At 37.7% G+C, this 144,179-nt stretch overlaps 2 protein-coding genes across 2 annotated transcripts; both read left to right on the plus strand.

Annotated features, from left to right (window-relative positions):
* Positions 1-18,043: 18,043 nt before the first annotated feature.
* LOC119507692 (thymic stromal lymphopoietin) lies at positions 18,044-22,900 on the plus strand. The gene is made up of 6 exons (XM_037800894.1): positions 18,044-18,047; positions 18,238-18,368; positions 19,215-19,259; positions 19,408-19,607; positions 19,665-20,067; positions 22,068-22,900. Exons 1-6 carry the CDS (start codon positions 18,044-18,046, stop codon positions 22,212-22,214), a joined length of 930 nt encoding a protein of 309 aa, XP_037656822.1. The 3' UTR covers positions 22,215-22,900.
* Positions 22,901-48,851: 25,951 nt separating this feature from the next.
* WDR36 (WD repeat domain 36) lies at positions 48,852-93,044 on the plus strand. Its single transcript, XM_037801798.1, has 23 exons — positions 48,852-49,116; positions 51,474-51,501; positions 53,762-53,862; positions 54,795-54,912; positions 62,912-63,044; positions 64,535-64,589; positions 65,862-65,994; positions 66,293-66,468; positions 66,817-66,937; positions 67,420-67,485; positions 68,600-68,686; positions 69,873-70,018; positions 73,314-73,428; positions 73,915-74,080; positions 74,318-74,426; positions 76,317-76,396; positions 86,256-86,363; positions 87,719-87,816; positions 88,217-88,362; positions 88,714-88,833; positions 89,028-89,109; positions 90,088-90,275; positions 91,358-93,044. The coding sequence occupies exons 1-23, from the start codon at positions 48,955-48,957 to the stop codon at positions 91,505-91,507; spliced, it is 2,688 nt and encodes an 895-aa protein (XP_037657726.1). The 5' UTR covers positions 48,852-48,954; the 3' UTR covers positions 91,508-93,044.
* The last annotated feature ends 51,135 nt before the right edge of the window (positions 93,045-144,179 follow it).

Raw genomic sequence — 144,179 nt, forward strand, 5'->3', positions numbered from 1 at the left:
CAAGGAGAAACTAGGCTTCTCCGTCTATACTTAGCTTGAAAATCTCCATAGCTAAATATCCAAGTTCATTGCTTTCAAGTTCTGTCCTTCCTTGAACATCAGAACACAATTTCATCTAGTTTTCTACCACTTTATAATAAGGATCACCTTTCTTCCAATTTCCAGTGACACATTCATCACCTCCTTCTAAGTCCTCTTCAAAAGTTCTTTTGAACATCCACATTTCTACCACCAGTCACTTCAAAGGAATCTGTGCTTTTTCTATCAAGCACTTCAGAATTCTTCAAGCCTCTACTCATTACCCAATTCCAAAGCCATTTACACATTTTAAGTTATTTGTAATATCAGCACCCTATTTTCTGATAACAAAAACTGCCTTATTCTTGCAGCTACTAGAACAAATACTATACAGTGAGTTGACTTAAACAGTGGGACTATATTGGCTCGTGGTTTCAGAGGATGGGAGGCTTGTTTCCCACCAGGACTGGCAGCATTTTAACTGACCGGCAATCCTCGGGTTCCATAGCTTTTCCATCACATGGCATTGTCCTTTCCTTTCTTTTCTGGGTTTCCCAGGTTCTGTTGACTTCTGGCTTCTGCCCCCCACCCCACCCCACACACACACACACACACACCCATGGCTTTTTCTCGCTATTTCTGAATTTCTTCTGTTTATAAAGTTCTCTAGTAATTCAGATTAAGATTCAACCTCATTCTGTTGAGCCACACCTTACTTAAAATAACCTCTTCAAGAGATTTTATTTGCAATGGGTTCATACCAGTAGAATGTGGATCAAGATCAAGACCATGTATAAATTGGGGTACATAATTTAATCCACCATGCAATCCAAAAACTAAATCATATTTAATGATTATCAATGGGAAAAAGATCAAGTAAATGATGCTACCTCCACACCTCTGAAAAAAATGAACTAGAACTAGATCAGATAATTTGGAGATGTTCCACCAGGTGTTGTGTTTATCTAATGTACTTCCATTAAAAAAATCATTACCCAAAGAGGTCTCTTTATGTAAAAATGAAGAAGATGAAGGACAAGGAAAAGGAAGAAGAAGAGGAAGAAGAAAAGTGGGATGAGAAGAAAATGAAGCCACTGTAATTTTTCAAATTGAAAAATAATCTCTGATCCATTGCTAGTAGTCAGGAGAAGATTTGCGGCAAGAGCAAGTTTTGGGTAGAAGATAAGGAGATCAGTTTTAGATGTGCTAGTATTGAAATGTCAATTAAATGTTGAATAGGCAGATGAATATAAAACTCTGGTGTTCAGAGAAGTTCTGGCTGGAGATGGACAGTTGAGAGTTGTAATATGTAGATGGCATATAAAATCATAAGACTAGATGATGTAACCAAAGGATTGAGTGTAGATAGACAAGAGGAAAAACTCAATGTGGAGGTCGGAGAGTTAAGGAAGAATGATGAAAAACTTCTGAAATGGTATAGCCAGTGATGTAGGAGGAAAACCGGCAGTTCAGTGTGCTGGAAGCCAAGAGAAAATTTTTTTCCTGCAACAAAATGTGGCTCTTAATTTTATGTTATTTAGATAGGCCTTCCTGATACTGATCAAAAGCAGTGGGTTCTCTGTCTAATGGACTCAAATGACCAATTCCTGAGACACTGGTTTCAAAGAGAGAACGAATTTATTTCTAAGCACAAAGCAGGAGATCAGATGGCCTAAGGTCCTAAAAGTCTGCCTCCCGGAACTGTAGTAACTCGGATAGTTTTATGGTATCAAAAGATAGGCAGGTTTTAGGATAATGAGCACAATGGCTCAAGATGAAGAGATTACAGATGATCTAATTATTGAACATGTGCATATTGATTACATGCTTAGTCACAGAACGTATGTAAGAAAATGGCAGCCTTAATATGATATTGGGCATGATTTTTAATATTTTTAATATTATAATGAAGTATAGGTCACTTAGAGATTAAAGTTTAAGCTACTGCACATGTGAGGCAGACCAATTTTGGTTAGATCCTCTCTGTCTGCTAAGATAGTTTTGTAATTTGGGTGGGTTAGTCCTAGGCTGACTCAAGACCCTTCATTAATAGAAACATTAGGAGCTGTCTTTAATGATCATAAGACTCTAAAATTGAAAAACGGCATAAGGAGGTACAAGTGAGGGTCAGTCACAAAGTTTTTAAAATCACAAAATAAAGGCTATTTAGTTATACAGTCATTATCAGAGATCAAGGCAGCTGAATCAGATACCAAATTTCAGGTATATCCCTCTGTCTATATATACTAGAAAGTAAAAAGAAATATCTATATAATGATCCAGTAATTATAATCATTTATAAATCCTAACTTCTTGCCTACATTCTTACTCAGAGGTTATAAAAAGAATTCTCAAATTTTTAGGAGCGTTAGCATTTTATATTTCACAATAATATTTTTATAATACTTTGGAATTTATCTTGGTGCATACATTATGACATATAGATATATATATATAGATAGATAGATAGATAGATACACATACACCAATAAATTATATATAATTTCCAAATGTCTACTATTAGATGGTCTTTTCCCCACAGATTTGAAAAGCCACCATTCTCATATTCTAAAGTCCCACAGATAAAGTCCCATGGACCTAATATTTTGTTAAATGATTCTCTTTCATGCAGTATCACCACATTGTATAAATAACCAGAGCTTTTAATTATATTTTACTCTTAGCAGTAGTAGTCTTTACTCATTGCTCTTCTTTTTCGGCTGTTCTTGCGTGTTTATTTTTCTGCATGAAATTTAGAATCATCTGGTTTCGAAGCATCTTCTTGAAACAATGGTTAAATAAACATTATTCCACTAACTATGACAAGAGAAGCCATGAGAAAAAAATACTGATAAATTTGTTTTTAAATCTCCACAGCAAAAACCACTATAGACAAAGACAAACCACAAACTAAGGGAACTATTTGCAATTCATATGACTAATAAAGGAATAATGCCCCTGAATTATAAAGAGCTCCTTCAAATTCATAAGAAAATTACCAACAATCTTTTAGAAAACCAGATAAGGCATTTAAACAGGCAGCTCACATAAGAGGACATACAAATGACCCTTATGCCTATGAAAAAAAATGGTCAACTTAATTCAAAAAAAGATGAATTCAAATTAAAACAACACTGATATATACTTTTTCACTCATCAATTTGGCAAAATCTGTAAGTTTGATAACATCCTATGTTAACAGGGAATCCACATTCCCATACATTGCTGATGCAAGATTTTTTTTACTCTATAAATAGATAGAAGGGAAATATCTATCCAAATGAAAAATGAACATATCTTTTAATCCAACAATTTTGCTTCTAGGAATTTATCTCACAGATAATTCACACATGGGCAAAATTGCTAAATTACAACTGCACAAGGTTATTCACTAAAGCATTGTTTCAAATAGCAAAGAAGTTTATAAACATAGGAAACTTTAAATAAATCGTGACATTTTCATATAAATGGAATTCTATGAGTCAACAAAAATTATAAAGAAATTCTTTATGAAACAATGTGGAAATGTGAAACCATATCTAAGATATAGTGCTATTAGAATAAAAGAAGTCACAAAATAGTGAATAACAATGTTACCATTTGTGTGAAAACAGATTATTGATATACATTCATATATATATATATATATATGATTTGTTCATATGCAGAAGAAAACACAAAGGAGAGCATTTATATAAAGCTTTTTAAAGAGCTATGTTGTTTTCGAACACATATATTTGAAAAAAAGTACAAAGATGTATGGTAGTGATAAACAACAAATTCGGAGTTTTGGGAAGAAAGGTTAATAATAGGATTGTGGAATGATACAAGAGGACTTGAACTGTATCTGTAATTCTTTTGTAGGTTTTTCTTTTTTTATATAATTTCAAACTTTCAAAATAGTTGCAAGACTAGAAGAATACCCATACATCCTTTTTATAATTCCACCTATTGCTTAATTTAATTTTCAATTGCTTTATCATCTTTTCTCTCCCCTTCTCTCCCTGTCTCTGTGTGTATATATATATGTACACACAACACACCCATACACAAATAAAAATTTTTTTGCTGAGTAATTTGACGGCAGGTTGTACCATGTGGTACCTCTTTATTCCTAAATAATAGCCATAGTACAGTGATCAAAATCAGGAAATTTAGTATTTATTTAAAACAATTAGCTAATCAACAGTCCATTGAATCTGTAATGTAGTATTTCTTCTAAAAAAAATCTAAAGCAAACATGGCAAAATGTTAAACTGTTAGAGTTGGTTAGTAGCAGAGATATAGATGTTTGATTATTCTCTACAATTTTCTGTATATGTAAAATAGTTCCTATTTTCTAAACCATAAAACAAGGATATTTGAATGTGTCTAATGATTTCTACTAGCCCATTTTTTCAGCAGTCAACAATAAATATATATTACCTATCAATCATGGAGACCAAAAAAATGTAGAAGACGAAGTCCCTGACATCCAGAAACTTAAGGACAGGCTTCAGTTTTGCAACTTGTCAGATACTTAGACTAACTCTGCAACTGAAAAATAATGACTCATGAAGACTATTACTCCAAGCCCTTTGCAAAAGCAGATAAAAATGCCTGAGGCTGCTCATTACATAATTGCTCAGTATCAGTATTTGTTTCTAAGGTGTGTGTTTGATGTTGCACATTCCCCTTGGGACACCTAGTGGTAGACAGTTTCCTTTATCTGAAGATGACAGAAGTCTTAAAAACTCAGCGTTTTGCATTTTATCTAACAAAATTCAAAGACGATCTCCTCCCAAATACTCAAAGGCTTTTGTATATCTTAACTCCCCTTTAAATCACCCTAGTGAGGCATAGAGAGAGAACAAAATTTGTGTAAGCAAATTATCCTGGGTCAATGTCAGGACTATTGGCCCTGATCTCCTGAATCCTGTACTGAATGATTATTCACTGACTCACTATGTTGTGTTAATTATTAACTCTCATTTCCCTTTTTTATCATTTATTTATAAAACAAAATATCATAGGGTGTAATATGTATCTTTGAATTTATTTCACTGCAACTAATACTTGCTCAATACATATTAAATAGAACCAAGGTAAATTAAGATATGAATGCAGGCACTGTGATAGTCTCTAAACAGAAGGCAGATATAAGCATTGGAATAGGAAATTAAATGTATAGATCTGAAGTTATAAAAATTATTAAAAAATATTGTGCCTTAGAAGAAATCCCTTAAGAAATGTTAGCAATAAAAAAGGTCTGATTTTATTAAAATACAAGTATCTACGGAAAAACTAATGCAACTCATCATATCAAGGACGTTTTGGGGATTTAGAGGAAAAGGAAGTATTCTTCATTGAATTAAATTACAATGACATTCTAAATTTCTACATCTTTCTAATAGGAATGACACCCACAGTTCAATTATATACATCTATTTTCTTTCAAACAGGTAAGAGTAGCCTATATTCTCAGAGATTAGGAGATATCGAGGGGCTTTCCCAGTTTTGTAAAATAACAAAGTACTAGATATTTATTGTATATCTTTGTTTATAAATACAGTATCTTTTTTTCAAATGCATTTTATTAGAGAAGTTGTGGGTTAACAGAATCATCATGCATAAAGTACAGGATTCCCACATTCCACCCTATTATTAACATCTTGAGTTGGTATGGTACATATGTTACAATTGATGATGTACATTTTTATAATTGTACTATTAACTACAGTCCATGGTTTAACTTAGGGTTCACAGTGTTTGTTGTGCAGTTCAATGGATGTTACTAAAATTTTTATTCTAGTAACATATATACCACCTAAAATTTCCCCTTTTAACCACATTCAAAAATAAAATTCTGTGCTATTAATTATGTTTGTAATATTGTACTACCATCATGATCATCCATTACCAAAACATTTCCATGGTCCCAAATAGAAACTGTACATTTTAAGCCTTAACTCCCCATTCCCTGCTCCCACCTCATGCCATGGCAACCAATATTCTAGATTCTGTCTCTGTGTTTGTTTATTCTAATTATTTCTTATCAGTGAGATCCTATAAGATTTGTCCTTTGGTGTCTGGCTTATTTCACTCAACATAATGTATTCAATGTTCATCCATGTGATCACTTGTATCAGAATTTGATTCATTTTTAAAAGGGTTAAATAATATTCCATTGTGTGTATATACCATTTATTGTCTATCCATTCATTAGTTGATGGAAATTTGGGTTGCTTTCACCTTTTGGCAATTGTGAATAATGCCTCTATGAATATCAGTGTGCAAATATATGTTTTGAGTCCCTGTTTTCAATTTTTTGGGGTGTATACCTACAGGGGGACTGCTGAATCATATGGTAATTCTATATTTAACTTTCTGAGGAACTGTACCATTTTACATTCCCACCAGCAATCAATGAGTGTTCCTGTTTCTCTACATCATCTCCAACACCTGCAATTTTCTTTTTTCTGTTTATAATATAGTATAGCCATTCTAGTGGTGCAAAATGGTATCTCATTGTGGCTTTGATTTGCATTTCTCTACTGGCTAATGATGTTGAGTGTCTTATCACATGCTTTTTAGCCATTTGTGTATCCTCTTTGGAGAAATTTCTATTCAAGTCTTTTGCCCATTTTTATTTGGGTTGTTTGTCTTTTTATTGTTGAGTTGAAGAACTTATTTATATTTTTGGATATTAAACGCTTATAGGGTATGTGGTATGCAAATATACTCCAATTATGTATGTTGTATTTTCACTTTCATGATAAAATCCTTTGGTGCACAAAAGTTTTTAATTCTGATGAGATCCCCTTTATCTATTTCTATTGTTGTTGAGCTTTTGTTGTTGTTGTTAGGCCAAGTCTAAGAAATAATAGCCTAACACAAGGTCCTGAAAATGCTTCCCTATGTTTTCTTCTAGGAGTTTCATAATTCTGGCTATCATATTTAGGTCTTTGATCCACTTTGAGTTGATTTTTGCATTTGGTGTGGGATAGGAATCCACCTTCATGCTTTTGCAAATGAAGATACAATTTTCTCAGCACCATGTCTGCTATTCTTTCAGAATTGAGTGGCCTTTGCCCCCTTGCCAAAAATCAGTTGGTCATAAATGTGAGGGTTGATTTCTAAGCTCACAATTAGATTCCTTTGGTCTATATATCTGTCCTTGTGCCATTACCATACTGTTTTGATTACTGTGGCTTTGTAATAAGTTTCAAGATAGGTAAGTATGAGTTCTCTAACTTTGTTCTTCTTTTTCAAGATGGCTTTAGCAATTCGGAGGCCACTTACCTTTCCATATTAATTTGATGATTGGCTTTTCCATTTCTGCAAAGGTTGTTGGAATTTTGATTAAGAATGCGTTAGCTCTGTAAATCACTTTGGGTAGAACTGACATCTTAAACAATACTTAGTCTTCCAATTCATGAACATGGAATGTCCTTCCATCTATTTCAGTCTTCTTCAATTTCTCTCAGCAATGTTTTGCAGTTTCATATGTACAGGTTCTTTACATCCTTGGTTAGCTTTGATCTAAGATATTTGATTCTTTTAGTTGTTCTTGTAAACGGAATTTTCCTCATGGTTTTTTCTTTCAATAGCTCATTACTAGTATATGCAAACACTGCTGAATTTTAGGTGTTGATCTCATAACCTAATATTTGCTGAATTCATTTATTAGCTCTAGGAGCTTTGTTGTGGATTTTCAGAATTTTCTGAATATATGATCATGTCATCTGCAAATAGGAAAAGTTTCATTTCTTCCTTTCTGATTTGGATGCCTTGCATTTCTTTTTCTTACCTAATTGCTCTGGGAAGAACTTCCAGTAAAATGTTGAATAACAGTGATGACAGTGGACATCCTTTTCTTGTTTCTGACCTTAGAGGAAGAGCTTCTAGTCTTTCATGATTAAGTATGATGTTAGCTGTGGGGTTTCACATACACCCTTTATCATGTTGAGGAAGTGTCCTTTTATTCCTAGTTTTCTAAGTATTTTTATCAAGAAGGGGTGCTGGATTTTATTAAATGCCTTTTCTGCATCTTGAGGAGATAATGTGTTTTTTATTCTTTCATTCTGTTAATGTGGTGTATTACATTAGCTGATTTTCTTATGCCAAACCCCCTTTGCGTATCTGGGATAAATCCCCCTTGATCATGGTGTATAATTCTTTTAAAGTGCTGTTGGATTCAGTTTGTAGTCTTTAGTTGAGAATTTTGAATATATATTCATAAGGGATATTGTTCTGTAATTTTCTTTTCACATATCTTTATATATGGCTTTGCTAAGAGGGTGATGTTGGCCTTGTAGAATGATTTAGGAAGTGTTCCCTTCTCTTTCTTTCTTTCTTTCTTTCTTTTTTTTGGAAGAGTTTGAGCAGGATTGGCGTTAATTCTTCTTGGAATATTTGGTAAAATTCCCCTGTAAAGCTATCTACTCCTGGGATTTTTTTTTTGTTGGGAGATTTCTTATCACTGACTCAAACTCTATTAGTTATTGGTGTTTTGAGATCTTCTATTTCCTCTTGAGACAATGTAGGCAGATTCTGTGCTTTTAGGAATTTGTCCATTTCATCTAGATTGTCTAATTTATTGGCACACAGTTGTTTGTAGTATCCTCTTATACTTTATAGTATCATGTTGAGGAAGTGTCCTTTTATTCCTAGTTTTCTAAGTGTTTTTATCAAGAAGGGGTGCTGGATTTTATTAAATGCCTTTTCTGCATCAATTGAGGAGATAATGTGTTTTTTATCCTTTCATTCTGTTAATGTGGTGTATCCTTTAATTTCAGTGGGGTCAGTCATGTCCCCTTTTTTGTTTCTGATTTTAATCACTTGTGTACCCTCTCTTTTTTTTTTTTTTTTCATCAGTCTAGCTAAATCTTTGTAACTTTTATTGATCTTTCAAAAAACCAACTTTTGGTTTTGTGGGTTCTCTTTTTTTTCCCCCCTACCTCATTTATCTTTGCTCCAATCTTTGTTATTTCCTTCCTTCTGCTTGCTTTGGCTTTAGTTTGCTCTGCTTTTTCTAGTTCTTCCAGTTCTGAGGTTAGGTCACTGATTAGAAATCTTTCTTCTTTTTTAATGTGAGCATGTAGAACTATATATTTTCCCTCAGCACTACCTTTGCTACATTCCATAAGTTTTGGAATGCTCTATTTTCATTTTCATTCACCTCAAGAAATTTCCTAATTTCCCTTGTGATTTACTCTTTAACCCATTGGTTTTTTAAGAGTACATTGTTTAATTTCCCACATATTTGTGAATTTTCCATTTCTCTCTCTGTTATTATTTCTAGCTTCATTCTATTGTGATCAGACAATATTTCAATATTTTTAAATTTATTGAGACTTATTCCGTGACCTGTGATATGGTCCATCCTGGAGAATCATCCAAGTGCAGTTTAGAAGAATATGTATTTTGTTGTTCTTGGGTGAAGTGCTCTATATATGTCTGTTAGGTCTAGTTGGTTTAGAGTATCAGTCATATCTTGTATTTCTTTACTGATCTTCTGTCTAGCTGCTTTATCCATTATTTAAAATGGTGTATTAAAGTCTTTTACTATTAATGTAGAACTGTCAGCATTTTCTTCGTATATTTTGGGGCTTTGTTATTAGGTGCCTATATATTTATAATTGTTACATCATTTTGTTGAATTCCCCCCTCTATCAGTATATATTGACCCTCTTTGTCCCTCATAGCTATTTTTGAGTTTAAGTCAATTTTGTCTGATATTAGTATAACTGCTCCAGTTGTCTTTTGGTTACTACATTCATGGTATATTTCTTCCTCTTCCTTTCACTTTCAATCTACTTGTTTCTTTGAATTTAAGACATTTCTTATAGACAACATATAATTGGGTCATGCTTTTTTTTTTTATCCCTCTGGCAATCTCTGCTTTTGATAGAAGAGTTTAATGTTTTTATATTTAAAGTTATTACTGATATTGCAGGACATTCTTCTGCTATTTTGCTATTTAGTCTTAGTAAGTCTTTTAATTTTTTCATCCCTCAATTCTTCTGTTAATGCTTACATTCATTTTATTTGATTTTTTGGACTTTACCATATTGAGTCCCTTCTCATTTCTACTTGGAAATTTTTCACATATTTTCCTTGTGGCTATGATGGGGTTAACATTTAACATCCTAAATATATAAAAATCATACTTGATTTGATACCTGCTTGTCTTCAACAGTAAACACATACTCTGTTCCTATACCTCTCCATCCCCCCACCTTTTTTGTACTTGTTACCACTTACATCTTTGTACACTGCATGTGGAAAACCATAGATTTATCATTACCTTTTATGCATTTTCATTTTAGCACCTGTAGGATTTAAGAAGTGAAGTTACATACCAAAAAATACAATACAATGGTACTTACATGTATAATTATCCAAATGGTTACCTTTACAAGAGGTCTTTTTTTTTTTTATGTCTCTTTGAATCACTGTTTAGTGTCCTCTCCTATCATACTGAAGAATTCCCTTTAGCATTGCTTGTAGGACAGGTCTAGGGGTGTTGAAATCTCTCAAGTTTTGTTTATCTGGGAATGTCTTAATCTCTCCTTCATGTTTGAAAGAAAGCCTCACCAGGTATAAAATTCTTGGTTGGCAATTGTTTTCTTTCAGTGCTTTAAGTATATCAACCCACTGTTCTTTTGCCTACATGGTTTCTGATTGGAACTTTGCATTTAATCTAATTCAGACTCCCTTGTACATAGCACATTGCTTTCCTCTTCAGATTTCTAGGGTGTTCCACTGCAGGACTTATTGCAAGTAAGCTTTTGCCAAGGGCCACCTGCCTCAATTTTTCTTTATACTGCCTTTGTTGTCTCAAGCAGCTTTTGCCTGGAGGTCAAATTCGGTGCTGGTGGGGGGTGGGGGAGACACCGCAAAGGAGTTTCTGAAGTAAGTCTTACCCATCCTGAGGAAGGCCAGGAACCCACAAAGTGATGTGCTGGCTGGCTTGCTCCAGACTGCCCTGGAGAGGGGATGAGGAGGGATCCAGGAAGGGCACCATGAGCTTTCTCCATAGCTCCCCAAATTTGCACTTTCTTGGCCTGTCTAGCAAATGCAGCCCTTCAACTGTCCTCTGTAGGGGAGGTCAGAAAAATAGCCACATTCAGAGCTGGGCCTCCAGTGATTCAAACTAGCTAATCAAAGCCATGATCAGTGACCAGCCCATGCCCACCCCAGACCTTGGGGAAATGGATTTTTATGTCCCTTTCTGGCACAAGCAAACTCTGCCAAGGGCCAGACCCCACTGTTGCCTGCTGTGAGAGTCAGGGCTGGGCAACAGGATCCACCCAGAAGATGCAATATACTTGTATTTACTATAATTTGCCAGCTTCTTCCCCCACTCTTCCCTGGGTGCTGCACAGCATTGTACTGGTCTCTGGGGTTTCAAAATAGTTGATTCAGATCATTCCTGCCTGTAATAGCTGTCCTGGCACTTCCTGCTCTGCCATCTTCCCACCTCAAATGCATTTTTGAAGAACTGTTCTCTAAAAGAGATTCAAATCTTTAAGAATGTTAGGAGTACATGAGGAAGGACTCTTGGTGGTATAATTAATCAATATTCTTCAGTACCTGGTGCAAATTAGGGGTTCATAATTTGTTGATGAACAGGAGTTTATACCTTGTTGATGAACAAGGGTGAGAAGTCAGAACAAAAGGGGAAAAAATCCATTGATTGAAAATCATGTTGAAATTACAAGTTAGGGGCCACAGGATTAAACACTGTTGATGTTTTTCTTTTTGGATAAAGTTGTTGTAAATACTGCCGAGAGTTGACAATAAACCTATTATAAGGCTGAGAGGTATGATTCTCTAAACCATGAATTTGTGAAATTTTTCTGTAAATGGCCAGATAATCAACATTTTAAGTTTTGCAGACCAAATGGTTTCTGTCACAAGTACTCATATCTGCCTTCATAGTACAGAAACAATACTGTAATTTAACGGACTTGGGTGTGTTCCAATAAAACTTTATTTACAAATACAAGTAGGTGGGAAGGCTTTGACTGACCTTCTGTTCTAAACTTCCATCTCTTCTAGGCGATAGTCCCACCTGAGGATGGGGTCCAAGCATACTCTTATGCCTCATGTTTCTTTATTGTTCATGTCTTCCTAACTTTTACAGTCTCCTCCTTCTTTTCTGTTTCTTCCTCCCTCCACCCCCACCATGAGTTGGGAATTTTCTGACAGCTCTTTCTCAGAAGCTCTGACTGGCTCTGTGGGAAGAAATAGACCTTAATGAGGCACAATCACAAAGTTTTTATTCGGGACTTATTATGTTTAAGAGAGGAAATTCTTAGGATGGTTGCTTAACCCAGAAGTCATTACTGATTATAGTGAGATTCACTGCAGATGAGATACTAGGAGGGCTACAAACACACCAGATGAGAAATAAGCTAATGGCCACCACCTGACTCATATAATGGTCACTTTTCTGAAGACCAGTTGATACATAAGTAATGAAGTTTCAACTATTAAGCATATTACACAACAAAGTCCAGTACATGCATGGCTTTCTTGCAAATCTTGGCTGGTGATATTACTAGGAAGAGTGTCATTTAAAAAAGATGAAAGTTACAAAATTTACTACATTTTTTGCAGTTAAAACAAAAGCAAGCTTAGGATGGACTGAATAAAACTGCTAAAAAAAAAAAAAAAAAAAGGCAGGGTAAATTTTCCTAAAAATAAGAATTTAATCATTCATCAGAAACCACCGTTTCCTGTGCAAAAATTATAGCACTTGTATGAAGACACAAGGTAAATGCAAAAGGTGAGCAAGGAAATATCAGCTGATGATTTCATATGATTACATACCTGTGACTAATTGTAGGTAAACCAGCAGGAAGAGGGCACACAGGGAGACAAATAACACACAAACTGGGCAATTTTAGGAGAGTTTATTAATGGGATTATTTGCAAAGGATGTAAGTAGAGAAATCAACAATAATAATATAATTAATTATTTAACTTATAACACTTTTGAGGGTAAAAGAAAGCTTTCTTAATAAATTATGCCAGGCCAGTGGGTATAAACTGGATCTGGCCCAGCCAAACCACAACATTTGGAATATTGCAGTAGCATCCCAAACTAGCAAGAATAAGGAGCTGCTGTCATCCCTAACCTGAAGGGGCAAAGGGAGGGCATGGTTACCAAAACCTGGAAGGTAGCTGTGGAAAAGCCTACTAACAGGAGATGGGACTCTCAGTAAAGGAACACATCCAATCTATGGTGAACCTACAGGGAGTGAGTGGGTGAATTAAAACTCCAACTTTGTTGTGCTCCTACTGTCTGATTTCTTGCCAATATTTCCTGTTGGCTAAACCCAAACAGAAGCTGGAGGGCAGGGGAGTCTGTTGATGCAGTCCTTGTGGGTAGCTTCCCGTGGTACAAAGCAGAATGGGAAAGGGTGGAGAATTTATCTGGAGGGGAAAACAGAAGATATCCAGCATAGAAGATATCCTTGCAGAGGTACCCAAAATTGGAACTATCCCTCAGCTCTTACCACTTCTGCAACTCTTTTGAAACATTCTAAGAAAGTTCAACAGCTACATTCTTCTCAAACTATCTTCTTCCAGTTCATTTCCTATTAGGTTGTACAAAAACAGTAATGTAAGCAAGACCTTCATTTATCCTCAACTAGCTGAGGGTAAGATTATCTTTACAGAGAATAGGTACAAGAACTAGGTTTCCATGCCTATATTTAACCTTCTTCATTCTCTAATTAAAAAAAAAAAAATCTAGCAACCTTTCTTAGACAGAAGTTGCTTACACTGGTACCACCAAACTGGGAATAGAATAAAATTAAAGGGATGTTTTTCACATTTGTTATGGGAAACTCCTTCACTCCACTTTCAGGTCCACAAATCTAAAGGATCTCAGAAGAAGTATGTGGTATACTCATTCAATGTACATGACCTAGATGGTCAGCAAGGTTACTTGAGTACAAATGTATAATGCAGAAGAAATGACCAAAATGGACATGGGTGGTAGTCTTTACAAATGATATACGGGCCACTTCTCAATCTATAATACCATGAAAAAGGTGGGCAGAATATCAAGAAAGAAACAGTGTGCATCTCTGCAAAAAGTGGCTCTTCCGTTCTGTATGAGTAAAAGTGTGGCTTTTCCTTCTGCATGAAAACCTAAAGGTGGAGTAATTATAGGACCAGCATCCTAGAGAATAGAGGAAATTTTTTTTTTTAACCTCCAGGCCCAAAGAACCCTCTTCTGCTGAGGAAAGACCATCGTCACGTTCACTAAGATAAAACCAACTTAAGATTTATATCATTGTCTTTTCTTTCTCCATAGAGATAGATCTCCCCCATTCCATTAATAACCAGCCACATGTCTTCTGATATCCCTTCCGGTTCTTAAATCTATTGATTCTATTATTCAATCAGGTAAAAAAAATAGCAACCTTTTTTTTTCTTGGCAACCTTCATCTATTTCTTCAAATTCAAACTGAGTTTTGAATGAGAACTAAGCTACTTTAAATATTCAGGACAGTTAAAAGAAGAGGAGGAAAGAAATAAATTATAAAAGGAGAGACGGTAAGAATCAGGGAATAAAAAAGAAACGACCTAATAATAAAGAAAGAAATAAAAAGGTTAATAAAATAAATGTGACAGTTCTTTTCAGTGAAGGTAAAAGAAGAGAAAACTGTGTAATGGGTCATTTTCTGGCCCATTTACAAGCTCCCTGAGTAATCACAGAGTAGAAATTATCTCACTTCTATTTCCTACAACATGGAAGACTCACCCTTCTTGACCTAAACCAGGAGTTCCCAACCTGTGCATGCAGATACTGTTCATATCTTTGGCATTTAAACAGAAGAAAAGAATAAAAAACAGGAAGCCCTTCAGCCTACCAGGAATTTTTCTGGTGATTCTCTGGACTGAATGGTTGCCCCAATTAGACATAGGTGGATTCCAGGAATATGGTAGAAAAGAGCTAGAAAAAGAGATCTTTATGGAAAGAGTCTTTCAATAGGAAATAGCTTGCTGCCTGACAAAGATCTTCATAGAAGGTTAATATGCTTCAACCTATTCAGGATTTCTTGAGTATCTGTTACATATAGAACATAAGATTGAGCCCTATGGAGGTTATGAAGGTGACCACAAGCCTAAAAAAAAATTGCCTTCCCTTAGTGACCTTGTATGCTGTAGAATCCATCATATTCTCTCTTTTGTCTTGTCTGTTCAGATGCTCAGAACTAATTTTTGAGCTCAATTGTCCTAATTCTCCAGTTCTTAATAATGTTTTTTTCTGGCCTTCCCTGCCCCTGATCTTGACCTCCTTTATCTCTTGGTTCCTTGCTTTTACCTTATGACGTGAATGTACTTACTACAAGTCATGCCACATGTTTTTAGTAAAAGTAAATATTCAAAAAATCTATTTTTATGAAATATTTCTTGCTTCTAAAGAACTCACTTGTCTAATTTTTTAAAGGGTCAAAAATATTACTGAAGTATTACATTATCTGTGGAGGCCATATGAGGGAAGCTAAAAGAATGGTAAAATCTGACAGGTCACATCCAGGTAGGAAACCACTTTTTTGGAGCTGTTAAGTGAGATGAACATTGACAGGAGAAGGTCAACATGTGAAGGTGCCAGGTTAAGAAGAAAACTAAGGACACACTTAGTATTAAGTTCAGATACTGTTTGGCAGAAATCTAGAGAATGGAGGAGGTAAAGCTGGAAAGACAGCTTGTGGAGAGGTGGTTGTGAAGCTCAAGGTACCTGGATCTACCATAAATTTTTGAACTGAAAAATATGATTGAAGTAATCCAAGTGGCCACATAATTACAGATGAGGAAATTGAGGGCCACAGAGACAAGTGGTTAGCAGTGTATTTAGCACGCAAAGAGAAGACTCCCAGGATGCCTGAGGGCATGCACTCTGCCTCATATCTACAAAGCCTGGCATAGATTAAAGCCACTTCAATGTTCTAAAACAAGAAAAGAAGGAGTATATAACTCCTTAAAATACCAGTGAAACCTCAGCACACTCCTGCTCCTCTCAGATACCTCCATCACTCCTGCTCCCATCCGCAGTGAAAAGATGTAGCTGGTGGTTCCAGTAAAGTCTCAAGGGCTCTGGCTATGCAGCAAGCCAATAGTTTGGGGAGAGCGTGAGATGAGGGCGGCAGAAGCAGTCATCGCGCCCTTTCCTTTATTCTCCCCCGCACTCCCCATGAGCTATTCCAACCCAGGGAGGAAATCTGTAATTTTAACTCCTGTCTGCCTTTCCAATATCCAGCTGCCGGCCAGTATCGCCTCTGATGTCACAGCAGATGAATCAGGCTCTGGCGTCATCCCTCAGCACCCTGAGAAGTTGCGGGGAGGGGGGGATTAAATGGATGGGGGGGGGGGGATTCTTTTCCAAAGGATGCTACCATGACATAAGCCAGAGGCTTTGTGGGTTCCGGAAAAGTTTATCTTTGAAGCCAACGGTGAATCAGCGGCTTTCCGACACTCTTGGTATCTTCACAACCTTTTATCCCGGGTCCCCGGTACTAACACCAACGATCTAGGTCCAGCTGTTTTGTGCAACTGTTGAGAGCCTTCTACGAAAAGAAGTTCTCTGGTCGAGATTTCCCCCGAGTCTGTGCTTTTCCCGCTTCCCTCCCACCCCCTTGTTCTTGTTTCCAGGCTCCACGTGGTCTGTGATATTTGCTTGGACTCACGTGGGGAGCCCTGCCTTGGCGTCTCCAAGCGATGACTCCTAGGAACTTCCGGAGGACCAGAGCACTGCAGGCTCTGACAAGCTGAGGGGGAAGCAAGAGGGGGGGGGGGGCGGAGAGCGAGGGGAGCTGGGTGTCAAGCGGGCCAACCTCGGGCGGAGGGGGGTACATCCCCCAGCATCCGGATGGAGGTGTGCCTTCCCTCCCTTCAACTCTATACTGGCGCTGCTGGAGCCTAGAAGGCGGCTGAGAAATCCTCTCAGACGCTCCCCCGACCTCACTTAGCGCTCTTAAATTCCCTTTTCTGGACCAACAAGGGTTGACGAGTACAAATCCAAGCCTACTACCTCGCTGCCTCTCCTGTCCCTAAAAGCGGTGTGGGCATCAAGCCCAAGGAGTCCGAAGTCGTTTCGACTGCGCAGCCCTTTGGCTGTATGTCTGGATGCAGGGCGCGCTGAATGTCGCTCCGCCTCCGGATTGGCCGCGCGCTGGACAGCACCCTCGCTGGGAGCTGACCGCCGCCTAACACGCCTTGCGTTCTGACCCCTATTCTGGAGCCTGGAGTCCTCACCGTTAGGCTGATCTCAATGAACTGTGAAGAGGCTGGCCGCTCAACTGTGTGGTTTTAAAAGTTCTTAACACATATAAAATGTGCTGGAGGCATCGGCAGCCCCAAGACGCTCCCAACCACCCAAGTGGCTTTTCTGAAATTAAGAAGGTGCCTTGGAAAGTATGATTTTTGAGGGCAAGGCCCATCAGACCTTTATTAATTCATTTCAACCTCCTACCGTCCCCTGCTCCTAAGGTTCTGGCCAGTTTTGCACCTTCAAAGCCTTCACCTGTGAGTGCCATGGAAGCCTGAGTCTGCACCCACCCTCCAAAGCATCCCAGTAAGTAAACACATGAGGTTCCTCAGTAGCCAAGAAGGATGGAAAGTACTAGTTGAAAGTGGCCTAAGGAAATGTTCTGAGAAGGTGTACAGGACACTGTAAGCAAAGGTTGGATCATGGAAACTGTCCTGTAGGAGAAACATGCGTCTTTGGAAAGTGAGGGTATCTATTTGGGAAATCACATTGAGGCACATATCAAGACTTTAGGTCAAAGATAAAAGGAGGAAGGTGAGGGAAATTCCTGATGATTTTACTGTTAGAATTCCATAGACTTAGCTGATCATACTTTTTCTTTCACGTCATCAATTCAGAATTCTATAAAGGAACAGAGTGACATGGAAAAAAATCATTGGCCTAGGAGAAAACAGCCCGTAGGCGTTTAGGTATTATATATGTGGAGCCAGAAAGCTCTGGAGCATCAGGGAGACTCCAACTTAAAGCCACAGCATGGGTGAGTATGGGCCTCAAGTGAACAGGGAATGTGAGGCAGAGTGGTACTTGGGCAACTGCACTTACCGCAGGCCTTCCAGATCTAGAGACAACTCTGTCTTAGAGGAGGGAGTTTACTGTGAAACTGGAGTGGGATCGTGTTTGCAAGTACCTTGCCTGTTGTATGATTATTATTATTATTATTTGGTTAGCTTTTTTCAGGGAGATCTTCGTCTTGCAACTGGTAGGGCTGGTGCTAACCTACAATTTCACTGACTGTGGCTTTGAAAAGATTAGAGAGGATTATGACAAAATCATTTACCAATGCCTGCATATGATCCAGGTAAGTGAAGAAATTTTTGTTTTTAACAAATGTATTCCCATTGAAAGTGTAGGCATATGCACACAGAAACTACAATTTAACTCTTAAAGATAGAAAAATAATTTGGGAAAAAAATCATGGCCCAGCATTTTGTCAAGTGATATCCAAATATATTGGCTTCTAAAACGACTTTCTAGAATTTGACACATTCCAAGTGTGCAGATGCTGATAGGGAGCAGGTATTAATAGGTAACATATTATCCATCCAGGCTGGCTACTCTGTTCTTAAGTGCTGATCCCACTGTGCAGTAAAAAGACAGATTGGGTAAGAGATTGAGAATGAAAGAGGAATGAAAGAGAGGGAATTCTTGTGAACTAGGCACTAAGGAGTGAGAACATCTCAGAGCAAGCTGCACTTTAGGTCTTTCTAGTGTTCTAATATGCTTCAAAATGCTATTATGAAGCATGGCATGCTTAGGGTTTAAAAATATACCTTAATAATTTTTCTGATTATTCTAATTTCTGGGGAGAGTGTGCATGTGTGAAATGCATGAATGGCTATAGGACAGATATGGGCATCATGGCTACACGTGTAGCCCTGTGTGCAGGTGTGCCTGATTGTGGGGTGGGAGTCTCCATTTGGAACCGTAGGTGTCCAGTTTAAAACACTAGCCAGCACTGTCTGTAGACTCTAAGTGTTTTACTGGCTTGTTAGTGACAAAGACCAGATGCATTGGAAACAAGTACCTAAGGAGAAAAGGCTTTCAGAGACTCTTTAAAGCCTGGAATCAACGGGATGATCTCCCGCTTGGACTTGGGAGCCTTCATCCTTCTTGTTAAAACTGTAATTTAACTTCTTTCTTCCAGATAAAAAGTACCAAGTTCAGCAAGCTCGACTACTGTAAAGACTGGGTGAGTAGGGTGATCAGGGTTTCTGTCTCTCTCCAGAGAGTCACCAGGCGATCGGGGAGGAGGGGAGATATCCTGCGGTTACCGGCGGGTTAGGGGGCGACTGGGCTGTCAGCGTGGGGCTGCCAGAAACCTCCGGTACCATGCCCAGCTTCGGACGCTACTTCTGTCCAATTTAAGGGAAGGGAATCTCTCTCCGGATGGAGCGGGATTCTGGGAGAGCGCGTCCTCCGGAGGAAAGGCAAATCGGGAACTGGGACCAGGGGCTACGTCAGGGACACCCGGATCCCACGCCTCCGCGCTGGCGCCGCCTCCTGGCAGCCGCCTCCGCCCTGAGACGCGGGAGCGAGCGTCCTTGCCCGGCCTCTCTCCTTAACAAATCCACTTTTTCTTCCCCGCCTCTTTCTGACTACGCTCCGATATTCTCGCAACGCCCTTCCTTCCTTCTTGCGTTCATTACTTTTCCCTTTCCTCAACCGTGACCTCTACCTCTGCCTCTGCCTTTCCTCTTACTCGAATCGTCTTGGTTGTGTCTCCGAACTCCTCTCTAAATTCTTGCCAACTCTTCCTGCCCTTTTCTTTTCCCTCCCTCCCTCCCTGCCCCCCCCCTTCCGTCCTTCGTTCCTTCCTTTTTTCGTTGTTTTCTCCTTTTCTCATAATCTTTGCTGCCTGTGAGCAGCCGGATTGCCTCACTAACATAGTACGCGTTACCTTCAATCTCACCTACGGCTGCACCTCACTCGCCAAGGAAATCGCAGTTAAAACTAACGCCACCCTAACTCAGCATTGCCCAGACTACCCTGGAAGTCAGGTAAGCCCGACACACCGGACTCTCTCTTTTTACTATCTTAGAGCTAACCTTGGATTAAACTGGGGCTTTCTGCAGATTTTATCTTGTGACTTTCATTCAGATTTTATCTTGGGAATAGCAAATGAGCTGGGTAAAAGTAGTAAGTCGTCAATTCGTCCTACATAGACGACTGGACCAAATCCCACCTATTTTTAGAGTTCTGATTCTGTGTGGCTGAATTATGGTTCTAAACCTTAGAGCAGTATTTCAAGGTATAATCAGTGAGCCACATACATCAGAATGCTCTGACTGCGGGAGCATGGGAGGGTGATTATCTAAAATGCAGATTCTCAGGGGCCCAATGCAAACCTTTAAAATCACAATCCTTGGATATATGGCTCCTTTAGAGATTCTTATCCATTCAAAAGTTTGAGCAGCACTACTTGGGTTTGTCACTTAGTGATTGTGTGCTCCTTTCTTAAAATGTTAATTTATACATTAAATCTCTACCTTATGTTTGCAAAACTGCTTGTATGGGTGGTATTGCTGACCCTTTACATAATGGATTGTTGCACATGCAGTTAGTTATGTGTATTTGAATAAATGTGTAACTTTAAATATGAGACAGTAAGTGGGAGTTAGGAGCAGGAACTCTGGAGGCAGCCTGTCTGATGTTAAAACCTAGCCTTACCCTTCTAACTGAAAATTTGGATAAATTACTTAGTATCTGTCTGCCTCAGTTCCATCTGCAAAATGAGGATCATATTAGTAAATCCCATATAGGGCATTTATGAGGATTAAATGAGTCAATATATGTAAAAGCACTTGGAACAGTGCCTTGCACAAACAAGTACTCAATAAATATTCCTTTCAGCAGGCAAGTAAAGCAGGGAATTTGTCTTCATGATGAAAGTTTAAAAAAGACAATGGGAGATAAGTGCAGATAAGTACAATTGCTGCTTATTAACCTTCTGTACTCTGAACACTGGGTGACCAATGTTGCCAGTTTTTATGGGTCAAGGACTGAGGCCATAGCGCTGCTCTGGGCTGAACATTAGTTGTAAATTAACACCAGGAAGCCATGAGAAATCTGTTTGGCTCTATGCCATCTTATCAAGGAGTCCCTAGCATATCTACAGATACATTTCTTCTATATAAGAAGAGCACAGGGAACAGGCTAAATCAAATCCCTGGACAGCATGTGAGAAAGGGAGAGTCTGGAGTCAGATACTTAGGCCTCCTCCCAAGCTCAAAGGGGGTCGAAAAAATACTTAAGCAGATTTTAGACAACAACATTTTTGTTTAGTAACCTAGTGGACTCTATCAGTTTGAAGACTGTGTGCCTAGGAGTTCCAAGTTGTCACTACTCAAGGTTAATTCAGGTGAAGTAATACACCAAAAGAGTATTTGAATCTTTTTCTTTTCTTTTCTTTTTTTGTTTAGACTCCTTTTCAGAATAAACTTCATGTGCCCATGGCAAATCTAGGTGGTGGTTGTAGAGGGCACTTTTAGTTCAATTAATAGAATAGGTTTACTCAATGATGTCTTTAAAGAAGTATAAAGTTGGTCCTGTCCTTGACAACTTGTGATCTTGTCAGAGAGATAATGAAGTCAAATTTACTCGTTTATTTAGTCACTCAAATATTCAGTACTTCTTATATAAGATACTGTTTTCAATGCTGTGGGGAATACCTATGATGCAATAATAAAAAAAGCATGTAAGCAAGTGCCAAGTTAAATAATACATACTCTTAAGCACCGGAAGAGTTTTCAGAAGGAAGGTCTGAGCAATTAGGATAGGCTTTTGAAAGAGGTGTTAGTTGGCCTTGAAGCAAGAGTAGGTGGGTAGAGAAGTGGGAGGACAATCCCCTGGTGAAAACACATACAGGTGTACAGTATGCAGCTGCTTTGGAGGCAGATTGAGAGGTGGATTGGCATAGAAAAGACAACATAACCTGCAACTCAACAGCTGTTAAAGATAGTAAACATTAATTTTGACTATTTATTCTCTTATTCTGCAGATAAATAATATCCAGACAGTGAAGAAGAGAATGAGAAGAGAAGTCATAACAAACAAATGCCTGGAACAAGTCTTTAACTTACAAGGATTGTGGGGTCGTTTCAGTCGTATTGCACCAAAACAAAATAAATCTTCTTTATTACAGTAATATTTCACAGCAACAGAATAAATCATCTTTATTGACTAGATGGAACATTAAATATAACTGTGACATTTTAAATCCCACAAATAGTTATTTTTTAATTCCTGAAGGGTTTCTTAACTTATTTTTGTAAGCTTTTATTTTTTAATATAGGTTTATAATGCAGGGGAGTGAGTTAGTATTCCTCAAATGTTGGGGAAGACTTCTGTAGCACTGTTAACTAGGCCACCAGTTTCACATCAATAATTCTTAGCTGGAAATATTATAAGCCTAACTCAAGGGAAGAATCTAAAGGTGTAATAGAAAGAGAACTTTTTTGCTCAAAAAAGGAAAAAAGTTGAACTCAGTAAAATCTAAATTTCCATCTGCTTAAAAGACAGGCATTCCCCTTACTTGTAATGATACTTTTTGTGTTCTCACACTAAAAACTTACAAAAGAAGAAAATAAAAGCAAAAGAGGGTGCACAAATAGTTCTAAATATGACGATCCAATTTGAAAGAATTTTCAAGCAAAATATTGTGAAAGTATTCTAAAAGCAAGCTTTAAAAATTATCTGATAGAATAGTATATGCAAGTAGATTCTGAAGAAGTGCCTTTGTTATAGTTAAAATATTTTGTGTATTTTTTAAATTTATAAAATATATTTTTAATTTATTTTGTGAGCACTTTTAAAAATGTACATGTTGTTTTATAATGGATGCTATATATTCCTTAATAAAATAATTCTCAAATAAGTTTCTTATGACTGGCCTTTTCAGTTTGGTTAGCAGACAATTTTCACACACACTTTCTGAGGGTTGTCACTTCTCTTCAGGTCTTTACTTCCCCTCATCCCTGGAGCCCTTTGACCACTCTTCCCTCCCTTGTATTGTACCTGATGGCTGTGCTGGTGGAAAGAATATTTGGGGATAGGTGGGTAGCTTCAGGATGCATTCCAATAATACTTTTCTTAAATTCAGTCATCAGTCCTTGATTCTCCTGGAATAGACAGAGGCAGTAAAGGAGAACAAGGGATGTCAAATCCAGCCTTCTATTCTTGCTTTAAGCTAGAGTCACAGGTGCCCTCTCACTCACCCTCCACTCAGAATCCTTGGTGGGAGAGGAATCATAAGCCATAGGCCCAGGCCAAAACAGAGCAGATGGGAATACATGATTATTCCTGGAAGTGAAAACTTTTCCTGGACCACTGTTCAGAGGGCTGGGGCTGAGCTATAACAGAAAAGGGGATGTTCAGTGTCCCTAAATCCATCCCACATGCCAAAATAGAGGAAGCTTACATTATACATATGTCCAATAAGCATTTAAGGAGTATCTACTGTGTGCTGATCCTTCAGCTGACCACCAAGGATACAAAAGTAAATAGGCACAGCTCTTAACCAGGAGATATTCAGAATATAGCTGAACAGTCAGTTTCCATTGCTCTAAGGGATATCAGGACATGCCTTCTCTCTAAAAATCTTCCTCTAATCACCTGGCCCAGGGCCTTAAATGCCATCATAAAGGAAATTCCTTTGGGTCTAGAATATACAAGTATTCTTTCATTTCCTATGCAAAGATGGGGTGGGGTTGGGGGGTGGGACTTAAAATCTATTAACTTCAACTTAGTAGGAACTCATTTATTGTGGATTTCACTCAACTGTTGAAAGAAATATCTTCAAAAATGTTTCTCAAAAAAAAAAAGTTTCTCAATGTTTTTGGCCCAATTTCTCTAAGAGCAGAGAAGAATGAAGGATTGAGGAGAAAGGAGACAGCCCAGAAGACATCCCATTAAAGGCATTTTCTTTGAATCCTTTGTTTTATCTTTAAGAATTAAGTGTAACTTATATATTCTATTCTTCTAAGTATCCCATAGATGTTTTAACATAACACTTACCACTTAAATTACTCACTTCCAGGTAAAGTTATGGCAAGAAGATTCAGCATATGAATTTAATAGGAACTTTTCCAATGTTATAAGAAATATGGATTAGATATTGCTTAGCTTCTTGAAATTTATTGAAGTTTTCTTGGTGGACTAATAAATGGTCAAATTTATTGATGTTCCATGGTAAATAGAAAGAAAGTTGTGAATTTCGGTTTTAAAGCATACAGAGTTGGAAATATACCTTTGGGACTATCTTGCTAATTAGCAATTTACATAATCCTTTGTCTTTACTTTTGTCTCCTCCTCAGTCATAGGCTGAGGGAACTCAGTTAAAGTCTCCTACTGCTGTTATAGTTCTATATTTCCTTGTCTCCCTAAAGTTTGGTTTTCTAGATATTGATACTACTTTGCCTTAATGCCTAAAAATTCATGAAAGCATTAGTTTATTGAGAGTTGAACCCTTTACCATTATAAAATATTCATATTCATTTGCCAGGTAATATTCCACTTTTTTACTACCAACATTTTTTTACTTCCTGTGTTTTAGATATGTCTCTTGTACATAGCACAGTATTTTAGGTAGGGAGGGGGGCATTTGCTGCTGGGCATGTTTAGTTTTTAGCACTGTTCAATACGTATGCCTTTTTTCTTATTTAAACACTTAAATTATTTTTTAAATTAATTTAACTTAAAACAGGACTTTATTGCTATTTGGTTAAACTTTTTTGCTGATTTTGTCCCTTCATTCCAATATATTGAGATCTGAGATTCTGAATCTTGATTCTGTGTATTATTACATAGTTCTTGCTCATGGACTTCTCTATGGCTGAATTCAAGTTACTGGTAAGTGCTGATCAAGACAAGACCATGTTCTGTTGACCTTCAAAAGTAGGCATCTCTGTAAGCTGATAAGGGGTGCTTTAAAAAAAAGGAAAAAGTTTTTATATAAAAAGTTCCTTAACTCTACATACTTAATCTCCATTTCCTCATTGTATCTATATATCAAATAAGGTCAGGGAAATTTTGTCAAATGCTTTACTAAAGTCAAAACTTACTAAACCTATATCATCTCCCACATCTACAATACACATCACATAAGCATATCCATGAAGGTGTGTGGAATTTGTTTATATCTCAATGCATTCCTCCTAAACTTACAAACAACTTCTGAAAACTATGCCAGAGAATAACATCAAGCTATCTGGACTTTCAGTTGCTCTCCTTTCCATTATTCTTTGTGCTAACTTTTCTCAAGTGTTTTTTCTAGCTATCTTACACTTTTAAAAACATGATAGTAACGTGCACCAGTACAGACATGTAGACCAATGGAATCAAACTGAGAGCTCAGAAATCAGCCCTCACATTTATGGCCAACAGATTTTTGACAAAGGAGAAGAGACCACTCTAATTGTGAAAGAACAGTCACTTTAACAAATGGTGCAAAAACTGGATCTTCATTTGACCAAAAAAACGCAAAAACAAAATAGAGGTCCCCTACTTCACCCATCATACAAAAATCAACTCAAAATGGATCAAAGACCTAAATATAAAAGCCAGAACTATGAAACACCTAGAGCAGAAAACATAGGGAAGCATCTTCAGGACCTTGTGTTAGGCAATGGCTTCTTAGGCTTTACACACAAAGCACAAGCAACAAAAGTAAAAATAGATAAATGAGACCTCATCAAAATTAAAAACTTTTGTGCCTCAAAGGACTGTATCATGAAAGTAAAATGACAAGGACAAAGTACACAATGGGAGAAAAATATTTGGAAAACCACATGTTTTGGTTTGCTAAAGCTGTTGGAATGCAATATAGAGGAATGCGGGTTGACTTTTTCAATGGGGATTTATTAGGTTACAAGCTTACAGTTCTAAAGGGCCATGAAAATGTCCAAATTAAGGCATCAAGAGAAAGATGCCTTCTCTGAGGAAAGACTGCTGGCATCCAGGGTTCCTCTGTCACATGGGAAGTCACATGGCAATGTCTACTAGTCCTTCTTTCCCTGGTTTTGGTTTCAAATGGCTCTCCTTAAAAAGTGTCTCTGGGTTTCTCGGGTGTTTTTCTTCTCTCTCTTATCCTCATAAAGGACCCCAATAAAGGGATTAAGACCAACCCTAAATGGGCTGGGGTCACATCTAATTGAACCAAAGGCCCCACCCCACAATAGGTCCACAGGCATGGATTAGAAGAACATGATCTCTTCTGGGGTACATAACAGTTTCAAACCCAGCACACCACATATCCAATAAAGGTTTAATATCCAGAATATATAAACAAATCCTCCAACTTAGCACAAAAAGACAACAACCCAATTAAAAAATGGTCAAAAGACTTGAAAAGACATCTCCAAAGAGGATATACAATGGCCAGAAAGCACATGAAAATATGCTCACATCAGTAGCCATTAGGGAAATGTAAATCAAAACCACAATCAGGTGTCATTTCACACCCATTAGAATGGCTGCTATTAAAAAGTGGAATATAACAAATGTTGTAAAGAATATGGAGAAATAGGTACGCTCATTCCATGCTGGTGGCAATGCAAAATTGGTACAGCTGCTGTGGAAAACAGTTTGGTGGTTCCTCAGAAGGCTAATTATACAGCCAACATATGAACCAGCAATCCCACTACTAGCTATATAGCCAAAAGAACTGAAAGCAGGGACTCAAACAGATATTTGCACATCAATGTTCACAGTGGCATTATTCACAATTGCCAAAAGATGGAAGCAACAAAAGTGTCCACACACCAATGAATGGATAAATAAAATGTGTTATATACATACAATGAGATATTATTCAGCTGTAAAAGGGAATGAAATCCTGATACATGTGAAAACATGGATGAACCTTGAAGACATCATGTTGTGTGAAATAAGCCAGACACAAAAGAACAAATGTTGTATGATCTCACTGATAAGAACTATTTATAATAAGCAAAATCATAGAGTTAGAATCTAGGATATAGGTTATCAGGGGAAATATTGGGTAGAGAATGGGGAGCCGATGCTTAATTTGTACAGAATTTCTATTTTGGTTGACAGTAAAGGATTGGATGGATGATGCTGACGGTGGCACATTACTGTGAGTGCAATTAACAGTGCTGAATTATGTACATGAATGTGGTTAAGAGGGGAAGTTTTGGGTGATGAATGCTACTAGAATGAAAGAAGATAAAACATGGGGCTGTATAACACAGTGAACCCTGTTGTGGACATTAGACTGGGGTTAATAATAGGAGTTTAAGAATGTTCTTTCATGAATTATAATAAATGTATGAGATTAATACAAGGTGTTAATAATAGGGTGATATATGGGGAAAAATAGAGCTAATGTAAACTATGGGCAACTATTAACAGTACTATTTTAATATTCTTTCATTAACTATAACAAAGCTACCACACTAATGAAAATGTCAACAATAAGGTGGCATGAGGGAACACTGTATTTTTCACATGATTTTTCTGTAAATCTACAACTTTTCTATTTTAAATAAAATAATAAGACATTTCACATTCCTGTGTATTGGGAGTTTTAAATGATGTGATCCATGTAAGTTGTTTCACACAGTGCCTAGAACATAGAATATCTCAATAATTCTGGCTACTACTGTTAAAAAAAAATAGTACACATAAAAAAGTGCTATCCTCTTGCTGATGTTCTCACAAACATTGGGGACTGATGGCTTGATGTGCTGAGCCCTCTGTCTTGGGTGGGCCCCTAAGAAGGTTGTTGCTGCAAAGGAGAGGCTAAACCTGCTTATAATTGTGCCTATGAGTCTCCCCCTGAGTGCCTCTTTGTTGCTCAGATGTGGCGCTCTCTCTCTCTAACTAAGCCACCTTGGCAGGTGATCTCGCGACCCTCCCCCCTACATGGGACCTGACTCCCAGGGGTGGAAATCTCCCTGGCAACACAGGATGTGACTCCTGGGGATGGGTCGACATCATGGGATTGAGAACATCTTCTTGACCAAAAGCGGGATGCAAATGAATGAAATAAGCTTCAGTGGCTGAGAGATTTCAAATGGAGTCGAGAGGTCACTCTGGTGGACATTCTTACGCACCATATAGATAACAATTTTTAGGTTTTAATATATTGGAATAGCTAGAAGTAAATACTGAAACTACCGAACTCCAACCCAGAAGATGATTGTATAACAATGTAGCTTACAAGGGTGACAGTGTGATTGTGAAAACCCTGTGGATCACACTCCCTTTATCCAGTGTATGGATGGATGACTAGAAAAATGGGGACAAAACCTAAATGAAAAATAGGGTGGGATGGGGGGGTGATTTAGGTGTTCTTTTTTATTTTTCTTTTTTATTCTTATTCTCATTCTTTCTGGTGTAAGGAAAATGTTCAAAAATAGATTGGGGTGATGAATGCAAAACTATAAGATGGTACTGTGAACAGATGATTGTACACCATGGATGATTGTATGGTATGTGAATATATCTCAATAAAACTGAATTTAAAAATTTTTTTAAAATTCAATTAAAAAAAGAAGTGCTATCCTCAATTGTAACAAATGTTCCACACCAATGCAAGGTGTTGGCCATTGGTTGGTGGTATATGGGAATCCTGTATTTTATGCATTGCTCTGTAAATCCACAACCTCTCTAACAAAAATTTTTTAAATAAATGAAATGTTAAATACTTGTTTCACAAGAATAAACTACCCTTTAAAGTTTATGTGTCAGAAATTGAACTGGCTGCAGCAACTATAAGATAAGCTTTCTGATGTCTATCCTGTCTGCTTCTTCTCCACATCCCTCTCCCCATTACTTCTGGAGTTAGATAAAAGAAAAAATATCATATCCCAAAATTAATCATTGTTCTTGCAAGGCCTGTCACTATTCCATACAGGCTTCTTTTGCAACAACTCTGCCAAATCACTGCTACCAAAACACACACAAAAAAGGCAAAGTAAAAATTAAAGTTGCATTCATCATAGGTCAAACACCCACTGAGCCTTCATTCTGTATGAACCCTGGCCACACAACTGAGAACACGAATAATCTGAAAATCTTATAATCATACCAGAGGATATTTCTCATTTGAGACCCTTGTGGACTAGTACTCACTTTCTGTAATGCAACTTTAATATCTCAAGTAAGATAAACAAACTACACTGAAAAATATAAAATGTCATTTTACTATGCTGGCTTTCACACATTTCTCCAGAATTTTTATGTAATTAGCTTTCTCTAGGTTATAATGAAACAAAAAAACACCACAAAATTCCATTGGTTTGCCTCAGAAGTTAATTCTCACTCATGTTACAAATTGACAATTGTAAATCAGCTATGGCTCTTTTTCACATTTCTTCTCATTCTGGTAGCCAGGATGAAAAAGCAGCTCCCATCTAGAATATGCCTCATGTCTCAAGACAGAGGAATAGAGCAATCAAGTTGGCAAAAACATGCAGCGACTCTTAAAGCTTCTGCTGGGACATGGCGTACATTTCATTTGTTTGCATGCCACTAACCAAAGCATTCAAATGCCTCCTCCATCCCCACCACCAAGGATTTACTAAGAGTCATGATCAAAGAGATATAAACCTTTTTACAGGGAGGGAGCAAAAATATTGTGAAGGTTAATATAATATACAACGCATGACTCTGGACCGATAGGAAATGAAAAGAACATTTCATGTTTTAGTATTTTATATATTTAAATGTTTTGCTCATTAAACAAATAATTACTGAGTACCTCTTTTGTCTGGGCGCTTGATATGTATCAACGAACAAAACAGAAAATAATCTATGCCTTCACAGAGCTTACCCACTAAAATATTAAAATAAAAAAATAAACTTAATTAATAAATTATGCAGTAAGAAGCTCTTTCTTTTTGAATTTCAATAAATAGTTACAATTAGCATCTTGGTCATTTTAAAGGCATATCCCAAATATGGGAGAATTGTGCAATGCTATTAAGAAATGCAGAGTAAAAATGAAAGTACAAGTAAGTACACATCAAGAACCAAATAACAAGCTATCATATTATTAGCATCTGCTCTTCATTTACCAAAACATTACAAGTGCTCAAGACTTGTTTGTACTAAAATAAATTATGATCATCTTGTTCAAGAATGTACAGGCCAGATGTTCAAATTAGCTGGCAAGTTACTCTCATTTTCAAAATAAAATAATTAAATTTTAGAACTGGAAGAAACCTAAGAGATTATCTACACGGCCCTCTATTCATATTATAAATGAGATTTAATTGGTAAGACCCTCTTCATCACTGTCATGTATGAATATGGTCATGGTTTTATTTGTGATATTAATTGCTTAAGTCCAAATCTTATTATTAGGGTACCAATTTTTTCCCCATAAATTAAGTGCATATGGGGAAAAAAATAAGGATCTGTGCTGGTTTGAATCTATTATGTACCCCATAAAAGGCCATGTTCTTTTAATCCAATATCGAGGGGGCAGACTTATTGTGGGTGGAACATTTTGATTAGATTGTTTACATGGAGATGTGACCCTGCCCATTCCAGGAGGGTCTTAATCATCTTTACTGGCGTCCTCTGTGACCTTGTAATAAAAGGAGGAGACATTTTGAAGAGAGCTCAGAGACACACAGAGAGAAAACACCCAGAGACATTTTGGAGACAGCCATTGAAACCAGAACCAAGAGAGGAGCTAAGAGATGAAATCCAGAGTTTGACCCAGAGAAGCTAAGATGCTTAGAGAGAAATGCATTGGGAGTAACAAGCAGGACACACAGGAAATGAGAGAGAGAAGCGAAGACGGGAGGGAGCCCAGAGACATTTTGGAGAAAGCAATGGAAACCAGAAGCTAACCCTGGCAGAGGCCCAGCAGACACCAGCCACGTGCCTTCCCATGTGACAGAAGAACCCCAGATGCCATCAGCCTTTCTTCAAAGAAGGTGGCATCCTATCGATGCCTTAAATGAGACATTTTCATGACCTTAGAACTGTAAATTTGTGAACTAATAAACCCCCATTGTAAATGCCAATCCATTTCTGGTATTTTGCATTCTGGCAACTTCAGCAAACCAAAACAGATCCAAGGTTATTCTGTATATTGAACTTTGGTCCTGGGTTCTAAGGTCACAGCTTTTTTACTTCATATTCACACACTCATGGATGGTTCCCCAAACCTATATCAAGCTAAGGCAGCTGGCTCCTAGAAGTGCAGCCTCTGCTACTCACTATGCCAGATTCAGCCTTCTCCAGGATTTCAAAGCTCTTCTTAACTCTAATCATCTGACCAGGCTCCCCTTTCCATTACGAGGAGTTCCCCTTTAGAGCCCTTACTATCTGCTTTTGACAGCAGACCTCAGAGAATACTATCTAAATCCAAGGATTCTATGAACATTTAAACTTGCCCTCTTTTCTTTTCCAGGAGGTATTTTCATCCATCCAAGTTGCCCAGGTAAGCAGTTCCCTCCCACATGTAATCAGTTCTACTCACCAAGAGAATCTGTAAGGGCTCCACTTTGTTGAGTTTAAAAGGCCCCATGGCAGCTTTCAACAGGGCAATGAAACATACTGGCCTACCTACTACATTACTGAGCAAGTTCACCCAGATTATTTTTCATCACAATAATGAAAATCTGCTCCAAGAACACCTGCCCTCTCCTTCTGTAGAGAGCACCAGTTAAAGAGAAAACCCAGGCCTTGGAAAGTTAAGTGGTAAGTCCTGTGTCAAATGGTAGATTAAGGATATCTAATTCAGTGTTCTTTCTATTATATTACACTGCCATTTGATTCAGGTATCCATCTTCTACTACCATGTCTGTGTTTCTAAGGATCTCCCACATGACTTGTTATCTCCGGCTGCCCTCCTGGTGAGTTGCCACCCTCCGATACTCACTTGGGACATATGATATGCTGTGCAATACCCTGCTCAGGCACGGTCTGCTATGCCACCCACTATTGATTTGTTTAATTTGCTCTAAGGATGGTAGGTTGTTTAGGGAAAAATTATACCTCTATGTACTCCTTTACCCTCTGGGAAATCTGGGTCCTTATGTGAGGATCTTTGCTCAACATAGAATACTCTCTGTATAGGCTCAACGTTCGTCAGATGGTTGGAAGAATCACCCCATTACCTATTTGCTACATTTCTATTAAGCAGAGTGTCTGCAATTGCAGGCAAAATGAAGACTATACGGACCTCTCATATACTGTCTTTTCTGCTGAATACAACTAAAGTACTGGGGGTCCTTTAAGTTTGCCTCTAATTATTTGTTATGCCTGCATCCTAATTGGCCTCAGAGAACAGGGATCATAAATTTCATACTGTATTCTGTGAATAGCATAGTCCACAGTACAAACAAAGTAAATGATCATAATACTACATCACCCATTTTCATAAATCAGTAACAAATTTTAACAAAAAACAAAGAATGTCTACATAGTAAAGTGAATCAGAAAACCCATGGTGATTTCTAAAATAATTAGTTTCTTCAAAGAAGCACAATTCTGGAAATGGAAGAGAAGGAATAGAAACTGATAAAATAGAACAGATTTGACAAAGAATTGTTTAATGTACTCCTAAGAAGTGCCTGAGAAATATATCAACTTTTCTTCCAGACAAGTGTTTCAAAGTAAGCATGCATTGCGTAACCTAGTGTTATGCTGTTGAGAATTTTTTTGGGTGGGGGGAGGGGGGTGGTGATTTCCTCTTCTTTCCCTGAGACTCCATGTTTAATATCTAGAAATTGGTGTCCAGTCAGGATCAAACATATAAGATTTAACCCCAGATTTAAGTTTACTTCTTGCAAAGACAGCCAGCTTAGATAAAAGAAGTCACATGAACAAAAGCCTGCTCTCAGATTTCAAGGTTCATTTGTTTCCTTTCTTTGTCTTTGCTAAGGAAAGGAAGCTGTCTCTATTTTATTCCCCCCATAGCTTTTTTTTACTTTTTCTATCTTAACCCCACTTTAATTTTATGCTATCATGTTACCTTGCATGTAAGTTTATATATCTCCTATAACATGTCTCGGAATAAGGCAAAATATAAATGTGAGTACCCTATGTGACAAATAAAATAGCATCATGTTTATTCCTTTCTTTTTATAATTCAGAATACTTCTGGGGAAAAAAATGCTAATAGCATTTCCTTTTCCCTACCCTACCAGTATTCATAGAGTGCTGTATTAAGACATCTCTTCTCCGTGACCATGCAGATGGGTGGTCTATTTGCAGGTTAACAGGACAGGTGATGGACTATTGGAGGGATCAAGTTCTTCTTGATGTTCAAAAGAAATCTCATCAGGTATGTATTCTGTTATCTTAAATCAAATTTTTTACCCAAATTCTCTAAATTCTAATAATCTTCTTGAAAATTCAAAATCAAATGCTAAAGGTTTTCGTTATGATTGTGTTCATCAGTTTCTCCATAAATTCCTATCGATTTTTCTTAAAATTTTTGCTCTGTCACTGTTCTGGTTTGCTAATGCTGCCATTTTGCAAAATATCAGAAATTGATTGGCTTTTATAAAGGGGGTTTATTTGGTTACCCTTACAGTCTTAAGGCCATAGTCCAAGGTAAGACATCAGCAATCAGGTACCTTCACTGGAGGATGGCCAATGGCATCCAGAAAACCTCTGTTAGCTGGGAAGGCAGGTGGCTGGGATCTGCCCCAGAGTTCTAGTTTCAAAATAGCTTTCTCCAAAATGTCAGTGTCAGCTTCCAATGGCCGTCTTCAAAATGTATCTCTCAGTTGCAGCTCCTCTTCAAAATGTCATTCTCAGTTGCTCTCTCAGCTCCTGTGCATTCTTCAAAGTGTCCCTCTTGGCTGTAGCTGCGTCTGGGCCTGTGTGGCTCTTTTCAAAGTACTCCAGTGATCCAGTGATTCAGGGTGGGACAACATCTCCATGGAAATAATCCAATGAAAGTTCTTGCCCACAGTTGATTGAGTCACGTCTCCATGGAAACACTGAACCAATAGCTTCCAACCTAATCAACACTAACACATCTGCCCCCACAAGACTGCATCAAAGAATATGGCTTTTTCTGGGGGACATAATATATACAAACTGGCACAGTCACTAAACACATAAAGGTTTACAGAAGTTAAATTTTCTCTCTAAACTGTGTGATAAATATAAAATTGCTCTTTTATGTATTAATTTCTGCTTTAAATTCTAATGTGGGTTTGACTGTGGCCTTTGCATGTGTTCTGCCTCCAATAAATCATATATAGTTGGGGTTTGGCCTTTGACCCAAATTTAGTCTATTATTATCACTGTTGTTGTCTTTTAACTGCAGTTTAACAGAGTCATACTAACTGTCATAAAAGCAGCTTCATGTGCTAATATTTTCTTTTCTATTTATTTATTCATACTTCATACTTTCTTGCTCTTCCTATTTTCCTCCCAGTATTTTAGCTCTTATTTTCCTCTCTCTCTAGTGATTGGGGAGTTATTGCCTATTTCTCTTCTACCTTGGGATTAGCTACTGACAGGACTTCAGGCACTAGGGAATGACCAGGCTTGGCACTACTCCTGTAATCTTGATTGGCACCTACTTGATAGCAACTTGCAGGGATCAGGGAGATGTGATTGTAACTGTTCTAGTTTGCTAATGCTGCTGGAGTGCAAAACACCAGAGATGGATTGGCTTTTATAAAGGGGGTTTATTTGGTTACACAGTTACAGTCTTAAGGCCATAAAGTGTCCAAGGTAACACATCAGCAATCAGGTACTTTCACTGGAGGATGGCCAATGGTGTCCAGAAAACCTCTGTTAGCTGGAAAGGCACATGGCTGGTGTCTGCTCCAAAGTTCTGGTTTCAAAATGGCTTTCTCCCAGGACGTTCCTCTCTAGGCTGCAGTTCCTCAAAAACGTCACTCTTAGTTGCACTTGGGGTATTTGTCCTCTCTTAGCTTCTCCAGAGCAAGAGTCTGCTTTCAATGGCCGTCTTCAAACTCGCTCTCATCTGTAGCTCCTGTGCTTTCTTCAAAGTGTCCCTCTTGGCTGTATCTTCTCTCCAAAACATCACTCACAGCTGCACTGAGTTCCTTCCGTTATGTCAGCTCATTTATATGGCTCCACTGATCAAGGCCCACCCTGAATGGGTGGGGCCACACCTCCATGGGAATATCTCATCAGTTATCACCTATGGTTGGGTGGGGCGCATTCCATGCAAACACTCAAAGAATTACAATCTAATCAACACCGATAATGTCTGCCCACACAAGATTACATCAAAGATAATGGCGTTTGGGGGACACAATATAGTCAAACTGGCACAGTAACCATCATCCAAAGAAGAGAAAAACTAGAATAATGTATCTTATTTCTTTATCTTTTGCTAAGAAGTTCCCTCCAAATATCTTTGTACTGAGAACCAAGGCATTTTGTTTAAACCACTTATTAAGTTAAAGAGTAGGATGATGTAACATTCTGGGCAACCAAAACAGCAGGTGCCAAACTTGATCAGGTATTTATCATTTGACACACGCCTTTCCTCAATTCTTTGCAAGATGCAATAGTTTTTTCCTTCAGAACTGGTATAAATAAAAAAAAAATTAGAAAGTTGTTTAGATGGCCATTGTACAAAGAACTTTTAAATGCATTGTTCTTGTGCCAATAAGTACACTTTATTTAAACTTATTTAAATTAAAATAGTAGACTACAGAGCTGAAAATGCTTACCATTTTCCATATAGTTTCTCTAAGACTGAAGTTTAAATTCATTGTTTGTGCTAGTGAATAAAATTTTGCTGGTGAAATTTTGAGGATATGAGTATTTTCATTGTAGGAGGTAATAATGCTTTGCCAGTTTGAAACTTTAGTATACCCCAGGAAAGACTATGTTCTTTAAACCCTAACTTGTGGGTGCAGACTTATTGTGGGTGGGACTTTTGGGCTAGGTTGTTTCCATGGAGACATGAAGGTGGGTCTTAATTAGTTTACTGGAGTCCTTAAGAGAGCCGACACAGAGCCAGAGGCTTGGAGAAACTGAGAGAGACAGTTTGAAAAGAAGCTAAGACATGTAATACAGCCTTTGCCCATGGGGAAATGTTAAGAGAGACAAAAGAGAAAACTCCCAGAGACGTTTTGGGGACAGCTGTTGAAACCAGATATTTGGAGTTGCTAAGCTAAGAGATGAAGCCCAGAGTTTGCCCCACAGAAGCTGAGAACTCACAGACAGGGTTTTGTTTTTATAACAGAAGACTGTGAACGTTTAGTGGGATTTTTAATTAATGTTGTTGATAAAATATTCTAGTTTGTCATTTTAGTTCAAAATCATATGAGTTTTAAGTTTCTGGATGGAAAGGAGGAAATAGTATGAGAAGACATAACAGAAATCTACATCCAAGATCTTGTCCTATAAAAAAATAAAGAGCTTTACTTCCATGTTTGTCCACTATGAATGGCATCCTTAATTGGGATAGTTTTTAGGCTCTCTGGTTTGGGATATGCCAGAATACAAGGGAAAAAATTCTTATTTACGCTTGAAGGCTTCTGTGTTTGGTGGCAGAGACCACCTCCCTCTTCAGATTTTGAAAATGCCAAATAGTGTTTTCTCAGCCTCCCTTGCCACTGAAGCATAAGGATATAATTCAACCTTGGTCAATAGGACCTGAGGTAAGTTTGCTGCAGGGCTTTTGGGAAAGGTTGGCTCCTTCTTCTTCTTACTTGGACATTTTGTTTCTACATATTGTATTTGGAATGGCTGCAGCCATCATGCAACCATAAGGGAAAGATATCACTGATTCACCAACAATGACAAAGTAGAAAGTTGGAAAGTGTCTGGGTCCACGATGATATTTGTTGAGCTACTGAACTACCTTTGGAAACCTCCCCCGCCCCCGAACTACTTGAAATATGAGGTAATAAAAATCATTATTGTTTAAGCCACTTTTAATTGGGCATTCCAGAACTTCCAGCACAAAGCAGAATCCATCTCTGCATCTAACAGAGAATCTCCAATCAACTGGCTTAAATAATAATAATGAAAATGCTATCTTACACAACAATAGGAAAGAAAGGCAGCTCAAAGACATCACCAAGGACCCAGATTATTTTTGTCTTTCTACTCTGCTTTCCAAGCATGTTATATTTCCCACAGCCTTTTCTTTCCATGGTTGAAAGGTGGCTGCAGTAATTGAAGTTGTTACAGGCAGATATGTTAACTTCAAGCCGAGGGCCATTTCCAATTATGTACCTCTTTTTAGCAGCAAGTAGATCTTTCCCAAAGCCTCAAAAAATGTCTCCTAAAATCATGTGGGACAGAATTGAGTCTCAAACCCTTCCCTAAACCAATTTCTGGCAGGAAAAGTATAATTACTATGATTAGCTCAGATTAGTATTTATCCAGTGAAGCTGAGGATGGGTTTAACCTCTCCTAGATCCACAAAGTCATCTGCTACTTGAACATAGTGGGGATTCTGTTAGTTAAGAATGAAAAATGGTACACATCTATCATAGGAACCAAGTATTAAGTGAAGCAACACTCAAGAGTTCAGAGAAAGGAGAGTTCCTTGTGGACTGAAAAAGTCATAAAAGGATTTTCAGAGGAAGTAGAACTTGATCTGGTTTGGAATGATAGAGGGAAGCTATGAAGACACTGTTGGGAGGAAGAGCTTACTTAAGCAATGGTATAACTATTTTAATTAGATATTTAATGTGTACAAATTACTATTGCTGTGTAACAAGTTGTGCCAGTTTGAATGTATTATGTCCCCCCAAACGCCATTATCTTTGATGTAATCTTGTGTGGGCAGACATTATCAGTGTTGATTAGATTGTAATTCTTTGAGTGTTTCTTTGGAATGTGCCCTACCCAGCTGTGGGTGATGACTCTGATTGGATAATTTCCATAGAGGTGTTGCTCCGCCCTTTCAGGATGGGTCTAAGTTGAGTCACTGGAGCCATATAAATGAACTGACAGACAGAGGGAACTCAGTGCAGCTTTGAGTGACATTTTGAAGAGGAGCTACAGCCAAGAGGGACAATATGAAGAATGCACAGAAGCTGAGAGAGTAGCTGCAGATGAGAGACAGTTTGAAGATGGCCGTTGAAAGCAGACTCTTGCTCCGGAGAAGCTAAGAGAGGACAAACACCCCAAGTGCAACTAAGAGTGACATTTTTGAGGAACTGCAGCCTAGAGAGGAACATCCTGGGAGAAAGCCATTTTGAAACCAGAACTTTGGAGCAGACGCCAGCCACGTGCCTTCCCAGCTAACAGAGGTTTTCTGGACACCACTGGCCATCCTCTAGTGAAGGTACCTGATTGCTGATGTGTTACCTTGGACACTTTATGGCTTTAAGACTGTAACTGTGTAACCAAATAAACCCCCTTTATAAAAGCCAATCCATCTCTGGTGTTTTGCATTCCAGCAGCATTGCAAACTAGAACACAAGTGTCAAGGAAATCACAGACACTTGTTAAATGGGCATCACCCAGGCCTCACCTGTCCCTGCCTCCTTCTCAGGGGAAGTCACAAACATGCTGAGCAGCCATCCTCTGCCTTCTGCTACTCCCACCTCCTTTTGTATTGTGTGCTGTTCCACAACCTGGGGGAGATGTTAAGTATAATGAAAAGGCCTGGTCAGACCTTAAACCTGGTAACTGGAAACAAACAGCCCCAGAGGCTTATCAGAATGGGAATTCTCAGTGGCAGCACCTTTCCTCCCCACTCCCCCACACCATGGATAAAACCACATTCAAACACTGTAGATTCCAACATTGTAGAAGTAGGATATGCAGCACCGCCAGCTATCCACTGTGAGCTAGAGCAATTTTTGACCACCCCAGACTGGTGGTGATGAGGCTTTCCCTGCTCTTTTGGACTCTTTGTGCTATATAAGTAACAAAGAGATTATTTGCCCTTTCTGGACTCTTTATACCATGCAAGTAATAAAGGGATCATTTGCTAAAATTTCTGTTCTGTCCTGAACGTGTGTTCCCACAATGCACTGTTGTAGTAACTTGCTCTACAACAAGCCACCCCAATACTTAGAGACATAAAACAAACATCATATCATACTTTGGTCAGGAATCCAGAATGGGCACAGCAGTTGGGAGAACTGAAGTCTGGCAGTGACTCAAAAGCAATGGAAGGCTTCTTACTCTTCATGCCTGTTAGTTAATGCTGGCTATAAAGCTGAGTCAGTAATATCTTACCCTCTACAGTTGCATTAAAATATTATTTTCAATTTTTTGTAATATTAGAAAATAACCATGATATAATGTATGAAGGATAAAATTTATATATGTTGTGATCCCACTTCTGCTGCTCAAATGTCACCTTCTCAGTGAGCATTTCCCTGACCACTCTATTTAAAATTGCAACCCTGAGAACTGGATATCCATATCTAAAAGAATGAAAGAGGACTCCTATCTCACACCTTACACAACAATCAACTTGAAATGGATCAAAGACCTAAACATTAGAGCTAACATAAAACTTTTAGAAGAAAATGTAGAGAATCATCTTAAAGATCATGTGATAGGAAGCAGTTTCTTAGATGTTATACCCAAAGTGCAAGCAATGAAAGAAGAAATAATAAATGGAATCTCCTTAAACTCTTTTGCACATCAAAGGACTTTGACAGAAAAGTAAAAAGGCAGCCTATGCAATGGGAGACAATATTTGGAAACCATGTATCAGATAAGGTTTTAATATCCAGAAAACATAAAGGGATCCTACCACTCAACAACAAAAAGACAAACAACCCAATTTAAAAATGGGCAAAGGTCATGGATAAACACTTCTCTGAAGAGGAAATACAAGTGGCTCAAAAACATATGAAAAGATGCTCAACTTCACTGGCTATTAGGGAAACGCAAATCAAAACCACAATGAGATATCATGTCACACCTACTAGAATGCCCATTATCAAAAAAACAGAAAATTACAAGTGCTGGAGAAGATGTGGAGAAAGAGGCACACTTAGTCATGGTTGGTGGGAATGTAGAATGGTGCAACCACTCTGGGAAGCAGTGTGGCAGTTCCTCAAGAAGCCAAGTACAGAATTGCCATATGATCCAGCAATCCCACTGCTAGGTATATACTCAGAGGAACTGAAAGCTAGGACATGAACAAACATTTGTAAACTGATGATTATAGTGGCATCACTCATGATCACCAAGAGATGGAAACAGCCCAAATGTCCATCAATGGATGAATGGATAAACAAATTGTGGCATATATATACAGTGGAATATTACATAGCCATAGACAGAATCAAGTCACGGAGCATATAACAATGTGGATGAACCCTGAGGATGCTATGTTGAGCGAAATTAGCCAGAAACAAAAGGACAAATACTGGATCATCACACAATATGAACTAACATCAATGATCAAACTTTGAGAGTTAAAGCTGAGAACACAGGTTATCAGGAGATAGAAAAAGGGTAGAGATCCAGAATTTGATGCTGAAGGAATATAGCATGTTCAACAGGATTCATTATATAGATCCAGAAATGGATAGCGAAATAATGTGTGACAGTAGCACAATATTGTAAGTACACTGAACAAAGATGACTTTGAGTACAATTGAAAAAGGAAGACTAGAGGCATGTATGACACCATAAGGAAAGATAGAAGGTAAAGACTGGGACTGCATAGCTTAGTGAAACCTAGAATGGTCAATGCTGGTGATTAAATGTACAAATATAAGAATGTTTTGACGTGAGGGAGAACAAACGAATGTCAAGTTTGCAAGATGTTGAAAATGGGATGGTATTGGGGAAAAATACAATCAATGCAAACTAGAGCCTACAGTTAACAGTAACATTGAAATATGCCTCCACCATTTGTAACAAAGGCAATATAACAAAGCTAAATGTCTGTAAGAGGGGGATATAAGGGAGGGGTAAGGGATTCTTGGTGGTGGTGGTGTTGTCTAGAATTTTTTTGTATTTTATATTATTTTATTCTTATTTTTATTTATTTATTTTGGAGTAATGAATGTGTTCAAGGGCTGATTCTGGTGATGAATGCACTATATGATGATACTGTGAACAATTGATTGTACACTGTGGATGATTGTATAAATATATCTTAATAAAATTGCAGGGGAAAATAAATAGATGGATAGAAATGCTGGAGAAAAGTGGAGAGAAGAATGTATCTATTCACTGTTGGTGGGGAAGTAGAATGGTGCAGCCCATCTGGAAAGCAATATGAGGTTGCCGTAAGTCCTGCCATAAATCCTTGCTATAAGAAGTGAAGTATGGGTTTATCACAAGGTCCTGCAACCCCATTATTGGCTATGTACTTGGAAGAATGAGAGCAGGGGTATGAATGGACATTTGCACACTGGCATTTATGGCAACAGTATGCACTATCTGCAATGGATGGAGGTGGCCTAAGGGTACATCAACTGATGAGCAGAATGGTGAACTATGATGTATGCATAAAACAGCATATTGAGTGGCTGCAAGGAGTGAAGTTGTGAGGCATGCAACTAGGTGAATGGACCTTGGGGACAGTATTTTGAGTGAAATAAGCCAGAAGCAAAAAGACAAACATTATAACGCCTCACTGATATGGACTAACTATAATGCACAAACTAAGAATCAAATCTGAGAGCATAGGTTATCAGGGGATGGCTTACTGTAAAGGTTCCTAGATTGTAAGGTCTTATAGCAGTCACATCTATTCCTGAGATGCTGACCTCTTTGTATATAACCTGGTCAGTCCCTGGAACTTTGGGTATCTGTGTGACACCTGAGACTCAGGGCTAGAGTTTGACAGCTATGAATGTCAGTATTACCCCATACAGAAACTGCTTAAAAAAAAGCTGAAAAAGAGTTCAGACTTCAATTAAAGATATGAATGAAGCTGACTGGGTTAGGACTAAGGCAAATCACACTAAGGGATGATATCGACAATGCTTTAAAACTTCAACTTCTGTGTGAGACCAAAGGAAGAGATGTTTATTTGGTGCAAAATCCGTATTTTATGTAGCACACCATATAATTTATCTTGTATGGTTAGTTCATTCAAACACCATAATTACATGGAACTTTGAATAGGGAGTGAGAGCTGGTTGATTTCTACAGGTTAGTGTGAAGCCCTGATACACCGCAGAGTAATCTGTGCAGAGAGTAAAAATGTATTTGCAAAGCTCCCTTGAGGGACTTGGAAAAATGTGGAAATATTAAACTTCCCCACCTGGGGAATTCCTGATATTCTCACAAGCATTGGGGACTACCAGTTTAGAAGGCCAAGCCCTTGATCTTGGGGCTTCCCCTTATGAAGTTTGTTACTACAAAGTAGAGTCTAAGCATACTTATAATTGTGCCTAAGAGTTACCCCCAGAGGACCTCTTTCGTTGCTCATGTGGCCTAAGTCAACTCTGCATGTAAACTTACTGCCCTGCCCCCTACGTGAGACATGACTCCCAGAAATGTAAATCTCCTCGGCAACATGGGACATGACTCATGGGGAAGAGTGTGGCCCTGGCATCATGGGATTGGAAAGCCTTCTTGGACCAAAAAGGGGAAGAGGAATGAAACAAAATAAATTTTCAGTGGCTGACAGATTTCAAATGGAGTTGACAGGTCATTCTGGAGGGTATTCTTATACATTATACAGATATCCCTTTTTAGTGTATTAGAATAGCTAGAAGGAAATACCTGAAACTGTTGAACTGCAACCCAGTAGCCTTGATTCTGAAGACGAGTGTATAACAGTATAGCTTACATGTTGTGACTGTGTTATTGTGAAAACCTTGTGGATCACACTCCCTTTATCCAGTTTATGGACAGATGAGTAGAAAAATGGGGACAAAAATTAAATGAATAATGGGGGGTTGGGAAAGATGGGATGCTTTGGGTGCTCTTTTTTACTTTTATTTTTATTCTTATTTCATTTTTTTTTTTTTTTGGAGTAATGAAAATGTTCAAGCATTGATTGTGGTGATAAATGCACAACTATATGGTGGTACTGTGAACAATTGATTGTGCACTATGGATGTCTGTATGGTATGTGAATATATCTCAATAAAACTGAATAAAGAAAATTTGCAACCCTGATACTTCATATTCCCCTCCATGCTTTATTTTTTATAACACTTATCATCATCCTTCAAAATTTTAGTTTACTTATTGTCTGTCTCTCTATTTAAATGTAAACTGTAAAAGGACAAGTTTTTGTAAGTCTGGTTTGCTCACAGCAATGTCTGAAGCTTCTAGAAGTATCTGGCATTTAGTAGATTCTCAGTATGTATCTGTAGGCTATTCAGTTGGCAAAATACATTTTCATTTGGGAGATCATCAAATGGAAGTATTTGTAAGTCTTTGATCTGGAATGGTTTAGTTTTTCCTGAGATGTTTTCCTACATTCTTCTGTTTGAGGGTTTATATATGACTGGTGGTTTGCTTTCTGGAAGCTTTGAAGGGAAGGAATGGGGGAATCCACTGGTCAGTGTATAGACTTTCACTTCATCCCCAGTCTTAGTCACAACACTCTTCAGTCCAAATCTAGATGACTAAGGGATCACTTCTCTAGAAAACAAACCATGATCTCCATAAGAGAAGAACAATGGCCTCTTTGTTCTTATTTTAGAGGGTCACAAATAATTCTGAAGTGAGATCCTGTCCCTAGATTCCTTTCCCTAGAACTTGAATGCAGATTCCTGGAGTCAACTCCTCTCCTTCTGAATCACAATATTGTGTTTTAGGGCCCTAGGGATTTTTTGTGCATTGGTCACTTCCAGTGAAAAAAATTTAGTCAGGCATCCAGCCATATATTCGGCTATTTGGAATTCTGAACTGACCGAGTTTTACATGGTCTTTTGAGGTCTTTACATGACTCAGTCTTTACATGACTCAGTTTTATATGGTTTTTTGAGGCTTGTAGCAAGACAAATAAAAAAGAGGTGAAAAAGAGAACTACAAGAACCCATTATTCCTTATAACTTTCTATTTATTGAGAGGTCTTTGATGATCAGGATGCTGCTTCTGGGAAGACCATTTTTGAGATAGCAGATGCTGATTCTGTACAAGTGAGGTATACACTGGAAATTTAGGCCTTCACAATTCCTAATGATTCTCCAGGTTGATAGACACTTCTAATCAAAATATCCTCATTTTGTGTTTATCATACACCTAAAATGTGCTTGAATTGTATTGATGACAAGAGACCCACCAACACCTGCCCTCTAGATAGTTCTATTAAGAAGATCTAATGCAAGGAAAGAACATCTATGGCAATTCTCAAATTAATTTCTTTTCTTCTCCTTTCTCTGTCCCTCACTCTCTCTCTCTCTCTGTTTCTCACAATGAATGGAGAAAAAAGTCTCTTTTTTTTATTATTGCCATCAATATAGCATAGGATTTTTAAAAAATGAAATGAAAGACAATGACCTTACTGTCAATGGGCATGCATGGCTTTAGCCTCCTACTAAATATTCTATGCGGGGAAAAGACTGCATTGTAATGCTCAAGCAAAGGCAATGTTCCTTGGTAAGTTTACCTTTCATAGGTCTTTGGGAGTCTGTATTTCTGGCAGCCAAGTCAGAAAAGTCCACAAGGAGACCAACAGAAACATCAGAGATCATTTCCACATTGTCCTCTAATGCTATAAGCCCAAAAGTCCTATGATTCCAACCCTTTCCTGATGAGTGCTCAGCTGTGAGGTACTAGTATGACTGAAGAAGGAAGTAAAAGGATTGTCAAAATAAAGATCATTGGTCCAGCCTTACTACAGGAGAGGATGTTACAGAGTTGCCTATGAGACATAAAACAGAAAACATTGTCTTTCCACGGAGCCGATTTTTCTTACAGGGTAAGTGCTAGCATAGATACTATTGGAGAACTGTTTCATTTGTTGTTGTTTAATCAGGTATAAGTTTGTTCTGGGTTTTAGAAAAAGGCATCCACCAACCATTTTCAATTTAAACTTCCATAAAGGCAGTGATGTTGATAATTATCTACACTGGTTCTGTGGTTAGTGCAATGTTTATTATACCAGGTGATTAGAGAAACAGCCTGTCTAGCAAAAGGCATAACTGTAAACCAGATGAGTTAGACTCTGTGTTACTTCGAAAACAGAGGAGTATTTGACAGATTAAAAATATCTCATGAAAACAGCTGAAATAAATATTTTCCTGCTGTGATGGTTCGGTTTATGTGTTAACTTGGCCAGGTGATGGTGCCCAGGTGTCTGGTCAAGCAAGCACTGGCCTAACCATTACTGCAAGGACATTTGTGGCTGATTAATAAAACAGAAGGCTGGTTTATTAAATCATCAGTCAATTGACGGCATCTATGGCTGATTACATCAATGAAGGGCATGTCTTCCACAATGAGAAAATTCAATCATCTGGATTTAATCCAATCAGTTGAAGCCTTTTAAGGGAGAAGAGAGAGAATCCAGCCAGAGTTCTCCTGTGAAGTTCATTGAACACCTTCATTGGAGTTACCAATTCATTGCCTGCCCTATGGAATTTGGACTCATGCATCCCAAGTTGTGTGCAACATTTTTGTAAAACCTTATATTTACAGATATCTCTTGTTGGTCTTGTTTCCCTAAAGAACTCTAACTAATACACCTGCCAAAGAAGTTTCTTTCTCTATGCTGTAACATTCAAGTGCATTTCTCAAGGAGGCATGCTAAAATGAGCATTTCCTACAGTCTCCAAACTCCAATCAAAAGTGATATGGCAAGAATTTCATTTTATTGAAACATGTGTGCTTATCTGTGGCAAATTTAGATCCTACTCATTTAGCAAATCTCTTCTTTCTTCCCGGGTTAACGACGTCTGGTACAACATGTATTGTAGTGGTCCTCCTGAACTAGCAACAGTGTGCCTGTTTGGATGTACTATGTCCCCCCAAACACCATTATCTTTGATGCAATCTTGTGGGGGCAGGCTTGTTAGTGTTGATCAGGTTGAAACCTATTGGTTCAGTGTTTCCATGGAGATGTTAATCAAATGTGGGCGAGACCTTTCACTGGATTATTTCCATGGAGGTGTTGCCCCACCCATTCAGGGTGGGTCTTTACTGGATCACTGGAGTACTTTAAAAAAGAGCCAAAAAGGCCCAGATGCAGAGCAGCTGTGAATGACATCTTGGAGAGCAACTTAGACAGTTTGAAGATGGCCGTTGAAAGCAGACTTTTGCTCCGGAGAAGCTAAGAGAGGACAAATGCCCCAAGAGCAACATTTTGAAGAAAGCACAGGAACTGAGAGAGGAGCTGGAACTCAACCCGGGATCAGCAGATTCCAGCCAGGTGCCTTCTCAGCTTACAGAGGTTTTCCTGGATGCCACTGGCCTTCCTTCGATGAAGGTATATTGTTGATGCCATAGCTTGGACACTTTTATGGCCTTCAGACTGTAACTTTGTACTCAGATAAACCCCCTTTATAAAAGCCAATCCATTTCTGGTATTTTGCAAAAAGGGGCAGCATTAGCAAACCGGAACAGACAGACAGAAGCTCTCACACATCTTTCCTCTTTTTCTCACACTAGAGGAAAAAAGTGGGGTGCCAGAATGAACAGCTTCCCAAGGTAGAAAGGGTACTGGACTGAGATTAAGGACAACAGATGTACACACCTGCTCTTCTTCTATGTAATTGATAGCTATAGTCCACAGTAGTTCACTCATCTATGAAATGGGGGATTGGAATAGAAAGATCTTGAAACTTCCTTGTGATTCTGTGTTTCTGTTAATAAAATGAAGTGAACTGTAAACATTTCTAAATTTGATTTAGAAAACTAAGCATAGATTTGTTGGTTATCTATTACTGTGTAACAAATTACCCCAAAACTTAATGGCTTAAAATAGTAATGAATATTAATAATCTTACAGTTTCTGAGACTCTGTAATCCAGGGTGTGGCTTGGCAGGATGCTTTTGGCTCAGTGACTCTCATAAGGTTGTAGTCAAGATGTCCGCCAGGGCCACCATCATCTGAAGGCCTGATTGTGGCTGAAGGATCTGCTTCCAAAGTTGTTCACTCACATGTCTGGCAAGTTAGTACTGGTGGTTGCCAGGAAACCTCAGTTCCTCTGCAAGTGAACCTCTCCATATGGCTGCTTGAGTGTCCTCACAGCATGGTTTTTGGCTTCTCCAAGATCAAGTACTCCAAGAGGAAGCAAGTCGGAAGCATCAATTTTGTGACCTAGCCTAGCTATACGGGTCAACCCTATTCAGTGTGAGAGGGGCTACACAAGGGCATGACTACCAGGAGGCAAGGACCATTGTGGGCCATTTTGGAGGTTGGCTATAACAACACACAAAGCCAGTAACAAAAAGAAACTTTTCACTAAGAGAACTGCTCAGAAACAGTCATATTTAGCCTTTTACAAAAGCACTGCCTTAGAAATGACAACAAATAAGACAGTCATGTGTTTTATTTACCTAAATATTGCAAAGCTACAATGTATTGAATCTATGATCTACTATATCCACCACAGCATTCTATACAGTGGTCCTCCTCTTCTTTGGTTCTAACCTAGAACCACTGTCATCGGGTACATCTCTAAGTGAAAACAGTGATGGCTAGTTCCTTTCTTCCCACCACACCCTTTGCTGGCAGCTAAGTAGTAAGCAACAAAAAGAGGCAACTCATGGGGGAGAAGTGAGCTCTGGCCAACTGCTAAAAATGGAAGACTCACAATCAGCCCATAATACCCTCTCTTCAAAAGATCACAGTCCAACAGCTAATATGCTTACCAACTACTACCATACTAGATTTTCCAAGACAGTTCTAATTTTCAAACTTCAGGTCAGCCCTAAATTCAAATTGTACTGCCATTAATTAATTATGTGACCATGGGCAAGTTAGCTAAACTTTTGGAAACTCAGGTTCCTTATCTTATGTGAAATTGGTTATGAAAATACTATTGCTGAATGTATGTTCCTCCCATCCTCCAGCTGCCCTTCAGTGATCTCTCCTCTCCTCCCTCATCTAAACCTTGCGCTAGTATGAATTTTGGCATTAAAGAATTTTGGAAATTTGGACAACTCATTTAACCCCACACCAGTTTCCTCATTTGTAAAACAGCAATAATAACATTTGCCCTAAGTACCTCACAGCTTCATTTTAAGAATTATATTAAGATAATGGGTGCCAAAGGCTTTGTAAATTGTTAAGTCCTGATCAGTAAACTTTTTAAATTTTCTGACTAAACTGCTAATATTTTCAGGGGTCTTTGTTTATGATTATAAAAGCAATATCACATTGTACACAATTCAGAAAGCCCTTAAAAACGTACCCAGTAATTAATTAAACTCATTTTTACATATTTCCAAGCTAAGTAAAAAATCAATAATCCACTAATATTCTTTTTTTTACTATGAATAAGCTCAGTGAAAAACAGAAACAAAACCAATCTATTACAGAAAATTTCAATCTTATTCTGAAGTAGAAGTATTACATACTCTCACATACCCCTTCTCCAGCTTCAACAATTATTAATTTGTTTCATTTATACCCCCACCCCATCCCCAACCATTCTGAAGCATATCCCCAAACATCATATTATTTCATCCGAAAATACGTCAAGAATTTTAAAAAGCAATCACAAGAAACTATCACGTAAAAAAATTAACCATAATTTCTTAATATCATCAAATATCCAATAATTGTCCAAATTTTCCCGGTAGCCTCATATTTTTATATAGGTATAATCACACATTTGACCTGATTCAATCTGGGTTAAAACATGGCCCTCCCCTCCATCCTCCTGAGCTCCGCGATTCCAAGGACCGTGGTCAGCGGAACCGAAGTTTCGAGTCCCCTGTGAGTTCCGGAGGGAACTTTGTTTTCAAATGCACTGAGAGCAAGTTCCGCACACGCGATTGGCAGCCGGCAGCGGAAGTGCTGATGAGTCAGCGGCTGGCGCAAAAGATTCCAAAGGGAGACGCTGTAAAGGATTGGATGCGTGTTCTCCGTCTGGACCGAAGCCGGGACCGTGGCGGCGATGGAGCGGGGCGCGGAAGGTCGTACTGCCAGCTCGCTCTTCGCTGGGTTCCGGGCATTAGGGCTTTTTAGTAACGATATTCCACACGTGGTGCGGTTCAGCGCGCTGAAACGCCGGTTTTATGTGACCACCTGCGTGGGCAAGAGCTTCCATACTTATGATGTAAGTGATCCTTTTCATCGTCCGCCTTACAGGAGCCACTCGCCCTGGCCCCCCTCTCGGTCCTGGTTACGCTCTCGCTCGCTCTCTTTGTCCCACCTACTTCGACTTCTCTTCCTGACTTCTTTCTCCTGCCCCACCCATCACATCCACGTGCTGACCTAGCCCTTGCGGTCCACTAGGGCGAGTTTCAGAAACAACCTGGCTGAGAGGAAAGAACTAGAAGCGTTTCAGTTCTATGGCAATATATTTGTTAAGTAGATATTTATTAATTGCCTTACCTTGAAGATGTAAACGTGATTAAGACAAGGCCTCATCCCCTCGCATTTTAGCGAGAAAGACTTAAAAACAACTTTATTGTGCAATTCGTGGATACAAATTGGGTTTCAGACTAAATAGGTTAGGAGTTCTGTTAAGTGTGAGATTAAGGAACTCTCCACATTTGATAGCAATCCAACCTCTTTCTTAAAACTTCCTTGAGAACCTGTCTTTTACCAACATCGGATATATGGCTTGCTGCCACCCACTCTAAGCCTTACATCAGTTTCTTTGCATCCTCCTTATTCCGTAGCACCGTAATTTAAACCAGGAAACGAAATCGAAGAACAATTAAATTACTTGTCCAAAGCCCTACTGCTTGTAAGTGTTGGTTTTTCTCCTTTAACTTCTCATCATTCCTTGAAATACTTTCATTGTTATTTGTGTGTGTGTGTGTTGGTTTTTGCTTTTGTTTTTTACATATTTTACTTATTTTGTTTTCTTCAAGATAATGTAATCTCTGGGAGAAGAAAAACCTATTTTTGAGGATGAGGTTAATAGCCACTGTTAACTAAGCACTTTTCCATCACCATCCTAAAAAATTGTCTTCTTTGAAGGATTGTGAAACTAAATGAATTATTAGTAAGACCTGGGTGTTGGGAGTGGGTTGAGTTCATGTAAGAAGAAAGAGGGGAAAGGAATGGGAGGCTTCCCAAAGCCTTGGTTAGTAATGGAGAAAGGTTGGGTTAGAGTGGCATGATTAATATTGCATGGGTACTTACTGTTACCTTTCTTCCCACTTGTTCCTTGCTTGCTAACCTTTGGGTTTGCTGATCAAAGTTTCCTCCCTGAAATGCCGCTTTTCTAATTGTTTTATTTCAAAGAAGTGTTGAAATCTTATTTTTGGCATGGTGTCTTTCCTGACAAATCGCACACACACATATTTTTCCTTGTGCTCTACTTCCAAAGAGACAATCTGGTTAGGAGAATAACAGGTTTGTGTGTTTTATAAAAATTTAGCATTCTACTTCTGGGTGCTCTGGAATTGTCATTGTAATGACAATTACATGGTTTTTAAGGTCCCCTCTAGTTCTAACACTGGTGATGCATTTTTTAATTTTCTTTCATCATCATATCATAGTACGTAGATGCTGTTATGGAAGGACTGTCTTCATTGCTAGGATGAACCAGTGCATTGGGGGATGACTTTTGAAACTGAAACTAACCTGGGAGTAAAAAAAATGGCATTAGTCAACCCAAGTCACTAGTTTGGGCCTCAAGTGCTCTATTCCATGGCGATGGCTATTTTAGTGTTCCCATACTTCCTATAGATTAGTTTTTTCTAAAGGGGAAACTATAGACAAGTTGTGGAAAGGGATGATGGTGGTAAAGACGCTAAAATATATGATTTACTGTTTGGCTTCATTCTAAATGTTTTGCGCAAATTTGTTCATTGAATTTTCACAACATTCCCATAAAGTAGGTGTCTCTAATTTACAGATGAGGAATTCGAGGCACAGGAAGGTTAAGTAACTTTTTCAAGGTCACAACAGTTGGTTCAGTAACCGTAGATCCCCACAGTGAACTACAGTCTGTGAGCCAGTGCCATGCACCACTGCTTGTTGTAGTATAACCCAGGATCTATGATGGTTTTTGTATTTTTAAATGGATAGGAAATATCAAAAGAATAATATTTTATGACCCATAAAAATTGTATGGAAATCAAATTTTGGTGTCCATAAATAAAGTTTTATAGGAATAGAGCCACACACATTCGTTTGTGTATTTTCTGTGGCCACTTCCATGCTACAGTAGCAGAGTTGGATAGTTGCTACAGAGACAACATGACACACACAGACTGAAATATTTACTATCTGGCCCTGTACAGGAAAGGTTTGCCTACCCCTGCCATCACCACTGCTGGTGTAGTTGAAAGTACAAGCTTTCCTTATCCTGAAAATTAGAGGTAGTAAGTGCCTTTTTTAAGGACAGCATAGCTAATTTATGTATGAAGTTGTATCTTAATCTTTAAATGTCAGGTAATTATAATTGTCTGGGCTGATGAAAATGTATTTAATCTTTTTTTTTTTTTTTTTTAACAGGTTCAGAAACTTAGTCTAGCTGCAGTAAGTAAGTGTGGAATTTATTCTGAATTTATGCATGTTTATTATCTTCTCTTAATTTTTGGACATAAGTTTAAGACAGAAAAGTTGGAAGAATAGAACAAAGAATTCCTGTATACTGTTCCCCCAGATCCCCAAATGTTAACTTTTTACTGCGTTTGCTTCCCTCTTTCCTCCCCATCTCTCCCATCTCTCTTTGTATGTACACACACAACCTAGTATTTTTCTAAACCATTTGTGAATAAATTGCAGACATGATGTCCCTTTACCCTAAAACGTGTATTTCCTAAGAGCAAGGATTTCCCTTATAGAAACACAATAAAATTGTCAAAATGAGGAACTAAATATTTATACAATATTCTTAACTAATCTGTTAACTTTATTCAGATTTTACCAGTTGACTCAGTAATGTCCTTTAGTCTTTAGTCTCCTTTAATCGGGAACCTCGCTTCAGACTGTGTTTCATGACATTGATATGTTTGAAGACTACAAGCTACTTCTTTTTTTAGAATGTTCTTTTTGTTTTTGTTTTTGTTTTTTTTCTTCCTGATCAGATTCAGTTTATGTGCTTTTGAGAGGAATAGCACAGAAATGATGCTGAGTTCTCAGTGCATAATACCAGCAGGCACATGCTGTTGGTTAGTCCTTTTCATGGCAGTGATAACTGATTATTTGCTTAAGGCACCATCTGTCTGGAAGCAACACATTAAAGTTACATTTTTCCCCTTTGTAATTACTAAATATCTTGTTATATAAATAAATATATATATTTTTGGATGCTGGGGTGTTGGAATAGCTGAAAGGAGGTAGATAACATGGTGGAACTGTAACCTATAACATCCTTTGAAATTTGCTCTATGGCTACTCGTTGGATTGTGTTTTGAAAGTTGTCACCTTTCTGTATGTACCTTATGTTGCATAATAGGGAAAGAACTGAGACTGTGGAACTGTAACCTCTTAACAGTTTTTGAAATTACCTATATAACTGCTTGCTGAGCTGTACATCAAAAGTTGACAGCTTTTTGTATGTGTATTTTACAATAATGGAAAAAGCTGAAGTTGTGTAACTGTGACCCATGACATTCTTTGAAATTTGCTCTCTACTTGTTGAATTGTACTTTGAAAGTTATCACTATTATGTATATATGTTGAAGTTCATAATAAAAAAAATTTTTTTTAAGAAATATCTTGTGGCAAGCACATTGAGACTGTGTAAATAGCCTTTGAAAATGTTTCACCCACTGCTTTTAGCATTTGGTGATGATTTTTGCCTGAAATAGCTGTTAGTATGATAGTTGCTGAATAGTGATTTTCTGCTTCCATCATTCCTTCTAATGTAGGAAAGAGTTTTCCCTTTCCCTGCATTTTGTTATTTTTTTCCAATGGAAGGAATATTTATGTTTTTGAAATCTGCTTATAAAGAATGGCTTGCCAGGGCTGAAAGATTCTAGTTTCTCTGGCAAATATGGTCCTTGTGAGAGAAACAGAGGGGACGTATAAGGTATCCAATATGTATGTCTGATAAACTCACATTTTTAAGATTAGGAGGCAGAAGAAAGGCACTGTAACTTAAATTGAATACAAAAGTGAGTGATAAACATAAAAATAGTATTATGGAAACAGTATCCCAAAATAGAATGTACTGTGTGGAAAATGTTTAAGACATTCCCCTATGTTCCTACTCCCCCAAAAGGAAATTTAAAAAAAAAAAGGTCAGTGTGGCCAAGATAGTGAGACAGTAATTGAAAAACTTATGTCGTGAGAAATGGTTAGAAGTGATGGGCATATTTACCTTGGAGAAGACCAAGTGGATATCATATTAATTGTCTTCAGTTATTTGAATAGTTGATATGTAGAAGATCATTTGGAGTTGTTTGGGGCTGGTCCAAAGGGTAGAGTTAGATAGGGATCTAGGTTTTGATTTATTCTTAAGATTTTCCTGGAGTTAGTGAACTTGATGTTCCCAGAGGTGTTCACACGGAGGATAGATGACCATCTGGATTATGTTTTTAAGTCTGCAAATGATAGACATTTAGTCTTTTAGGGAAGGTCAAGATGATTTCTTATTCTTAGTCTGACAGTTGCTATTTGATAGCTAAAATAACGTTAAGTTCGAAATTTTTAGTCTAATTCTTAGCTCTCATTTTTATTTATATACTTTTTAAAAAATTATAGCCATGAAAATTATGTTTATACTTAAAGTTTCTGTTTTGTTCCAAGATCTTAAATCTTTGTGACTTTTGTTTTTCTATTTTCTTTTTGCTTAGGTAACTCTGTTCCACAGGATATCTGCTGCATGGCAGCTGACGGGAGGCTAGTCTTTGCTGCTTATGGGAATGTTTTCTCCGCATTTGCCCGTAATAAAGAGGTTGGTATCACTGATCTGTTTTAACTTGTCTGTCTCATGTGGTCAGTAGTCAATTGTCATGATAGTGGAGGGAGCTTTAACGTTGCCATTATTTACCTGGGACACTCTTGAAATATACATAGTTGTTTTTTTTCAATGCGTATTCAGTTTTCTGGAGGGAGAACATTGATTTTATGAAATACCTAAAAGGATTAGTTAAAAACTGATGGTTTAGTTCAATTCTCTTTATCAGGGATGAATGCCAGAATTTCTTGGGCTGCTTCAAAATTTTCCTGTCCAATCAGATCTCATCTCTGGAGCTTCTTTGTAGAGTTAGTGGGGTAGGACTTAGACATGTATGTTTTGAAATAGCTTTTCTAGGAGATTTGTATTTGCACCACTGCTTGGCTTCTTCATTATGAACAACTCAGCCCACAACTACTTTTCTAAGAACCTGGTGCTTGCTCCCTATTTGGAGAAAGCTAGAGTCTCTTTTCTCTTTTCTCCACTCTTAAGGAAGGATCTTTTCTGGTCAGAGTCTAGTGTTTGGTTTCTAAGTTTTTCCTGGGACAAATTTGAGAGATGACCTGGCTCTAGGATGCATGGAGTTAGTCTGGCTGAATTGGGTGAGGGACCCACCTGTGTCTGCCTGTCTGCCCTGCCTCCTCATTAACCTCAAGTGGGAAGTCCTTAAGCCCTAGAGGTCACACTCTTTGTTCTTTTTTTTTTTTTTTCCTTTGTTCTTAATCCATGCTTTATTTCCTTACTGAACTAGCTAAGGGAACAGGTAAATGTGCCTGATGCCTTGCTCTTTGTTGATATAACCTTGGATAATCAAAAGTTGACTACATTTCTTAAAGCTAGCTTCTTCAGTATTAGTATGCTTTTTGATTAATATGAATAATATTACATGATAAAATAATATGAAATTCTTTTAAACTTTAACATTGTAGGTAGTACATACGTTTAAGGGCCATAAGGCAGAAATCCATCTTTTGCAGCCCTTTGGGGATCATGTTATCTCTGTTGATACTGACAGCGTTCTTATTATTTGGCACATATATTCAGAAGGTAAGAATTAACTAATTTAATTGCTTTGTCTTGAGATAGTATATATATAGATAAAATTAAAAACCTATGTAAATGTAACTTCTATACCAGAGGTTTCACGTGTAACCAGTAAAAGAAATTTTTTTTTTGGAAAGAATCTTGGACATATATAAGAAAAGAAGGTTCTTAAGTAGGAAATAGGCAATTTTAATCAGCTAGCTGAATGAGCTAGTTATAACCTATTAAATGTTCTTCTCAACTAATACTTTCTGGTGCAGTTCTTCAAGTTTTATGATTTGTTATATCATTTATGTTTCCTCGGGAGTGAATGTTGATGTAAATACATAGCTCTGTAATTCTTGGTTTGTATTTTAAATTTTCAGTAAGGAATTTATAACAGTAAACTTGAAGATCTGAAGTAAAATATGTAACTTTATTCTCAGAATATGAATCAAGTGTTTTTCACTGTGAAATTCTTACAGAGCTTAACTGTGTTCATGGGGCTATGTGTTTTCAAAAGTTGGGAGTTTATCACCAGAGCATCCCCACCTTTCCTTAATAACAGACTGGGTTTGTCATGAATTAAAGCTTTTAAATTCTTTAATCTGTTTACAGTTTTTAGCTTATATCACCTCTTGATTAATTCATTGTTTGATGCAATATATTTATTTTTACTAAAAGTCCTAGCGACTTACCCTGTTATTCTATTCCCTTGTGCGAATTACTCACTCATTTCTTTGTTTTGTCTTTGTCCAAGTGAAGTGAACTGAATTCCAAAAGTATTTCCTGCGTGAATGGATGTTAGAGGGCCTGTTATAAGGTTATAGAATACAGTTTTCCAGCTTAGCAGGCTTTCTTTTAATGCTGAGCCCAGCTTTTTGTTGCTGTTACAGCATGACATTGAACCAGTGTCTTCAGGGAGCTGTTTATAATAGTGACTTTAAACAAAACTGTTACAGATAGTTACAGATATTTTAAAATAACATTTACAGTAAAGTAAAGTTTAAAATTTTCGCCTGTTTCTATGCTTCTTAAACTGTAATACACATACTCCTGGGGGTATGCAGCAATGTGCCAGACTGTGAAATCAAAGGTTAAAGACAGTGTATCTTGGATATGCAAGTATATTGGAAGATTTGGTGGAAGATTGTTTTAATCATGGGTGAATGATAAAGTAGAAAATAAAATGCCTCATAGAAATTTTTGGCATTGCATGTAAGATTACAAAGAATTCTTTGATTTGGTAGCAAGTTACCATAGGTGTTCTGCCTCCCTCTCCCGCATGCCTGCCAGGCTGTAAGTTCTTTCCCTTTCATATGTTAAGAGGGTCTTCTGTGGAAATGTGTGAGAAGCACTGTTGGGTTTTTTTCCTTTTTATGTTTTATGTTTTTAAAATTTTCTTAAATTTTATCAGAGAACATCTAGGTTTACAGAAAAAATCATGGAGAAAATACAGAGTTCCCGTATCCCTTCCCTCAAACACACGGTTCTCCTTATTAACACTTTTCATTAATTGTTACAATTGATGAAATATTATTATAATTACTATAATGATACTATTAACTATAGTCCATAATTTGCATTGGGGTTCACTGTGTTGTACAGTCCTGTTTTACTTTTTAAAAATTTTTATTCTGGTGACATATATACAACTTAAAATTTCCCCCTTTTAACCACATTCAAATATTTAATTTGGTGGCATAAATTACATTGATAATTTTGTGCTACCATCACCACCATTCATCACCAAAACTTTTTCATCACCCCAAACAGAAACTGTACCAATTAAGTGTAAACTCCCATATCCTTAACCCCACCCTAGCCTCTGGCTCCTGTATTCTAGTTTCTGAATTTGCTTATTCTAATTATTTTGTATTGGTGAGATTATACAGTGTTTACCTTTTGTGGCTGGCTTATTTCAATCAACATGATGTTTTGAAGGTTCTTCCAGGTTGTCACATGTATCAGAACTTCATTCCTTTGACAAAATAATACTCCGTTGTTTGTATGTACCATAGTTTCTTTATCCATTCTTCTGTTGGTAGACACTTGGGTTGCTTCCAACTTTTGGCAGTTGTGAATAATGCTGTGAACATCTATGTGCAAATATCTGTTCAGGTCCCTGCTTTCAATTCTTTGGGGTTTATACCTAGAAGTGTGATTGCCAGCTCATGTGGTAATTCTTTAATTGACTTTCTAGGAACTGCCAAACTGTTTTCCATGGTGGCTACAGCATTTTACATTCCCTTCAAAAGTGAACAAGTGTCCTGTTTCTCCACATCCTCTTCAATATCTGTTTTCTTTTTTTGTGAATAGTATCCTTTTAATAGTGGGTATGAGATGGCATCTTATCGTGGTTTTAATTTGCATTTCCTTAATGGCTAATGATCTTTTCATGTGCTTCTTGGCTATTTGTATATACCTTTGGAGAAATGTCTATTCAGGTCTTTTGCCCATTTTTTAATTGGGTTGTTTGTCTTGTCGAATTGTAGGATTTTTAAATAGATTCTGGATCCTAAACCTTTATCAGATATCAGATACGTAATTTCCAAATATTTTCTCCCATTGTGCAGGTTGCCTTTTTACTTTCATGATGAAGCCCTTTAACACACAAAAGTTTTTAATTTTGATGGAGTTTCGTTTATCTATTTTTTCTTTTGTTGCTTCTGCTTTGGATATAAATCTAAGAAACCATTGCCTAACACAGGGTCTTGAAGTTGATTTCCTATGTTTTCGTTTAGGAGTTTTATGGGCCCAGTTCTTATATTAAGGTCTTTGATCCATTTTGAGTTGATTTTTGTATATGTAAGGTAGGAGTCCACCTTCATTGTTTTGCCTATGGATATCCATTTGTCCCAGCACCATTTGTTGAGATTATTCTTTTCCCATTGAGTGGGTTTGGCGCCCTTGTCAAAGATCAGTTGGTCATATGTGAGCATTTATTTCTGAACTCTCCATTTTATTCCTGTTGTCTTTATGTCTGTCCTTGTACCAGTACTGTGCTGTCTTGATTACTGTAGCTTTGTAATAAGTTTTACAGTAGGGAAGTGTGAAGTCCTCCAACTTTGTTCTTTTTCAAGGTGGTTTTGACTAATCATGGTCCCTTACCTTTCCATACAGATTTGATGATTGCCTTTCCATTTTGGCAAAGAAGTCTGTTGGAATTTTTGTTGGAATTGCATTGAAACTGTAAATCACTTAGCAGAAAATTGACATCTTAATTATATTTAGTCTTCTAATCCACAGACACAAAATATCCTTCCATTTATTTAAGTCTCTGATTTCTTTTACTAATGTTTTGTAGTTTTTCTGTGTACAAGTCATTTAAATCATCTGGTTAGATTCATTCCTAGCTATTTGATTCTTTTAGTTGCCATTGTACATGGAATTTCTTTCTTGATTGGCTCTTCAGAGTGCTCATTTCTAGTTTATAGAAACACTCCTGATTTTTGCATGTTGATACTGTACCCTGGCACTTTGCTGAATTCATTTATATTAGCTCTAGTAGGTTTATTGTGGATGTTTCAGGATTTTCTGTATATAGATCATGTCATCTGCAAAATAGTCAAAGTTTTACTTCTTTCTTTCCAGTTTGGATACCTTTTATTTCTTTTTCTTGCCTATTTGATCTGGCTAGAACTTCTACTACAATGTTGAATAACAGTGGTGACAGTGGGCATCCTTGTCTTGTTCCTGATCTTAAAAGAAAAGCTTACAGTTTTGCACCATTGCATATGATGTTAGCAGTGGGTTTTTCATATACGCCCTTTATCATGTTGAGAAAGTTTTTGATGACTGATTGAATCTCTTTACTTATTATTGGTCTGTTGAAATCTTCTGTTTCCTCTTGGGTCAGTGTAGGTAGTTTGGGTGTTTCTAGACTTCATCCATTTCTTCTAGGTTTTGGAGTGTGTTGGCATACAGTTGTTCATAATACTCTCTTATAACCTTTTTGTTTCTATAGATTTAGTAGTATTGTCCTCTCTTTTGTTTTTTATTTTAGTTTTTGCACATTACCAAGCTAAACATTTGTTGATCTTAGTGATCTTATTAAATAACCAGCTTTTGGTTTTGTTGATTCTCTCTATTGTCTATCATCTGTTTCATTTATCTCTGCTCTAATCTTTATTTCCTTCTTTTCACTGTGGGTTTAGTTTAGTTTGCACTCTTTTTTCTCGTTCTTTAAGTTTGAAGTTAGATCTCTGATTTGCGATCTTTTTTTTTATTAATGGAAGCATTTAAAGATACAAACTTACTCCCAACATTGCATTCGCTGCATCCCATGTTTTGGTATGTTGTATTTTCATTTTAATTTGCACCAAGATATTTCTTCAGTCTACTCTGTGGTGTTCTTTCCTTTCAGTTTGAAGAACTCCTTTAGCTTTGCTTGTAATGTAGGTCTAGTGGTAGGGATCTCCCTCACTTTTTTCTTCTTTATTAGAGAAGTTGTGGGTTTACAGAACAATCACGTGTAAAATGCAGGATTCCCATATCCCACCCCTCCACCAACACCTTGTATTGATGTGGAATATTTATTACATTTGAAGGTAGCTCATTTTTATAATTGTATGCTAATTTATGTCCATGGTTTAACTTAAGATTCACCGTTTGTGTCATTCCATGGATTTTTTTTAAATTTTTATTCTGTTACCATATACACAATTTAACATTTCCTCTTTTAATCATATTCAGATATATATTTTAGAGCTATTAATTGCATTCACAGTGTTGTGCTACCATTACCACCATTCATTACCAAAACATTTCCATCATTCCAAGTAGGAACCCTGTACATTTTAAGCCTTAATTTCCCATCCCCTATCCCACCCCTCAGGCCCCAGACTCTGGTAACCAATAGTCTAGATTCTGGCTCTATGAGTTTTCATATTCTAATTGTTTCAAATCAGTGAAATCATACAATATTTGTCCTTTTGTGTCTGGCTTATTTCAGTCAACATGATATCTTCAGGGTTCATCCATGTTGTAGCACATATCAGGACTTCATTCCTTTTTACGGCTGAATAATTTTCCATCATATGCATGTACCATATTTTATTTATCCATTTATCGGGTGATGGACACTTGGGTTGCTTCCATCTTTTGGCAATTGTGCGTAATGCTGCTGTAAACATCAGTGTACAAATATCTGAGCACCTGCTTTCTATTCGTTTGGGTTTATACTTAGTAGTGGGGTTGCTGGTCATATGGTAGTTCTATACATAGTGCTCTGAAGAACCACCAGATTCTCTTCCACTGTGGCTACACCATTTTACATTGCCACCAGCAATGAATGAGTGTTCCTATTTGTCCGCATCTCTCCAACACTTGTTGTTTTTTGTTTTTTTTTATTGAAATCATTCTCATGAGTGTGAAATGGTTTATCACTGTGGTTTTGATTTGCATTTCCTTCATGGCTAATGATGTTGAGCATCTTTTTATTTGCCTTCTGGCCATTTGTATATTTTCTTTGGCAAGCTATCTGTTAAGTCTTTTGCCCATTTTCTAATTAGGTTGTCTTTGTTGTCCAGTTGAAGGATTTCTTTATATATACTGGATAGTAATCCTTTATCAGATATGTAGTTTCCAAATATTTTCCCACGTTGTGTATGTTGTCTTTTTACTTTCATGATAAAGTCCTTTAAGGAACAAAAGTGTTTGATTTTCATGAGGTCTCATTTTTCTGTTTTTTCTTTTGTTGCTTGTGCTTTGGGTAAAGTCTAAGAAACCATTGCCTAATACAAGGTCCTGAAGATGCTTCCCTGTGTTTTCTTCTAGGAGTTTGATAGTTCTGGCTCTTATATTTAGGTCTTTGATCTATTTTGTCCCCCTCATTTTTGAAATACACTCTTGGTGGATAAAATTATTGGTTGGAAAAAAATAAATAAATTAAATAAAATAAAATAAAAAATTATTGGTTGGCAGTTGTTTCCTTCAGCACTAGCATTCCACTACCTTCTTTCCTCCATGATTTCTAATGAGAAATCTGCAATTAATCTTTCTTGGATTCCCTTGTACATATATGTTGCCTTTCAGTGGCAGCTTTTAGGACTCTCTGTCCTGGGAATTTGACAGTTTGACTACTGTCTGTCTGGGCATGGTACTGTTTGGATTTTGTTGGGCTCTTGAACATGCATATTCCTGTCTTTTCATTGAATGTGGGAAGTTTTCTGCCATTATTTCTTTGAGTATGCCTTCTGTTTCTTTGTCTCTTTCTTCTGGGACTCCTATAATTTGTATATTGGTACACTTTATAGTGTCCCGCAGGTCTCTTAGGGTCTGTTCACTTTTTTCCATTCTTTTTCTGTTCCCCAGCCTGAATCATTTCAATTTTCTTGTCTTCAAGATCACTGATTTATTCTTCTGTCAGTTCCAGTCTGCTTTTGAAACCCTTTAGGGAATTTTTCATTTCAGTTATTGTGGTTGGGTTTCTTTTTGAAGTTTCTGTTTCCTTATTGAGATTCTAATATTGTTTATTCATTGTTTTCATGATATCTCTTAGTTCTTTCTCCATGTTTTCCTTTATCTCCTTGAGTATATTAAGAATTTGTTTTTTAAAGTCCAAAGTCTGGTCTTCTTCATTAGTGGTTTCTGAATTTTTATCTTGTACCTTTGGCTGGGTCAGTTTCCTATTTTTTCATTTATCTTGTTATCTTTTGTTGCAAACTCATGCCTTTTAATACTTTAATGTATTAACTCTGGGATTTAGTCCTTTAGTTATCTGTTCCCTAAGTTTGTATCCAGATAGTGATATGACAGAAATTTCCTCAAGTGACAGGAGCTAATAAAAGCAAACCAATGCATTAAAAAAAAAAAAACCCTTTTCTAGTCTTCGCAGATTGGCTCTGAATTTGCTGGTGCTCTTTTTGATTTGGGCCTCCTATCCAGAACATCAGCCTGGCATGAATAACCTCTATTTTATCTGAGCCTGTGTAGAGCCTGTGTCTTGTCCTGGGCTTGTGTCTGCTGGTGGCGTTCGGAATTGCCAGGTTTTCCCCACTACTCCCCTTCTGGGTGTTCTGTTACATTTCTTAAAGCAGGTAATCCTTTGCCCTAGTCTGCTCTGACTTAATTGTTTCTTTCACTGCTTTAGCTGTCAGCAAACAGCTTCTGCCTAAAGGGCAAGTTCTGGGAGGGTGAGCCAGAGAAGAGTTTCCTGGTTCAGACTTTAAGTTTCCACCAACTAGGTTGGCACTGATATGCAGATAATCCAGTACGTGCATGGGGGTTACTTTGCTCCCTGAGGAGCATTGCCAGGGAACTACAATAGCAACACAGGCTGGCTCCACACCCTGCTGGGGAGAGGACAAGGGAGGTATCACCAAGGGTTCCATGAGCTTCTCCTAGTTTTTTAAAAATGCATTTTCTTGATTCAGCACTTGCCCAGTTATTACAACACTATAAATATTTTCTGAAGTTCTGAGACAAGTGACTCTGCCAGTTTTTGCTAATTGTTCGAAGATTCTTTGCGGGAATGGCACCCTGGAGCATCTTATGCCTCCGTCTTGTTTCACTAGGATTTATCTCTCTCCACAAGTACTGTTTTTAATTGCATAATAACCTCTTACTTTTTATATCTTTGAATGGCTCTTTAAACTCTCCAGATACTTGTTTTTTCACTTCCTGAAAGAGCTGAGTTTAAGCACTTGGTTCAGAATATTCTCTCTGTCTTCTGATCCCATTATAAAAATATTAAGGCTGATCCCTAAATCAATTTTTTTTAATCCTTATTTTTCCTTTCTGTAAGCCAATTTGGCAGTGAGTAAAATTTATAATTGTATTTTTGTTAGAAGGTTTAGAAAATTCTTGGCAGTCTAGGATTATATTTATTAGTTGCTATTCGTCACTTTTATTTAATTTCTTAAGGAATGTTTATGTTAATATATAAATCTTTGATTCACGTTAGTATATAAGTTTTGATGTTATAAACATTAAGTGATAATTATATGGGTATATGAAAAACATTCTAAACTATTTTATAAGAAGTAATTATTTATTATTTATATAACTTTTGCTTTTGTAGAAGAATACCTGCAACTGACTTTTGATAAATCTGTATTTAAAATTTCTGCAATTTTGCATCCGAGTACCTACTTGAATAAAATACTTCTTGGCAGCGAGCAAGGAAGCTTGCAGTTGTGGAATGTAAAATCCAAGTAAGCACTCTATTTTGAAAATAGCATCAGTAATTCCCCCTTTGTCCACATCTAGTCTTCCTAATGCGTACTTAAAGCCTCTCAATTCACCTTGCCCTTTTCTATTTATGTGGAGTACTCTCAATAAATATACCTGTTTTTGGAGTTGTTGCTCATAAGATCACATATGTGAAAGGTGACATGTGATCCTGTCACATGGTAGGCTGTTTCATAAATGCTTCTTGAAGACTGTATTCTGATGGCCCAGTAACTGTGTGGAGAATCCATATAGCTACAGAGAAGGCTGTAGCCATGAGAAAATAATTAATAATTATGTGATTGTCACTGAGTGGCTTTTGGTTTTCATTTAAACTAGTGATAGCATTTAGAAATGGTTTATAATTCAAAATACTTTCATCATCAATAACTAGCATAAAGAACATCTGCTATAGTATTGTATAGCTGAAGAGTGAGACAAATGATTTTAAATTCTTCAACTATTATTTGAAACTTTATCCAGAAAAAAAGAAGCAGCTCAGGATTCCTTGTATGGCATTAAAGAAATCAAGTATACAAAAAACTGGACTGTCCAGATTATTATTTCCAAAGCTCTGATAAATTCAAAAGGGGAAAATAAGATTATCAAAGGTTTAATGTTTTTCCTAGTTCTCTGTTTTAAGTCAGTGTTTCAGTTCAGTTTAACACATCATTGACTACCTACTTTGTGCTAGCTCAGAGGTAATGCCGGAGATTGTGTGTCTGCCCTTATAGTGATCTACTTAGGTTCTTTACATAGTGTTTACCTTCTTTATTGTATATTGAGTATCCCTTGTATAATCAGTGAGTGTGCTGTAGCTGTGCCTCATTTATAGAATTTAATGATTTAATACTTTAATGATTATTATAAAGATTTCAGATAACACTGCTCCATGGACTTATTTTTTTATCATTCATGGCGCAATTCTGAAATACAGAGCAGCTTCGTATGTTATATAACAATTATGTAAATAAGATTAGTATTGTAGTTTAAAATGTATATTCCCTTTTACGGTATTATTTCTAAAAACATTGCAGTGAAAAATTCTTAAGAGTTCTTCTGATATCTGCCTGAATTCTTAGATTTTTTTTTTAAATTGTAGTCTATAATATAAATGGTTTTTATGTACATATTTTTTTTGTACTTATTAATTTCCTAAAGATGTGATGTAGCATTAGCAGTTAACAGCTTGGGATCTGGAATCAGTGTGTGATTAAACATGAGCTCCTAGCATAGTTATTTCACATCTCTGCCTCAATTTCTTTATCTGGAAAGTAATGGTAATAATGCCTACATCATGAAATTGTTTTGAGTATTAAATAATGTTCTGAGTATTAATACATATTCTTAGAATAGTATCTGGAAGAGTAAAGGACTTAATAAATATCACTTGTTATTATTTCACTTCTTAATATGTAGTTGATTTTGTTTTTCTCAAAAAAATAAAAGTTTTCAACTATTTTTCTTTTTGTAGTAAACTTTTGTATACATTTCCAGGATGGAAAGTTGGAGTGACAGCTCTTCAGCAGGTTAGTACTTTCTGTTAAGTTAAAGAAGAAACTAAGTTGGTTGCAGGGTCTTCTTGTTTCAGGGTCAACCATGATTTTAGACCTAATGGTCAAATGATATAACTTAATTTATCTTTGTAACTCATGCCCTGAAGAAATAGCATCATGGAATTGTAATTGAAAATGAGTGATGTCTTTGCCTTTAAACTTTTGTGGAAATCTTAGTGGTTGGAATTAGGGTCAAGACCTGTGGTTGCCATGGAACCTTTGTTTACCAGTCATTTTAACAAGCATGTAGCCCAGAGTTGTTCAGTGAAGTGAGGGAGGATGTAGGTTATACAAAAACGAAATGTGTCATGATGTTGAGTTTTTTGCTTTGAAATAATGGGGCCAAAACCATAATATGTGACTCAATACTAGCCTCTTCCGAAAAGAACTGGTTTTTGTTTTTTATGAGTCTGTAAAAGAGGTGTGAATGAATATATGCATGCAGAGTTATACATAGTAGATAATATATATATATATAGCCAGTGTACCTTTCTTGTCTTTCTGAATATCCATTGCCTATAACTGGCCAATTTATAAGCATTCCCATGTTTCTCTCATTACCATCAACCTTGCTCTGCTTTTCCCTACCCAAAAGATGACCCCCAGAGGTAACAGATGATTAGTTCCTTTGAGGGAATTACATGGCTTCTACACAGGGTCTAATATGTAGTAGGCACTTGATGGTAAATCAATGAAGTGTTTAGCCTGAAACCATTTTATAATGTTAACTGTGCTTTGGTCTTAGTGTCCCAAAATAGAGAAACTCATAGTAGAGCCTGTATGTAAGACTATGGTATAAAATGATTAGAGCTGGAAGACTAATTAAAAAATTTATTTTACCTTTTAGGTAAAATAAAAAATTAACTTCCTCTGTAGTTGGCCTCTTATGTTGCCATGCATGTGGCAAGCCATTATTTGTTTTCTAGGAATTGTCCTCTTTTTCTTTGTTCATCCAGTCGATGATCTGTAGTGATTTCACAAAGGAGCTTCTTTTCCTATTAGGGTTGTTTTCTTCCCAGGTCAGCTACATTTTGGGGGTGGGGAAGGGATGATGACTGACAGGTTTGCAACTAGGAAGCAGCTTCAAAAAATCATTCCTAAATAGCAATTAAGGTATGCCTTAACCTTCAGAAAGACATTCCATTATTTCTTTTGATAGCACGTAACTGACATAAACCATCAAGGTTATTAAAACTTGTTTGACTAAGAATATAATAATAGTAAGTTTTGTAATTGAATTTTCAGGCCCCAGCTGTGGATGTTGTTGCAGTTGGTCTTGTGTCGGGTCAGGTTGTTATTCACAACATTAAGTTTGATGAAACATTAATGAAGTTTCGTCAAGACTGGGGACCGATTACTTCGATTTCATTTCGTACAGGTATCTTTTAACTTATTTTTTGGTAAGAGTAAAGAACATATTAAAGTGCATTGCTTTGAAGATTATAGAAATTTGCTTGACAGATGTTTTCTTGTAATTTAATCTAACAGAAATGAATGAAATACTGGCATTAGAGGGAGCCAAAGGAATGTGGATAGGTTATTGGTATATATCTTTGTTATACCTTCTTAGTGTTTTCTAACTTCGTAGATTAAAAGGATAGGGAGAAGAATTGTCAAGTTTAGTTGTTTTAAGGCATAGAAGTATTTTTCTTAATGTGTCTTATTTTCATAAACAGATGGTCATCCAATAATGGCAGCTGGAAGCCCTTGTGGTCATATTGGACTCTGGGATCTAGAAGACAAAAAATTAATCAATCAAATGAGAAATGCACATTCTACAGCAATTGCCGGACTGACATTTCTTCATAGAGAGCCACTTCTTGTCACAAATGGGGCTGACAATGCTCTCAGGGTATGGTGATTATTATTATTACCATCTTATTAATGGCTCATCTAGCCTACCATTGGCGTTATTACAAGCTTGCTTTAATGTATCAGCCTTAAACCTAGAAGATGAAAGGAATATGGAATGAGATATTGGTATTGATGAAACTAAAAGCATAGCAGGCAACATGATTGCCAGGAAGTGAAAAAAGAGTGACACCTTATCTACCACCACCTCCCACCACCCCTCTCCTGTAGTTCCAGGGTTAGGGGCCTGGCAAGTACTACCCAGTGCCAGTTGATTTAAGTGGGAAGTGATTTGATTGCTTGCAGTTAGTGCATTATGGAAGAAACTTACCTTTTCGTTTCTTGGCAGATATGGATATTTGATGGTCCTGCAGGTGAAGGACGGCTGTTAAGATTCAGAATGGGTCATAGTGCTCCTCTTACCAAGATCAGATATTATGGACAAAATGGACAACAAATTCTTAGTGCAAGTGAGTTTCTGCTTTGTGCTATTAGTTTTTTCTAGCAAGTATTTATTGAGAGTTGGGTGTTCAATATTTTATTAGGTTTGATGTTTACACATTTTTAGATTCAAGTATCCCTTCAAGTGACTTGGAAATGTGAGTAAAACTGAGGCACATCTCTATGATTATTCAGGAAGAGCTTGGAGTGTCATTTTATTTCCAAGTCTTCAAAGATAGAATGGTCAAATTCAGAAAATTTAGCCTTTGCCTCTTCCACTAATAATTGGCTGAAAATTATTAGTTCCTCATCTTATTCCTTGTTCTTACTGAATGGCATTCTATGCACAATTGCGTATTCTAATGAATTAGTTGCTTTCTGGCTCCCCTTTAAAATTCTCCAAACTGTAACACAAGAGGTTTTTATATTATCTAATTTTATAATGTCTGTGATTCAAATGGTCCATTGTTTTGGTGAAACTTGATTAGGAATTTTCTGTATATGTAAATAGGTCAAGATGGAACTCTTCAGTCGTTTTCCACGATACATGAAAAATTCAATAAGAGTTTGGGCCATGGTAAGTCATTTACAAGATGGACAAAAAGGTCGTCACTAAAGAATCATTTCAAGATTCTGTGAGACAACTGGACAAGGTTTCATCCATTTCCTCTTTTCTTGGATGGAATAAAAATAGATATGGAAGAGGCAGTAGTGAGATTCCTAAGATCAGAATTGCTTATAGTAGCAGTCAAGGTGCTGCTATAAGGCTATTGGAAAGAGTTAGACATCTTGTATGGTACAAACACACTGCTGCCACCCACAAGGCATCGGTGTTAACGTAGCTTGAATACCATGTCAGTGAGACTTCCACCCATAACAAAGCTAGAATTTTAAAATGTAGAGTACATTGGATCATCAAAGCTAGCAGTGTTCAATCATTTTGCTGTAAAAGGCTCATTTTATTCTCTTTCCCATCCCATGGTGTCATCTTTTGAAAGATTTTGTTAACAAAACTAAAGTGTTTTTCAGTTTTATTACTAATTACTCTTTTTAATGGCTGTCCTGGCTGTTCATATATATATGTAAGCTTCCAGATGAATTTGAGGGTCTCTTTGTAATGGAAATCCAAAGTACTTCCTCTTTGAATTAAATTGGAGAGATTTGATATCTTTAAGAATACTCTCATCTAGGAATATAATATTTCATCTTTCAAGTTGGATTTTTTTAGTTTTCCTTATGTTGATCCTACATATTTAAGTTTTGGGGTTTTGTTTTTTGTTTCTGCTGTTATGAATATGTTCTTTGTTACATTATAGCTCTAACTAGTTATTGCTACATAGCAGAGAACTTTGTATCCTGTATCTGGCCTCAGAAACTATTCACTGGCCTGAGTGAAACTGATAATTACTAATAATTATTTGGTTGATTGTGTTGATTGATGTGACCATATCACAATCATATAATTTGCAAATAATGATATTTTACCTTTTTTCTGTTGTTTATACTTCATAATTCATTTTCTTATCTAATTATGTAGGTTAAGCTTCACAAATAATGTAAATAATAGTTTTGTTTCTGTGTTAAACAGGAATGTCTTGAACTCTAGTTATGTGACAATGAATAGCACTTTTTTATGTTCATTTTTCATTAAGAAGGATTCATAGCTATGTTCCTGTCTCTTCCAACCCCAGGATTAATAAATAAAAAGAGAGTCAAACGTAAAGGACTTCAGAATACCATGTCAGTGAGACTTCCACCCATAACAAAGTTTGCAGCAGGTATGTAACTTCATACTGTGTTCTGAGACATCCTGGTTTCTCATCTATTTTCTATTGTATAGTGCTTTATTTCCTCAATTTTCGTAAATAACTTTTCAAATATTATTAAAGGTCCAGAAGATAAACCCAACTGCATGGTAATCTTGTGTGTAGATTTAAAATGAGTTCTTTATAATGTAAACTAATCTCAGTTTTCAGGCTTTGCTCTTCTCTGTAAGAGCAATTAAAAAACAATCTTTGCATTCCTCACCACAATCAATTTTAGAATATTTTCATTACTCAGAAACAGCAACAAAAAAAAAACAAAACAATCTTTGATTTTTTAGCCTTTCTTTTTATTGTGTCATATGCCCAATGTAATAACTGGGAAAGCAAAGCACAGTAACATAGGGCTAGGGCTCTGGCTAATTTAATCAAGATCAAGTATATTGAGGCCTTAGTATGCTACGCCATTTGAGCAATGCTTCATTCAAAAGAAGTGGTTTTAAGAAAAATGTAGATAGAAGATGGGTTAGCTGAGTTAAAATTGTAATAGGAAATAACTGGAGATACCATTTCCAATTCAGGATTACTGTAACAATCTTATCCCTGGTATTTCTTTAACATTGATTACCCTCCTGCCTGTTTTCTGTTGTAGAGCCTAAGTGATCTTTCTCGAAAGCACATCTGATCTTGTCACTCACTTCTTAAAAGCCTTTCGTTGGCATCTTGTTGCTTTTAAGGTAGAATCCCCTTTCCTTATCATGGCTTGCAAGACCTTTTGTAATGTGGTCGCAGATGCCTTCATCTACTCCTACTCCTCTCCCCAAAATACTTCTTACTTATTGTGCTTGCTTTTGTTCAGTTTCTTGAGTGCCTTCATCCACAGCCCCACCCTGGTTAATTTCTACTTGTTTTATCACTTCTTCCAGGGAGCCATTTAATACTCCCTCCATATCTCTTAGTAGAATTCTTCCTGAGTGCTCTTATAAGACATAATCATACTTTATTGTAATTTCTTCTTATCAATATCTTTCCTTTGACTGGAAGCTCATTGCTATCAGAGATCACCTGTTTTTTTTTTATCAGTGTGTCTCTTGTGCCTGATGATAACATGGAACATTAGATGGCAATAAATAATAGATGAATGAATGAATGAATGAGGAAATGAAAATCAATTTGATTTATGAATTTAATTATGTTTTAGAGGAAGCTCGTGAGAGTGACTGGGATGGTATCATTGCTTGCCATCAAGGTAAGCTATCTTGCTCAACCTGGAACTATCAAAGATCTACAATAGGTGCTTATTTTCTCAAGCCCAAAGAGTTGAAGAAAGATGACATAACCGCAACAGTAAGTGAGCATGTTTATGAGACATTTTTTCCTTTAGCACTGTGCTGTGATATTTTTATCATAATTATGTTTACTAATGATAATATTGGTTGAAAGAACATATTTAACATTATGACATTATGTCAGTGTTCCAAATTGAAGAGTTATTATTTTAGGTTGAAGTTAAGCTTTATACATAACCAGATGTCGTATTTGGTTACTTTTAATTTTCTAATTAGTATAGGTTTACTTAGAATACCCTTTGAAGTTGATTTCTTCATTTATTTGTACACTTTCTTACCTGGATTATGTTCAGCATACAGTATTAAGTTCAATGAATATGGATCTTAAAGTCCTCCTTCCTTCCTTCTTCCCTTCCTCCTTTTCTCCTTTCCTCCCGTCCTCCTCCCTCTCTCTCTTCCTCTCTTCTCTCTCTCTCTCTCTCTCTTGCTAATCTAATTTTATAGCTTTTTCATCATCACCAAAAGAAACCCTGTACCCCATTAGCATTAATTTTCTGTTACCCCACCTGCCTGTCTTCCCAGCCCTAGACAACCATAGTCTGCTTTTTATCTCTATGGACTTGCCTATTTTTGATGTTTCATATTAATGGAATTATGCAGTATGTGGTCTTTGTGACTAGATTCTTTAACTTAGCATAATGTTTTTGAGGTTTATTCACATTATAGCATTTGTCAGTACTTCATTTATTTCATCTTATGGATACTCTAAATTTTATTAATCCATTCATCTATTGATGGACATCTGGGTTTTTATTTTTTGACTATTTAAAATACTGCATGAACATTATTGTTCAAGTTTCTGTGTGGACATATGTTTTTATTTCTTTTGGTTTTACACCTAGGAGAGGAATTGTTGGGTCATAAGATAAAACTATGTGTAACATTTCTGAGCAGCTGCTAACCTGTTTTCCAAAGGTCTGCACTATTTTATGTTCCCATCAGCAATGTATGAATGTTCTAATTTCTCTACATCCTTGCCAGTGCTTGTTAATACCTGTCTTTTGCCATGTTGGTCAGTGGGAAAGTGTATCTTATTTTGGTTTTGATTTGCATTTTCTTAATGACTAATGATGTTGAACATCTTTTCATGTGCTTATTGGTTGGTTGTATATCTCCTTTGGAGAAATGTTCAAATCCTTTATCCATTTTTTAGTGTTTTTAAAAAAAATCTTATTATTATTTAATTGTAAGAGTTCTTTATATATTCTACATACAGGTTCCTTATTTGATATATGATTTGCATTGTAAGCTCTTTTTATTTTCGGTATCATTTGCAACACAGGATTTTAAATTTTGATGAAATAGAATTTAGCTTTTGTTCTTTGATTTCTAGTGTTTTGTTGAAAAACTATTGCCTAACTCAAGATCATAAAGATTTACTCCTATGAGCTTCTAAAAGTCTTACAGTTTTAGCACTTAAATTTCATTTTTGTGTATGATGTGAGGTAAGGGTTCACCTTTATTCTTTCACATATGTTTATCCAGTTATCACAGCACCATTAGTTGAAAAGACTAATTTTTTCCCATTCAGTGCTATTGTAATGTAATTGTTGTGGATTGTTCACCGTTGGTGTAGCAAATATAGTTGACTTTTATATATTGATCTTATATCCTACAACCATGCTAAATTTATTGGTCAAATTTTTAGTAGATGCCTCTATTTTTGAAAATGCTTATTAAAAGTTTAAATCAACATTTGATCCTATTTTGTACAAATGACTTTGTATGTATGCTGTATTCTCTATACTACCAAAATCGAGTGTTAAGCTTGTATTATATTCTCTAAATTTGCCTTAAACTTGTTTAGAAACTCTACCTGTACATTGTTGAGTGGTAACTGTGGTAGTAGCAATAATGATAATTAAACTAACGTTGTTATTATGCTTACTTTGCCAGGCCCTTTGCCTAGCATGTATTATTTCATATAATCCTTACAATAATCCTATGATAGTTTCTATTGTTAGCCTCTTTATAGAAGGTAAAACCAAGGCTTAATGTAATGCCTAAGGTCAGCAAAGTGAGTAAGTGGCAGAGCTGGGATTTGAGTGGAGGATGTTTCATTCTGGACCCTACATTCTTAATCTACAGCCTATAGTGTTCACTTTTGGGATAGTTAGCATATGTGCATAACAGTAGTAATATTTAACTGCTACTGAGTCTTTTGGTGGTGACTTTAGCTACCTGGAATAAAGCCGGTAAAACCAGTAAGTATTAAACAAACGTAATTATTATAGAGACCATGCAGTAAAAAATTATTATTCAAAAGCAACTAAATATTTTTGAGACAATACCTGTATATATACCTGTATATATATATTTCCTTCAAGGTAAGTGATAATTAAAATATTATGTGTTTTGGGGCTTTTTAATTGAGCATTTTAGCTAATGGTTTGTTTTAGCTTTGTATCAACTGTGGAAGCAAGTACAGAACTAAAGTTATTTTAGTTTCTATGGCTGCTCAAGAAAATACCATGCAAAAAGTTGACTCAAACAATGGGAATTTATTAATAACATCATAGTTTTGAGTTTAGGAAAAAGTCCAAATCAAGGTGTAATCGAAGTGATGCTTTCTTCCCAAAGACTGGAATTCTGGGTCTGTCTGCTAGTTATCCTTGGTTCATCTGTCAACATAGCAATGTACATGAGATCTCTCCTGGCCTCTACTTTGTCTTATGGGTCCCATTGACTTTCAGCTTCTGGCTGCTCCCTCTGGCTTTCTCTGTCTGAATTTCATTCTGCTTATAAAAGACCCCCAATAATAGGATTAAGACACATCTGATTGTGTTGGGCAACCACTTAACTGAAGTAACGTCATCAGAAGGTCCTACTTAAAATGGGTTTACACCCACAGGAATGGATTAAGTTTAAGACCATGTTTTCTCGGGTACGTTGCTCCAAATCACAACAAAAGTAAAGAGAAATTAGTCAGTGGAATGCTTTGATGATAGCTCTGATGTGAATAAATTAAAAATTGAATGCCAGCATATATACAGTTCTCTTGACTTTGTAAATTTCAGTTGAGTCAACTTTGGTTATGCTTTGTTGTCTTGGATAATGGTAATGTCTTCATACTTCTTAGGGAATGGAGATAGAATTAAGCATGTTTATCTTTGTAACCCCCAAAAAAATGACGTGAGTAAATTAAATGTTTAAGAAAATCAATGAAGCAATTCATTTATCATGCTTTAAAAAAAAAAAAAAAAAAGTTGATGAAAAACACTTTGCAAACCAGAAAGCACAAGAAAAGTTGTTTTCTTGTCATTTTGTGTTTATTTTTCCCCCTTCTTTTGAAGGCAGTGGATCTAACTTCTTGTGGTAACTTTGCTGTAATTGGCCTCTCATCAGGAGCAGTAGATGTATACAACATGCAGTCTGGTATACATCGAGGAAGTTTTGGCAAGGCTCAAGGTACTAAAGCTGTTTTGTTTGGTTGGGTTTTTTTGTTTGTTTGTTTTTGTTTTTTTCCCCCATAATACAAATTGACTACAAGGCTAATCATGATAGCTGGCATTTACTAATTCTTAAGTGCTAAGAGTTTCAGATGGTTATCTTCAGCCCTGTATGGCAGTTACAGCCTTCATACCCATTATAAGCAAAATGTTGAAATACTTGAATAAAATCATCGATTCATTAGGGGAAATTTCACAGATGTTATACAAGTTAAATTTACCATCTTTTGGAATCTTTTTTGTGACATCAACCTGATGGATTTTTTGTTTACCTGACCAATAAAAATAATGAAGAATCCTTTCCCTATTCTCCCCATATCCAGATTAATTTCAAGATATTAGAGGATATACGTAGTGAGAGCTTAGATGTAAAGGGAGTCATTCTTGATGCAGTGTTCAGAGAGGTACTGCCCATTTGATTTTTTTTCCTCTTTTAACTCTGTAGCTCATGAAGGATCTGTTAGAGGTGTTGCAGTGGATGGATTAAACCAGCTGACCATTACAACTGGTAGTGAAGGATTACTCAAATTCTGGAACTTTAAAAATAAAATTTTAATCCATTCTTTGAGCCTTGATTCATCTCCAAATATGATGCTGCTACATAGGGACAGGTAAGAATTTTCTTTTAATGATAATGATGATAGAGTTTCTTCTTAATGTTTTTGGTAAAAGTTCTTTAAGTAAACCACATAATTTATCAACTGTGGAAGAAATCAGACTTCTAATAAAGAATAGCAATTTGCTTGATTTCCCTGAAGATACACTTGATTAACAAAATTAAGGTGTGTAAGAGATACTAGTTTTGGTTTTTTGTTTGTTTGTTAAAACTGATGTGTTTATTTTGCTAGTGGTATTCTAGGAGTTGCCCTGGATGACTTCTCCATCAGTGTTCTGGACATAGAAACTAGAAAGATTGTCAGAGAGTTTTCTGGACACCAAGGCCAAATAAATGACATGGTAAAAATGTTAGAAGTTTAAATATAACTTGACTCATTTCTAACTTTGAGTTAAAAGCTTTTCAAATAATTAAAAATTGTTATCCTTTAACAGCCTTAAACATATATAAGTTGAGGTTTTCAAAATAAGTAAAAATCTGAGGGCTGATTTTAAAGGAAGAAATTTTTGAGGAAAATTTATAATGAAAAGAAGTTTAATATTTCTCAGAGAGTTGATGCCATCAGATTAACAGTATGGTAGGAATCATTTGCCTGGGATATCCATTACCTGTTTTATTCTAGTTTAGTGTTTCTAAAGTTTATGTATCTTAACTCCCAAGGAGTTTAATTAATAAAAATATTTTTTAACTTAACTGTTATGTTCTTATAGTGGGATATATGATATGATAAGTAAGTCAATTTAAAAAGTGTATGTTTCATTTAAAAAGGTTTTAAAATAAATTTGTCAGTTGACTATGTTAAATAACTCATCATTTTGCGTCAATTGCATATATTTTAATTTATTTGAAAACAGGAAGAATAAAAATAAAATCCTAAACTCTGCTTAGTGATAAACCCAAAAGCTACGTTTTACTTATCACTCCTCAAATCCTCAATCCTTATCAGATGCAAAACTTAGAATTTGCACTGCAAACCCATTTTCTTCCAAATAGAAAAAGCAAACGGGTCATGGAATTGTGTTCTGCGTATAGGACATTGGCATGATTAACCATCAATAAGATTTGTTCTAACAGCCTCTTTAGAGAAGTGGGTGTGTGGGTGGGTGGGTGGGGGGATAACTGTGATGAAGTAGCATTTTTGAAAATACCTGTCAGTGTCAGCTTGCTTTTCCCGTTTCTTTCCTTTTCAAACTTACTTACAATATGTGTGTTTAAGTCTGTCCTACTCAGTAATAAATTACTCTGGTTTAATTAAATCTTTGGGCATTTATAACACTATCTTGCCTCTCAGTTATTTTTTTTCTTCCTTCGCTATCTGCACCATGCTTCTGTAAATTGAGCCATCCATACCTTGAGTTTCCATGGTAAACATCACAGCCTGATGAACAAAATAGTGTTCACTTGTTCCAGTGTAATTGCTGATGTGAATGGTCATAATCCCTGTTGTTTGTTTAGACTCCTGGATAAACAACCTACTACCATTATAAATCTTGAAGTTTTTACTTTTGGGACTTCATTCACATCTAATCTGATTTAACCCTTACAACACTTACATGCTACAGAGAAGGAGAGCTATTTAGCCATTTTTATAAATGAAAAAGCAGTAACTTTTTTAGGTGGTATGAGTAGTTCCTTTATAAAATTTGTTCACAGTCTTTCAGATTACTGTGATTTTAAATTATATTTTGGAAATAAAGCATAATTAAGAAAGAAAAGATTGTAACTGAAGCTGTTAATATTAAATATTTTAAGTATTTCGTTTATTATTAACAATTTAATATTTTAAGAGAATTTGCATTCTCTTTCCACAAAATCATATCGGTTTGGATTAATTATTGGAAAGCCAGTCTAATATATATACATACACTCTTTTTCAGTGAAATATAGCTTTTGTTCCTTTCACAAATACTTTAAAACTGAAATTACGTTAATAAAATGTTTCCATTTGAATGTTCTCAGAACAGTATTTTTTATGTTAAAAAATACTTGTAGTGAAATACAGTTTGTAAATAAATAAGAGACTCTGGGATAAAAATTGAAAACTGGGGTGATACTTTTAGTGTGTTAAACTTTTGTAGTTCATGTAAAAGCCTAATCCTATTCAAATTCCAAATCAGTGACATATAAGATAATCATATTTTATTTCAGATAAAAGAAGGTAGCTTAATATATATTGTGTACAATTATATAATTTTTATGCATGTATTATATATATTTTTTTTTATTTTAAGGCTTTCAGTCCTGATGGTCGTTGGTTAATAAGTGCTTCAATGGATTGCTCTGTTAGGACTTGGGATCTTCCATCTGGGTGGTGAGTTTATTTTTAAATCCCTAACCTCTATCAGATGATTTCTCAGTCAGTCTCTTTACATATGACTTTTTTTTCTTATATGTATTTTTTTAGTGAGATTGTTCACTTACCATACAAATATCCAAAGATCCAAGGTGTGCAATCATTTGCCCATGATACCATCATACAGCTGTGTATCCATCAACACAATTTTTTTTTTCAATTTTTAGAACATTTTCATTAGTACAGAAAAGAAATAAAGATAAGAAAAGGAAACTCAAACCCTCCCATACCCCTAACCACACCCCCCTCCATTATTGATTCATAGTTTTGGTGTAGTACATTTGTTACTGTTGATGAAAAAATGTTAAAATACTACTACCTGTAGTATGTAGTTTGCAATAGGTATATGTATTTTTTCCTATATCCCTTTGTATTACTAACTTCTAGTTATAGTGTCATACGTTTGTTCTAGTTCATGAGAGAGATTTCTTATATTTGTATAGTTAGTCATGGACATTGTCCACCACAAGATTAACTGTTTTGTACATTCCCATCTTTTAACTTCCAACTTTCCTTCTGGTGACATACATGACTCTGAGTTTACCCTTTCCACCACCTTCACACACCATTCAGCACTGTTAGTTATTCTCACAACATACCCATTTCCAAACGTTTAAGTTCACCCTAGTTGAACATTCTGCTCATAATAAGCAACTGCTCCCCATTCTTTAACCTCATTCTATATCCTGGTAACTTATATATCATGTCTATGAGTTTACATATTATAATTAGTTCATATCAGTGAGACCCTGCAATATTTGCCTTTATGTGTCTGTCTTATTTCACTCAATATAGTACCCTCAAGGTTTTCTTCATCAACCCATTTCTTTAAAGATGATTTTGTTCGCGCAGCATACATTCCGTCCTAAGGAAACAATCATTGGTTCCCTGTATATCACGTATTTATGTATTCAGCACCATCGCCACTATCTATGTAAGGACATCCATTTCTTCCACAAAGAAGGAGGAAGAGTCAAAGAAGGCAGAGAGATGAAAGAAAAAGAAAAGAGAAAAAGAGAGAAAGAAACAAAAAAGCAAAAAAAAAAAAAAAAAAAAAGTGGAAGCTAGAAAGCAACAAAAAGCAAGATAGCATTAACCTAAAGTAGAATAAAGAGTCAGACAACATCACCAATGCCAGGAGCCCCAAACCCTTCCACTATTCCCCAGCCCCCCATATGCATTTAGTTTTGATATATTGCCTTTGTTATATTAAAGGAAGTATAATGCAATGTTTCCGTAAATTATAGTCTCCAGTTTGGATTGATGGTATTTCCCCTCCATTCCCACCCTGTTTTTAACACCTTGCAATGTTAACATTCGTTTGTTCTACCTCATATACAAACATATTTGTACCTTTTATTACAATCGTTGAGCACCCTAGGTTTCACTGACTTACACAGTCCAAGTCTTTATCATTTGTCTTTTATTCTGGTGTCCCACATGGTCCCAGCCTTCCTCTTTCAGTCATACTCACAGTCATCTTTGTTCAGTGTACTTAAATTGCTGTGCTACTGTCTCCCAAAATTGTTTTCCAAACTTCTCAATCCTGTCTTTTCCTTTCTGTCTGCAGTGCTTCCTTTAGTGTTTCCTGAAGAGCAGGTATCTTGTTCACAAACTCTGTCATTGTTTATTTGTCCAAGAATATTTTAAGTTCTCCTCATTTGAAGGATACTTTTGCCAGATACAGGATTCTTGGTTGGTGGTTTTTCTCTTTCAGTATCTTAAATGTATCACCCCACTTCCTTCTTGCCTCCATGGTTTCTGTTGAGAAATCCGCACATAGTCTTATCAAGCTTCCTTTGTATGTGAGGGATCGCTTTTCTCTTGCTGCTTTCAGGATTCTCTCTTTATCTTCAACGTTTGATAATCTGATTATTAAGTGTCTTGGCATAGGTCTATTCAAATCTATTCTGTTTGGGGTACGCTGCGCTTCTTGGATCCATAATTTTATGTCTTTCATAAGAGATGGGAAATTTTCATTGATTATTTCCTCTTTTATTGCTTCTGCCCCTTTTCCCTTCTCTTCTCCTGGGACACCAGTGGCACATACATTCTTGCTTTTCGTTCTGTACTTAAGTTCCCAGAGACGTTGCTCATGTTTTTCCATTCTTTTCTCTGTCTGTTCTTTTGTGTGTAGGCTTTCAGGTGCCTTGTTCTCCCATTCCTGAGTGTTTTCTTCTGCTTTTTGAGATCTGCTGTTGTATGTTTCCATTGTGCCTTTCACCTCTTATGTTGTGCCTTTCATTTCCATAGATTGTGACAGTTGGTTTTTCGAACTTTCAGTTTCTACCTTATGTTTGTCCAGTGTTTTCATTATATGGGTCATCTCTTTCGCCATATCTTCCCTAAACTTTTTGAATTGACTTATTATTAGTTGTTTCAATTCCTGTATCTCAGCTGAAGTGTAAGTTTGTTCCTTTGACTGGGCTACTACCTCATTTTTCTTGGTGTAGGTTTTAGTTTTCTGTTGTCTAGGTATGGTTTCCTTGGTTACCTCAGTCAGGTTTTCCCAGACCAGAATGGGCTCAGGTCCCAGAAGGAAGAAATATTCAGTATCCGGTTTCCCTGAGGGTGTGTCTTAGAAAATTGGTACACTCTGTGATGCATCAGGTCACTGTGCTTTTCTACCCAACAGATGGTGCCTGTCAGCCTGTAACTCCAGCCTGGTGTAAGGAGGTATGGCCTGTGGCTGTTTTCCCCCAGGCTCTGGGTTCTGGTTCTGGTGTCTGATTATGAATGGAAGGCAGGTAGTAGAGCTGGGCTCCACCCCTTTCCTCTTAGGGAAGATACTCCCCCTAGGGAGAGGTCATTAGCATTTGAATAGACTCTGCCTGTCTATTTTCCACCCTTGTCTGGGTCAGAAAGCTGGAAACTGAAAATGGCTGAGGCTTTCTCCACTGAGTTGAAACAGGGACAGAAAGCCCCCTTCAGTCTGCGACCTGTCCGAGGTCAGTCGTCACCTAAAGCCTGTCTGCTTGTTCGGGATTCATAGCTCATAGTGAGCAGTCCATGCTTCTTAATTAAAACCCCAGTTGGAGCTCAGCTGAGGTGCGTCACTTGCTGGCAGAGAGCTTCTCTCTAGTACCACAGGGCTTTGCAGCTTGTGCTGTAGGGGCAGGGGGCTCCTGGCTTGGATCCACAGTTTTTACTTACAGATTTTATGCTGCAGTATCAGGCATTCCTCTCAACTCAGGTTAATGTATGATGAGTGGATGGTTATGTTTGTCCCCTCGCAGTTGTTCCTGGTTGTTTATTAGTTGTTCCAGGGGGATTAACTAGCTTCCACTTCTCTCTATTCCGTGATCTTAGATCTCTCTCTTCACATGACTTTTATTAATAGGTCATGGATTATGTGCGGTTTGAGTATAAATGAATTTGAATTTTTCTAACTTGACCATATTTTATTCTTGGAGTGTTCTTGATCTCTAAATAGTAAGGGGTAGTAACATAAAAGATAGAAAAATGCAGTTTTCCTACGCTTTCTTGTCCTGCAGAAGTGAATAGCGTAAACCTTAAGAAAGCTCATGTTGCCTTTTTGATACTCTGACTTTAGGACTACAGACTTGTGGCTTTTTTTTTTTTTTAAGCTCATATTGAATCTAGTTAAAAGGTCAAAAAAAATCCCTTACTTTATTTTTTATATATTCCGTCTTCTCTGTAACATAATTCTTTTAACATTTTAATTACTCAAAAAAATAAATAAATAAAAATAAAAGTAAAAAAAATCTCCTACTCCCCTCCACCCCCCCCCCATTACTCATTTGCTTTTTGTCCCCATCTTCTCGTCTGTCCAAACACTGGATAAAAGGAGTATGAGCCAAAAGGTTTTCACAATCACATGTTCACACCTTATAAGCTATTTAGTTATTCAGTTGTCTTTAAGAATCCAGGCTGCTGGTTTGCAGTTCAGCAGTTTCAGGTTTTTCCTTCTAGCTATTCTAATACACTAAAAACTAAAAAGGGATATCTATATAATGCATAAGAATAACCTCCAGGGTGACCTCTTGACTCCGTTTTAAATCTCTCAGCCACTGAAACTTTATTTTGTTTAATTTCTTTTCCCCTTTTCTGTCAAGAAGGCTTTCTCAGTCCCACGATACCAGGTTCAGGTTCATCCCCAGGAATCATGTCCCACATTGCCAGGGAGATTTACACCCCTGAGAGTCAATGTCCCATGTAGGAGTGAGAGCAGCAAGTCCACCTGCCAAGTTGGCTTAGAGAGAGAAGCCATATCTGAGCCACAAAGGATGTTCTCTATGAGTGACTCTTGGGCACAGTTAGAAGTAGGCAAGCCCCTTCTAAATTGGTAGTCCCCAATGCTGGGAATTCCCCAGGTGGGGAAGTTTAATATTTCCACATTTTTCCCCAGTCCCTTAAGGGGGCTTTGCAAATACTGTATTATTCTCTGCCCAGATTACTCTGGGATGTATTGGGGGTTCACACTAACCTGTACAAACCAACCAGATCTCACTCCTATTCAAGATTCCATATAATTATGGTGTTTTAATAAACTGACCATACAAGTTCAGTTATATAATGTGCTACAGAAAAAACAGATTTTGCACCGAGTAAACATCTTTTCCTTTGGTCTCACACAGAAGTTGAAATTTTAAAACATGGTTATTATATCCGTTACCTTTTAGTCTGATTTACCCTAGTCCTTACCAAGTCCATTTTATTAATATCTTGAATTGAATTCTGATCTTTTTCAGCTTCTTTAACAATTGCTGTATGGGGTAATGCTGATATTCATAGCTGCAGAGCTCTGGCTCTGAGTCTTAGGTGTCACACAGATACCCAGAGTACCAGGAACTGACCAGGTATACACAAAGGGCTCAGCATCTCAGAATTTAGAAATAACCATTACAATTTAGGATTAGGCGCGACTTCTCTAAGAGCTTACGATCTAAGGACCTTTACAATAAGCCTTCTCCTGATAAACTGTGCTCTCAGATTCACTTCTTCGAGTTTGCACATTATAGTTAGTCCATATTAATGAGGCATTATAATGTTTGTCTTTTCATTTCTGGCTTATTTCACTTGGCATATTATCCTCAAGGTCCATTCAGCTTGTTGCATGCTTCACATGTAACATAATTCTTGAAAGAAGAGATTTTAGACACCTTAGAGTAATGAAAATGTGTGTCTTAGTGTTTGGGTAAAACCCAGCAGTTTTCAGAAATCTGCTTCATGGTTTATTATACTAAACCAGCACTTGAATAGAAAACATCTAATTCTTCAAAGGTAATTTGAACAGTGGAGATCTATAGTGTATGTGTTTATGCTTTTTTGTTAAAGATTTATGTAGAAATAAATACATTTTAAAATCATACCATTTAACATAGAAATGCTGAGATTGAGTCTAAAAGAAGAAAGCATGGTGTGAATAACAAAGTATCTAATTTTATAGGAACATACCATGAGAAAAAAGATGGGTCAGAAAATTGTGAAGGAAGATGGAATTTTTTAATCCTCTGAATTACCTAAATTAAATTCTGCCCAACATGACTTCCTCTTCTTTCTCAGGAATGGGATAAGCTCATACCTGAAAGCATTCTGACTTTTAAGAAGGAAAAAACCCCAACTTCCTCTGAGTTCGATGTAGGAATGGGGCACACCTGCCTATCTATCCAGCATACACATGTATTTGAAATATGCACAATGAAAGGGTTTTGCTAACAGGTTCAGCTCTAATAACAAGGGGCTTTTCCCCACCGATATGTCTCTTTCACTTAAAATAGAGTAAAGCAAAATCTAATTGGTTGGCTGTATCCTCTTCCAGCTTCAAAAAGTTCACATAAAGTTGGTATTCGCCAGCTTTAAAATGTAAAAATCTTTTTAAAGGCATCATTAGAAATATTGCTAGTCTTTTGCTTCTTGGGCTTTACTATTTTCTGAAAATGCAAATTACAATTTGAATTGCTTTGCAATAGGAAAGTTGTACAAGTAATAGAGTTTCCATAAAATCCTTTTTATTTTCCACGTTAGTACTTTCAGTTCACATTAGGTGGGAGAGATCTGTTGTTGTTCAGTCTCACTATGAAAAATATTTTTAGGAAGTGGTAAGTTATCTTTGGTATGGAAGAATCAGGATCTGAAAGTAGCATATAGGGCCACCAACCTTTGACTCAGCATTAGCTTTTTTGCTGAATTTCTTGTTTCAGTGAAAGTTGAACAGATTTAAAGGTTTTCAACTCCGGTATCTTATTTTTAGATGAACACTGAGGCAGTTTTAAGTGAGTGCAGAGGCATGTAGCTAAGCATTTTTTGAAATACAAGAGCAAGGAATAAGTCATTAAAAAAACCTAATAAAATCTACACTGATTGGACAAAAATATGTTTTCATTAAAGAAAAAAGGAAAAAAAATAAAACAACTTCTTTCCCAACCTGTTGATATCAACCTTGTTCGGGTTGGTTGTATGTTTTTAGGATGGATTGATTTTTCTTGATGTAGCAGGTGGATAATAAAGAATCAAGGATCAGTATTAGCAATGGTGAGAATTTTTATGTGTATGTAAACTCCACAGACTTTGATAATGTCCCCATAGACATATTTAAAAGTTGTATATTATTTAAATATATAGTAGTTTTTCATGTGACCATTGGTAACTCTTGGGTTTTTTTTTACTCCCTCCATATTTTAAATGTAATTAGTTGGGCAGCCTTTCGAGATTTCCTAGTTCTTTGTTCAGTAAGCAGTATCATTGTTAGCAAAACATATTAATTAAAGAATGAATTTCCTTCTTACATGGCCTGAAAAGTGAAGTTATCTGTGAGTAAACTTGTGGGTGTGGTAGCATACAGGTGTACTCACCTATCTAAAACAAATTGCATGGGTGCTAGACTATTTCTGTAAAGTTTTTTTTAAAGAGCTAAGCTATTATGTTTATGGGATAATCAGAAGCAGTTGAAATTGTTTTCTTCCTGGAATTAGCTGTCATTCCCCTATCACCACCACCCTTTTATTTTTGGGTTTTTTGTTTTGTTTTGTGTGTGTGTTTTGTTTGTTTGTTTGTTTTTAATCTATTGGAAGTTCAAATTGAACTCCTTTGGGGGTGAGAAGAATATAAAATTAAATACTTTCACTAGAATTTTGCATTTTGTTCTGTCCTATCCCCAACACCTGCTTTCTGAGGAGTATTAACGTGATAATAATTGGAATAGACCATTGTTTTGCACATTTTTCACTGAGACAAAACCTTCCCTTTGTTTGGCCTAGTTTTTTTAAAGATTCCTGTGGAAGGCATTTCCATCACTGATGGAGCATCTGGACACTGTCTGCATTTGTTCAGAAGAATGATCAGAAAAGATTTATTGAATGTTAGCTGTATATGCAGGACTCTGTGCTTGAAAATGTGGTCCCTTAGAGTGGAAACTATTAATGTTCTTTCAGGAAAAAAAAAAAAAGTATGGTGCTCCCAGGACTTTTCATTTTTTGGGATTAGGAGACTCTATGGTAATTTTCCGTTTGGGATTAAGTTGGCACACTTACATGCAATGAACTAATATGGCAGTGTCAGATATGCTATGTATGTACAAATCACCTTCCTCAATTTGTTGCTTTTATATAATGGAAGGCCAAGCTACCCACCCACAACAGCTGTGGAATGAAGTTGTGCAATGACTTTGACAAAGCGATTATAATAGCATCAAGGAAAATAAGTTGACTCAAACAGCAGATTCTCTTTTTAAGACTAGATTACAAACATGTTAGGAAGTTTCACCCCTCACATATTTAAACTTTGATTAACAAATATTGTTCAAGAAAAAAAAAGCGTAACATTTGAAATTGCCATGCCTTAGGTTTACTCTTCGTCAGTATACATTAGGGTAATGATATTTTCTGGTCTGGGTTGTTTGGATTAGATGAATTAACATAAATATTTTATACAGTCTCTGGTATATAATAGGTGCTTAGCAAATGTTCCCATTCCCCAAATTCACTTGATCCCAAAAGAAGCCATTCTTGTGAGTTTCCATAATAGGTTTGAGCAGAAATTAGGTTACTCCCCTTTTTCCCCATTAACCAAGAACTAAGAAGCAGCATTGTCGAGAACACACTTTGGTGTGTTTGTTTCCAGTGCTTCTAATTTTAGTCTTTTCTTCCCATGTTACATTCATTATTTAAGGTTTATACTGTTAATGGCTCTCAGCAAATAAATTGGGGGAAGTATTTTGCCATGGGCAAGTCATTTAATGTCTCCGCTAGAATGTCTTCATCTACATTTGAACTACTCAGAGTGTGGTCCATGAATCATCAGCATAAGCATCTGCTGGGTGTGTATATGCTATCAAATTCTTTGTTGTACATTCGGTTCAGTAGTGGTTTTATAGAGTTTATAATGGTTAAGAGGGCAGACTGGGTGAGAATCCTAGCTTGGTTGCTTTCTACCTTGGGGAAGTTTTCAAATCTCACTGGGCCTCAATTTACTAATCTGTATAGTGGGGATGGATCTGCTGCATAGGGTTGTGAGGATTAAATCAGTACACTGAGGTACTCAGGATACTACCTAGCACAGATCACTAACAAAATGTTAGTTGCTGTTATTTTTTTTTCCTGAAAGAATTTGTTTTATTTGATACAGCTCTTGAATTGAAGTCATTTTGTTGTACCTTCCCATGGAAAATTATTGGCTTCAGTTAAAAAAGTAGTTCTTAAACCTGTTGTGATTAAAACCAGTATACTTCTCTTGAATGTATTTTTGGATTGATGACAAAGTATTCCTACTCTTAGCCAGCCTGAAGAGCCTTTCAGCAGACGAATTAAGGTCTTTCCCTTTTCCCCTTAAATCTACCTCTTCACTTTCTGCCACCACCATCCTAGTTCACATCTTCATTGTTTGTTAGATAGCAGCTACCATAATCTTACTATTCTTGTTCCAATATATTCTGCATTCTGATAGCAGATTTTCTTATGAAAATGATGGTTATGTCACTATCTGCTCAAAAGTTTTAGTGACTTTCCATTGATGCTTGGTATTCAGAACCCTCTCTGTAGCCTTATGCCATGTTTAATGATTCCATCAAAATTCAGTCATTGTATGTTTCCATTCCTTGCTCTGCAGGTTTCCCTCAGCCAGGGACATGTTTTCTACTATCTACTTTGTTGAAATCCTTTCTGTTTGAAGGCTCATATCACATCCTGCTCTCTGTGTATCCTGTTCTGAATCTCCTAGCTGGGTGTGATTTCCCCTACCTATTAAAACCTTTCAACCCTGCCAGTATTTTAAAGCTATGGCAAAAATTTTCATAAGGTGCTTTACAGTTAAATTCTGCAGACTGAATTTTCATGTGGTTCATACATAGCATGGCTACCTGTTTGAAAAACAGATACAATTTCTCAAAAGTTTTTCCAGTACCAGTCTCTTAATCATTTTCTCTTCTTCCTTTCTTCTTAGCCTAAACCTTTTATTATTTTCCCAGGAAAAACAAACAGTAGAGTACTGATCTTAAATTTATTTTAAATAATGATATCTGTACAGTTTGTCTTCAAGGCCATCTGTAAAAAAAATGATATCCCAGAAAATCAGAATATTTTTGAAAATCCTCTAGTTAATTGATTTATTTAGTGTTCTGAGTCTTTCTCATTCAGAGAGTTACTTTTCACATAACTTAGTTGACAACGTTGTTATGTTACTGATGACTTATTTCGATTGTGGTTTAAAAAAAACAAAAATGTAACTTTTCTGCATCTCCTATTCCTTGTGTCTTAAATGTGTATGTGTGTGTATATGTATATATATATTTTTTTTTTCTTCCTAATTATATTCATTTTGGTAGCGCCCAAATACTTTAACATCTTAATTCTTTTAATAGCCTTATAGACTGCTTTTTGTTGGACTCAGCTCCTCTGAATGTTACCATGTCCCCTACTGGAGACTTTCTGGCTACTTCCCATGTGGACCACCTTGGAATTTATCTATGGTAAGTTCTTTCATGCAGGTCTTCTGTTTGGGGAAGAGAAAGGGGAGAAGAGGATATTGTCAGAGAAACATAGTTGCTAAAATTATCAGATTTTTTATTTACATAATGGTAATGTCACAGTTAACACAGTGAATTCACCTTCAGTCTGTGATTGAGTCAACATCTGCTTGATCATTTGGATACTTTGCTGAAATGTGTATTCTAAACCACATGACTGATTTTTATGTTATAATATCTGACTTTCATTTGAAGTAAGAGTACATGAATTTTTTTTTTAAAGGCTAGAAAACTGGTGATAATGGACAGTGGCCAGGGAGTCCCCAGTCAAGGCCTGGCCTTCTGCCATTGCCCCACTTCTGCTTTATGAACTTGTCCACTCACTTTTGAAACTCTGATGTACTTTATAAAAAATAGCTCCCATGTAGTCAAAATGTGTTCTAGGATTTATTCTAGTTGTATGGCTCAAGAAAAATGGATATCATATGTGTCTAGAAATATTTTTGTATATGCATCGAATTCATTTAACTCTATTGAGGAAGAAAGAAATTGAAACCTTTTCTAATTTTAATTCTAAAATTTTATAGTTAAAATTCCTAGATAAAGAAGTAAATTCTATGTACAATAGGAATAGGCTCTGTTTACCTTAATAAGCAAAATGGGGTAGCTCTTGGAATCCATGAAGCTTGAACAATAAAGATAAAAGGAAAATAGTAATTATGTGACCTAACAACTGGAGTATGGGCCATCTCTATATAGGGCTGCTATTAATATAACTCAGAATCTGAGATTCCCAATTTTTATTTTCCATTCCACATTCACAATGTCTGGGAAAGAGAATCTGATTAGCGTACTTTGAGACAGGTATCTACATCTTGATTAGTATCCATGTTCTCTTAGAGGAACATTCTAGAGAAGGAGAAATTCATGACTGATCAACCACCCAAAGAGTATGATTAGTATATTCTCTCTGTCTTATTCCAATGAATCCATCTTTCCTTAAGTTATAATTTCTGTATACAAAAGTTAGTATTTGTTGAAACATTATATAGAGGTTTTTTACTTTATAAAAGCATTATTTACCATTAGTCTCTCTTAAGTAAACGTATTTTTGTATTATGATAATGTAAAAGATTCCATTAGTAGTACATTTATGCACAACTTTCTTTTGATGACATCTATGGCATAAATCAAGGCTTTTTTTAAATTAATTAATTTATCTTTGAAGTCTTTTCCTAACTAATAAGTGATTGGAGTCTAACTCAGGATTACAGAGATTATTACCAGTAATTAAAGTTCTTCTGAAAAAACTCTTTTTAAGTTTTAAAATACTTGCTTATGTGGTTTTGGTTTCTCAGGTCCAATATTTCCCTGTATTCAGTTGTTTCATTGCGGCCGCTTCCTACAGATTATGTCCCTTCAATAGTGATGCTTCCTGGTATTTGTCAAACCCAAGGTAATCACAAAATAGTAAAATAATTTTTGAGATTTAATTTCATAAATTTAATATAAGTGCTGTTGCTGCTGAGGGGGGAGTAGTGCATTCAACCAAAGATTCTTAACTGTTACGAAATATTTTGAATGAGTAGATAAATTCATGCCAAAATATAATGGATGTGTTGATCAAATAGAAGATCAATGGAGAGGTGTTTAGTCTGGTGATGGGAGTTGTGGTTAATTTGAGAAAATAAGGAAAAGAGAAGATTTAACAAATTAAATAAACAGGAAGTATTTACAAGGCTATATTGAGTGAATATGTTATGAAATATGAATGGATTTGAAGTGACTTAAGTTGTTTTTATATAATAAAAAAATCTTGTTTTACATTAATTTATTTTACCTGAAAACTTTTTAAGATGTAGAATTGTCAGAAGAAACCACAGAACCAAGTGATGAAATGATAGCGTATGATTCACCAGAACAGTTGAATGAGCAATTGGTGACTCTCTCACTCCTTCCTGAATCACGGTGGAAAAATCTTCTTAATCTTGATGTTATTAAGGTAATACTATGGTACACTTAATATTGGGTCCCCAAATGCCTAGAAGTAGGAATATCAAAATTAAGGTAGATTTTTTTGTGATGTTTTAGAAGTTAAAGAAGTAATTTATTGGGCTAGATTTAAATAACATACAATTTCTAATAGCTCTGTGGTTGCAGGTGAATTGTTTGCCACATCCAAAGGCCTACTGATAATCATACTAGATTAAATATATATATATTTTACTACCTTAGATATTAACTCCTGCTCCTAAAGATCTTCAAGTAAAGGAAGCTATCTCTGTTAACAACTTACTGTTGGTAATATAATTGTTTACTAGTGTTTTTCCCTTTCTCATTTTCTCTTCACCAGAAAAAGAATAAACCAAAGGAACCACCCAAAATACCCAAATCAGCACCATTTTTCATTCCAACAGTTCCTGGCCTTGTACCCAGATATGTAGCACCTGAACAAAATAATGATCCCCAGCAGGTAAAAATGAAACTTTGGAGCATTCTAAGTTTATGGTGTGTGTGTTTTTTGTTGTGCTTTTATAATTCTTTGCTAAGACCTGATTTTACAGTTGTAAATTAAATGATATAAATTAATGATTGCTTTTAGTTATAAACTGTAAATTTTTTGTTACACTTGTGTTCTTTCAGTAATGCTGTTTGTCTTTGTTTAAGTCTAAAGTGGTAAACCTTGGAATTTTGGCTCAAAAATCAGATTTCTGCTTGAAACTTGAAGAAGGACTAGAAAATAATAAATGTAAGTTAAATTATAAAAAATTTTAGCAAGTATCTTCAGTTCATTTTGCTTTATATGAAGACAGAGTGAATGAAATATGAGCTGATTTGTCAGGAGTTGAAAAAGCGTAGTAAAAACTGAAGATTGAAATTTTGGTTCTAATCTGAAGTAATTTTAGCTTGTCTTTCATTACATTAAATGAGTTTGGCTCTAAACTCTGATGATACTGATATTATGATAATCTACTGAAAACTTTTCACTTTTTCTGTATGGAAGATGAGAATTTTTTTTTGGTATTTGAAGGTACACACATTTATTGACAACATTTATTGACAGTAAAGAGTTCTTTCTGCTGTCGGTTTTGTAACAGGTAATTTGCAAGCCTTTTGTTTTTATTTACAAATACAATTTGCAATACAATGAAGACTTTTGTTTTAGATTTTTATCATACTTCAAATGGTCTCAAATTTCTCCAAAAAATAAAATTTTAAATTTATTTATTGAGTTGGCTAATAGATCTAAAGTTTGAAGGGTATGGTGTATAGTAATAAAGATGAACAATAATAATTGTAAGCAATTAAGAAAATCACAAGTACTTTTGTTTTCTTACTTGAGTCCACATTGGAGAAAATCAAGGAATGGTACTGATAGGCCATTGTAGTAAAGAATAGCAGGATCATAAAAGAAAGTAATTTGTTATATTTATGGGGGGACAAGAAGAAAAGCACTATTGTTTAGTATATACTGAGGGACAGAAAATAAAGTTGATTAGGCTTTTGGCATGGGCACTGTTCTTAATGTTTCCATTCTTCCAGTATTTGTAGTGATTTTCACTTATTTTGTTCATTCTACTACTTAACATGAAAACAACTAACCCACAGAAACGATTTTCCTTGCCATCTGAATATATGTCACTTGGAGTATAAATGAATGAAAACTGCAGTTTCCTAAGTAAAGTGATTATAGGTAATAATGGATTCTTTTTAAAATTCAATGCAGATGAATCTGCTCTCTGTCTTCTGAAAGAATTAGGCCCATCAGGAATTGAAATGGAGCTGCGAAGCTTGTCTCCTGATTTTGGTGGATCTGTAGAAGTCATGCAGAGCTTCTTGAAAATGATCGGGATGATGTTAGACAGAAAGCGCGATTTTGAGTTAGCCCAAGCATACCTTGCATTGTTTCTAAAAGTAAGTCTGATGTAAGCCATTATTTTCCAGCTTGCCTTCCTCTATAGCTGGAAGTCTGTTTAATCAGACTTTCTGAGAAGATGGAAAGTTCTATATCTGTACTTTCGAGCATGGTAGCCAGTAGCCACTTGTGGCTATCAAGCACTTGAAATGTGGCTAGTATGACTGAGAACCTGAATTTTAAATTTTATTGAATTTTAATTAATTTAAATTTAAATAGCCATGTGTGGCCAGTACTACCAACAGCACTGCAGCTTCTTTGACTCCACACCTGACTTTTCTGTGTCTTATCTATTTGATTCAATGTGCTGAACCTAACTGTTTTTAAAGAAGCAAGTTACATTTTTGAAGTTTTTCTGTGATCATGAAAAGTCAAATTTTATGTTTTCATTTTTTCTTAACTGCTGAAATCAAAATATTTGCCTCTATACTGGTTGAAGGAGTTTCAAGTGATTTGGCAATAATAGAGTTGCCAGCTTTTATGTTTATCATCACAGAACAGAAAACTTGTATTTTGTGGGTCCTCTTTAATGGTATGTGTTGATGGAGGTAGAAGATGCTGAAAATTATGCTGATTTTCAGTGATAACAGATACAATTCTTCATCTATCCCATTAATATCTAACATGAGTTTTCACTTTATCTTATTATTAAAAATGAAGATATTTAGACATTGACATGCAGGATTAAAAAACAGAAATGCCACAAATTGTTTCTATATCATTACCAAGTTTCCCACATTTTAGTCCCTAAATAAAAATTTGCTTAAATCTTTAGATTACAGCAAAGGGCTTATCTGCAATTGAGTATTAGAACTAAGACCTTGTTTCTGAGTCTGAATCAGGCCTGACCTTAGGGGGGAGGAGAGTAAGACCCCTTCAGTACTCCTAAGAGGGTGAGGGTACGATAATGGAGCTCATGACAAAAAAAGATTGGTGGAAGAGAGGGAAATAGAAAATGGTAATAAGTGTTAACGAAAATAAATTGAGATCGTATCTTCTGACATTTCTTGGTTAAAAAAAGCTGAATCCAGAGTAGACAAAAATAAAATTTTCTTAAATGCTGTCATATTTTTCTTTTCAGTTACATCTTAAAATGCTTCCTTCAGAGCCAATACTACTAGAAGAAATGACAAAGTTGTTATCACAGGTGGATGAAAACTGGATCCATTTACAATCACTTTTCAATCAAAGCATGTGTGTTTTAAATTATATTAAAAGTGCTTTGTTATAAAAATAAATTTAAGTAAATGCATCAAAGACTTTACTTTTAAACAAGTTCAGTTTAATAGTAAACAAACTCAATTGTTTTGAGTCTTGTGAAGAGAAAATAAATAATAGCACTATTTAGGCAGTGATTCTTCACCTTAATAAGTGCTTCCTTGAAATAGAATTGCACCTGCCTTTTGTTTTGAAGACTTAGACTCTACCCAAATGATTTATTATCTGAGTATCTTTACATCAGCTACTTGTATATGACTTTTTTTTTTTAATTGTCATCACCAGCTCATGTTTTTTGAATATCTGTTAAATATAAGAGATACTGGGTGTTTACTGTTAAGTATTGTTGAATTAAATTAAAGGTGTTAAATAAAACTGATACATAATATACTTAAAAAAGTACTTTCATGATATGAAGAAAAAGTAGTGTTCCTTCCCTTAGTGGCTTTTGATGAAAACATGACTCATTGACTCTTAGAGATGGAAGATATATTAGACATCTTCTAATGTGTGCTCTGAGTTTCTGGTAGATATCCTCTTTTTTTTTTCAAAAGCAGTTTTATTGAGATGTATTCACATACCATGCAATCCACGCAAAGCGTGCCATCAGTGGCTCCTAATATAACACAGATCATGCATTCATCACCACAGTCAATTTTAGAACATTTTCATAATTCCAAAAAGGAAAATCCCAAACCCCTTAGAAGTCACCTCTCAATCTCTCTATCCTTCCCCAGCCCTACATAGCCACTAATCTGTTTCTGTCTCTGTAGATTTATTTATATTTACATAATATATAAATGGAATCACGCAATATGTAGTGCTTTATGTCTGGTTTCTTTCACTTGGCATATATTTTTTTTTTATTTTTTTTTTTTATGACGGAAGTTATAAGTTTACAGAAAAGTCATGTAAAAAAACAGCATTCCATATTCCCCCTTGTTGTTAAGACACTTTGCATTAGGTGGTACCTTTGTTACGATTGATGAAAGAATAGTGAAAAGAGTACTGTTAACTGCGTCCATAGTTTACATTACGTGTATTTTTTCCCTATTTACCACCCTATTATTAACACCTTGTAATACTGTTGTACGTTTGTTATAATTGATGAAAGAATATTCTTATACTAGTAACCCTAGTCCATAGTCCACAACAAGGAGATAACCCTGTTTTATTTTATTACTCATTGGCTACTTCTAAAAAATTTCTACTAGTCTAGAATTTTATCAAGTGATTCTTGAGCATATATTGAAAGGATCAAGTTCTTTAATTGGTTCAATTTATTGAATTTTATTAAAAGATTTTTGATATTTAATCATACTTGCATTCCTGGTATGAATGTGGTGCATTTGTTGTTTCATAGAATCATCTGTCTTTGACAGTTTATAAAACTTCTCTAATCAATCGGAAAAATCTTGCCTACACAGTAATCATGATTTGCAAAGGGTGCAGATGACCTAAGGGTACATTGACTGAAGAATGGAATGGTGTACTGTGGTGTACACATACAGTGGAACATTGAGCAACTACAAGAAGGAGTGAAGCTGTGAGACACACAAGGTGAATGGATCCTGTACACAGTATTTGAGTGAAGTACACCAGAAATAAAGGCAAACACTTTGGTGCCTCACCAGTATGGACTAACTACAATGTGTGGGCTCGGAATTGAATCTTAGAACATAGCCTAATGTGGACATAATTATTGTAATAGTCCCTGGATTGTGAGCTCTTACAGCAGTTAACTCTATCCCTGAAGTGTAACACCTATCTCTAAACTTTGAGATGCTGATCCCTTAGCATATAACCTGATTGATCTCTGGAACAATGCATATCTCTGACACCTGGAACTCAGCTAGAGCTCGGCAGATATGAATGTCAGTATTAGTGCATACAGCCACTGTTGAAAAAAAAAAAAAAAAACCTGAAAAAGAGCCCAGACTTCAATTGGTGATATGAATGAAGCAGGTCTGGTTAAGACCAGGGCAAGCCAGGCCAAAGGGTAAAGGTTGAAACTGACTGTGTTTTAAAACTTCAGCTTCCATATGAGACCAAGGGAAGAGATATCTATTTGGTACAGGATCTAAATTTTCTAAACGGTACAACTCTACGGTCTATTTGTTCAAACACCACAATTGCATGGAACTTTGAATAGAAAGTGAGATACGGTAGGTTAGCATAGGCTGGAGTGAAATAGTGACACATCCCAGAGTAATTTGGGCAGATAATAAAAAATATATTTACAGCCTCCCCCTCCCCAGCCCCGAGGATCTGGGGGAAGGTGCGGATCTGTTGGACTTCCTCACCTGGACTGGTGTTGATATTGTCACAAACATTGGGACTGGCGGTTTGATGTGCTGAGCCCTCGATCATGGGACACGCCCTTATGAAGCTCATTACTGCAAAGGAGAGGCTAAATTTGCATGTAATTGTGCCTAAGAGTGTCCCCCTGAGTACCTCTTTGTTGCTCAGATGTGGCCCTCTGTCTCTAACTGAGCCATCTTGACAGGTGAACTTGCTGCCCTCCCCCCTACGTGGGACCCGACTCCCAGGTGTGTAAGTCTCCCTGGCAATGCAGAATATGACTCCCGGGGATGAATGTGGACCCGGCATCGTGGGACTGAGAGTATCTTCTTGACCAAAAGGGGGATGCAAAATGAGACGAAATAATTACAGTGGCTGAGAGATTTCAAATGGAGTCGAGAGGTCACTCTGGTGGACATTCTTATGCACTATATAGATAACACCTCTTAGGTTTTAATGTATTGGAATAGCTAGAAGTAAATACCTGAAACTACCAAACTCCAACCCAGCAGTCTGGACTCCTGAAGACAATTATATAATAATGTAGATTACAAGGGGTGACAGTGTGATTGTGAAGACCTTGTGGATCACACCCCCTTTATCTAGTATATGGATGAGTAGAAAAATGGGGATAAAAACTAAAGGACAAATGGGGTGGGATGGGGGGATGATTTGGGTGTTCTTTTTTCACTTTTATTTTTTATTCTTGTTCTGGTTCTTTCTGATGTAAGGAAAATGTTCAGAGATAGATTGTGGTGATGAACGCATAACTATGTTATCATACTGTGGACAGTGGATTGTATATCATGGATGATTGTATGGTGTGTGAATGTATTTCAATAAAACTGAATTTAATAAAAAAAAAACTTGCCTACACAAAATCTTTTATACACAGTGATTTTTTGACTATTCAATTTCTTCTCTGTTTACTGAACTATTTTGGTTTTCTTTCTCTTCTGCAGCCAATATTAGTAAATTATATATCCTTACAAATCATGAATTGAATCTAGATTTTCACATTTATTGTTGTAATTTAGCTACAGGATAATGCTTTTTTGATTACTAAGTCTCTTGGTTGTATGTGACAGAAGCCCAACTCAAACCAGCTTAAGCAAAAAGAGACTATTGTATCAGCAAAGCCCAGGAGTAAAATTGGTTTTAGGTACTGCTAGGACCATGGTTTTCTCTGGAATCAGTTGGTTTCTTCATCTCCCCTCATTGCTGTCCCCGTTATTGTCCAACTGCTCAGTCAGTATCTCCCCTCATTTGCCAATGCATCAGATATTTATTGAGCACCTACTATATGACAGGATCTTTTATTGGTTCCTGGGAATATATGAGTGACCAAAACTTGAGTCAATATAGCCACCAGCGTATCTAAATTTATGTGTTTTCCTTTTAAATCATGAGGAAATCATTTCTCTTTAAACATTAGTTCTGAAATTGAATCTCAGTGGACCTACGTAAACAACCAATCACTAGGCCACAGGAACCCAGTGCTTTGTTCAGCCAGACTTGCATCACGTATTCACTCCTGAAAAGGTGATGGAGACAATCCTGCCAGAACCCAAGGATATAGGGCTTCTGTAATTAGTTACGGGGGAAAACAAGCAAAACCAACAAATATCCACCACTCCGTATCTGAAAACAGGTGCTTTTTGGAGAATCAACTTCATGCAATTATCTCTGGGGAAGCATTTTTTAATTTTTGAGCCCTTCAAAGCTTTTTTTTTTAATATTATGTGTACATATGTATCATTTATTTGAAAGCACTGAGGGTAGAAAATGTAGAGTGAAATATATACATTTTTGTATTAAGGGGCAGAATTAGCACTGTAGTCAGATCAGAGTGTACAAAGAGAACCAGGGTCTTGAGACAGTTTTTATCAATGTGAGTGCCTGCAAGCTTAGTGTTAATACTTTAAAAATAATATTTTCTATCGTGATTTAGGACTCTTGGTTGCAAATTACAGAAAACAGTTGGGTTTGTTTAATCAGAAAAGTGGGTTTATTGCAAGAATCCAGATATACTAGATTATCTCCTAAGGGTTAGTTCACAGTTTGGTCTTAGGAATTTTTTTTGTGTGACCAAGGGCTGAAACAATTTGAGGAACTCCGGAGGAACTCTCAGTTCTGCTTTTCTTTGCAAGCTGCTGCATTCCTTTTATCAAAGATGAATTTCCTCACAGTACACTGCTACACTGCAGAATGCAGATTTTACATGTTACAGCCAGCCCGGCAATGCATAGAGAGATTGCTGTCTCTTGGCTCTATCATGAAATTCTTAGGAAACAGTAGGATATTGATAAGCTCATGTTGGATTGGGTGACCATCCCTGGCCAAATCAGCTGTACCCAGGACAAGGGGAGTCATATGGCAGTTTCTATTGCAAATACATGGATGGAGAGTAGATGGGGCCATTTCTACTGAAGTTCTTTTCCACAGATAATCCAATAATTGTCCACTTGAAGAGAAACTGGTCAATGTTTAAAAAGTTTTACACATAATTCTGAAACTATTAATTACAGACCAGGTGATGAAGTAGTGAAAAGATCACAAGAATCTGAAATGAGTTGTGACAGAAATAGCTTAGTCAATTCGGATTACCCATGATAAACCTGACAGTGAAATTAATGGTAACACCATGCAATCGCAACTAGTGAGTTGGCAAAAGCCATCAATCAAAAAAGCTAACTTTATGTCACTTCAAACCAGATTAAAAGTCCAGGCAATTTTAGTCAACATTGTAATAGCATTTCGGGGAGAATAACTGGATTGTGTAAGGTGTAAGAGAATAAAGAAAGTTCCAAAACTACAGAATCAATTTCGTAAAAGGAGCAAAGAGAATAATTTCCTACCACATCTTAAGTATACTTACAAAGCCTTAAAAACTAATGCTGTGCCAAAGGAGGCAGTCAAAATGGAGCTGAATAGAGAGCTAGGAAATAGGCCTATATATATATATATGTAGATGTAAATATACACACACACATATATACAGTAAATACAAATATATATTAAAATATATATGGTACCTTGGTATATATTTGAGGTGGCATCTTATGTCAGTAGAGATAAATACATTTTAAAATAATATGTTAGGGGTACTGGCTCACTATATGTTGGGTTTCTATCCCTACAAAAATAAATTTCAAATTAAGGAAAGAAGTAATAGAATAACAAGCATAGACTTGATGGAAGAATTCATGCATTTATTTCTTTTTAACTTTTGGGTGAGAAAGAATTTTAATCAGTACCCCAAAATGAAAATATTTAGGAAGAAAGAGTTCACTACTTCATTTTTGGCATTTCTATTCAGTAAAGGACACCATAGACCAAGATAATAGCCAGTACTGGCAAGGACCTGGACAGACAACTTCTTTATGCTCTATTGGTGTGAGTGTAAAGTGGAATGGTCATAAAAATAAGGTGGCAGTACTTTGAATGATTATGTAGGTGTGTGTGCTCTGACCTAGTGGTCTCACTTCTGTAAATCACTCCAGAGCAACCTTCACAAGGTCCATGAGAAAAAATATACCTCTAGGACGTTCACTGAAACATTGTTCATACAGCAGACAGTTGAAGGCAATCTAAAGAAGCACCTCTCATGGAATGGCTATATATGTGGTGAATGCAAATGACAAACACCAAACAGCAGTCAGAGTAAATAACAGATTTTAATTCAATATTAATACATCCCCAAAACACAGGGTTGAGTGAAAAAAAGAAAGAATGGCATCTGTAGCACATCATTTATGTAAATTAGAACATAGAATAACACTGCTAGGATATAATCACAGCTTAAGGACTGTATTATAACGTCTAAGCGGCCATGGAATTCAAAATTGGAAATAAAGGAAAAAGTGAGAGGTCTTTGATAATAGTATGTACTATGAACTGAAAAGTTACTCAATTCTATGCACTAGCCCCTCTCCACTTGAAGAGAAACTGGTCAATGTTTCCAATGTCACCAAAAAAATGGGTGACAAACATAACCAATTAAAGAAATTTTAGCATTGCTTTAGAATTACCTTGGGAAGTAAAGCTTAGCCAATGATAAGGCAAAGTTCGGTTAAATCTTGTGCCACAGATAAAGCCAAATGCATCTTGGGTCAAAAAGCAACAAAACTTAGATGCTCATTGGACTGCCCAGTCATTTTTGATGTACTCAAAAAGTGCACTTCACAATTTGGGAGACAGGTTAACCTGTTTTTGTTTTGATTCCACTTATATTAACGATTTAGTCATTTCATTAGACTTTACTTATAAGATTGTGTGTGTGAAAATGTTATTTTGTAAAAAGCTTAATTGGCAAAGTCAAAAGAATGGGCATAGAATTCATCACTGGAGATCAGCGGGACAGCCTACAGCCAGAGGACCAGGCCACTTTAAACCACCTGATGGCCTCCCTGCCTGCTTAAGTCTCTCTGTGACCCAATTCTCTGCTACCTGCCCTCTCAATAGAGCCACAGCCACCTCTACTAGAACCCCCAGAAGCTCTCAGTTAACTTCTCAGCCACCCTGGGTCTGGGCTTCCCAGGTGCTCAAATCTGGAAACCCTGGTAGTTAAAACTCAAGGTTTCCCACAGCTGAGCCATGTTGCCAGACCCACTTGGTGTGCAGTCCCTTCCTGGACTGCGATGGGGCACTGGGGTCAAAGGACCCTAGCTTCCAGATCTTCAGCCTCCCCTTACTTATCTCACTCACTTCCCTCTCTCCCTCTGGATTCAGAGAAGGGAATCCCTTTGCCTTCTTTCTATTATCTTTCCATTCCCTGGGGACAAAAGGGGGAAGGTTTTCCACTTCCACTTCTGACTTTACCCCACATGTCACCCTGTTATGCCAAAGGAGAGAGAAAAAAATTAGATAATATAGAACTATCATCTCACTGAGAAAAATCCCACAGTTTATGTCAGAATGTAAATATTTCCATAGCATTTCTCCTTGCAATCCTTCTGCAACAAACACTATCTACTTCCAAGAAGACAGTTGCCTCAAGCAATCCAGAGCAAAAATGACATACTCGGAAAGGCAAAGGAAGAGACATGTATTAATAGTCTTACAAGTATCATTCCTGTACATTTTTGTCATTAGCCATTATGCTATGTGGCCTCCCTTCTTCACTACTATTCATAGTTTGAGATCCTGAAAGTCACAAGCAAAAACCCTATGATTCCTCTTCAAAAGAGTAACCTCACAGATTGAGATATCAGAGATTTGACACAATATAAGCCAATATAATACCTTGCAGCTCTTCCTCCATGAAGGCAAAACCGTGATGCTTATTGCGAAGGGAAGGAAGCGATGGTATCAGAGAAGGTCGCAGAATGGGTCAGTGGTTCTCAAAGTGCTCTCCTAATCAGCAGTATCATCATCATCTGGGAACTTGTGAGAAACACAAATTCTCAGGCCCCACTGCAGGCTACTGAAATAGAATCTTTTTGGGTAGGGCCCAGAAAACTGTCTTAAAAGTCCTTGCTGGTAGTTCAAATGCACCTGAAGTTTGAGGACCCCTGGAGTAGGATAAAAAGGGGACATAAGAGTGTCACCTGTGAGGCATAGGAGTAGGTATCCTTCCTGATTTAGGGAAGTTGAAGAAGGAGAAGTTTGGAATAGGGCTGCAGACAGGATGTTTATGTTCCTGATCAAGGACTAAATGGGGGAGAGGGGTTGAGGCCCAGTTTGAGGAATGACTGGATACATGTGGTGGAATCCCAGAGTAGTGGCTCTTGGCCATGCCTCCTCTAGAGAACACTGCCTTGCCAGGGCCCTCTCTTGACATGGGGTGGCCAGAGCTAAGGGCTGCTGCTGCTGTGGGATATTCAGACAAAGGGAGAAGCTTGTGACGGTTCACACAGATTCCCATGAATGCAGGTGCATTTGGAGCACTCTGGAATTTCCACCTGCTCCCAGAGGAGGGAGGGAGCTGGTAGAAGAGAGCAACAGGCTTGCCAAAGGGCCGTTGTGGCAGGGTGGGCAGGAACCTCATGGCACAGGGTAGTGTAGGGGCCCCATTGGAAGGCTGGCTGAGTCTCAGGGCAGAGGCTAAGTGGGACCATGGCAGCAGGTGGAGGGTGAGGGGGAGCGCTAGCAACATAGAAGTTTCTCCCTTTACCCACGTGCCGTCTTGGAAAGGAGGATGGAGACGGTTGAACTCCTGAGAGAAACTGCCCTGGTCGGCCATTTAAACCTAGAATGTGACTAAATATGTATTCAAAAGAGCCTAAGCTAACGCAAAACAGACTGAGGTACATATTCATTTGAAATTTTGGTTTTCCCCAAGAAATCCAGGGCTACAGGGGTTTACAACAAAATCTAACGTTTTATAAAATAAAGTCTTCTGTGTTGTTGCTTTTTTTTTTTTCTTCCAGAGTCTGGATACTATTATGCTGAATTTCAGTCCCCTTATGACTGTAAAGAGATACAGAACATACTCAATACTTAGTTTTCAAACTCTTTTCTTCTTAAGAAGTGATGTATCTAGACCACAGACATGTAGATAACATTTTAATGCTCACTGAAACAACAAATAAGAGTGGTATAATCCTACACACAATAATTTTTAGCAGTATCATTTATTTGCTACCACTTCTAGGAATAGATATTTCAAAAGTTTTGGGGTGCTGTTTTAATGTTTTCCAGTATCGATGATGAAATACCAGTAATTTGTTTTGGCTCTTTCTCCCCATCTGAACTTTCCAAGTCTGGGCTCCATCCCACAACTCCAGCCCTTGCCTCCTCCCTCCTGGCCACACCCTCCTCTGCTGAGTAAGCATTACGCAAGCAGAGTGGGCGAGTGCGTTACTTAACACCATACACCTTATTGCGTGGATTGAGTTTCCAAGAAGTATAATACAGAAAAGGCGGTTCATATGCTCCAACAGCCTACCCATCCAGCAAGCAGTGCTGTGTTATCTCCTTTCCTTCCTTCTATCATTCATCAAAGATTTGTTTAGTATCTACTCTGTCTTAGATACTCTTCTATGCTCTTGAAATACTTCAGATAACAAAATATACAAAGACCTTGGTCCTTGTAGAGCTTAAATTTTAGCTCATCACTTTACTATATTCTTTTGCTTGGTAAAAGAGACTGAAGATCTAGAAGGAAAGCTAGAGGATAAAACATGGGACTGTTTAACAGAGAACCCTGTTTTGGATGATGACTGTGGTTCATGGTAAAAGTATAAGACTATTCTGACAAGAACACAAATGTCTGTCACTATTACAAGGTGTTAATGGGGGGTATATGGGAAAAATACAACTAATGCAACCTATGGACTATAGTTACAGCAATATTGTAATATTCTTTCATCAATTGTAACAAAGGTACCATACCAATGCTGTGTCAATAATAGGGGGGTATAAGGTGTATGGTATTTTTCTTTTTTGAGTAATGAAAATGTTCTCAAATTGATTGTGGTGATGAATGCATAACTCTGTGATTATACCAAGAGCCATTGATTGTACACTTTGGATGGATTGAATGGTGTGTGAATAAAACTGTTTTAAACAGGAGAGAGAGAGTGAAGATGATGAAGTTGTTGTTTCTAAGCCTTCACACTCGCAGAAACAGTGATTACCAGGAGTCTCTCCTCTGGTTTAAAAATATGTGCAAGCACAGTAGTTCTCAAGTCCTCTCAAAATATACATGTGTATCTGCCTGGAACAAAGTACAATAAGACAAAATGCCTGATGCTGTTTCACTGTCATTCTTGTTTTAACAAAAGTTCTGATCAAAACTTAGGAAGCAATGCATATGAAGAAATAAAAGAACTAAGGAGAAGGAAAGTAGGTAAAAAGCCAGGAACTGCGTGGACTGGACACCACAGAGCAATCTGTCTTTGGGCATACTTCATACAACACTCATGAAAATGTCGAACTGCTGAGATCAGCGAAATCTGTAAGTTTTTGCGGCCAGGGGACCCGCGCCCCTCCCTGCCAGGCTCAGTCCCGTGGGAGGAGGGGCTGCCAGCTCCGGGAAGGAGAAGGGAGAACTGCAGTGGTAGCCCTTCTCGGAAACTCATTCTACTGATCCATACTCCAACCATAGATAGACTGAGACCAGACACCAGAGAATCTGAGAGCTGCCAGCCCAGCAGAGAGGAGACAGGCATAGAAAAAAAAAAATAATAATACGAAAAACTCCAAAATAAAAGCAGAGGATTTTTGGAGTTCTGGTGAACACAGACAGGGGAAGGGCGGAGCTCAGGCCTTGAGGCGCATATGCAAATCCCGAAGAAAAGCTGATCTCTCTGCCCTGTGGACCTTTCCTTAATGGCCCTGGTTGCTTTGTCTATTAGCATTTCAATAACCCATTAGATCTCTGAGGAGGGCCCTTTTTTTTTTTTTTTTTTTTAATCCTTTTTTCCTTTTCTAAAACAATTACTCTAAGAAGCCCAATACAGAAAGCTTCAAAGAATTGCAATTTGGGCACGTCAAGTCAAGAGCAGAACTAAGAGAGCTCTGAGACAAAAGGCAATAATCCAGTGGCTGAGAAAATTCACTAAACACCACAACTTCCCAAGAAAAGGAGGGTGTCTGCTCACAGCCACCATCCTGGTGGACAGGAAACACTCCTGCCCATCGCCAGCCCCATAGCCCAGAGCTGCCCCAGACAACCCAGTGTGACGGAAGTGCTTCAAATAACAGGCACACACCACAAAACTGGGCGTGGACATTAGCCTTCCCTGCAGCCTCAGCTGATTGTCCCAGAGCTGGGAAGGTGGAGCAGTAGTGAATTAACAAAGCCCCATTCAGCCATCATTTGAGCAGACTGGGAGCCTCCCTACACAGCCCAGCAGCCCAGAACTGCCCTGGGGGGACGGCACTCACCTGTGACATAGCACAGTCATCCCTCAACAGAGGACCCGGGGTGCACAGCCTGGAAGAGGGGCCCACTTCCAAGTCTCAGGAGCCATACGCCAATACCAAAGACTTGTGGGTCAGTGGCAGAGACAAACTGTGGCAGGACTGAACTGAAGGATTAGAATTATTGCAGCAGCTTTAAAACTCTAGGATCATCAGGGAGATTTGATTGTTAGGACCACCCCCCCTCCCCGACTGCCCAGAAACACGCCCCACATACAGGGCAGGCAACACCAACTACACACGCAAGCTTGGTACACCAATTGGGCCCCACAAGACTCACTCCCCCACTCACCAAAAAGGCTAAGCAGGGGAGAACTGGCTTGTGGAGAACAGGTGGCTCGTGGACGCCACCTGCTGGTTAGTTAGAGAAAGTGTACTCCACGAAGCTGTAGATCTGATAAATTAGAGATAAGGACTTCAATTGGTCTACAAACCCTAAAAGAACCCTATCAAGTTCAGCAAATGCCACGAGGCCAAAAACAACAGAAAATTATAAAGCATATGAAAAAACCAGACGATATGGATAACCCAAGCCCAAGCACCCAAATCAAAAGACCAGAAGAGACACAGCACCTAGAGCAGCTACTCAAAGAACTAAAGATGAACAATGAGACCATAGTACAGGATATGAAGGAAATCAAGAAGACTCTAGAAGAGCATAAAGACGACATTGCAAGACTAAATAAAAAAATGGATGATCTTATGGAAATTAAAGAAACTGTTGACCAAATTAAAAAGATTCTGGACACCCATAGTACAAGACTAGAGGAAGTTGAACAACGAATCAGTGACCTGGAAGATGACAGAATGGAAAATGAAAGCATAAAAGAAAGAATGGGGAAAAAAATTGAAAAAATCGAAATGGACCTCAGGGATATGATAGATAATATGAAACGTCCAAAGATAAGACTCATTGGTGTCCCAGAAGGGGAAGAAAAGGGTAAAGGTCTAGGAAGAGTATTCAAAGAAATTGTTGGGGAAAACTTCCCAAATCTTCTAAACAACATAAATACACAAATCATAAATGCTCAGCGAACTCCAAATAGAATAAATCCAAATAAACCCACTCCGAGACATATACTGATCACACTGTCAAACACAGAAGAGAAGGAGCAAGTTCTGAAAGCAGCAAGAGAAAAGCAATTCACCACATACAAAGGAAACAGCATAAGACTAAGTAGTGACTACTCAGCAGCCACCATGGAGGCCAGAAGGCAGTGGCACGATATATTTAAAATTCTGAGTGAGAAAAATTTCCAGCCAAGAATACTTTATCCAGCAAAGCTCTCCTTCAAATTTGAGGGAGAGCTTAAATTTTTCACAGACAAACAAATGCTGAGAGAATTTGCTAACAAGAGACCTACCCTACTGGAGATACTAAAGGGAGCCCTACAGACAGAGAAACAAAGACAGGACAGAGAGACTTGGAGAAAGGTTCAGTACTAAAGAGATTCGGTATGGGTACAATAAAGGATATTAATAGAGAGAGGGAAAAATATGGCAAACATAAACCAAAGGATAAGATGGCCGATTCAAGAAATGCCTTCACGGTTTTAACGTTGAATGTAAATGGATTAAACTCCCCAATTAAAAGATATAGATTAGCAAAATGGATCAAAAAAAATGAACCATCAATATATTGCATACAAGAGACTCATCTTAGACACAGGGACACAAAGAAACTGAAAGTGAAGGATGGAAAAAAATATTTCATGCAAGCTACAGCCAAAAGAAAGCAGGTGTAGCAATATTAATCTCAGATAAAATAGACTTCAAATGCAGGGATGTTTTGAGAGACAAAGAAGGCCACTACATACTAATAAAAGGGGCAATTCAGCAAGAAGAAATAACAATCGTAAATGTCTATGCACCCAATCAAGGTGCCACAAAATACATGAGAGAAACACTGGCAAAACTAAAGGAAGCAATTGATGTTTCCACAATAATTGTGGGAGACTTCAACACATCACTCTCTCCTATAGATAGATCAACCAGACAGAAGACCAATAAGGAAATTGAAAACCTAAACAATCTGATAAATGAATTAGATTTAACAGACATCTACAGGACATTACATCCCAAATCACCAGGATACACATACTTTTCTAGTGCTCACGGAACTTTCTCCAGAATAGATCATATGCTGGGACATAAAACAAGCCTCAATAAATTTAAAAAGATTGAAATTATTCAAAGCACATTCTCTGACCACAATGGAATACAATTAGAAGTCAATAACCATCAGAGACTTAGAAAATTCACAAATACCTGGAGGTTAAACAACACACTCCTAAACAATCAGTGGGTTAAAGAAGAAATAGCAAGAGAAATTGCTAAATATATAGAGACGAATGAAAATGAGAACACAACATACCAAAACCTATGGGATGCAGCAAAAGCAGTGCTAAGGGGGAAATTTATAGCACGAAACACATATATTAAAAAGGAAGAAAGAGCCAAAATCAAAGAACTAATGGATCAACTGAAGAAGCTAGAAAATGAACAGCAAACCAATCCTAAACCAAGTAGAAGAAAGGAAATAACAAGGATTAAAGCAGAAATAAATGACATAGAGAACAAAAAAACAATAGAGAGGATAAATATCACCAAAAGTTGGTTCTTTGAGAAGATCAACAAGATTGACAAGCCCCTAGCTAGACTGACAAAATCAAAAAGAGAGAAGACCCATATAAACAAAATAATGAATGAAAAAGGTGACATAACTGCAGATCCTGAAGAAATTAAAAAAATTATAAGAGGATATTATGAACAACTGTATGGCAACAAACTGGATAATGTAGAAGAAATGGACAATTTCCTGGAAACATATGAACAACCTAGACTGACCAGAGAAGAAATAGAAGACCTCAACCAACCCATCACAAGCAAAGAGATCCAATCAGTCACCAAAAAGCTTCCCACAAATAAATGCCCAGGGCCAGATGGCTTCACAGGGGAATTCTACCAAACTTTCCAGAAAGAACTGACACCAATCTTACTCAAACTCTTTCAAAACATTGAAAAAAATGGAACACTACCTAACTCATTTTATGAAGCTAACATCAATCTAATACCAAAACCAGGCAAAGATGGTACAAAAAAGGAAAACTACCGGCCAATCTCCCTAATGAATATAGATGCAAAAATCCTCAACAAAATACTTGCAAATCGAATCCAAAGACACATTAAAAAAATCATACACCATGACCAAGTGGGGTTCATTCCAGGCATGCAAGGATGGTTCAACATAAGAAAAACAATCAATGTATTACAACACATTAAAAACTCGAAAGGGAAAAATCAATTGATCATCTCAATAGATGCTGAAAAAGCATTTGACAAAATCCAACATCCCTTTTTGATAAAAACACTTCAAAAGGTAGGAATTGAAGGAAACTTCCTCAACATGATAAAGAGCATATATGAAAAACCCACAGCCAGCATAGTACTCAATGGTGAGAGACTGAAAGCCTTCCCTCTAAGATCAGGAACAAGACAAGGATGCCCGCTGTCACCACTGTTATTCAACATTGTGCTGGAAGTGCTAGCCAGGGCAATCCGGCAAGACAAAGAAATAAAAGGCATCCAAATTGGAAAAGAAGAAGTAAAACTGTCATTGTTTGCAGATGATATGATCTTATATCTAGAAAACCCTGAGAAATCGACGATACAGCTACTAGAGCTAATCAACAAATTTAACAAAGTAGCGGGATACAAGATTAATGCACATAAGTCAGTAATGTTTCTATATGCTAGAAATGAACAAACTGAAGAGACACTCAAGTAAAAGATACCATTTTCAATAGCAACTAAAAAATCAAGTACCTAGGAATAAACTTAACCAAAGATGTAAAAGACCTATACAAAGAAAACTACATAACTCTACTAAAAGAAATAGAAGGGGACCTTAAAAGATGGAAAAATATTCCATGTTCATGGATAGGAAGGCTAAATGTCATTAAGATGTCAATTCTACCCAAACTCATCTACAGATTCAATGCAATCCCAATCAAAATTCCAACAACCTACTTTGCAGACTTGGAAAAGCTAGTTATCAAATTTATTTGGAAAGGGAAGATGCCTCGAATTGCTAAAGACACTCTAAAAAAGAAAAACGAAGTGGGAGGACTTACACTCCCTGACTTTGAAGCTTATTATAAAGCCACAGTTGCCAAAACAGCATAGTACTGGCACAAAGATAGACATATAGATCAATGGAATCGAATTGAGAATTCAGAGATAGACCCTCAGATCTATGGCCGACTGATCTTTGATAAGGCCCCCAAAGTCACTGAACTGAGCCATAATGGTCTTTTCAACAAATGGGGCTGGGAGAGTTGGATATCCATATCCAAAAGAATGAAAGAGGACCCCTACCTCACCCCCTACACAAAAATTAACTCAAAATGGACCAAAGATCTCAATATAAAAGAAAGTACCATAAAACTCCTAGAAGATAATGTAGGAAAACATCTTCAAGACCTTGTATTAGGCGGCCACTTCCTAGACTTTACACCCAAAGCACAAGCAACAAAAGAGAAAATAGATAAATGGGAACTCCTCAAGCTTAGAAGTTTCTGCACCTCAAAGGAATTTCTCAAAAAGGTAAAGAGGCAGCCAACTCAATGGGAAAAAATTTTTGGAAACCATGTATCTGACAAAAGACTGATATCTTGCATATACAAAGAAATCCTACAACTCAATGACAATAGTACAGACAGCCCAATTATAAAATGGGCAAAAGATATGAAAAGACAGTTCTCTGAAGAGGAAATACAAATGGCCAAGAAACACATGAAAAAATGTTCAGCTTCACTAGCTATTAGAGAGATGCAAATTAAGACCACAATGAGATACCATCTAACAACGGTTAGAATGGCTGCCATTAAACAAACAGGAAACTACAAATGCTGGAGGGGATGTGGAGAAATTGGAACTCTTATTCATTGTTGGTGGGACTGTATAATGGTTCAGCCACTCTGGAAGTCAGTCTGGCAGTTCCTTAGAAAACTAGATATAGAGCTACCATTCGATCCAGCGATTGCACTTCTCGGTATACACCCGGAAGATCGGAAAGCAGTGACACGAACAGATATCTGCACGCCAATGTTCATAGCAGCATTATTCACAATTGCCAAGAGATGGAAACAACCCAAGTGTCCTTCAACAGATGAGTGGATAAATAAAATGTGGTATATACACACGATGGAATACTACACGGCAGTAAGAAGGAACGATCTGGTGAAACATATGACAACATGGATGAACCTTGAAGACATAATGCTGAGCGAAATAAGCCAGGCACAAAAAGAGAAATATTATATGCTACCACTAATGTGAACTTTGAAAAATGTAAAACAAATGGTTTATAATGTAGAATGTAGGGGAACTAGCAGTAGAGAGCAATTAAGGAAGGGGGAACAATAATCCAAGAAGAACAGATAAGCTATTTAACGTTCTGGGGATGCCCAGAAATGACTATGGTCTGTTAATTTCTGATGGATATAGTAGGAACAAGTTCACAGAAATGTTGGTATATTATGTAACTTTCTTGGGGTAAAGTAGGAACATGTTGGAAGTTAAGCAGTTATCTTAGGTTAGTTGTCTTTTTCTTACTCCCTTGTTATGGTCTCTTTGAAATGTTCTTTTATTGTATGTTTGTTTTCTTTTTAACTTTTTTTTTCATACAGTTGATTTAAAAAAGAAGGGAAAGTTAAAAAAAAAAAAAAAAGAAAAGAAAAGAAAAACAAGGAAAAAAAAAAAGATGTAGTGCCCCCTTGAGGAGCCTGTGGAGAATGCAGGGGTATTCGCCTACCCCACCCCCATGGTTGCTAACATGACCACAGACATAGGGGACTGGTGGTTTGATGGGTTGAGCCCTCTACCATAAGTTTTACCCTTGGGAAGACGGTTGCTGCAAAGGAGAGGCTAGGCCTCCCTATATTTGTGCCTAAGAGCCTCCTCCTGAATGCCTCTTTGTTGCTCAGATGTGGCCCTCTCTCTCTGGCTAAGCCAACTTGAAAGGTGAAATCACTGCCCTCCCCCCTACGTGGGATCAGACACCCAGGGGAGTGAATCTCCCTGGCAACGTGGAATATGACTCCCAGGGAGGAATGTAGACCCGGCATCGTGGGACGGAGAACATCTTCTTGACCAAAAGGGGGATGTGAAAGGAAATGAAATAAGCTTCAGTGGCAGAGAGATTCCAAAAAGAGCCGAGAGGTCACTCTGGTGGGCACTCTTACGCACACTTTAGACAACCCTTTTTAGGTTCTAAAGAATTGGGGTAGCTGGTGGTGGATACCTGAAACTATCAAACTACAACCCAGAACCCATGAATCTCGAAGACAATTGTATAAAAATGTAGCTTATGAGGGGTGACAATGGGATTGGGAAAACCATAAGGACCAAACTCCACTTTGTCTAGTTTATGGATGGATGTTTAGAAAAGTAGGGGAAGGAAACAAACAGACAAAGGTACCCAGTGTTCTTTTTTACTTCAATTGCTCTTTTTCACTCTAATTATTATTCTTGTTATTTTTGTGTGTGTGCTAATGAAGGTGTCAGGGATTGATTTAGGTGATGAATGTACAACTATGTAATGGTACTGTAAACAATCGAAAGTACAATTTGTTTTGTATGACTGTGTGGTATGTGAATATATCTCAATAAAATGATGATTAAAAAAAAAAAGAGTGAAACCAAAAAAAAAAAAAAAAAAAAAAAAAAGAACTAAGGAGAAAAAACCTTAACTTGTTTTCCTTGGAAGACCGCACCTCCCCATTCTGCTGGGTAAAACTGGTTGGAAATAGATGACCAGCTTTGGAGGCAAGGAATCAGCCTTGCCCTGTGTTTTCGTTTCCTTGGCTGCTCAAGCCAATGCCATGAGATGCATTTAAACAATGGGAATTTATTCGCTTACAGTTTGAGGCTGGGAAAAAGTCCAAATCCAGGTGTCAATAAGACAATACTTTCTTCTCTAAGACTGTGACATTCTAGGGCTGGCTGCTTGGTGACCCATGGTCTTTAGCTTGTCATATAGCAAGGGGCATGGCTGCATCTCCCAGCCTCTCCATTCTCTTCTGGCTTCTGTTGAATTTCAACTTCTTGCTTCTGTGGCTTTCTCTCTCTTTGTCTGAATTTCATTCCACCTATAAAGGACTCCAGGAAGAGGATTAAGACCCATCCTGATTGGGTTGGGCCATACCTTAACTGAAGTAACCTCATCAAAAGGTCCTACTTAAAATGAGTTCACACCCAAAGGAATGGATTAGATTTAAGAACCTGTTTTTCTGGGGTACAAACAGCTTCAAACCGCCACATCCTACTTATTAGACAGGGAGCCGGGGGTCCCTTCTCAATGGGCTGGACACCAGCTTGATTCTTGGCACACTGGACACATTCTGACCACAGGGGAAGGTGGAGGCAGAGGGCAGAGATGGGTTGTTCATTGCTGTGACTGCAGTAACAAGAAGATGAAGCGATGGGCACTCCACAAGCAGGGGCCACAACAGGTGAGGATGGAGACCATGTGCTTCTCTAAGCCCACCCTATTCTCTCTCCTCAGTGGTTCATTCAGTAATCTCACATGGGGTACCACAAGATGTTGAAGATAATCAACACAAGTGGACAAGGTCTGGGGCCCCCAACTCCAGGAGACGATCTGTGTTGGAAGAGAGGTGGTATGCTCCGTGGAGCCAAGGAAGGCTGCATGGAGAAGGACAACTGGTATGGCTCTTGAAAGATACATAGAGATTTGTGTGTGTGTGGGTGGGTGGGTGTGGGCTGCGGTGGGCAGAAGAGGCAGGGCAGAAGAGAAGTAAGAGACCAGAGTGAAATGAGAAAGGCAGTGGAGAATCAGGAGTGGCTAAATTCATGCTAGTTGTTACCTCTCGAGACGTGTGGAAGTGAATGGTCCTGGGATTGGGAACAAAGGATACTTTATCTATATCATTTATGTATTTCATTTTAAATCAGACAACATAGGATAAAATGTTAATAAGTTTGGTTTCTGGATGTTGCTACATATACATTTTAGTTTTCTATATGTTTATTCTATTTTACTTTACTACTTACTTTTTGTTTTTCAAAAGAAAAAAAGTCTACCATCTGTCTATCTATCCATCTATATGTAAATACGTCCTACGTGGCTGGCCAGAATTCCATTTCCTCCCCAAAAGTGGGGAAACCACAACTATCTTTGCCACCAGAGCCATTCAACCTTCCCCAAAACCTCCATGCAAAGGTTGACCTGACCGTGCTCATTACCGTGCAAGCCCCTGGCATTTGTTCCTTGAGAGGAGCAGGTTAGCACATAGCCCTGGCTCCTCTCCACACCCAGCTGGCATGAATGAAGAGGTGAGGAGATCCATGGAAGTGGTCATGAGTCACCTGGTAATTGAGTGAGCCTGGAGCTCCTCCAGGAACTGGTGGGAAGGATTGCCCTCGGCAGAAGAGATCCTCAGAAAGCATGAGAAACATCAGGGTGGCAAGTTTCACTCTCCTGCAACAATAAACAGAAATAATCCACTTGATTTCACATGAACTCAATGGCAAAGAGAGACCAGTCCCACTTCAGTTTATCTCTTTACCCTTTACCAGCACCCAAACAAATTATCCTTCCCCTTCCTGCTGGGAAATGACAAACACTCAACAGATATACCACCCTTTGTCTCACTTGAAACCAATTTTTTTCTTACAGTATTTTATGTAGCAAAACCCTGAATAAAAAGCATTGCCCAGAAGCCCTCAGGATAAATGGAGATCATTCCGGGAGGTTGCTGTCACTGTTTCCCATGTTATCCAGCATGCTCCAGCCTGGTGGATTTCCTCCTCTTCAGCCACATGGCTGGGCATTCTCTTTCCCACCCCTCTGCTTCTGTTTGTACTGTCACCCTCTGCTGAACTTCCAAATTTGCTCTGGAGTCCATTTCAACATGTGCATGCAACAGGTGTTCTATAAATACCTATTTCATTGGTTTTCAAAGAGTGATACACTGTTGCCTGGGGACCCCTTAAACCCTTTCAGAGGACTTTTTTCACTCTCCATATTTCAAATACAGGACATATCAATAGATACAATCCACATAACCATGTTTTGGGGCATCTTCAATAATGTTTAAGAGTTTGAAGGGGTCCCAAGGCTAAAAATGTTGAGAACCACTGCCCTAATTGGTTGATTAAAGAAAAGCAGGGTCTCGCCAAAACGTGCTAACGTATACCAGGCAATGCCCAGTGCTCACTTCTGAAAAAGCCTTAAACTTGATGTCTCAAGATAGAGAAAAGGAATCAGTACAACTCTCAGAACCTCTGAGGGGCCAATGTTCTCAGGTTTTGAGATCACGTTGAATCTCAGATTTAGTTGGGATCAGTGATCTACGAACTTCAGTTTGGACTAGACAGCAAACTTTGGGAAATAATAATGAAATGATAAATCAAGAATGTTTAAATTGTTAATATAATGAAACATATCAGTCTGGGTGTTTAGAATCAGTTTCAGCAATTTTTAGGGGGAAATAAATGTATTAAAGAACAATTAGGGATCTTTCCAAATCCCTTGAGGCCTGTGAGGCTAAGGACAATATCCAGAATCATCCCTGGGCACTGCTGCTTGCCAGGCCAACGCTGGCCCTGGGTGCTGGAGCAGAGGCCTCTGCCACCACCTGTACAGAGTCCTTCCAATGCCCGCTTCTTCAAAGCCGTTGCTTACAATTCAAACTGTCATATCCCAGTTGGGACCGTCTAAGAGCTAAGTCACAAGAGAGGCAGAGAGAATGAGTTTCTGGGTTTTATTTGGAAAAGCAGAGACTCAAAGATGGAAAATTCTCTAAACATAAAAAGGGTATTCACAAAATATTGGGGGTCAGAAAGTAGGACAGATGTCCCCACAGTCCTTCCCTTGGTCCCCAACACACACCATTCTTCCATATTTAAACTTCCCAGCAATACTGACAACAGAAACAAGTAAATACTATCCTTCCTTCATTCCCCTTCACCCCTAAAAGGGGAAATGATTGTATATCAGTTAAAAATGATTTCAGGATTAGTAACAAAACCTCAATGAACAAAAAGTTAATCAAAAGATAATTTATTTTTTTCCTATGCATCAAGAAATCTGGAGGTAGGCAATTGTTAACATTGGTTCAATGATGCTTCAAAAGACATACGCTTTTTTCCCTACTTTCTCTGCCTCATATTTATGACATGACCTTTTGTTCTCTCGGTTACAAGACAGCTGCCACAATTCTAGACACTGGACCTCACAAAACCTTCCCAAGCAGGGAAGAAGGTGTGGAGGCAAAATTATTTGTCCTCAAAGCATTTGTTTTAGTTGGGAAGACTCCCAATTCCCAGCCCCTTGCCCAGACAGACTTCTCCCTAAATTGGTACCCTGTGACAATCTCTGGCAAAGAGAATAGATCTTTCATTATTAACTTGGAGCTAATAAGATCCCCTGGGCCTGGGAAAGGGCTTGCCTTCCCTGATAGCAAGACATCTCTGACCACTATCTAGACACAAAGGAAATGGGAGAGATGGCCGTTGCTTCACCAATGGACAGGGTCTTTTGGTGCATTATATCTTAAACTCTACACTGATCGTTGATTTCATGTAAAGCAGGTTTAAAACTAATGGAAGAAGAAAAGTGGGATACAAGTGAAAAATAGAAAATTAAAAGGAAGAATTTTAAAGAATTCAATAACAAGGCATACATTTTAAATGATGTTTTACCTGGAGGCACCATTATAATAGAAAATGTATGCAAGCAAAGTATGAATGGCTTTAAAAAAAATCTCACAATACTTCTGGGAAGCAAGAACAGATTAATCAAGAAATATGATTACTTTCTCCTTAAAGCTGGGTCAGGCAACTTTTTCAGGCTCCTGAACCTAGTTAACCATGTCTGAGTAGCTTTGAATGATGAGCAATACTTCTAGAATTGGTAGCAATATATCTCTTAGAAAAAGACCTAGAAAGTAAGGGTTAAAGCCATAGGTGACATTTGTGGCAAAGTCTGACTGCTCTCCTGCTCTACGCCACAGCAGTCAAATCTCTAGACTTCATCCAACATAAAGGTGGCACCAAGTGGTCTCATTGTCTCATCCACCCCACCACCAGCCCCTTCAAACTCTACCCATTACATCAGGTCTGCGCATAACAGCAACTTAAATAATTGGTGAAGGATGTAAAGAGAAGATTCCTTATTGCTTTGATGCTATCGTGATCTTTGGGTCAGAGTGCCCTCTATTGGTTCCTGGAACCCATCCTCAATGAGCAAAGGAACAGTAAAGTCATTCCCAGGCCTACCTAGTCCAGTATGACTGGGCACCGTGCTGATGAGTCAGCCTTTCATTTCCAGCACCTCATCTGTCAGTAGCAAGGCTCTGTGAAAACTAAGGAGGAAAGGAGGTAACCACCAAGTGATGGTAAAAAGAGCTGATTCCATCTCTCTCATATAAAAATGTTATATGAGCTAATATTAGAAAGAAGATGGTAGGTAGGTTTAGGACCTTTTCCATGGGCTAATATTGAATTATAAATCATCCCAATCGTATCTTCATGAAAACGTGCTGTATTTCATCAGAAAAGTTGACTTGGAAAAATAAAGACAAATCTGTAAATTTCACTTTCCACTGAAGAAGAAGTGACAAAACGGGAAATGGCATATTTTTAAGGAGAGAAAGCACATCGTATCAATTTCCAGGGACAACCAAACTGCATTTCAAAATGAATTCTGAAGAAAACAAATGTAGATTCTATAAAGCATGGAACATTACATGTTTTTCTCATTAAAACTTACTACAGTAACTTAAAATATATTTCTTCCTCCTCCTTCTTCCTCCAGATACAGTACCACTAACTGCCTCTTTTAAAACTTTTATCAGTTGGCACTTTTCTGTGACCACTTGCCCTCTTGTGTTCCCACAGATGTAGCTGGAGAGATAGGTCAGACTTTGTGGACTTATTAAGGATATTGATCTTTATCCCAAGAGTGACAAGAAGCCAGTGAAGGATATTAACAACGGAGTGTTATCTTCTGATCTGCCTTTCAAAGAGTTCTATAACCACAATGTGGAGAACGGATTAGAAGGGCTTTGGAGACAAAGAAGAAGCAGGGAGAAATTAATAAGTTAAGTGAGAAGATGCTGGCTCGAATCAGGTGGAAAAACAGATGCATTCAAGGGATATTCAGCAGTTAAGACTATAGAAGTTCACACAGACTACTGCTCCAGTTGCAACAAAGCATAAAATAAATAAACATATAAAATTTATCTGATACATATATATTATATTTTAAATGATACATTTTATAATATTAACTTATATAAAATACCATCTATATATTTTAAGCCATCAGAACATTGCAGATGCAAACAAGTCTAAAGGAAGTCTGTTCTGGGGAGAGACAAGCCCTTCCTAGGTGAGCGGAGATCAGCTGTTGCCTTCCTCCCCAGGGGCAGTTGCCGAGCCAGGCCTGGGCAGGTGGAGGCTGCGAGGAATCAGGGGAGCTTTTAATGCCTGCCTGTGGACTGGCAAAATGGATTGGAGTCTGGAGGAGTCTCAAGGCAGAGCTAGTCCCCACTGATTCTCCCCCAGGGGACTGTGCTGAGCTGGTGGGGAATCTGGAATCAGGAATCTTGGTAAGGCAGAGCGAGATCTCTTCAGGTCTTACTGTGCTGTGATCACAAAGTCCTGCCAGGGAGAGGGGCTGTAATACCCATGGGAGCTCTCACCCTGAAGACATTTGAAACCCGAGATAAACTGAAACTATTAGAAAGATGTTAAAGAATTAGAAAAAAAGGTGTGCAAAATGGAGAGTTTTAAGAGAAATAAAACGGAAATTTCTGAAAATAACCAAATGGTTATTCTAGAACTGAAAAATAAAATATCTAAAACAAATAATTCATTGGATAGGCTTAACAGCAGACTGAACACAGAATACAAGAAGATCAGTCAATTCAAAGACAGGTCGGTAGAGAACAAAGCTTTCAATGAAGAATAACAAAGACATTTTTCAGACGAAGAAGGAGAAGGAGAAGGAGAAGCTGAGAGAATGTACTGCCAGCTCACCAGTACTACAAGAAATTCTAAAGAAAGTTCTTCAGGTTGAAATTGGAAGCATGGGTCTGCAGAAAGGAATAAAGAACACCATAAAGGGTACATATGTGATAAGCATAAAATATTATTTAAAACAATTTTAAAGATGATTGTTTAATCTAAAAAATCATAACATATTCTAGGTTTATAATGTAAAGAGAAATACACACACACACACATATGGCACAAGAATAGCGCAAAGGATGAGGAGGTGGTAAAGGGTAAAGAGGATTAGTAACCATTAAAAAAATACAAAAATGTGTAGCTAAAAATCCGATGAAGATATAAAAGCACACTGACATTTATTCAATTAATTGAAAGGAAAGGTAAAAAGGAGAAAGGAACAACAAACAGGACAATAGAAAACAAATAGCAAGACAGTAGACTTCAACCAACCATATCGATAACTTTAAAGGTAAATGGATCATGGTAGACAGCTTCTAAGATGACTCCCAAATATCTCCATGCCCTAATATTCATGCCCTTTTAAAATAGCTGGATGTATTCACTTGCCTCTAACAAATACAATATGGCAGAAGTGATGGGATGTCATTTTTGAAAGTAGGTTATAGGAAGACTGGCTTTTGTCTTGGGCATCCTCTCTTGCTCTCTTCCCAGCTGCTAGGCTGTGAGCTGTCCTTGGAGGTCCCACATGGAAAGGAACTGATATCTTTGCCCAACAGCCAGCAAGGATCAAAGGCCTGCCAACAGCCACCTGAGTGAGCTTGGAAGTGGTCCTCTCCCCGTTGAGTCTTGAGATGACTATCGCCTAACCAACGCCTTGCTTGTAGCCTTTTGAAAGATCACAAGCCAGAGGACCCAGATTAGTTATGTCCATATTTAGTCCCATTAAAGTATAAGATAATAAATGTTTGTTGTTTTAATTTTTTTGTTTGTTTTTGTTTTGTTTTCTTTTTTTAAGTAACTTTATTTGAGGCATAATTGACATTAAAATAAGCAGCACTTGTTAAAATGAACAATTTGATAAGTTTTGACATATGTATACATCTGTGAAATCATCACCACAGTCAAATTTATGAACATTTGAATTACCCTCAAAAATGCTGTCTCATCTCCAGGTAACTACTGATTTCTGTCACTGTCACTATAGATCGGAATGCATTTTCTGAAACTTTAGGCACAATTATATGGAGGCCTAGCCTCTTCTTTGCAGCCATAGTCCTGCCAAGGGCAAGTCCCGTGGTAGAGGGCTCAGCCCATCAAACCACCAGTCCCCTATGTCTGTGAGCACATCAGCAACCCTAGAGTTAATTTTATTTTTATTTACAAACACTCTATACCCACCAAGCAAAAACTCCCCCATCCCACCTCCCCCCAGACCCTGATATTCTCTAATCTACTTTCTGTCTCTGTGAATTTTCTAATTCTAGATATCTCATATAAGCAATGTCACACAATATTTGTCCTTATGTGCCTTGCTTATTTCACTGAATAATGTTTACAATTTTCTCACAATCATTTCCTTTGTTCCTTCTTTTAACTCCACCCAGGTTCCTGCCCAATACCTCCCTTGCTTGGTGGTATCAGTTGCTATCACCGCATTGCCCATTGCACATCTATGTCCTAGCAGACCATGACATTATACTGTGTAGGATGGCCTGTTATTCTGCTCTTCCTTGTTAATGCCATCACTGTCTTTCCTGGGCAATAGCCTTCCTTGCCGCTTCTTGGTATTCTTCTCATTGTATGCCAGCCACATTACGCTTCTGTGATATGTAAAGAACCTGATAATTTTTCCCATTATGCTTTGTAGACACCAATTGTTGTCAACACTAGTTGACCTCTTTGCATTTTATCAGTCCTTGACCTTTTGTTTATTTTTTGCCCTGTTTATTTGTTTTGTGCAAGACTTTATCCTCAGATTTCTGCCTATTTCTAAAAATACTACTGTTTAAGCACAATAATAAATATACTTTTGACCAATTTTACGCTCATTATTTTTCTTCCTAACAAAGAGTATTAAAGATGATAAGTGTGAAAAGCATATAGCATTGGATCTGATGCAAAAGTAGACACTTTATATCTGAAAGGTTTTGATGGGAGCATACTTGAGGAGCTACAGTTCTTATTACATACTTTGCTAGGCATGTGTATACTAAAGTAACAACTATTAACAGGTGATTCAGTTAGGGTTCATTTAGAAACTACCTACCTCTAGGACCAGAGAAACAAGAAGGAGAAGTTGGAATTATTAAAATTTACAAGCTTGGATAAGGGGCCTTATGGAGCAGGCACCCACCTCAGAGATTAGTAGATTTCTGAGGAAAAGGTTTTGTTCAAATGCTACTGATGCCCCAGAAGTGTGAGGAGGGGCCCCACAGAGGTAGGACCCAGATCTCTGAGGAGGCGGCGCTGGGCCACAGGGGCTGCTACTCTGAGTGACTGCTGTGAGACGACGAGATTCTAGTGCTCTAGAAAAACTGCAAACTTGGCGCAACTGTAGCTTTTGGAATGAATTACTGCTGCTGGGTGTAAGCCATCTGGGGCGGGGGGGGGGGGGCAGGGGCAGTGTTGCTAATAGGAACAGGAAGCAAGCGAAAAAGAGAATGTCCCTTCCTCCTGCCCAGCCTGGCACTCTCTCTCCGGCATGGTCTGTCAGGAGAGTCTAATAAGAAACTCCAGAGAATCCCCTGGTTTCCAGCTGTCTCTGCCCCGAGAGACATAGCAGCAATCCAATTTCCCCTTGATAATCAGAAGAAATCACTCAGACAATAGAGAAACTCATTTCTCTTTACCTGTTAGTTCTTTGGCACAAGGAGTCCAAAAGGTATCTCAACTACCAACTTAATGGAACCTTGGATAGGTTTCCTGGTGGGTAGCATTCCTTTCATAGGAAGCAAGGATCCCAAACCAGCAGAGCTCGAAGTTCAGGGCAAGGTAAGCAAGAACTGTCAGAGAGGGTTACTCAGTGTAACAGTGAACCACGTCCACCATTTCATTCACAGATTCATATGTTCTGGCCGTGGGAGAAACGGCACCAAATATTGGTCATTGTTTCAAAGCACGTTCTGCCTTCTGTAAGATAAATCTTTCAGGGTTTTGTTCATGGGTTTTATTGATATCAGAATGGAAGAAGCTAGGATAATCATGTTCTATCAGAGACCTCCAGCTCTCACATGTATTAAACCCCCAACAAGAGCTAGTAGATAATGCAGTCTAGGAATCTATAATTTTAAAGATACATCAAATCTGCTAACATGTCCAGCTTTGTCTTCTGGCACCTGCCTTGTGTGATGATATACTTCTCTGCCCTTGCCACAGCACCAAGGGTTTATTAGGTAAGCACCCCCTCCCCATCCCCAAAAAGAATATAACCCTACACTGCCATTCTATCAGAGGCATCAACTTCTAAAGTTAAAAGGGGACAGAAAGACAAAGTAGTAACTATGAATTATTCAAATGATTGGCTTTCTTATTTTTTCCAAATGCTTACAAGAACTTTGGTATTTGCTATCAGGAAGTGCTTTTCTCAGAAGGAAATCAAAGTTGCCCTTCCACGTATGCATTGGACACACAGTTCCAAGAGGAAGTTGAGATAGAATCTCATCTCAGGACTTACAATTATTGAACTCACTAGACTGGCCACTCCAAGTAAGTCATCTCATTTAATCCTCCAAATAACTCAAAGAAGTGAAGTAGTTTGGCCACAATCGCTCTCTAATTTGTAATAAAGCCCCAGACATTCTGTCTCTGAAGCCCATTCTGCTGAAGGAAACTGGTGCAGTGTTTTTCATACTAAAGAAGAATATTTTTTACAACCACAAATGCTGCAGTGTCCTGGCTGAGAGTAATTAGTACTGGCATGCTCCTATGTTTCACCTTGGGGAAAGATCTATACCTATGAAGGTAAACAAAACGGTACTTTGGCTGTGTAGAGTTTTATGCCCAGTTGCCCTCTACAACTGTTTCTTTGGAAAGGGCATCAGAGAAACGACCTGGCTAAATGAGTTATTTACTGACTTTGATCCTTGCCACTGCCCAGCACTGCACACACACTCGGGACTGCTGAATTATTTGGAAACTGGCTGCTCAACTCAACTTTTCTTCTGATGAACCTCACTACTTCCAGTAGAAAAAGATTGCAGCGATCCAGAAACTGAATGTTTATTTGGCTACAATCTTCTCAGTTCAAGAAGGCAATTGAATCTCAAGGTACCCAATTTATGGAAGGTGCAAGTAAAGCTGTTGGCAATGTCTGTAAGGTCCTTTATTTTCTTTTTAAAGTTTTTTTTTTTTTTTTCTGGGTGTGTGTGTATATATATAATTTACATATATTTAAATGTACAGATAAGAAGTGTTCAGCTCAATAAATTTTGACAATTCTATACACCCATGTAATTACCAAACAAAACAAGATATGGAATATTTCCATCACCCCTGAAGGTTCCCTCTTGCCCCTTTCTGGTCAATTCCCTCCCCTCCACACACATATCCCAGAAGCAACTACTGCTTTGTTTTCTTTTTTTTCTTTTTTTTTTTTTAGTTTCTTTTTTTTTTTCTTCATTTTATTGAGATATATTCACATACCATGCAGTCATACAAAACAAATCGTACATTCGATTGTTCACAGTACCATTACATAGTTGTACATTTATCACCTAAACCAATCCCTGACACCTTCATTAGCACACACACAAAAATAACAAGAATAATAATTAGAGTGAAAAAGAGCAATTAAAGTAAAAAAGAACACTGGGTGCCTTTGTTTGTTTGTTTGTTTCCTTCCCCTATTTTTCTACTCATCCATCCATAAACTAGACAAAGGGGAGTGTGGTCCTTATGGCTTTCCCAATCCCACTGTCACCCCTCATAAGCTACATTTTTATACAATTGTCTTCGAGATTCATGGGTTCTGGGTTGTAGTTTGATAGTTTCAGGTATCCACCACCAGCTACCCCAATTCATTAGAACCTAAAAAGGGTTGTCTAAATTGTGCATAAGAATGCCCACCAGAGTGACCTCGGGGCTCCTTTTGGAATCTCTCTGTCGCTGAAGCTTATTTCATTTCCTTTCACATCCCCCTTTTGGTCAAGAAGATGTTCTCCGTCCCACGATGCCGGGTCTACATTCCTCCCCGGGAGTCATGTTCCACGTTGCCAGGGAGATTCACTCCCCTGGGTGTCTGATCCCATGTAGGGGGGAGGGCAGTGATTTCACCTTTCAAGTTGGCTTAGCTAGAGAGAGAGGGCCACATCTGAGCAACAAAGAGGCATTTGGGAGGAGGCTCTTAGGCACAATTATAGGGAGGCCTAGCCTCTCCTTTGTAGCAACAGTCTTCCCAAGGGTAAATCCTGTGGTAGAGGGCTCAACCCATCAAACCACCAGTCCCCTATGTCTGTGGTCATGTTAGCAACCATGGAGGTGGGGTAGGCGAATACCCCTGCATTCTCCACAGGCTCCTCAAGGGGGCTCTACATAATTTTTTTTTTTTTTTTTTACTTTTTTAAATGCATTTTTTATTGTGAACTTTAACATATATACTTAACAATGATAACTTTTGGAGTACACTTTAGCAAGTAGTTAGCAAATTTCAAAGACTGTTACAGGTTATAGTTCCATAATTTCAGTTATTTACATTATTGTAAAATATAACATATACGGAAAGGTGTTAACTTTCAAAGTTCAGCTCAACAAGCAGTTATATAGTTAATTTAAAAAAATGTTATGGGTTACAGTTCCACAGTTTCAGTTCTTTCCTTATTGGGAAATATAGGGTATATACAGCAAGGTAAAAACTTTCAAAGCACAATTCAATGAATAGCTTATAGAGCAAATTTCAAAGGTTGTTATAGGTTACAGTTCTACCATTTCAGTTATTTCCTTCTAGCTATTCTATCACCCCAGCATCTAAAATATATATATATATATAAAGTTTTAGTATTTGTAATCCTTTGTTAAATCCTATCTTGTCTGTTGCTACCCCTTCTTCTTGTTTAATCACTTTCCCAATCTTTAGGGTGTCTAGGCAGTGATCACCCTAACTTGTTCATATTGAAATGGAGTGTTGACATTATGGGGAAGGGGACTGCATCTGATAGTTGATCTTAAAGAGGCTGTTGCCTCTGGGTTTTAGGACTTGTCTGGCATAGGGACACTCTGGTGGATTTAAGATTCTGAGAGACACAGCTTAGGGAGTGAATCTTTTATAGAATCTCAGATAGGGGACTAGGATTTTGGGACTACTGTTAGTTAGGGCTTGGCATACTGTGGCCATTTGGGATGTCTAGCTGGAGCTTGCATAAGAAAAGCCTCCAGGATAGCCTCTAGACTCTATTTGAGATTCTTAGCCTCTGTAACCTTATTCTGTGACCTTTCCTTTTCCTCCTTTTGGTCAAGTAGGCATTTTCAATCCCTTGATGCCAGGGCCAGGCTCATTCCTGGGAGTAGTGTCCCATGTTGCCAGGGAGATTCATTCCTCTGGGAGTCATGTCCCACGTTGGGGGAGAGGTTAATGAATTTATTTGCCAGGTTGGGCTTAGAGAAAGGCCACATTTGAGCAACAAAAGAGGTTCTCTGGAGGTGCCTCTTAGATATAAATATAGGAAGGCTTAGCCTCCCATTTACAGCCCTAAGTTTCACAAGAGCAAGCCTCAGGATCGAGGACCTGACTTATTAAGTTTTGGGTTCCTAATTTTACATAACATACACTCTGTCCCGAGATAAATGGTCAGGTTCTCACATTATCTTCACTTAGTTGTACAATCATCATCACTCTCAATTTTAAACAATTGTCGTAACATAAAACATCCCAGAGCTCTCATCAGCCACTAATCATTCATTCCTAGTATTAGTGTAGTGCTGGTAAGATATTTCTATTAAATATAGTCTATAATATGTAATGGGTAGTTTTTCCATATACCACTCTGTTGTTAACTCTTTGTACCAGTGTCATACCTTATAAGTATATTGTGCAAACACTTATTTATATTTGTAGTGCTACTCTGTGGGTTACATGCTTTTCTTTTTTTTAAATTTTTATTTTGAAATAATTTCAAACATATAGGACAGTTGCAAATATAGCACAAACCTCATACAGGGAACTCCAACACCCCCCCACCCCCAGATATCTGTATCTACCAATTTTACATTTTGCTACCTTTGCAGTATCTTTCTTTCTCTTTCCTTCCTTCCCTCCCTCCTTCCCTCTCTTTCTTCCTTCCTCCTTCCATCCTTCCCTCCTTCTTTTCCTCTCTCCCTCCTTCCCTCCCTCCCTCCCCCCCTCTTTCATTCAACTGTATCTATTATCTATCAATTATCTACCCATTTATCAACTTCTGAACATTTGAGAGCAGGTTGCATTTATCATACTCCTTGAACTCATAACACTTCTGTGTACATTTCCTACAAACAAGGATATTCACTTAGGTTACATGCTTTTTTTTTTTTTTTTTTTTTTTAATCTTCATTTTATTGAGATATATTCACATACCACGCAGTCATACAAAACAAATCGTACTTTCGATTGTTTACAGTACCATTACATAGTAGTACATTCATCACCCAAATCAATCCCTGACACCTTCATTAGCACACACACAAAAATAACAAGAATAATAATTAGAGTGAAAAAGAGCAATTGAAGTAAAAAAGAACACTGGGTACTTTTGTCTGTTTGTTTCCTTCCCCTATTTTTCTACTCATCAATCCATAAACTACACAAAGTGGAGTGTGGTCCTTATGGCTTTCCCAATCCCATTGTCACCCCTCATAAGCTACATTTTTATACAACTGTCTTCGAGATTCATGGGTTCTGGGTTGTAGTTTGATAGTTTCAGGTATCCACCACCAGCTACCCCAATTCTTTAGAACCTAAAAAGGGTTGTCTAAATTGTGCATAAGAGTGCCCACCAGAGTGACCTCTCGGCTCCTTTTGGATTCTCTCTGCCACTGAAGCTTATTTCATTTCCTTTCCCATCCCCTTTTTGGTCAAGAAGATGTTCTCCGTCCCACGATGCCAGGTCTACATTCCTCCCCGGGAGTCATATTCCACGTTGCCAGGGAGATTCACTCCCCTGGGTGTCTGATCCCACGTAGTGGGGAGGGCAGTGATTTCACCTTTCAAGTTGGCTTAGCTAGAGAGACAGGGCCACATCTGAGCAACAAAGAGGCATTCAGGAGGAGGCTCTTAGGCACAACCATAGGGAGGCCTAGCCTCTCCTTTGCAGCAACAGTCTTCCCTAGGGCAAAACCTGTGGTAGAGGGCTCAACCCATCAAACCACCAGTCCCCTATGTCTGTGGTCATGTTAGCAACCATCGAGGTGGGGTAGGTCAATACGCCTTGCATTCTCCACAGGCTCCTCAAGGGGGCTCTACATAATTTTTTCCTTTTTTTTTTTTTTTTTTTTTTTTTAACTTTTTTTTTTAAATCAACTGTATGAAAAACAAAAAAATAAAAAAAAACTAACTAAAAAAAAACATACAATAAAAGAACATTATTTCAAAGAGACCATAACAAGGGAGTAAGGAAAAGACAACTAACCTAGGATAACTACTTTACTTCCAACATATTCCTACTCTACCCCAAGAAAGTTACCTAATATAGCAACATTTCTGTGAACTTGTTCCTACTATACCCATCAGAAATTAACAGACCATAGTCATTCCTGGGCATTCCCAGAATGTTAAATTTACCCACCATAGCTTATCTGTTCTTGGATTATTGTTCCCCCTTCCTTAATTGCTCTCTATTGCTAGTTCCCCTACATTCTACATTATAAACCATTTGTTTTACATTTTTCAAAGCTCACATTAGTGGTAGCATATAATATTTCTCTTTTTGTGCCTGGCTTATTTTGCTCAGCATTATGTCTTCAAGGTTCATCCATGTTGTCATATGTTTCACGAGATCATTCCTTCTTACTGCCGCGTAGTATTCCATCGTGTGTATATACCACATTTTATTTATCCACTCATCTGTTGAAGGACATTTGAGTTGTTTCCATCTCTTGGCAATTGTGAATAATGCTGCTATGAACATTGGCGTGCAGATATCTGTTCGTGTCACTGCTTTCTGATCTTCCGGGTATATACCGAGAAGTGCAACCGCTGGATAGAACAGTAACTCTATATCTAGTTTTCTAAGGAACTGCCAGACTGACTTCCAGAGTGGCTGAACCATTATACAGTCCCACCAACAATGAATAAGAGTCCCAATTTCTCCACATCCCCTCCAACGTTTGTAGTTTCCTGTTTGTTTAATGGCAGCCATTCTAATTGGTGTGAGATGGTATCTCATTGTGGTCTTAATTTGCATCTCTCTAATAGCTAGTGAAGCTGAACATTTTTTCATGTGTTTCTTGGCCATTTGTATTTCCTCTTCAGAGAACTGTCTTTTCATATCTTTTGCCCATTTTATAATTGGGCTGTCTGTACTATTGTCATTGAGTTATAGGATTTCTTCATATATGCAAGATATCAGTCTTTTGTCAGATACATGGTTTCCAAAAAATTTTTCCCATTGAGTTGGCTGCCTCTTTACCTTTTTGAGAAATTCCTTTGAGGTACAGAAACTTCTAAGCTTGAGGAGTTCCCATTTATCTATTTTTTCTTTTGTTGCTTGTGCTTTGGGTGTAAAGTCTAGGAAGTGTCCGCCTAATACAAGGTCTTGAAGATGTTTTTCTACATTATCTTCTAGGAGTTTTATGGTACTTTCTTTTATATTGAGATCTTTGGTCCATTTTGAGTTAATTTTTGTGTAGGTGTGAGGTAGGGTCCTCTTTCATTCTTTTGGATATGGATATCCAACTCTCCCAGCCCCATTTGTTGAAAAGACCATTATGACCCAGTTCAGTGACTTTGGGGGCCTTATCAAAGATCAGTCGGCCATAGATCTGGGGGTCTATCTCCGAATTCTCAATTCAATTCCATTGATCTATATGTCTATCTTTGTGCCAGTACCATGATGTTTTGACAACTGTGGCTTTATAATAAACTTCAAAGTCAGGGAGTGTAAGTCCTCCCACTTCGTTTTTCTTTTGAAGACTGTCTTTAGCAATTCGACGCATCTTCCCTTTCCAAATAAATTTGATAACTAGCTTTTCCAATTCTGCAAAGTAGGTTGTTGGAATTTTGATTGGGATTGCATTGAATCTGTAGATGAGTTTGGGTAGAATTGACATCTTAATGACATTTAGCCTTCCTATCATGAACATGGAATATTTTTCCATCTTTTAAGGTCCCCTTCTATTTCTTTTAGTAGAGTTATGTAGTTTTCTTTGTATAGGTCTTTTACATCTTTGGTTAAGTTTATTCCTAGGTACTTGATTTTTTTAGTTGCTATTGAAAATGGTATCTTTTTCTTGAGTGTCTCTTCAGTTTGTTCATTTCTAGCATATAGAAACATTACTGACTTATGTGCATTAATCTTGTATCCCGCTACTTTGCTAAATTTGTTTATTAGCTCTAGTAGCTGTATCGTCCGTTTCTCAGGGTTTTCCAGATATAAGATCATATCATCTGCAAACAATGACAGTTTTATTTCTTCTTTTCTAATTTGGATGCCTTTTATTTCTTTCTCTTGGTGGATTGCCCTGGCTAGCACTTCCAGCACAATGTTGAATAACAGTGGTGACATCAGGCATCCTTGTCTTGTTCCTGATCTTAGAGGGAAGGCTTTCAGTCTCTCACCATTGAGTAGTATGCTGGCTGTGGGTTTTTCATATATGCTCTTTATCATATTGAGGAAGTTTCCTTCAATTCCTACCTTTTGAAGTGTTTTTATCAAAAAGGGATGTTGGATTTTGTCAAATGCTTTTTCAGCATCTATTGAGAAGATCATTTGATTTTTCCCTTTTGAATTGTTAATGTGTTGTAATACATTCATTGATTTTCTTATGTTGAACCATCCTTGCATGCCTGGAATGAACCCCACTTGGTCATGGTGTATGATTTTTTTAATGTGTCTTTGGATTCGATTTGCAAGTATTTTGTTGAGAATTTTTGCATCTATATTCATTAGGGAGATTGGCCGGTAGATTTCCTTTCTTGTAGCATCTTTGCCTGGTTTTGGTATCAGATTAATGTTAGCTTCATAAAATGAGTTAGGTAGTGTTCCATTTTCTTCAATGTTTTGAAAGAGTTTAAGTAAGATTGGCATCAGTTCTTTTTGGAAAGTTTGGTAGAATTCCCCTGTGATGCCATCTGGCCCTGGGCATTTATTTGTGGGAAGATTTTGGATGACTGATTGGATGTCTTTGCTTGTGATGGGTTGGTTGAGGTCTTCTATTTCTTCTCTGGTCAGTCTAGGTTGTTCATATGTTTCCAGGAAATTGTCCATTTCCTCTACATTATCCAGTTTGTTGCCATATGGTTGTTCATAGTATCCTCTTATAATTTTTTTAATTTCTTCGGGATCTGCAGTTATGTCACATTTTTCATTCATTATTTTGTTTATATGGGTCTTCTCTCTTTTTGATTTTGCCAGTCTAGCTAAGGGCTTGTCAATCTTGTTGATCTTAAAGAATCAAATTTTGGTGATATTTATCCTCTCTATTGTTTTTTTGTTCTCTATGTCATTTATTTCTGCTTTAATCCTTGTTATTTCTTTTCTTCTACTTGGTTTAGGATTGGTTTGCTGTTCATTTTCTAGCTTCTTCAGTTGATCCATTAGTTCTTTGATTTTGGCTCTTTCTTCCTTTTTAATATATGTGTTTAGTGCTATAAATTTCCCCCTCAGTACTGCTTTTGCTGCATCCCATAGGTTTTGGTATGTTGTGTTCTCATTTTCATTCATCTCTATATACTTAGCAATTTCTCTTGCTATTTCTTCTTTAACCCACTGATTGTTTAGGAGTGTGTTGTTTAACCTCCAGGTATTTGTGAATTTTCTAAGTCTCTGATGGTTATTGACTTCTAATTGTATTCCATTGTGGTCAGAGAATGTGCTTTGAATAATTTCAATCTTTTTAAATTTATTGAACCTTGTTTTATGTCCCAGCATATGATCTATTCTGGAGAAAGTTCCGTGAGCACTAGAAAAGTATGTGTATCCTGGTGATTTGGGATGTAATGTTCTGTATATGTCTGTTAGATCTAATTCATTTATCACATTGTTTAGGTTTTCAGTTTCCTTATTGGCCTTCTGTCTGGTTGATCTATCTATAGGAGAGAGTGATGTGTTGAAGTCTCCCACAATTATTGTGGAAACATCAATTGCTTCCTTTAGTTTTGCCAGTGTTTCTGTCATGTATTTTGTGGCACCTTGATTGGGTGCATAAACATTTATGATTGTTATTTCTTCTTGTTGAATTGCCCCTTTTATCAGTATGTAGTGGCCTTCTTTGTGTCTCAAAACATCCCTGCATTTAAAGTCTATTTTATCTGAGATTAACATTGCTTCACCTGCTTTCTTTTCGCTGTAGCTTGCATGAAATATATTTTTCCATCCTTTCACTTTCAATTTCTTTGTGTCCCTGTGTCTAAGATGAGTCTCTTGTATGCAACATATTGATCGTTCATTTTTTTTAATCCATTATGCAAAGCTATATCTTTTAATTGGGGAGTTTAATCCATTTACATTCAATGTTATAACCGTGAAGGCATTTCTTGAATCAGCCATCCTATCCTTTGGTTTATGTTTGTCATATATATTTTTCCCCTCTCTCTATTACTATCTCTTAATGTACCCATACCGAATCTCTTTAGTACTGAACCTTTCTCCAAGTCTCTCTGTCCTGTCTTTGTTTCTCTGTCTGTAGGGCTCCCTTTAGTATCTCCAGTAGGGCAGGTCTCTTGTTAGCAAATTCTCTCAGCATTTGTTTGTCTGTGAAAAATTTAAGCTCTCCCTCAAATTTGAAGGAGAGCTTTGCTGGATAAAGAATTCTTGGTTGGAAATTTTTCTCACTCAGAATTTTGAATATATCATGTCACTGCCTTCTTGCCTCCATGGTGGCTGCTGAGTAGTCACTACTTAGTCTTATGCTGTTTCCTTTATATGTGGTGAATTGCTTTTCTCTTGCTGCTTTCAGAACTTGCTCCTTCTCTTCCGTGTTTGACAGTGTGATCAGAATATGTCTTGGAGTGGGTTTATTTGGATTTATTCTATTTGGAGTTTGCTGGGCATTTATGATTTGTGTATTTATGGTGTTTAGAAGATTTAGGAAGTATTCCCCAACAATTTCTTTGAATACTTTTCCTAGACCTTTATCCTTTTCTTCCCCTTCTGGGACACCAATGAGTCTTATATTAGAACGTTTTATATTATCTATCATATCCCTGAGGTCCATTTTGATTTTTTCAATTTTTCTCCATTCTTTCTTTTGTGCTTTCATTTTCCATTCTGTCATCTTCCAGGTCACTGATTCATTGTTCAACTTCCTCTAGTCTTGTACTATGAGTATCCAGATTCTTTTTAATTTCATCAACAGTTTCTTTAATTTCCATAAGACCATCTATTTTTTTATTTAGTCTTGCAATGTCTTCTTTATGCTCTTCTAGGGTCTTCTTGATATCCTTTGTATCTCGTACTATGGTCTCATTGTTCATCTTTAGTTCTTTAATTACTTGCTCTAGGGACTGTGTCTCTTCTGATCTTTTGATTTGGGTGTTTGGGCTTGGGTTATCCATATCACCTGTTTTTTTTTCATATGCTTTATAATTTTGTGTTGTTTTTGGCCTTGTGGCATTTGCTGAACTTGATAGGGTTCTTTTAGGATTTGTAGACCAATTGAAGTCCTTATCTCTAATTTATCAGATCTACAGCTTCGTGGAGTACACTTTCTCTAACTAACCAGCAGGCAGCGTCCACGAGCCACCTGTTCTCCACAAGCCAGTTCTCCCCTGCTTTGCCTTTGTGGTGAGTGCGGGAGTGAGTCTTGTGGAGTCCAACTGGTGTACCAAGCTTGCGTGTTTAGTTGGTGTTGCCTGCCCTGTGTATGCGGTGTGTGTGTCTGGGCGGTTAGGGAGGGGGGGGTGGCTCTAACAATCAAATCTCCCTGGTGTTCCTGGAGTTTTAAAGCTGCTGCAATAGTCTAATCCTTCAGTTCAGTCCTGCCACAATTTGTCTCTGCCACTGACCCACAAGTCCTTGGTATTGGTGTATGGCCCCTGAGACTTGCAAGTGGGTCCCTCTTCCAGGTCGTGCACCCCCTGGTCCTCTGTTGAGGGATGACTGTGCTATGTCACAAGTGAATGCTGTCCCCCCAGGGCAGTTCTGGGCTCCTGGGCTGTGTAGGGAGGCTCCCAGTCTGCTGAAATAATGGCTGAATGGGGCTTTGTTAATTCACACTGCTCCACCTTCCCAACTCTGGGACAACCAGCTGAGGGTGCAGGGAAGGCTAATGTCCATGCCCAGTTTTGTGGTGTGTGTGTGTTATTTGAAGCACTTCTGTCACACTGGTTTGTCTGGGGCAGCTCTGGGCTATGGGGCCGGTGATGAGCAGGAGTGTTTCCTGTCCACCAGGATGATGGCTGTGAGCGGACACCCCGTCTTCTTGAGAAGTTGTGGTGTTTAGTGAATTTTCTCAGCCACTGGATTATTGTATTTTGTCTCAGAGCTCTCTTAGTTCTGCTCCTGTCCTGACCTGCCCAAATTGCAAGTCTTTGAGGCTTTCTGTATTGGACTTCTTAGAGTAATTGTTTTAGAAACAGAAAAAAAAAAAAAAGATTAAAAAAAAAAAAATAAAAAGCACTCCTCACAGATCTAATGGGTTATTGAAATGCTAAGAAACAAAGTAATTAGGGCCATTAAGGAAAGATCCAGGGGGCAGAGAGATCAGTTTTTCTTTGGGATTTGCACATGAGCCTCAGGGCCTGAGCTCTGTCCTTCCCCTTTCTATGTTCACCAGAACTCCAAAAAGCCTCTGCTTTTATTTTGGAGTTTTTCTTGCTGTTTGTTGCTATGCCTATCTCCTCTCTGCTGGGCTGGCTGCTCTCAGATTCTCTGGTGTCTGGTCTCAGTCTGTCTATGGTTGGAGTTTGGATCAGTAGAATGAGTTTCCGATAAGAGCTGCCACTGCAGTTCTCCCTTCTCCTTCCCAGCGCTGACGGCCCCTCCTCCCACGAGACTGAACCTGGCAGGGAGGGGCGCGGGTCCCCTGGCCGCAAAAACTTACAGATTTCGCTGATCTCAGCAGTTTGACGTGTTCATGAGTGTTGCATGAAGTATGCCCAAAGTCAAATTGCTCTGCGGTGTCCAGTCCACGCAGTTCCTGGCTTTCTACCTACTTTCCTGGAGGAGTAACTAAAACATACAGCTCACCAGTCTGCCATCTTGCCCCGCCTCCTCTGCTTTGGTTTATATTGCCAGAGATTAGTGCTGCCTTTTCTTGGATTTCATATAAACAGAATCGTACTGTGTATACTTTTGTGTGTCTAGCTTCTTTCATTCAACTTAATTTCTTGAGACTTATCTATGTCCTCGTGGGTATTAGTGTTTTAATCTTTTTATTGCTAAGTAATTTTCCTTTCTATGAATTTCCCACAATTTGTTTATCCGTTTTTCTAATTGATTGACATTTGATTTGTTTCTAGCTTGGGTAGCTTAAAATTCTTCTTAAAAAGGATTCAATTTATTTATCTGGAGTGGGCTTCAAGTGAGGTTATGGAAGGAAAGTGTGTATTTAAACAAAGGGGGGTGGTTTCTAAGAATAGTGTGTTTGTATTCTGAAGAGAGAATTGATTTTATGTGGGAGCAGTGAAGATTTCAAATGGACATCCCCAAATTCTCAGCTGTAAGGTTTGAAGGACGTGGAATTCTTTTTCAAGGAAACGTGGCATCTCCTTTATCAAAGGATGTTAATGTTCTTCTTTCTGATTGATTTGGAATGATTTGGATGGAATTTGGAAGCAGAAGGAGGAACAAACAGCATACTCCAGATGCCATTTGCAGTCCTAAGCTGCTAAAGTCACAATTTTTTTTCAAGAAACCACTGCACTAGCTGCCATGGTGCAGAGATGTGCTACACCACCTGATTAGAATTAAATCACCACTCTCCACTTTGTTCATAGGAAAAATTTCAACACCCTCTAAGACACTGAAATGGCATTCTATGCCTCATTTTTTCATTTAACACATGTTTGAGCATCTGTGAGCTTCCCTGGGGGTTAAACAATGAATAAAAGTTACTTCTTTTGACATGGTATGAATAGACTGAGGCCTTTGATAAGGGCCCAGTGGAAAAATATTCCTCATTATTGCTTGGCATATACCTAAGATACCAGCATATTGTTAGCAATGATAACATGTCATGATGATGAAATCCTGGCTTGCTCTTTGCTCCGGACTGGAGAGTCATCCCATTTCCACATGTCCCTTTTGGGAAGGGACAGCTCTCCTCAGAAAGAAGCCTCAGATCTGCACAAACATGGCAGCAATGTCCTCACATTTCATCTTCATTCCTGGTCGCTTTCCTCCTACTCATTAACCCCTTTCCAGGGAAGGGGAATAATTTATCTGATTGGTGAATTTGGGAGAAGGAATTGTGCAAGCTCAGTTCAGCTCCTTCTCCCTTTCCTCTTTTGGGGTCTGTCTGCCTTCAGAGAATGTTATTGTTTACAGTTGCCACGTGGTATAAAGGGACCTGCCCCTGGAGAATGGGAACAGTGAAAGAGCTGAAGCCTCCCAGCTGTGCCAGAAAGTGCCTGAGCAAATGGGTTTAATTCAAGGGTGAAATACTGGCAAGCCCATTTGGTCCCAGCAATAAAACCATATTCTCCAGTCAGATTTTCCAGTAAAGAATGAGATATTGTGATGTTCACCTTTCATAACTTTTGTCTATTTTGTAATTTAATTTGCACTATGGTGGAGGAGTGTGACAAATACAATTTTCAAAAAATTGAAAATGTAACTCTCGTGCAACTATATGATAAGCAAACGTGAAAGACATATTTTACTCATTAATGATGGAACAATCAGGAAAGCAAAGTTGTTTCAAAAGAGGATACAATTGAGTCAAAGAAAGTGAAAGAGAAATTGCCAAAATCAATTGCTAAGTAACATATAAAACTAGTTCATTTTCTCCAGAACAATAAACTGAAATGTTTGGGATATCTTTTCTTCTGAAAAGAATTTACTTGCATCACTACTGGACAAAAAAAAAGAAAAAAAACAAAGCAACTTTTCAGATGTCTACAAGTTAACAAATCATTTTATGGAGTTAGGGCCATAATCAGAAGTTAATAAGTAACAAGTCACCTTCCCTTAAAGCATCAAATGATCCTTGTTAGACAATGTAGCTTCCTAGACAATGCTCTACTATGACTTTGAAAGGTATATAGCAATCTTTTTGCCTTACTACCAAGTTGGGATACCTTTTCTTAACAGCCATTGTTTACCAGGACACCAAAAATCTTAAAAGACAAGTATTCTATAAAGAATAGAAGAAAACACACTGGCCTGGAATATTGTCAAGTAAGGGTAAGTGTCACTAACTGGGCACCTTAACCACCACCACCACCACCATTCCTAAAACTAATCCATGTTATACAGCATTGTATAAAGGTTGCTTTTGGACAGAAATCTTTAACTTTCAGAAAAGTAAGTTGTGAAATGTACTTTCAGATTACTAAATAAATTGATTTGTTCAATGGAGTTACTTATTGTCTGGACCATATTGTATGTTTATGCAAGTGTTAGCCTCTACTTTTATTGCCCATATGAGTAATGGCAATATTCATATGGGCAATAAAATTTGTACGAGTGGATTGAGTTATGCACTCCACTTATTTACAATGGGTGTGAACCCATTGTAAATAAGACCTCTTGAAGATGTTATTTAGTTAGGGTATGGCCCCACTGAATAATGTCAGTCCTTAATCTGGATTAGTGGAGTTCTTTAGAAGCAGAAGAAATTCAGATATATATATAGAGAGAAAGCCATGGAGAAGTGCTGGAAGCTGGAAGTCTCCTCTTAACTGAATTGGCACAGCAACGTGAAATCATAAATATTAGAGGGAGAGGAAAACTCATTTTCCCTCTTTACCAGCATGTTAACCTCCTTTGTCTGGCAGACAACCTGAAGAAAGAACTGGGAACCCAGTCTCACCACCTGCTAGAGCTGCTGCTTCAGCTCTGGTTTGAGTCTTCAATTTGAGGTAGGAAAGGAATGTGTGTCACAGAGCTGGAGGACTCCAAATCTTAGGCTTCGCAGATAACTTCGATTGCAGGCCACTGGCAGAGACCTGTTGTCTTAGCAGTCAGATTGGCAGCACTAGTCTGAGTTCATCTCTCTAAAGTAGGACTTTGCAAAAATTAGCAAGAGGTAACCAGCACATTATAAATTTTCCTGTCACTTCTCCTAATACTACAGCTGCGGTAAGTACAAAGCCTGTGCATGAGACCAAATGTTTGCCTCATAAAAAAGGTCATCAAGTTTCCAGCTTGATGTGAGTGGGGTCCTAAATGCCTACCCCTCTACCTCCTTTATCTGGTTAAGTTCACATTTTTGGTTCTTTTGTATGCAACATTCCACTTCCAGGTGCCACCTTTTTTGCATCAGTGAAGACGAGTGCATATGCAAGTAACAGAAAACCTATTACACTGGATGAACAAGCTAGTGGTTTGTTTGTTTATTTATTTATTTATTTATTTATTTATTTATTTATTTATTTATTTATTTTTATATAAAAATCCAGACGAAGGGAGTCCCAGGGCTGGTGCAGCAGCTCAATGATGTTACCACTGTCTCAGGTTCTGTCTCCCTACTTGCCATCTTTAGCGTGTATCTTCTGTCCAAATTGTCATGAGATGCCTATTTCCTATCTGATCTTCTTGCTGGCAAAAAGGAGGAAGAAGAAGAGTTGCATTTACATCAGGAGGGCAAAAATTTTCCCAAAAGTCCCCAACAGACTTCTACTTACAACCCATTGGTGAGAATCATCACATGAATTCCCCTAACTGAAGTTGAGTTTTGTAGCTCAGGATATTTTTGGATGGAACAAAATTGAGATTCTGTTAGTAAGAAAGGGGGGTGAATAGGTATTGAAAAGGCAACTATCGAAGTTTGCTATAGTCTCCCTCCAGATAGGCTGATATTAACACCTAAAAAATAATTCAGTAAAAATATATTCAGAAAGGGGTTCCTAATATAATATAATCTGTTTCTCCACAAATCTTTTTTCTTTAAGAAATAATTTTGATAAATTTTAGTTGGTGAGTGAATTAGACCGTAGCCTTTAGCATTTACTTAGAATACAGATATTCTAGTTTGTTAAGGCAGAAGCACGTGCTTGAGAACGGAGTTGACATCAACTATTGTAAATTGAGATACCTAACAAAGACAAATACCTAGAATATCTTTCTGGATCAATCAGCCTCCAACTAGGCTACATGCAAGGAACTCTCTGAGTTTTTTGGTCTAAGCCATGGCTGTGGTTAACAGAGATAAATTGATTTGTTTGTGTTTTCTCCTTATTCATGCATTGGCTAGGCACACAAATTAACCCTTTTTAAGAAATGATTAAATATGAATATTAATTGGAACCCTCCCTAACCAGTCACACTGAGCAGATAGCTCTTTGATATCCTCTCTCTTATAGCTCTAAGATCCTTTTCTTTACTACCACTATCAACCTTTGAAATTATATATTTATTTGTTGGTTTATTATTTAAATGTCTATCTCTAACAATAAACTATAAATGTTAAGAGGCCAAGACCATACTATTTTTTCAGAACTGTGTACTGAGTCCTTAGCATGGGCTTGGTACATAGTTAGCACTCAATAAACTTTTGTGGAATTAATGAATATTTAAATAGAATTGAACAAAATTTGAGCAAACTTTTAAAATTTAAAGAAATAGTGATACTTAGCATTTGCTGAGAGCTTATCAGTTGTCAAGCAATGCTCTAAGTGTCTTACATGTATTATCTCATTTAATCCTCACAACGATCTTCTCAACACTATCTATGAGGTGGATATTATTATCTTTTTAACAGTAGCAGCACAATTTGGTACATCACCAACTTTCATATTCAGGTCGTGCATCTGCTTTTGGTCTCTAGTACTAGTCTCTACTCAAAAGAACCAGGACACCGTGTCAGGTAGCCGACTCCATGTCTATGGGTGGAGAAAATCATGTCTCCCTCACAGGTAAATCACAAGCTCCTGAGTGAGGAACTCTTACTTTCCCTCTGTTTTCTGTAGTAGATGACACCTCTGCTTGCCAGGAGTGTCTCCTCGGAATGCAAGGATGGAGATGCAATACCACATTTTGCCAGTAGATGGCAACACCATCAAACATGTGAACGCGCCCGATGAGAAGTTCCAGGCAATGAACAAAGAATCGTTTTCTGCCATCGGTTGTGTTAGTTTGACTTTCTGTCAGTTGATTTTATTTAGAATGAAAGATGCATGTTTAAGTAGTAACATCTAACACCAGAATTCGGTCATTTACTCATCTTTTAATTAATGGTAATTAGTGCTATAAGAAAATGATATTCAGGGCAAGACTTCAGGGTTTATGAGAAGGGAGCAAAAGTTTCCAGATGAACAATCTTGTGAAGTAACCAGCAGAAAACTATTAGGTTAATTTAACTCCTGTGATCACAAAGCCTTTGGGAAGTGGTTTTCAACCTTGGCTGCACATTAAAATCATATGGGCACTTAAAAATAATATTGATGCCTCAGTCTTATCCCAAGAGATTCTGAATTATTTGGTCTGGGGTTTGGCCTGAGTGTCATTTAAAAATCTCTCAAGGAGATTCTATTGTGCAGCTGAGATTGAGAAAAACTGCCCTTGGTTTACAGTTTCCATTACTCCATATTGCAGTTTCTGGGTCAGAAAGGTCAGCCTCACCCAAATACAGAGCTGGTGGTCATCTACTAGGTATAATTTATAGGACTGGGAAGTCTCCTTCTCTTCCACCATTGCATAAAATTTCATGAGAGAAGCACACACTGAACTTTATTCAACATTGCTGGGAATTCATTTGGTTTGTCGTTTTCCAACTGATATCCTTTGTGTGAAAGGGACACAAGAGAAGTAAGTTTTGGAATTGGGCCCTGATCAAGGGCTGAAGCCTTGGACGTGGCTCAAAGAGGATAGGGGCAGCAGGCCCCCAGAGCCAGGAAAAAGGTTACAGACGGCAGGAAGGCTCTGAATATAATCTTTTCTTAGGTTAATTCTCAAAATGGTCCCACGAGGGAATGCTCTTATTATTTCACATACATTTAAGGGAACTGAGATATAAGAGTTTCAGCTGCTCGGCCAAGGTCTCCCAGCTGTTAAGTGGTAGAACCGGGCCATGTGGGGTCGCGTCCTCTGTCCTTTACTCCTCTAGTTTGTATGTGCTCCCTTTATGAACTGAATGCTTTCTGGCAAATTGTTAACTCTAACTCTATTTCCTTGTTCATTCTCCGGAAATGTTAGCATGCCTTCTCTTAAGGTGGTACTGAGAAAAAAGGAGACTCAGCATATGTGGAACACTCAGAAGACTGAGACTGCCGCGTGAAGGCCTGCACCATCTTTAGATCCCAGTGGGGGGCCCTCCCCTAATGATCTTTCTGACACTTAGGCCATGCTGCCTGCTGAGACCCATAAAACCGCCCCAATTTCAAAACCACTTAAATAATATACCTCTTCAAACAGAGACAAGTATTAGCACAAAGTCAGAAGAGTTCACTCATTTACTCACTGCACCAGCATTTGCTAACCCCCTACCACGTGCCAAGCACTCTGCTGAGGATGCGGAGTTAAATGAGCCAGGGACCCCACCTCCAAGGTGCTCACAGCCTGGCAGCTCAGGAAAACAAGTGCATTCTGATTGCAGAATAGTGGTATAGAGAATAAATTCTCCGACATACTACTAACAATGACATATAATAGCTAATGTTTGTTGAGTATTTACTATACGGTAGGCATTGTGCTCAGTGCCTTACGATTTTAAATTAATCCTCACAAATTCCGTACAGGGTAGGTGTTACTGATGTGTACACTTAAAGATGATGAAACAGAGGCACAGAAAGGTGAAATAACTTTCTCAACATCACACTGCTCGGAACTAGGATTTGGACCCCAACAATCTGACTCCAGAATCAGAAGAAAAGCATCTGAGTAAGACTGGGGGGGGGGGGGGGTGTCTGTGAGAGCTTCCTGAAAGATGTGAGTCTTGCATAGATGCATGCTCTCACTTTTAGAAAGCTCCAACTAGTGTGTATTGATAACATTCAATGCAAGTATTTTATATCTTTGTTTCACTTGCATTGATCCTTCCGTATCTACATTTGCTACAACCTCAGTAAGTTGAGTGGATGGGTTGTTTTACACCCTGAGTCATGAAGATCGTGAATGGGCTGTGATGACTAAGGCTTATGACTAGCACAGACATTAGGTACTTCACTGGAGAGTTTGACAGTAGTACTAAATCCATTTTCAGGCACCGAATTTTGTTCCTACAACAGGGGAAGGTGGTGGGACAGGTGACTTGTTTTGCTAGTTGTGTGGTCCATGCATAGCAGACTGGCCCATGTGCTAACCTCCAGGACAACTAGTTTTAGTTGTTACATGAAGACATGGTTTTTGACCATCAAAAGTAACCCTCCAGTGGAGGCTAAGTATAGGCATGGGGTTTCGTGCTTGATGATGGGTTTGAGTTTTGCTCAACATGCCAAATATCTTGACACTCCCACTCAATTGCTGGAACTTGAAAGTCACCATTGATTCTTTGTGTTGCCATCTGCAGAAATAGGAGGCGTCCCTCATTCAAAGTATGGTTCAGATGTGAAAGTCACGACACCACACACACACACACCAAGAGGGTATGGGAGAGTGTATTATTCACAGGCACCCAAGCTGGTCTGAAAATGGTTTGAGAGAACAGAGAGAGGAGACTGGCTTGGGGTTCTGTGATGGGTGGCGGTGGGACTGTGAAGCTCTGTGGTTTGAACGTCCCAAAGTGGGGAGCATGAAGGCTTCCTTATTAGCTTTCCCAGACGTGTGGGGACAGAAGGGGAAGAGGGAAGCGTAAGGCTTAAAAGCTGTCGGCAAACGTCAAAAATGGGGTCAGACTATTATAACGCTTTTGTTTCAAGGAATTGCACCTATTAAAATGTACATATTCCTTGTAGAGCGAAAGGCACCATAGTTAGACAGCTAAGTGGGAACAGGACTAAGTGGGAGGCAGAAAAAAAATATGAAGGTGCTTTATTTACAGATGCAGGTGGGGGCTCAAGGAGGGGAAAAAGGACACTAACAAAGGGAGGGCAGGGCACTGGGGCCAGAAATCCCACTGCACAATTCTGCCCTGAACGTCAGCAAAGACTGTTACCACAGGGACAAATTTCCACAAGGAAGATTTCCTCCTCCACTCAGGGGGAACTGCATAGCAATAACTGGATATCCTCATACCATCCTTCTCCCTTTTATCTACTTGTCACCCAGCAGAGCAATTTTTATAAAGGGTAATTACCCAGAGTAATTTTTATGAAGTGTAAATCTGATCATGTCACTCCCTTGCTTGAAATGCTTTGATGTCTTCCCATTATCTTTGGAATTAATGACCTCTTTCCTATGGCTTACAAGGCCCTACTTGATTCCCTGCCTGTTTCTTAAACCTCAGCTTATACCACTGTTTATCACTATACTTTCTATAGTTACTCATCAAAAGTATTTGATTCATGAATAATTAATTGGGGAAAAATGTCTTCCCGGTGCTCTGCCCATCCATGAAAATAATCAACACACCAGACACTGGGCCCCACTTGGATACTCCTTCATTCAGGCTCCTTGCTAGTATTTATTTACTTATTTTAAATAAATTAAAACTGGTCCCTGGCCCATCAGGACCTTCTACAGCTCCTGCCCACCCTTCTTTGAGATTCCCCAGAAGACACAGCTGTGAGGCACTGGCTCTGCCTTGGCACCCATTCGCTTCTCATTGTCACCTCTTTTCTATTCTCCTTTTTGCAGGTCTGGTGGCTCTGCCAGGCCTCCTGCTACGACATTTCAACAGGCCCTTCCTCTTAGAAGTCAACAGCGCTGCAGACCTCACCTCGTATTTCATTCTGGAAAAGTACAAATTCAGAACCTGCCGACATGAACTCAAATCCCAGCCCAGAAGCTTATCAGCTGCATGACCTTGAGCGGATTCCTCAACCTTGCCTTAGTGCTCTCATTTAGAAACGGGAAAATAATATTCAATTTACAGGGTTGTGAGAATGTAAAGGAATAAAGTATAAAATAGCACAGCACCTGGCACAAAGGAAGTCTTTAATGAATTTAATTTTCTTTTCCTTCCCACCAAAACCTACCAGTCCTGTGTTCCATTCTAGACTGGATACCTACTGGTTCATTGGCTATTCAACATCCATTCTTCCTTCCTGAGGGCAACCTGAAGGCCTGTTGGTGATTATCTGTCTTCTAGAGTCTTTGGAAGGGCTATAAATCAGGAGACTTCTTCTCAGTGCCCTTCATTCAAACTAGGTCAATTGATTCCTTTCTCCTAGGACTTACAGAAAGATACCTGGGTAGAAAAATAATTCTGTGTACACAGCCAGAGCTGCTCTTGCACCTGTCCTGATTCCTCGCTTGCTCCAAATTTGGTTCTCCAGCCTCTACTCCATAAGTCACTTGTTAACCCATTAATGAATTCTCTTTTGCTTAAGTAACCAGAGTTGTTTTCAGTTATTTGCAAATCGAGAATCCCGAGAAGCATTTCCTCATGAACCACTGGAATCTTACTATATTTTACATTGTTTTGTTGTTATTGGTATATTTGCAGGGCCAGATGTTATATTTTAAGACTCTGTTCACATATTTTTCTTCTATGAAACCATTCTTGCTATCTCCAGTATAATTAATTCTCCCTTATTTGCATTCTGTCTCATGGCATCAATGACTAATAGTCATTGTTTGTAAGTACATCGCTCATTTTCTCTTCCAGGTCCAACAGAATTGGATCAACTTTCTGGGTGAGATGACAGTAGGATGATACAATAAACTAAAGTAAATAAAGGGATAAATGCAAAACCTTTTGTAGGTAAAGATATTTTAACAACTAAAAGGTCCTGTCAAAAGTGACTTCCCCAAAGTAACCAGACAAAGGCTCTCACCATCGGATGGGGAGGCAAAGGATGGGAGCTGGGGGGTGCTTAATGGTATATTTGAGGATATTTTCCTGCGATACCAAAGAGTATTTTACACATGTAACAGCCCATCCGACCTATACAAGCTCTGCATGAATAATCATATCTGTGAAGAAGAGTGGCAGTAGGGTTTTTTCATAAGTTTTTCCAGGGAAAGGATGTGTCTTGGTGCATGTGTGTGTTCAGATTAGGAAAGAGGGAATAGAAGCATAAGATCAGAATTTTGAAGTTTCTTATTACTCTGAAAATGTTGGATTAAAAGTGGCCATTAATATGGGTTACCAGGAAGTAGAATGAGAATAGAGAATGGGGAACTAATGCATAATTTGTAGAGAATTTTAAATAAGGTTGACTGCAAGTGCTTGGAAATGAATAGAGGTGATGGTAACACATTATTGTAAGTGTAATTAACAGCACTGAATTATGGATGTGATTATAGTTGAAAGGGGAAGCTTGGGGTCATGTATGTCCCTAGAAGGAAAGCTAGAGGATAAAACAGGACTGTATAAAATAGTGAAACCTGTTGTGGAAGATGACTGTGGTTAATAGCACAAATATAAGATGCTGTTCCATGAACTAGAACAAATGTTCATCATTATTAAGAGGTGTTAAAAATAAGGTGGTATATAGGAAAAAATACAACTAATGCAAACTATGGACTATAGTTAACAGTAATATTGTAATAGTCTTTCATCAATTGTAACAAAGGTACCATACCAATGCTGTGTCAATAATAGGGGGGTATAGGATGTATGGGATTTTTCTTTATCGAGCAATGAGAATGTTCTCAAATTGATTGTGGTTATGAATGGACAACTCTGTAATTATACTAAGAGCCACTGATTGTACACCTTGGATGGACTGAATGGTGTGTGAATGAAACTGCTTAAAAAATTTGCAATTGTATTGTTGGCAAAATAGGAAACATAACTTTTTGGTATTTGTAATGTTAACTTTTATTTATTTAGCACCTACTGTAAGCTAGATGCTTTACACATAGCCTTCTTGTGAATTTGCTTTTATTATTATCATTCTATAGGTGAGCAATCAGTGGCTTACTGGGCTTATATGACCTGAAATTCTGTATTCTGAACTTATAATGGAAATCAAATCCTTGCTCTTTTCACCGAGCCTCATTAAAATGTTGGTTAAGAGGAAATGGAGTATAAAGGGCCTCATCTCAGGGATTGGCAGTTGAAGACTAGATTCTAACATCAGCCCTGCTATCTATCCAACAAGTCGTGTGACCTAGGACAAGTTGCTCAATTTGCTATAGACTTTAGTTTTCTTATTTATATTAAGTTGAAACCTACAAAGTTCTGATTTTGAAGATTTCAAAAATCTGAGGCCAACAATTTAAGTAAAATGAGGCTGTGGGTCATGTGATTTCTTCTTCTTGTTGTCTGTTATTTGATAATCACCATGGGCTCCATGAAGAAGTTCATGCATGACCAAGGGTGATGGTTGCAAGATCAGAGAAGTCAGTTGATCCCCCAGTGGCTGCGTTACTCAGGGTTTACACAGAATTATACCACTGGACCAGAAACACTGTATGAGCACTTTCTGTTGTTTCTGTGCATTAGGTCAGGCCTTCTGAACTTGTACACTGAAGTCTTACTTCTTCTGGACATGTGACAAATTTAAAATAAGGGCTGACAGGGAGACCCCAGGGAATTGTTCTGAATTTTATTTTCCTCTTACCTTTTATCCCAATTATAGGACCATTTCCAGGACTGGTTGTGTCAGGGAAAGCCCACGAGTCTCTTTGTTATAATATAGGAAGCCTAATGCTTTAGAATTCTGTAATTATCTTTTCCATCAGTGTTTTCTCATGGGACTGGCTTCGGTACTCAGAAAACTTTTCAAGGAAATTATGTTATTCTGATTTAAAATTACGGTTTCTATAGAAATTTGTGTAGTCTTCAGTGGCATAGATTTAGGCCAAGAAGTGATTGGAAAAAGAAAGTGAGGCTGAGAGCAAAGTAGAAGAACCCATATTTGAACTGTTACAGAGGGAATCCAACTTGACTGTATAAAAGTCCAAATTTTCCAGTATGCAGAAAGTTTAAATTATTGGTTAAAAAAATTTTTCAACATGGGTGAATATAATCTAAATATCAGCTGAGACATGCCCTAGAGATTAAAAAAAAAAAATCCTACATTTCCCATCCATTCTTATTGCAATGTATCAAAGTATGCCAAAACTTAGTAGCTTAAAACAACCACAATTTTATTTGCTCATGGGTCAGGAATTCAGGCAGGGCTTGGCTGGGTATGGTAGTGGCTGAATCGCTTGCTTAGCCAAACAACTCAGTTGGTGCCTGGTCTAGGTGGAAGATCCAAGAAGGCTGTATTTACATGTTTACACATTGTGTTTTGGTGTTGCCTTTGCGTTCTCTTTCTCTCCACGTGGCTAGCTTGGGCTTCCTCAAAACATGGTGGTCTTACGGTAGTTTAACTTCTCAAATGGGAGCTGGCTTTCAAGTAGACTGTTTCCAGCCACAAAGTCAGAAGCTATAGTTCTCTTAAGATCCTGCCTTCCTTCCCTTGCAAGTCACAGAGCTAACCCAGATTCAAGGGCAAGGGAAATAGACCTCATTTCTTAATGGCAGAGCAGCTAGATCATACCACAAAGGAGCACATGAAATGGGAAATATTGTTAGGGCCATTGTGGGATACATAATCTGTGACACTTGGCTTATGAAAACACAAAGCCCTTCCCATCATTTCTCTGATTTTCAGGGGCCTTAGGTTTTAAGGTCTTCTTCCTCTTGTTTAATCAACATTGTTTGAGAACCTACTATATGTACTATGTGGAAGGGCAAAGACGAATAAGATATGTAGCAAGGATAATATTTTTGAAATATTATAGTGATGTTGTATTTTGCCTCCTGGATCCACCTTGACTTTGGGTCTGAGGTACTTATTTCCCCAGCTGCTGGGAATACTTCCTGCTGAATGTTTACAACTGACTTCCTCCCCAGAAATTGCCCTTAAACAAAGGGAGCTGCTTCCCCCAAGATTAAGCAGCCCCAAGTTTATGTCAGCCCCTTTGCCTCAGTTCAGGACAACTTTGAACAGCCTTTCTAGCTCCAGGGCTTCCTATGGGACTAAGAATTTAGTTTCAACAGCTCAGCAGTCCAACTTCTGCTTCCAAAGTCCCCTTTTCAGGTTTTCTGGCCGAGACCACTCTCCAATAAATTTTCTGCACATAAATCTCTGTCTCAGCATCTGTTTCTCAGAGAGATATCTTTGAGAGACCTACTCTTCTGTCAGAGAAATCTATGTGCCTCTAGAAAGATTATCCTTAGGGTAGGAATGCAAAGGAGTCAACTTTCTAGCATCTAATTTAGAGTTTTTGAGTCTATGGCAGGATAATAAT

This window comes from Choloepus didactylus, chromosome 13, assembly GCF_015220235.1.
Source record: "Choloepus didactylus isolate mChoDid1 chromosome 13, mChoDid1.pri, whole genome shotgun sequence".
Lineage (NCBI taxonomy): Eukaryota > Metazoa > Chordata > Mammalia > Pilosa > Megalonychidae > Choloepus > Choloepus didactylus.

Coding starts and splice junctions, on each gene's coding strand:
- WDR36 (XM_037801798.1), top strand. CDS start 48,955: ATGGAGCGGGGCGCGGAAGGTCGTACTGCCAGCTCGCTCTTCGCTGGG. Junction 64,590..65,861: donor GAGTGACAGCTCTTCAGCAG/GTTAGTACTTTC, acceptor TTGAATTTTCAG/GCCCCAGCTGTGGATGTTGT. Junction 90,276..91,357: donor ACCTTGCATTGTTTCTAAAA/GTAAGTCTGATG, acceptor TTTTCTTTTCAG/TTACATCTTAAAATGCTTCC.
- LOC119507692 (XM_037800894.1), top strand. Junction 18,369..19,214: donor AATGCCTGCATATGATCCAG/GTAAGTGAAGAA, acceptor TCTTTCTTCCAG/ATAAAAAGTACCAAGTTCAG. Junction 19,260..19,407: donor TCGACTACTGTAAAGACTGG/GTGAGTAGGGTG, acceptor TACCATGCCCAG/CTTCGGACGCTACTTCTGTC.